This window comes from Carassius auratus, unplaced genomic scaffold (assembly GCF_003368295.1).
Source record: "Carassius auratus strain Wakin unplaced genomic scaffold, ASM336829v1 scaf_tig00214573, whole genome shotgun sequence".
In the NCBI taxonomy this organism is placed as follows: Eukaryota; Metazoa; Chordata; class Actinopteri; order Cypriniformes; family Cyprinidae; genus Carassius; species Carassius auratus.
In genome coordinates, this window is record NW_020527717.1 from 238,689 (window position 1) to 348,694 (window position 110,006).

The 110,006-nt window shown below is 37.2% G+C and overlaps 8 protein-coding genes across 16 annotated transcripts; 6 read left to right on the forward strand and 2 right to left on the reverse strand.

Moving 5' to 3' along the window:
• The first annotated feature begins 2,753 nt into the window (after positions 1-2,753).
• Positions 2,754-12,671, forward strand: LOC113092354 (calpain-2 catalytic subunit-like). The gene is made up of 21 exons (XM_026257940.1): positions 2,754-3,250; positions 3,448-3,517; positions 4,804-4,922; positions 6,194-6,327; positions 7,130-7,298; positions 7,387-7,470; positions 7,654-7,739; positions 7,881-7,949; positions 8,034-8,194; positions 8,837-9,006; positions 9,116-9,127; positions 9,412-9,623; positions 9,931-9,967; positions 10,045-10,110; positions 10,213-10,270; positions 10,357-10,421; positions 10,526-10,594; positions 10,669-10,747; positions 10,849-10,965; positions 11,297-11,355; positions 11,446-12,671. Exons 1-21 carry the CDS (start codon positions 3,011-3,013, stop codon positions 11,467-11,469), a joined length of 2,100 nt encoding a protein of 699 aa, XP_026113725.1. The 5' UTR covers positions 2,754-3,010; the 3' UTR covers positions 11,470-12,671.
• A 490-nt stretch (positions 12,672-13,161) lies between these two features.
• Positions 13,162-22,917, forward strand: LOC113092341 (calpain-1 catalytic subunit-like). 2 transcript variants are annotated; one of them, XM_026257921.1, is made up of 22 exons: positions 13,162-13,304; positions 14,600-14,852; positions 15,744-15,813; positions 16,522-16,640; positions 17,087-17,220; positions 17,351-17,519; positions 17,698-17,781; positions 17,865-17,950; positions 18,029-18,103; positions 18,836-18,996; positions 19,360-19,529; positions 19,636-19,647; positions 19,813-20,024; positions 20,396-20,435; positions 20,521-20,586; positions 20,696-20,753; positions 20,842-20,906; positions 21,287-21,355; positions 21,473-21,551; positions 21,974-22,087; positions 22,185-22,243; positions 22,329-22,917. In XM_026257921.1, the coding sequence occupies exons 2-22, from the start codon at positions 14,607-14,609 to the stop codon at positions 22,353-22,355; spliced, it is 2,115 nt and encodes a 704-aa protein (XP_026113706.1). In that variant the 5' UTR covers positions 13,162-13,304; positions 14,600-14,606; the 3' UTR covers positions 22,356-22,917. The 2 variants fall into 2 exon arrangements, with proteins under 2 accessions (XP_026113706.1, XP_026113707.1); XM_026257922.1 differs by lacking the exons at positions 13,162-13,304; positions 14,600-14,852; positions 15,744-15,813 and having other exon boundaries at positions 16,527-16,678.
• A 494-nt stretch (positions 22,918-23,411) lies between these two features.
• Positions 23,412-24,749, reverse strand: mrpl14 (mitochondrial ribosomal protein L14). The gene is made up of 3 exons (XM_026257923.1): positions 24,645-24,749; positions 24,385-24,449; positions 23,412-23,935 (listed from the first exon to the last, which is right to left on the reverse strand). The coding sequence occupies exons 2-3, from the start codon at positions 24,441-24,443 to the stop codon at positions 23,569-23,571; spliced, it is 426 nt and encodes a 141-aa protein (XP_026113708.1). The 5' UTR covers positions 24,444-24,449; positions 24,645-24,749; the 3' UTR covers positions 23,412-23,568.
• A 1,000-nt stretch (positions 24,750-25,749) lies between these two features.
• lrrfip2 (leucine rich repeat (in FLII) interacting protein 2) lies at positions 25,750-51,592 on the forward strand. 7 transcript variants are annotated; one of them, XM_026257914.1, is made up of 28 exons: positions 25,750-26,092; positions 27,073-27,178; positions 34,480-34,566; positions 35,721-35,780; positions 37,210-37,263; positions 37,353-37,400; positions 37,639-37,719; positions 38,255-38,299; positions 39,159-39,221; positions 39,377-39,463; positions 39,693-39,740; positions 39,856-39,903; positions 39,997-40,053; positions 41,738-41,803; positions 41,957-42,070; positions 42,561-42,605; positions 43,559-43,693; positions 44,013-44,084; positions 46,766-46,936; positions 47,167-47,259; positions 47,546-47,638; positions 48,651-48,752; positions 49,128-49,260; positions 49,347-49,396; positions 49,475-49,595; positions 49,684-49,763; positions 50,303-50,407; positions 50,598-51,592. In XM_026257914.1, the coding sequence occupies exons 2-28, from the start codon at positions 27,089-27,091 to the stop codon at positions 50,706-50,708; spliced, it is 2,259 nt and encodes a 752-aa protein (XP_026113699.1). In that variant the 5' UTR covers positions 25,750-26,092; positions 27,073-27,088; the 3' UTR covers positions 50,709-51,592. The 7 variants fall into 7 exon arrangements, with proteins under 7 accessions (XP_026113699.1, XP_026113700.1, XP_026113701.1 ...); XM_026257915.1 differs by lacking the exon at positions 44,013-44,084; XM_026257916.1 differs by lacking the exons at positions 47,546-47,638; positions 48,651-48,752 and having other exon boundaries at positions 25,753-26,092.
• A 941-nt stretch (positions 51,593-52,533) lies between these two features.
• mlh1 (mutL homolog 1, colon cancer, nonpolyposis type 2 (E. coli)) lies at positions 52,534-58,688 on the reverse strand. 2 transcript variants are annotated; one of them, XM_026257929.1, is made up of 20 exons: positions 58,585-58,688; positions 58,369-58,495; positions 57,737-57,827; positions 57,544-57,642; positions 57,397-57,470; positions 57,170-57,242; positions 56,356-56,447; positions 56,223-56,265; positions 55,917-56,005; positions 55,704-55,816; positions 55,482-55,575; positions 55,140-55,293; positions 54,748-55,061; positions 54,379-54,503; positions 54,006-54,114; positions 53,826-53,889; positions 53,550-53,714; positions 53,279-53,371; positions 53,066-53,176; positions 52,534-52,912 (listed from the first exon to the last, which is right to left on the reverse strand). In XM_026257929.1, the coding sequence occupies exons 2-20, from the start codon at positions 58,473-58,475 to the stop codon at positions 52,760-52,762; spliced, it is 2,163 nt and encodes a 720-aa protein (XP_026113714.1). In that variant the 5' UTR covers positions 58,476-58,495; positions 58,585-58,688; the 3' UTR covers positions 52,534-52,759. The 2 variants fall into 2 exon arrangements, with proteins under 2 accessions (XP_026113714.1, XP_026113713.1); XM_026257928.1 differs by having other exon boundaries at positions 58,369-58,639.
• Positions 58,689-67,012: 8,324 nt separating this feature from the next.
• Positions 67,013-78,935, forward strand: LOC113092355 (mucin-17-like). The gene is made up of 6 exons (XM_026257941.1): positions 67,013-67,275; positions 68,428-68,879; positions 69,759-69,923; positions 70,091-70,215; positions 70,334-77,225; positions 77,379-78,935. Exons 2-6 carry the CDS (start codon positions 68,436-68,438, stop codon positions 77,385-77,387), a joined length of 7,635 nt encoding a protein of 2,544 aa, XP_026113726.1. The 5' UTR covers positions 67,013-67,275; positions 68,428-68,435; the 3' UTR covers positions 77,388-78,935.
• Positions 78,936-79,407: 472 nt separating this feature from the next.
• Positions 79,408-81,648, forward strand: LOC113092348 (androgen-dependent TFPI-regulating protein). The gene is made up of 6 exons (XM_026257930.1): positions 79,408-79,614; positions 79,702-79,833; positions 80,741-80,842; positions 80,974-81,089; positions 81,169-81,320; positions 81,471-81,648. The coding sequence occupies exons 1-6, from the start codon at positions 79,462-79,464 to the stop codon at positions 81,500-81,502; spliced, it is 687 nt and encodes a 228-aa protein (XP_026113715.1). The 5' UTR covers positions 79,408-79,461; the 3' UTR covers positions 81,503-81,648.
• A 5,389-nt stretch (positions 81,649-87,037) lies between these two features.
• Positions 87,038-108,153, forward strand: LOC113092349 (TATA-binding protein-associated factor 172-like). Its single transcript, XM_026257931.1, has 38 exons — positions 87,038-87,354; positions 88,866-88,989; positions 91,971-92,085; positions 92,446-92,592; positions 93,242-93,441; positions 93,623-93,750; positions 94,087-94,216; positions 94,345-94,413; positions 95,164-95,253; positions 95,344-95,439; positions 95,692-95,868; positions 95,972-96,112; positions 97,022-97,146; positions 97,258-97,378; positions 97,490-97,594; positions 97,679-97,828; positions 98,467-98,609; positions 98,697-98,871; positions 98,948-99,151; positions 100,487-100,922; positions 101,251-101,435; positions 101,517-101,670; positions 101,904-102,013; positions 102,108-102,309; positions 102,902-103,050; positions 103,250-103,402; positions 103,570-103,691; positions 103,801-103,968; positions 104,057-104,134; positions 104,225-104,354; positions 104,773-104,914; positions 105,158-105,288; positions 105,548-105,673; positions 105,758-105,910; positions 106,187-106,398; positions 106,510-106,669; positions 107,042-107,212; positions 107,360-108,153. The coding sequence occupies exons 1-38, from the start codon at positions 87,341-87,343 to the stop codon at positions 107,507-107,509; spliced, it is 5,586 nt and encodes a 1,861-aa protein (XP_026113716.1). The 5' UTR covers positions 87,038-87,340; the 3' UTR covers positions 107,510-108,153.
• Positions 108,154-110,006: the final 1,853 nt, after the last annotated feature.

The following is a 110,006-nucleotide window of genomic DNA, read 5'->3' on the forward strand; positions in this document are numbered from 1 at the left end:
TTTGTTTATGTTGATGCCGTTGAAACCGTCTATATATACAGGGGCGGATCTACCGGGGTAGCCTTGCCATCCCAGTTGTTTTAAAGGTTATTGCCAAAGAATTAAAGGTTATGGCCAATTTGAAAATTTACAAGCGCAAATCTTTCGTGATTTGTGATCCCGCTCCGAACTCCCGAACTGATTCAAATTATTTGCGATCCCCAACGCAAACCCGCTACGAACTCCCGAACTGATTCAAATGATTAGCGAACCCGCTTCGAAATCTCGAAATTGATTCAAATGATCCGCGAAGCCGCTCCGAACTCCCGAACATACTCAAATGATTCGCGATCCCCATAACTAACTCAAATGATTCGCGATCCCGCTCCGAACTCTCGAATTGATTCAAATGATCCGCGAAGCTGCTCCGAACTCCCGAACTGATTCAAATGATTTGCGATCCCCAAACTGACTCAAATGATTCGCGATCCCGCTCCGAACTCTCGAATTGATTCAAATGATCCGCGAAGCTGCTCCGAACTCCCGAACTGATTCAAATGATTTGCGATCCCTGACTCAAATGATTCGCGAACCCGCTACGAAACTTCCGAACTGACTCAAATGATTCGCGATCCCCATAACTAACTCAAATGATTCGCGATCCCGCTCCGAACTCTCGAATTGATTCAAATGATCCGCGAAGCTGCTCCGAACTCCCGAACTGATTCAAATGATTTGCGATCCCCAAACTGACTCAAATGATTCGCGATCCCGCTCCGAACTCTCGAATTGATTCAAATGATCCGCGAAGCTGCTCCGAACTCCCGAACTGATTCAAATGATTTGCGATCCCCATTACTGACTCAAATGATTCGCGATCCCGCTCCGAACTCCCGAACTGACTCAATCTGCCTAGGGCACCAACTCCCAGAGGGGGCACTCCCTGTTGCTCAAAAAAAAAAAAAAACTTCCTCCATTCTCCAATCCGCGCTAGCGACCACTCGCACCTCATGTTTGCGGCTGAATGTTCATAATTGATTGATGAATCCAATCCAGCGAAGAGAAAAGAAAACTAAAAGTAAAAAAAAAAAACAGTCATGTAGACATTGTTGGTTAAAGCGTTGTAATTTAACTCCGAAGGCTACAGAGTGATATCTGAGAAAAGTGATCCATGTAAAGAAGAGTTATCAATAGCCTATATTTTACCGCACCGAACTGAAATCAGACTGCTTCAGACACATCTCTCCGGTAACGACTAATAACTGTAGGCCTCAGAGTTTGAGTGTGTTTGCTTGACACTTACTTCCCTCTGCTGGACAAGCTTCGAAATTAGTGGAAAAAATATGGGAAACAGAAAAAGACTTGAATCAAGTAACTTATGTGATATAACTTTATAGACCTGTATTTCAACTGCAGAAACAAAAGACAGCATTAAAAAAGATTAATTGCATCCAAAATACATATGTATCTGTGTTTATTTTTTATGTTTATATAAACACAAATAAAACATTTACATGTGTGTGTGTGTGTGTGTGTATATATATATAGGCTATGAATATTATCATATATTATATATATACATACGTTTATAAACATCAATTTTTTTCTAAAATATATACATTGTTTGTATACATAATAAATAGGCTATACACAGTACACACTCATATATTATATAAACAAAACTTGTATTTTGGATGCGATTAATAATTTGACAACATTAATACACACACACACACCTTATTTAAATTTTTATGCAACACTATTATACAACTTTAAACTATTGTAGAAGGAACGACTCCACTTCCTCTCACTGTTTTTTAAGTACAATGATATAACATATGTACTATTATGAAATTGTTACACAGAAGAAAAGAAAAGAAAAAGAAAAGAAAAGAAAAGAAAAGAAAAGAAAAGAAAAGAAAAGAAAAAGGACGTCTTCAACTCCTAGTTTATGTGTTGTGTTCAAAACACTAGAGGGCAGCAGCAGTCCATCATGAAAATAGATCTCTCTGCAGCTTCGCGATGAACCGGATAGTTTTGAAGAACTATGAATGTGCAGAATATAGCCGATGAAAAATATGTAATAGAAGGCACGATTATGCGAAAACGTCTGGTTGACTTTACATTTTCTGGCTTAAGTGGCGACTCACCAAATAAATAAATACGAAAACATTACATATTAATTTGAGTTGAAATTGTTTTAGAATTGAACCGTTATCCTATAGCTAACGCTCACAAAAGAAATAGCTACGGTGTATTTTAGTATTTTCGACACACCAATAAGACACTGCACCAGTAATAATGTTAATAGGCTACTGTATAAAAGTTTTCAGAAGGCCATACAGTCTATAACTGAGACGCACACACACACACGAAGGCACCAGTTGCGTTTGTAAGGACAAATCAATCACTCCCAGTCCTGGATGCTTTATAACTGGATGAGGTGGATATTACAACCCACTGCTGGAAACAAAACAATTTCACTGCAGCTTGTGAACGATTCTGAACGGAAGGTACTGTTTATATCCATAACATGTTTTTGAAAACATATCAAAGTATGCGCCAGTAATAAAAGGCTATTGACCATCCCCACCGAAAAAAACTAACCATGCCTGACCAGATAAAAAAAAAAAAAAGTGATCAAAACCCATATACAACCACCCAACTTGACCAAGCCAGTTGAAGTTAACCTAGTTGAAGTTATTTTCGCCATCAAGGCGGTCTGAGACGAAAAAGTGCAAACGCAATACTAGAAACGCTTCCTGTTGCAAGAAAGTGAAGCTCAGCTTTGGAAAAAAAAAACTCTGCGTGCTGCTTCTTTTCCGCTGCGCTGCTGCTGCATCCAGCTGTTTTTAAACGCTAAAAGAACATAGAACGCGCGTTCTGTGCGTGTTTGTGGACTGCCCAGACATCACAGGCTTTGGACCACGCCTGTCCTAGAAGGAGGAGTGGGTTAAGGCGTAAGCGTAGAATTTTTTTCACTGTCACACTTTACAGCTGCAAAGTAGCACAGGGCAAAAAAAGTTCGAAAATGTCCGGCGTGGCATCCACACTCGCCAAGAAGAGAGCCGAGGCGGCCGCTGGCTTCGGGACGAACGCAAATGCGGTGAAGTACCTGAACCAGAACTTTGAGAGTCTGAGAAGTGAGTGTCTGAGCCGTGGCCAGCTGTTCTGCGATGCAACCTTCCCAGCCGCTCCCGAGTCTCTGGGCTTCAACGAACTCGGGCCACGATCGCCAAAAACCAGAGGCGTTGTGTGGAAAAGACCTGGGGTGAGTTCCTGAGAAAGCAACATAAATGTAGTTTTGCCAAAATAATGTATCATGTAACTGAATTCTATCTGTCTATCTATCTATCTGTGGCATGAAACATTAATTTCTTAGTAATGACTCATCACTTGAAAATGTTAATGGCAAACAGGCAACAACAGAAAAAATCTTCATGTCAGTGATTTTTACCATTTCTGCAGGAACTGACCTCCAGTCCGGAGTTTATTGTTGGAGGGGCTACAAGAACAGATATTTGCCAAGGAGGTTTGGGTAAGTAAAAGCCGCCTGTGGTATGTGCAGTTCTAACAGATTTAAGAGTCCACAAGATGTCCATTATGTGAAATGACAAAAGCACGTGAGATTGACCAAATATGTCTTGCATTTTATGAAGCTCTCTTGGAATCGTTCTTATTCTTTTTAACTTTATTGGGAAATCCCCTCTAAACAAGTGGAAAAATTTTATGAAGCACACCCAATGTCTTTGAGTATTATGTTCCCCTTTAATAAGCAAGTTTGCACGCTCTCATAATGCTGTGTAATTGTTACTACTAAAGGAGACCCAGTAGTTAGTTTCTCACACATCAGAGAAGCTTTGTGCATATTTTGGGAAAAATACTAGCCACTGCTGTTTTCAGCTCGTGTGTTTGTTTTACATGTAATGCATCTGTTGAGCCTGATGGAGAAATCCCCATGAAGTGGGGTGTGATATGCACCATTGCACAACACAGAGAATGATTCATGTAACCCCTTGCTCAAAAGTATGCTTAGTATATTAAAATCTTACTCTGTGTTAACATTTTGTTGACTTTTTTTTTTTTTGTAGATTTTACTCTGTTACTTATTTTTGTGTACTTGCTTCCGTATTCATTTTTTTAACAAAACATTATTTTGTATTTATTTATTTAAGTTAAGGTTTTATTATTTTTTATTTAATATATTTTTTTATTTAGTCAGTTTGATGTCTCTTCATGTGCATAGATTTAATTTCAATCATGCAATATTTGTAGCCTCGCTAAACACTCCAAAGAGGTATAAATTATTGCATGAAATTAAATTAAATGTATTCTCAGTTCAACTTCATTCTTTTATAATCGGAAATAGTGCTAGAAGAGTTATGATACTGGTGGAGGAAACCACAATATATCAAGCCAGCCTGTTACTATAGTAACACTTTCAGTGTTGTTGCACATCATAGTATGATCAGGAACAAATTGTCATAGCTGTATGAAAGATGAAAGGTGAATCATCCAACTGAAAAGGAAACATTTTTTTAGCTTGTTCTGGAGACTGATCAGCTGACATGTTGTGGAAGAAAAGTTTTCTTTGTAAAGATCGTGGAATGCAAAGGATTTTGGGGGCAGGACAAACAGTGAAGGCCTACAAACAAACCGCTAGAGGATTGAATCTCAGTATTTGCAACTGAGAATGTCGAAAATTGTCTTAAAGGGATAGTTCACCACAAACACGAAATTCATATCTCTGCTTTGGTAAAATATCAAAGTAAATCTGTTCAAATGTATCAAATTTCCACAACCACAAGAGTTTCCTTTCTGCAGGTGATTGCTGGCTCCTAGCAGCCATTGCTTCCCTAACCCTCAATGAAGAGGTTTTGGCTCGTGTGGTTCCATCCAACCAGGGCTTTGGGCAAGACTATGCTGGAATTTTCCACTTTCAGGTAAACAAAGTAGATATGAAAGTTATGTTGCACTTGGACAGCTTGTGAAGAGAAAAATGTTGAACAATCGGGGTGTTTGCAGAGAGATAATGTTTTAAGGAATGAAGCCTTGCTAGGAGGTTGATTGGGAGTTGTTCTAGCTGTTTTCTAGGAAGTTCGACAGATAAAGATTAAATAAATGTTATCCCTTTTTAACCAGAGAGTCACAATGGCTTGATTTTATGGCTCATGGTGGAATGTTTTTGCCAGGACAGGAAGTCAAACTGATCAATAGACGGACAGCATTAATCCCTGAGGAAGTGCAGGCCCTGCTCAGTTCCTCTATGAGCTCAGCCTTACTGTATTTTTAAATCCTACATTTTGCTATGCGTCTGATATTTAAGCATTTAAAGGGGTCATGTGATGCTGCTAAAAAACACATTATTTTCATTCTTATTACATTATTATTGTTTCTCCTCTATGCCCCGCCTTCTGAATTGCTTAGTTTTTTTACAAAGCTCATCAGTCTGAAAAGTGAGGTGTATTCTGATTGGCCAGCTATCAAGTGCGTTGTGATTGCCCAAATATTTCAAGCATCTGACTGAAATGTTACGCCCTCTAAAATGTACTTTTATGGCGTGTCCTGGTCAGAACACCGGCATGACAGGAAAAAAAAGAATAAAACCCATTACAAATGAGGCAGTTGTTGTATCTAATGTCTTTTTATGCATTGCGTTGCATTGCATATCGCACCTGTAAACAAAAAACCATGTCTGCACCTGGGATCAGAGAAACGAAAAACAACAAGCGCTACTCTACACTACTCAAAATTAGCATTTGAATCATCAGTAGCAAATCCTTTACAAATGTGAATCTACTTAATACCGTGAGTCAGAAGCGCCAGGCTGTCACAAATTGAAACACACAGCGTCTTAAAATAGAGAAAACCCTTTTTACGTGAACCTTTGGGTGGCATTATGCAAATTTTCCCACATAGTGAAGTAGACATGTGGGGGCATGTTAGAACGAGATGTTTTAGGAGGGCGTGGACGAATCTTAACTTTTATAAAGAATATATCTTTGGAATTGAGTCTTTAGTCTTTGCAACTTTACATTTATTCTTTGTGCACCAAGAGCTTGTAAACACTCCAGAGAGAAAGGAAAAATTGAAATTATATCATTTCCAGATGACCGGTGAAGATGCTGCACAATCATGTGTTTATGTGGCTGTATTCTAAGTCTCATCTGCTGAGTCCTCCCTAATTTAAGTACATTTGTTTTGATGGTTGCAGTTGTGGCAGTATGGGGAATGGGTGGATGTGGTGGTGGATGATCGATTGCCCACTCGAGATGGAGAACTGCTGTTTGTTCATTCCGCCACAGGCTCAGAGTTCTGGAGCGCCCTGCTGGAGAAGGCCTATGCTAAGTGAGTCATATAACATCCCCTTTTGTTGAGCTTGGGATGTGTTTGTCTTGCATCTTAACAACCACAATTGCTGTCTAGCTTACATTTTAAAAGTAGTCTATAAAATTAAAATTATTCATGAATAAAAATTAATTCAATTGAAATTATAAAAATTAATTCAATTGAAATTATTAAAATAAGTTTTGAGACATTTTTTTTATGTTTTTGAGTGAAGTCTAATGCATTTATTTGATCAAAAATACAGTAAAAAACAATAATTTTTGAACATAATATTACAAGTTAAAATGAGTGTTATATGTTTTTATATACAAAAACGAAAAAAGAAATGTATTCCTGTGATGGCAAAGGTAAGTTCTTTTTATGGTTCTTATAATATTATATTGTGAATTTATAGCAAATATAAATTGTCCAAAATGGTACAATTTGTGATGAGGAAAATCTATCTATCTATCTATCTATCTATCTATCTATCTATCTATCTATCTATCTATCTATCTATCTATCTATCTATCTATCTATCTATCTATCTATCTAGATCTATTTGTTTATTTACTTACTTTTTATTGCTGATTCTTTTGCCTTTAATCCTATGTGTGTATATGTGTGTGTGTGTGTGTGTGTGTGTGTTATGTCTTTGCAGTGTAATCACTAATAAGTCATGCACAATCAGCACACAAATGTTGCCCTTGGGTCATTTTTAGTAACTTCATTGATAAAATACTTGTTTAAGAGACAATACTTGGTAGTCTGTGTATCTCTTTTCGCACACTTTCCCTCTGAGTGACACCGTTCTCTCGTTCAGAGTGAATGGATGTTATGAAGCTCTGTCTGGAGGTTCTACCACAGAAGGCTTTGAGGATTTCACCGGTGGGATCGCAGAAATGTACGAGTTGAAAAGCGCCCCATCCAACATGTTCCAAATCATCCGGAAGGCCCTGGAATCTGGAGCTCTGTTGGGATGCTCCATAGATGTATGAGCTCTTTAGCACACATACAGACGCCCAAAAAAGGAAAATCCCTTCAGAGAATATGCAGTAAAATAATGCTCATTTTATACAGATCACCAGTGCCGCAGACTCAGAGGCCATCACTAATCAAAAGCTTGTGAAAGGACATGCCTACTCTCTAACTGGAGCAATTGAGGTTAGTCATCTAAATGTCTTACATTTTCTTGGCTCCTTTGGCATTACTGTTCAGATAATGCCTTGGATTAGACTAAGTTCAAATGTTTTCCTGTGCATTTGCCTTGGTTAAAGGAGACTTACACTGAAAGTAGCATTTAATGTGTTAACATTTATATCTATAATCTATCCATGCTCTTGTCAGGTTAATTATCGAGGCCGAAAGGAGAAGCTGGTTAGAGTTCGTAATCCTTGGGGTCAGGTGGAATGGACGGGGGCCTGGAGTGACAAGTGAGACCCAAAATTTTTTAACAATACTCATTTATTAAGATTTACATTTTGCAGTTTCATAAGCTTGTAATGACGTTGTTGTAGTGCTCTACACTATAATATAGCCTGACCTTATTGCTTAATTATATCTGTGTATTTTAGCTCTTCTGAATGGAATGCCGTCGATCCGTCTGAACGTGAGAACTTGAAGTCAGAAGATGGAGAGTTCTGGTAAAATTCAGTGAAAAAACATATAACTGCATCACTGAAACTCTTCTTGGCAAAGTTATTCACTACCTGTTTGCTCTTGTGTAGGATGTCATTCTCAGAATTTGTGAAGCAGTATTCCCGCCTAGAGATCTGCACTCTGACCCCAGACACGCTGACATCTGACTCCGTCAAACATTGGAGTACATGTAAATTCGATGGCACCTGGAGACGAGGCTCTACGGCCGGTGGATGCAGGAACCACCCATGTAAGCATGTTTATACTTCTGTGCATCTGCTCAAGTTTGACATGAGTTTAGAGAGGGACTATCTATCGGTACATTTACATTCACTCATTTAGCAGACACTTTTATCCGAAGCGACTTACAAAGGTCAAAATCAACAAAAGAGCAACAATATGCAACTGCTATGACTAGTCTCAGTTAGCATAACGCAGTTCACTTGGCAAGTTTTTTTTTAATTATATAATAAATAGAAATAAATATAATATAATTGATAACAATAATAATGATATAATATAATACTATATATTATAGATTAATTTATATATATATATATGGAATGAAACAAACAAAAAAATTCAATTCTAGTTTCAGTAGCAATGTAAACTTTAGTTTTGCACCACATAAAATAAATTACATTTTAATATATATTCAAATAGAAAAGTGTTATTTTAAATAGTTTAAATTGGTTTTACTATATTTAATATATAAATATTCGTGTTTTTAGTGTAATTTAGATTTTATTGTATTTTTTAACATAAGAGACAAACATTTAATGTTTAATTTCAAAAAACATTTTAAAAAAAAACTTTTTTTACAGTAGCATATGGGGAATCCGTGTGAAATATGCGACCTAGGACACTGTAACATGTCATTTGTCTTCCATAGACACCTTCTGGATGAATCCTCAGTTTAAGATCAAATTGGATGAGGAAGATGATGATCCTGATGATGATGAAGTGGGCTGCAGTGTGCTGATTGGCTTGATTCAGAAGAACCGACGTAAGCTGAGGAAGTCTGGAGAGGACATGCACACCATCGGCTACGCCATCTACGAGGTGGGGTTGATGAGATACCAGTATTTCATTTATCTTTGGTTGTAAATGTATTGACATAACCTGTGAAGGGTGTTGCTTATACAAATATTCTTTTTTTTTTTCATTCTAGGTTCCTCCTCAGGTGAGCACAATGGAATGACTTGAAAATGATTTCTGAAAATTGACATGTGGAGAATTAACATAAATTGTAATAACGAAGCATTTGAAACATATTTAGCTAAAAATACTAGTCAATAAAATCAACAGTGAAACAGTTCAAAACCACCTAGCCACTGCCTGGAAACCACCTGTAAAACCCTAGTAGTGCTGACTTTTCCTCCAGCGAACACCACTCACATTGTTTTTTTTCAGAAAATGTAAAAATCTAGCTTATTCTTCCTCTGGTTCTTGATCACCTCATTGCAGTTCCATGGACAAAAGGACGTTCACCTGGATAAGAATTATTTCCTGAGCCACGCTCAGAAAGCTCGATCTGAGACCTTCATCAACCTTAGAGAAGTCAGCACCCGCTTCAAACTTCCTCCTGGAGAATATCTCATCGTCCCTTCCACATTCGAACCGCACAAGAATGGAGACTTCTGTGTGCGTGTGTTCTCCGAGAAGCAGTCTGAGATGCAGTAAGGACTGAAAACTTTCAATAAGCCCTTGATAAGACCATGTTCAAGTTACTTGTAATGTCTTCGGTATATGATCAACCAAAGCCCTCTTTATTACTAGTGGTCTTAAGAAACCTGTCAAGAAATTTAGTTAGTTTTTTTTATTATTTTATAATTCTGTGGTCAGAAAGAAATTATCCCCAATCTGTTTATTTCCTTATTTATGCAAATTATTTCCTGTATATAATGTTTATATTATTTAAAGAAAATGGTTGCTGTGAAATTTCTGTCTGTATGTGATAGAGTCTGTGTCTCTTATTTCTTCTAGACAATGTGATGACCCTATAGAGGCCAACATAGAAGATGTAAGTCTCTCTTGAAATGCTACCTTTGACTTTATTAATGTGAATATCATCAAGAAACCTCTTTTCTGACTCCTCAGGAGACTGTGTCTGAAGATGAGGTTGATGCTGGCTTTAGGGGACTGTTTACTAAACTTGCAGGAGATGTGAGTTATTTTAGCCCTTGCATAATGTTAATGAATTACCTTGAAAAACATGTTAGACCTCATTAAACATAAAACATTAATAATGTTTGCTCTTGCCTCAAGGACATGGAGATCTCTGCCACTGAACTGAGAACAATTTTCAACAAAATAGTCTCAAAAAGCAAGTCTTGTCTTTATACATGAATATTTATTTAAAAGATCTTATTCATAAAGATGCTTGGTAAACAATTTGTCTTCTCCGTACAGGAACGGATATTAAGACAGATGGTTTCAGTTTGGACACATGTAGGGTCATGGTGAACCTCATGGATGTATCCTTTACAGACAGTCCAACAGGCAGTTGTTTAAGATGTCCAAAGATACATTTCTGTTAAATTTCATACGTCATAAGCAGTTTGACTTAACTCTGTTGCAGGAAAGTGGCAATGGTAAACTAGGGTTAGCTGAGTTTGCCACTCTTTGGAAGAAAATTCAAAAGTATCTGGTAAGTTTGTGGCATAGAAAGTCAAAAATGCTACTTACAAACCTTGTCTCGGGATAAAATCCTTGTGTTTTTAGGTCATTTATAAGAAGAATGACATGGATGGGTCCGGCTGTATGAGTACACCAGAGATGCGAATGGCTTTAAAGGAAACCGGTACGCTGAATCTTTGACCTTCAGTTGAACGTTTTGTTTTAAAAGGAGTTTTTAGTGAAGGAGCGGCAAGTGAACTTGATTTCTTTGTAATGGTTGCACAGGGTTCTCTCTGAATGACTGCATTCATCAGAGTCTGGCTGCACGCTATGGAGATGCAGACATGAAGATCGACTTTGATAACTTTGTGTCCTGTGTGATGCGCCTGGAGATGATGTTCAGTAAGAACAGTTCATTTTTTCTCAATGGTTGAAAATTTAGGATTCAATGATGTTTAATTAAAAATTTTTGTAAATGTATGGGTATGAAGAATATGAGGTTTGCTGACCGGATTGTTGATCACTTAATTACATACTTTCTGAATTGTCTCAATTTACACTTTTTTGAACTTTTAATGAATATTTAAAAATGTCTTTCAATGACATTGCAATGCACGTTTTCTTACATACAGTACTATATAATATGATTTAATTTATTTCTGGTGTACATATCAATTTTTCTTTACATTTTTATATCAATTAAAAGCAAATTCTTCTTTTCTAACTTTTGTAGAAGTGTTCAGAAGGATTGACGTAGACAACAGTGGGTTCATTGAGTTGGACTTCTTCCAGGTATTGAATGTCTTGCAGTCTAATAGTGTGCCTTAATGTTTAACCATTTTGTGTCCAAGTGTTTTAAATGGTTCTTTTTCTTTCTTTCAGTGGCTGACGTTTGCTATGATTTAAAGGCCCAGAGGATTATTATGAATAGGATTTTTATTGTGCTAGTTAACTTACACAGAAGACCATCATAAATTGGTCATAAATGCTTCATTAGTATAGTGGACATCCTAGAATTTGTAAATGTGTTAATTGTACTTTGCTTCAAAGATACGAGCACAGTTGCCTGTTGTTTCATTCTTAATGCACTTTCCTCTTACTGCAGTGCTTGCAAGGCATACTTGTTTTGATTTTTTGCTGCTCCAAATTGTGTGGCTCGTTGATGACAATTGTGCAATTACTTTAATGATCGGACTTATTTTTTTTACCTGGTCATATAGAGTTAAATAGCAATCAAAGTAACACATCCACCTTTTTATTCCTGTAAGAGTGGCACAACGATTTGTAAATTCTATGGGTTTAGCTTCCAGTCTCATCCGCATCCAGCTATTTTTAGCTGTACAAAACAGCTTGTTTTGCTGGTGTGTCTTACCATATAATGTAACGTATTATCTTTATTATTTGCACACTGGTTTATAATGCAAACAGTTTTACTGTTTACTGCACGTTGTTATTCTTCTCGTTATTTCCCTATAGCGGCTAATGAACCGGAAGTCTTGCCCATTGGCGTACTTCCGCACTGAAAAATAAGGTGGATAGGGACCAGATTATCAAATCAAACTTTTGGCCAGTAAGCAACCACATAGCAATGCTCTGGCAATTAATCTAGCATCTTGGTTTTGTGAGCAAGCACCACTCACATTTTTTATATATAATGTGAGTAAAATTACATTCCTGATGAGATCGCTTGACAAAGTAAGATTTTCTGCTTTCATGTTGTTGTGTTTTCTATTGAAGTTTGAATGGGATATATTGTAGGAATTGTCGCCACATTATAACAGCAGAGAAGTATGATTTGTTATTGCTAATCAGTGGAGTTGAGCCACAAAACTGTCTTTTTGCTTCATTGCACAGAATCCATTTAAACTTTTTTGCCAGTTGTCGATTTGTTGTTGTTTTTTGTTTGTTTTATGCTTTTTTAATGAAATGTAATATTTCAAGCCTAAAACCAAGTTTACTTTTCTTTGCTGTCTTGCAAGCACTGGTATTCTTTGTGTAAATTCATCTCTAGTTTTTACTGTAAACCATTTGAAATTTATAAATGCCTAAAATATACAGCCTTGTTGCTGTAGAGAAACAAATAAAATCCTTTATTATCTGTAACATTATTTCCAGTGTTCACGTTATTCATTGGGTTTCAAGGATGTCGACCTTTAAGGAGAATTTCTGTCAGTAATTTTAACTGTCTATCTATTTTTTTTATTATTTTTTTTTTTTGGCGACTCTTGCATCATCAGCCTGTACCATCATATATAAATTAATTTTAAACACATAATCATGAAGCAATCTACGCTAAAACGATAAATAATGACTATTTGTCGCTGTACAGAAATATTATTTTAACGCGACTCTTTTCGCGTCTATTAAGCCCATTCTGACCAATTTGAAAATTGTATTATTTTTTTTAATTATTATTATGTATTAAAATATTTAAAATCATGTTGAAAATACTGTATGAAAGTAGTAGGTACTAAATGCTGTAATGTATTATGTAAATAGAGTATTTACATATTTATATACCTTTTTCTTCAAATCCACCATAACTCGGACCCGTTATTTGTAAAGTACAGTAGGCTACTTGACGTGACAAGTGCACTTGTCTGTTATAGTGTTTATCGCCCCGCCTCCTTTAGACTCACACACACACGCGCACTGAAGCTCTAACAGTGTATTGCGTATCTTTCGGGAAAATATTACTGTATATATCTCACAGAAGAGACTGTCAGGACCGCAGCTGCAAGGCAAGTTTAACGGTTCTTATATTTCTGAATCTTGTCGAGATTTATTTAGTCCTGTTCTGTCCGTGTTGTTGATCTCCGTCGGCCTACTGTAGTCTGTCGCATTGAACACTTTATTTAGTGTCAGATATGCATGTTATGCACATATTGAATCTTGAAAACGTTTTAGGCTAGAGTAGCATCGCTAAAAATTACAGCTAAGTTGATATTGATAATTAAATGAACCGCAGTGATTTACGAAAGTGGAAATAATGAGTTAACGTTACTAAGACAATGATACGACAAAATGCTTGGCATGCCATACACTTTAGAAATTAAATAATGTACAGAACAACCATATGCTTTATAAGTCGCACTACAAGTTTATATAAAATGTTAAATATAAAGATTAAGGTTTTAAAACGGCCCTGTGGTGGACTTTTCTATGTGTTAATAGTGTTTGTACATTTATCTATATACAATGCAGGTTCACACTGAGTGTGATTTGTGTTGAAATGAATAGGAGGCCCTCAGTCTGTTATTGAGCTTTGATGCCAGCAGCACAGTCAGTCATTGATACAGAGCGATAATAGAAATATGATGCAAGTGCTGTGATAGTCTAAATATAAAATTATTAGCCATGCGCTGCCAATATCTATATCAAAAAATTGAGTGAGATTATTTTAGAGCAGATAATGAGTCTAAAAATCTGAATATTTAACTGAGCAGAGCCACAGAACATCATTCATTGCAGTTATCAAAGACAGCATTTAACACCAGACCTTCTGCTCGGTTTACATTTTTTTAACTTATTGATATAGTATGCATAATTTACTTTAAAGTAATTCTAACTGATGCCCTCAGCCTTTTTCTTTTTTTTTTTTTTTTTTTTTTGGAAACTGGTGATGATATCCCATAAACCTTAGTGTAAATTACAAAGGGCATTACTCTTTCAATAGGGACTAATATCAGTAGGTACTTATATGTACTTTTAAAGTGCTAATATGTACCTTAAAGATAGCAATGTGTACTATTTAGGGGTAAATAGGGTACAAAGATTTTTTAACCCCAGAGATAGCTCTGTATTTTTATTTTTTATTTTTTGAGAGTGTATGATCTTTTGAAAGCTAGTGTGCATAATTTGCATATAAGTATCAATTATGGAGTTTTTAGGTTATTTTGTCTTTTTTATTGTAGAAAAAAAAAATACAATGCAATGTAGTCTGTGTCCACACAAAGGCACAAAAATGATTAAAGTGTTTGAGTATGAATCCCTTTGCTATCAGTTTTGCTGTTTAGAACTGTCTTGCATCTCACAGTTCCAGCATGTTCACATATGGAGGAATCTCGGCACAGATCAGTGCTAACAGGCTACAGGCAGAAGGTGTGGGCTCTTTTGAGCAGGCCTTACACTTCCAGAACCAGGACTTTGAGGCACTCAAACAGGAGTGTTTGGAAGGAGGCTACCTGTTTGAAGACCCCTGCTTCCCTGCCGAACCACCCTCTCTCGGCTTCAAAGAACTTGCCCCTTATTCCTCTAAAACCCGTGGTGTGGAGTGGATGCGCCCTACGGTGAGGGGAAAAAGAATTAGTTTTTATGCTATCTTGTAGTCTCGTATACTCAACAAGGCTGCATTTGCTTGATCAAAAAGTACAGTAATTAATTTAATTTATTGTCATTAATTTCTGTGATGGCAAAGCAGATTTTTTTCAGCAGGCAGCCATTGCTTCAGTCTTCAGTGTCACATGACCCACCCAATCCTTGCGGTTTATAGCCACACTGACCCCTCCCTTCTCTCTATTGCAGCTGTCACTATTATAAATTCACATACACAAGGATTATAACATTTCTGTAGACACACTTAGTCAGAGCACACATGATTCATGTAAGGTGGCTTCATTCTGATTAATTGTTCATTCTTTACAGGATATGAGTTTGTTCTCTGGCAACATAGGAGTGGCGGCAGTAATTACATTCATGTCATTCATTCCAAAGCCTGTTATTTTTTTACATAATACGTGAAAATATCTTATTTTCAACACCAGGGTTATCATGGTTAGCTAAATCTAAAACTCAAAATCAAATCATAAATAAAGTGTTACTTGAAATAAAATAGCTTAAACTTATTTTATTTCGACTAGTTGCCAAAGCATAATTTCTTTTAACCTTGATGTATTAAAATAACTAAAATGAAAACTGAAACAAAAATGTATAAAAACTATATGGACATACATGTATATGTATAGGATGTATGTGTGGGTTTATAAAAATACACACACACACATATATATAAATAAATTTATTTAATAAAAAAAAACATAACTTTTTTGTTTGTTAAAAAACGAAGATGCTTTTTCATTTTTGGCTGTGAACTGATCTTATAAAGTCTTGTTTTAATGAAACAAACATCTCTGGGTTGCCTGATTCCAGTCTCAGCTCCTCTGATCGCTCTCTTTCTGCAGGAGCTCTGTGATGATCCTCAGTTCATTGTGGGTGGAGCCTCTCGGACAGACATCTGTCAAGGAGCTCTGGGTAAGTTTTCTGGTTGTTCAAAAGCCAGAGTATGCATAGTTTCGAAGCATTTGGAATCCCCTCCAAATGATTCAAACGCTGTAAAACTCAGAGCATGACTCACCACAGAAAGAACAGCTCATATAACTGACCTGAGGCGTGTCTGCATGTGACTCATCCACTTCCCGCTGACCTTGAGTCAGTGCATGTTTGTGATGGCGCCAACTTTTCTCTATCAGTGTGCATGTCAGATTTTTCTAGTTTTTATATAAAAAAAAAATCCACCATAGTACAGTACATGTTTGTAATCCTTTACATAAGCTAGTTTAAAACTATCAAATACAGTACAAGACAAATATCTGCACACATGAATTATATAGTGACCAATTGAAAACTCTTGTTTATTAGAGCCAACAATGGGAGTGTATGTTCAGCTTGCCGCTGGCCCCTTAAGGTTTTGAGGCTGTGGAAAATTCCTCTGCTCTGAGGTGAAGATCTGAGTGGGATGTAAACCAGATTGGGTTCACACAGGCCTCACAGAGAAAATAAACCCCACCCCTTTCTCTGAGTCCCCCTGCTGGTTGTAGAGTGGTAGTTCCACTCCTGTGTCTTATTTAAAGACAATATTGATTAAACAATTGTATTCAGGGATTTTGGTGTTACAGCTATTTAAATAAGTGTTTTTATTTCTCCTTGCCTCATCTGTTTTTTTTTTTTTGTCATGGTCAGGTGACTGCTGGCTCCTCGCTGCTATAGCCTCGCTGACTCTTAATGAAAGACTCCTCCACAGGGTCGTCCCTCAAGGCCAGAGCTTTCAGGATGACTATGCTGGAATCTTCCACTTTCAGGTTCTGAAACACAATGGCATGCTCTAAAGGTTCTTGTTGTAAGTTATACAGTAAATAGTTTTTAATTTGAATATTTATGCTTCAATGTTTATACTGGCACAAACATGTATTGGGCTGAAATATGAATTAATTTAAAAGAAATCATTGTTATAAATTTTATTTTTTATTTGTTTTCCTGGCCCCATTCTTTTTAAATGGCAATTTATATGTGTTATTCTATATATAAAGAAAAATGGTTAATGTCAATTATATCATGCAGATTTCTGTTGGGCAGATCTCAAACGAAATTCCAGATTGTATTGAAATGACTGTGTTTTACCAAAATTTGCAACTTTAAATGTGGGCGCATCTTCAATATGGAGCCCTCTCAGGCTTTTCTCCATACTTATCACTGTCTGTCATTTGTATGTTAGGTTCATTACAGTTGCTTTTTTTCTGTTGTGCAGTTCTGGCAGTTTGGTGAGTGGGTCGACATCGTGATTGATGACCGGCTCCCGGTGAGAGACGGAGAGCTCATGTTTGTCCATTCAGCAGAGGGAAATGAGTTCTGGACTGCCTTGGTTGAAAAAGCCTATGCTAAGTATGTCCTGATAGACATTTTGGTGAAGGCCAGCAAAATCTGTTCTTACTAAACAAGAATCATTTTCAAAAGTGGAGAGTCTCTTTCTTGTTTAATAAAGATTCTCCTTACTGTTTTTTTTTTGTGCCAGGCTAAATGGCTCCTATGAGGCTCTCTCTGGAGGATCCACTACTGAGGGTTTTGAGGATTTCACCGGAGGTGTTTCAGAGATGTACGAGCTCCGGAAGGCTCCGAGAGACCTGTACCGAATCATCAGGAAAGCCCTGGAGAGAGGCTCCCTGCTGGGCTGCTCTATTGATGTGAGAACTTGAATTTATTATACTTCATTTACCACAAAATTTAATCATGTTTAATGTCAGTTGTGATTGCATGGATTTACAAAACACTAATAATATAGGTAATTGGACATCTCTTTAGAAACATTTATTTATCTCAATTTAGATTTAGGTTAATATTTTATTTCTGATTGTGTATCAGATCACCAGTGCCTTTGATATGGAGTCTGTGACGTTCAAGAAGCTGGTTAAGGGTCATGCTTACTCAGTGACGGCTCTCAAACAGGTGATGCTCTCAGTATATGTTCCTCGTAAGCACATTTGAGTTTAATTTTGTCTGCCTTCATGTGTGCAATCTCTCTTTGACAGGTGGAATTTAGGGGTAATACAGAAAGGCTAATCCGCATCCGTAACCCATGGGGTCAGGTCGAATGGACGGGGGCCTGGAGCGACAAGTAAGAAATAACACAGAAATTCTTATTTAGTTGAGCCCAAGTCACTGAGTAAGAAGACTGTGTATGTTTCCTCTCCAGCTCCCCTGAATGGGATGAAATTGATCCATCTGAGAAGGACGACCTGCACTTACAAATGGAGGATGGAGAGTTCTGGTGAGCTTTATCAGCAATACAGATTTAAGGAATAGTTCACCCAAAATTTAAACTTTGCTGAAAATGTACTCACCCTCAGGTTATCCAAGGTGTAGATATGTATGTTTCTTCATCAGAACAGATTTGGAGAAATTTAACCATACATCACCTGCTCACCAGTGGATCCTCTGCAGTAAATGGGTGCCGTCAGACTGAGAGTCCAAACAGCTGATTAAAAGAAATTGTCTTGTCTGAATCAGGAGAGAAATATGCACAGATCAAGCACTGTTTACAAGCAAAAACAGTCCAGAACAGATCTAAACAAATATGTGGTTGGATTTTTTTGAGAGGAGTGGACAGCAGGGGATCAACTTATTCACTGGAGTATGCATTATTGTAGATTCTGGACTTATATATTGGCCATAAGCATTGATTTAAAGTTGAAATGCCTTAGTGATGGAATTGTTTCTTACAAATATGCAACTTTTCGAGTCGTGTGGATTGTTGTGAAATGTGTATCAGCTGTTTGGCCTCTAATTCTGACGGCACCCATTCACAGCAGAGGATCCATTGTTGAGCAAGTTTTGATGAAGAAACAAACTCATCTATATTTACTGGATGTCATGCAGGTGAGTACATTTTTAGAAAACTTGTATCTTTGGGTGAGCTATTTCTATAAATCTGACACATCAGTAGACCAAAAACGCATTGTGTACGCTCACAGCATGGATAAACACTTCCCTTTGTCACCAGGATGTCGTTCAGTGAATTTTTGCGGCAGTTCTCCAGGCTGGAGATTTGTAATCTGACCCCTGATACTCTGAGTGATGATGACCTGAGCCACTGGAACACCATCAAGTTTCACGGTGCCTGGCGGAGAGGCAGTACCGCGGGAGGCTGCCGAAACAACCCCAGTGAGTAACATCCAGCGATCGACCCTGATGTGTTGATTAGTGCCACTTTTTTTTCCTATGATTGTTTGACAAATTTAAAGTTCAAAAGAACAGTATTCATTTGAGCAAGAAATCTTTTGTAGCATTATAAAAATATTGTCTGTCACTTTTAATCAATTGAATGCACTATTGCTGAATAAAAGATACATTTCTTATTAAGTAAAAAATATTACTTATCTTAGCACAAACTTTTGAACAGTAATGCATAAAGCATCAAATCACAAGCAAGATGAAACAATTAATCATGAATAAATCAAGCTCAGCTGCCAGCATCATCTGGGATTTGAACTTTTGACGGGTGTGTGTTCCTGTTCTATTTGGCAGACACATTCTGGATCAATCCACAGTATAAGATCACATTGCTGGAGGAAGACGATGACCCAGAGGATGAAGAAGTGGCCTGCAGTTTCCTGGTGGCTTTAATGCAGAAAGACCGCAGACGGTACCGCCACCACGGACAGGACATGCACACCATCGGCTTTGCTATCTACGAGGTGAAGAGCAAAATAGGTTCAAATTGAGTTGATAGATAACTTTGTTTTAGAAAGGAAAAAATTCATAATTGTTTCCTTTCTTTTTCTTCTTTTCTCCTCCTTGCAGATTCCTGAAGAGGTATGAACACTTCAACAATTTCTTTGTTTTATAGGTTTGCCTACATCTTTAAAGGCATGTATACTTCCATAAACTGATCATTTATTTTTAAAACAGAAGGTTGAATTATCCTCTAGATTATTCAAAGTGGGATCATTTTGTGGACCATTTCCATCTTGTCTGCAGTATGCTGGCTGTCAGAACGTTCACCTCAAAAAGGACTTCTTCCTAAACCACTCATCGTCTGCCCGCTCTGAGACCTTCATCAACCTGCGGGAGGTGAGCACTCGTCTCCGCCTGCCTCCCGGTGAATACATCATCGTCCCCTCCACCTTCGAACCCAGCCAGGAGGCTGATTTCGTCCTACGAGTCTTCACCGAAAAGCAGTCAGAGACGGAGTGAGTGTGTGTTCATTTTTGAAATAGAACCCAATAATTTAAATGTAGTCATTGTTTACTCCCCTCGTGTTATTTCTGTCTAATTTTTCCACTGAGAGTGGACAGAGATTTCATACATTCATAAATGCAATACAGTCTATTACAGTACATACAAATGATCATCATTTTTTATGTTTTAATATGATTTTAGTATAATGTACTAAATGTACTTTATGTAACTATATAGTGTCATATGCACTACTTAGATGATGCAGTTATTTTCTTGTGTCATATTTCCTATTGTGTTGCCTTGAAAAAAGAAAATTCGATTTGGAATGAAATTAGGATTAGTACATTTGATTCTCTCACAACTTTTCCTTTTTTCATCAAAGGGAGTTGGATGACGAGATATCAGCTGACCTGGAGGATGAGGTAAGATTTTGGATCCAAATTAGAAAACAAATGCCATATATTTTCGCCTTTTTAATAAACGTGGCTCCTTTGGGGTTTTTCGTAGGCAGAGATTACAGAGGATGATATTGATGACTCTTTCAAGTCCTTGTTTGCCCAGCTGGCTGGAGAGGTGAATAAATACATACATGTAAAACCCTGTTTTTCTATTTTAGGTCTGCTGATGTCAGAACATAGCATTTAAATTTTAACTTTTGAACTTTTTTTCCCTCTTGTTTTAGGATATGGAGATATCTGTCCGTGAACTCAGAACTATTCTCAACAGAGTAGTTTCCAAACGTGAGTAATGCTATTTTGCCCACACTTGCGGTCAACACAGTCAAAATGGACCTGTTTATCAGATTTGAATGAACGGTTTCGCTCTTAGACAAGGATCTAAAGACAGATGGCTTCAGCATGGAGTCCTGCAGAACTATGGTAAACCTCTTGGATGTATCCTTCACTCTGGGGTTAAATACAAGTTAAGGTCTATTTACAGCATCTCTGTCATTCTCTCGATCACTATGGAAAATCATTTTGACTCGTTCTTGAGTTGGTAAAAACAAGCAACAGCCCTCTTTACATTAATGCAAGTACGGAGGAAGTCTGAATTTCAGAAATTATAGATGTTTCAAAGAAGAATCCTGAAAACTCAGAGGCTATGTTTATTGGCTTTAAATGCAGATGACAGTGAATATTTGTGCAGGATATGTTAATAAGAAGCATTTATTCGGGTATATTGCCTCGCCAAATTCTTTTCTGTGATAAGTAACATCTGATTTGTTGTGATCAGACAACCAGTATCTGTTTTTACTCTTGACTCCGTTCATCAGAAAGATGGTAGTGCGCGGTTGGGTTTAGTAGAGTTCCAGATCCTCTGGAACAAAGTAAGGAAGTTGCTGGTGAGTGTCTTGGGTCAACCTTTTTTTTTACTGATTTCACACACTATGAAATGTTCATAGCTCCTTTAGTATAGTGTTCAAAATAAATATTTCATGCTTTTTTTTTCTTTCACTCAGGGGATCTTCAGAGAGTTTGATATTGATCAATCAGGAACTATGAGTTCTTATGAGATGCGTATGGCTGTAGAATCAGCAGGTAAAAGAGACATTCATTTCATTAAAAGGGGGCAGAAACTTGAATGAATTGAGATCATTTACTGTTCATAAATGTTTGTCACGATTCAGGATTTTAATATAATTTCTTATTTTTTATCTACAAAGATGCAATAAATTGTTCAAAATGTGACAGTAAAGGCATTTATAATATCACAAAATATTTATATTTCAAATAAATACTGTTCTATACATCAAAAAAATCCTTAAAAAGATTCAGCTTTGCCATCACAGGAACAAATTACACTTAAAAGTTATCAGTATCACAATATTACTGTTTTTACTGTATCCTAATAGTGAGCATAACACATATTATACATTTCATTACAAAAAAATTATTTCAACCCCACATTTTTAAATGATGTATATATGTATAAGTTAGTCTCTTGTACACTTTCCTCACAGGCTTTAAGCTCAATAACAGACTCAACCAGATTCTTGTAGCCAGATACGCTGAGAACGAGGTCATCGATTTTGATAACTTCGTCTGCTGCTTGATCAAACTGGAAACTATGTTCAGTAGGTTTTTCTTTTTGTATCACGTCATATATTTTCTTAAATATACCCAAAATGCTTTATCCCAGCTTGGTTTTCATGGTCTTGAACTTCCTTGTAGGGACCTTTCAGCAGTTGGACATGGATGGAACAGGAACGGCTGAGATGAACCTATCTGAGGTGCTCTGGCTTGATTTCATTGAAGTCAAATGTTAAAACAAACCATCTGCAAAACACTAATCTCTCATTGTCTTTTGCTGTGCAGTGGCTCTTCATGACCATGTGTGGTTGAGGTAGTCTATTTCATGAGCGTCCAACTCAAGAACCTGCTGGAAAGTGCCTCAATGCTGAACTCCTGGTGCAACCATACCACTATAACCTCATTAGAATACAGCGCGACTAGGTTTTAAAGGATTTATTTTTCTCTCAGTATTACATATTGCAGTTACACTACAAAGAAAACCCTTCTAGTGTGAAACACAAGAAAGAAGACCTCCACTCACCGCTGCTGTAATGACTGAGAAACATCATGTGCATGGGATAAATATCAAGCGAGGGTTTGTTTTGTGTATTGCCCGAACAGAAGACCGAGCTTTATTTCAAAAGGCTGTCTATAAATTGTGCCATGGGGGAAAAAATAAAGAACAGCACTGTATGTTCTCCAATAAGGTGAACTTATGCATCCTATGAAAAAAGCTTTAGATGCACAATGTGTAATTGTGTAGATAGTCATTGATTTCCTATAAACAGAGCTTCAGAATAAACTCTGCGGTTATGCTAAAACTTGTTTTGTTTCATATGTTCTGAAAACAAATCCTAAACCCTGAAATGTTCTTACAAGTCATATTGGAGCATTTAATGATGATTTGTGTGAAATTTATTTTTTAAACCTGTTTATGTTAGTAATTTGGAATTATCACATAATTCTGACTTTTTTTGCACAAAATTGCAAGATATAACTTCACAGTTCTGTGGGGGAAAAAATCAGAATCGCAATATATAAATGAACAAGTCTGAGGGGAAAAAATCCGATATGCAAGATACAAACGTAATTTCTGACTTTTTCTTGCAATTCAGTTTTTTCTTCAGAATCAAAAAATTTAAAAGTAATTAGAACTTTACCTTAGAATTCTTATCTCTCCCACAATTCTTACTTTTTCATAATTGCAAGTCCTGAGAAACCATTTAAAGTCCAAATGCTGTTTCATAAACTAAAACTAATCTGAATTGTGAGAGAAAAAAAAAGTTGCATTTACTTATTTTTTGTCCCATGGTGGAAAATGGCACACTTTAATCCAGTTGATGTACCATTCTCTGCAAAATCTTAAGTAATTATAGTATTACAAAGTTTCATCCACATGTTTTATTACAAATTATTCCACAAGTAATCATGAAAGCTAATTTCCTGAATGGCATGAAGGATTTATATACATTTACAAAGTTAAGTAGTTAAACATAGGAGACATATTTTAGGATTTGTCCTCCTAGAATACAAAAACACCAATTTAAACAAATCTCTGAGCAATGGCTAACAGTTTAGAGTATTCCCCCTCCATTTTGCGCAGATGTGTTGGTATCGGAGCTTTAATTCTTGTTCCTGTGGGGTTTCCGTTCTCTTCGATCAAAACCACGTTATTAGAGTCGAAGCGTGGTGTCATTCGAGCGCCAGGCATCTTGTGACCCACTATGAGAGCTTTTTTCTTCTGTCCTTTGATGGCCAGTAAGACTCGGTCTCCCACTTTACCGATTCCATTCTTGGTGTATACGTGAATGACTTTTGGTGGACGGTGGTGATGGGCATTTCCAAGAGCGCTGTTGTCGACCACCCTCACACGTGTTAACTTCTGAATAGCGGCCACAGCTGCAGAGATGCTGCAGACAGATGATAATATGATGGGTTTTGTTAAGAACATGAAAGATCATTGAACTGTCAGTGCTACATGACAAGTCAACCCATTTAAATAAATTATTTTACATTAGTTTTCTAAATTATTCATACATCACGTATGATGTGCTGATATAATCACTATATATATATATCATAGTAATTCTGAGAAACTGGGCCACTAATCATATATTCATAGCAAAACATTTAAATGATCATGTGTGGTTACTTATAACTATTAGTTTAGGCATCACACTAGATATCAAAGCCAGGGTGGCCGCACTTGCTGACCAATATATTTCTGCAGTCATTAATGATTATATTTGACCATTTTTGTAGACTTGAACCATAAAAAGACGTATTCCAATTCCCTCATATTTATCCCATGTGAACCTCAAAACTAAAGGAAAACCTCAACAAGGAAGAAATTGTTCACCTGAAAGCCCTCTGCTGCATCAGTTTGGGCAAAATCACTCCGGACAACGAAAGGGCCATCCTGACCTGACATTAAACAAGCAACAAGTTAAAATAACAACGATTTTAGAAACTTTGTCTCTGTTCATAGCGAATATATTACGGACAAAACTCATGTTATAGGTGAAAGCAAGCAAAAGACGTAGGTGACCTCTTAACATTGGTCAAAATGTTCTTGTAAAGTGATATTATATAGTGTAAACAAAAAGCGTTATTAAATACCTGCTCAGATCATTCACGCCACACCAATGTCATGCACACATCTGCGTAATAACAAAGCGACGTTTGCTCTTTTTCTTCTATTGATTCAATAGGAGTGAACTCATTGGTGCCACCTGCAGTGCTGGAGGATATACACCGCATTAACAAGAGACTTGATTCAAACTAAATATAATTAATTTGGGGTTTAAAGTGATTAATTAATTTTGTATTACCCCCGGCCTATTTTCTGAATTTAATTTTTTTACTTGATTTTATTTATTTATTTCCACATTGCATAATTATTATTTACATCCCAAAATGTATTAAGTAGTAAATTGAATTTAAAATGTATTTGTTTTATCAAGTTATGCGTTTCTTTCTTTATTTTGTGTTATTTATTTGTTTTGTTTGTTTTCTGCAGGCTTGTGGCCCCATCCATTTGATCAGTGTATATAACAGCTATGGGCCTTGATATCAATTGAGGACACTTGAAATGATACCACAAATATTGCAACTTGCAATAACAAATCATTTGTTTTTAAAAGGTTAATAACACAATGCAACAATGTATGGCCTAGGTGATATCAAAAAGGCTGATATATCTTACTGACTTTTGCAAGAGCTGAAAATAACTTCAAGTGAAAGTAGAATGGCTTGTTTACCAGTTTAATAAATCACATACACATTGTTGGTCTATAATATTATTCATTCATTCACATCTTAATGTCTGTTATAACTTCTGACAATATTTTTAATTCAACAAATAGAGGTCATTATTGGACTACAAATGTCACAGAACTTTGAAGTCTGTGGTGGTATAAAAAATAAATTAGAAATTATCGTTGGTATTGAGGTTAACTGGTAAAATATTGGATGGGGACCATATACTGTATAAAAACAGGGTGGGGACTTATTATTATTATTATTGAATAACAAGTAATTTGCTAGGGGGACATAAATTATTACACAAAAACATCTACAATTTGAATAGCTTTGTGTTTAGGATGTCTAATAGTTAGTTGGTTAGGGTCAGAGCCGTTGAAAAACATATTTAACGGCTCTGGTTAGGATTAGCTGGTTAAGGCGTGTTCCAAGGCCACGCCTCTTTTCCAACATCCGGGACTTTAGCGTGAATCTGGAAAAAATACCTCAGACTTTCAGGAACGACTGTTAACCAACAGCGTCTGGCGCCATTTCCCGCCATTCACGATCTTTTGTAAAATAAATTAAACTGATGCTAGCGGTGGTATGCTGCTTTTAAGCGTCTGGTGAATTAATGTGAGCCGTTTTCAGGAGAGCTTGAGGTGACGGACAGTGTCAGTTTGTGGCTGTCACGCAGGCACGCGCGCTCTCGCTCAAACGGAGGCGCGCACGTGACACGCGCTCACTCTCTCTAGTCCGCGGGAACGCGCCCGCGTCCAAGTCAGAAGTGACCCGAGTCTCGAGCGAAACAGTGACGAACAGAAACGGTAAGAAACCGGCATTTACGGGAACCGACTGTCATGAAAGTCCAGGGAGGTCACTACAATCTAATGTGTGAATTAACGGCAAGAGACTTGAGTGACATTTACTCACTTTATGTCTTTGAGGACAAGCTAGCAAGCTAACCGCTAACTAGAGTCACAAATACATTGAATTTTCCTTAGCACATTTATAATTCATAATAATTACATACATTTAGCTTTATGTGTTTCATACTTATTCTGTTTAAAACTGAAGCGCGCTGGTTATATATTTGTTTTCAGGCAAATAGGTGCTTTAAGTTAACGTTAGTCTGTCACCCAGCTGAATGAGTGCTGGTTTATATTTAGCCCTTAAGCAGAAATATCAATATAAATATAGATTTTCATTTAACTTATAGGTTTATTTACATTGAAATGTAATTTTGAGATCCTGGCACATTCAACAAGGGTTTATATATAATAAGACAAGCATAATATCGTACGCACAATCCTTTGTAAAACTACTCATTTGTTTATTGAAATAATTTGCTTGTTAAATGTCGTTGTGTAAATTATTTTTCTGACTAAAGAGCATGTAAGAACAGATGAGGTGGCTTCATTTAAAGAATCAAACTATTTAGTCCTCCGTGCCTGTGATATTTCTCTGCTTTGTCACTTTATATGATGAGGTTCGGTTGTGTGTCTGGTGTTAATCAGCTCTGAGTCCAGACACACATGACTAAAGCCTCTATTTGTGGGTGCGTGACATAGTGTGAGAGGCCAGGTCAATCTAACCTACATTTGAAATGTTTTATGAAATAACGCTAAGATGCAGAGTAAACTCAAATAGACCTGCATAGGAAGGAAAGGTGTCAATGCAATTTCCTCTGCTGCGTTCTGTTAGATTGCTTTATGTTTCAACAAACGAGTCATTAAAGTTATATTTTACACAAATCTTTGTGAGAAGAGACCATAAACATCTCATTCAGTGTTTTCTGCATGCACAGTGAAGTTGCTGCTGACATGGGGACGCCAGGATCAGGACGAAAACGGGCCCCAATTAAAGACCGCTTCTCAGCTGAGGATGAGGCACTGAGCAGCATCGCCAGAGAGGTAAGAGCTGTTCACCTGAAACCCGTTTCTCACTCATGTCCTCTTGTGGCTGGTGGTTTCCTGTAACCACAATAAAGGAAGCATTCACCTAGAAACTCACCCTGATGTTGTTGTTACAAACAAAAAACATCTTAATTATGCATTTAATGCATATATACAACACAAGCATACAGTGATTTTGGACTGTTAAGCAATTCAAAAGACAAAGAAGTCATACTTCATGGAAAAAAGACTGAAATTCACTCATTGTTTGCCCTTCACTGTAGCTTACAAAATTTCATTTGCAGTTCCACATGCATTTTTGGTTACATGACACAAGAAGCAGTGGCTTTTGCTGCCTTTGGTGAAGTTGGGACATGAATATGGGACAATACAAAGCAACATGACCCAGCCCAATTAATCTGCATGCAAATTAGCAAACTTTTGCATGTTTTTGCATAGACTTTTTATTTAATGTTTTATTATTTTATTTTTTTATTAAGTTTCACAAGCCTTATGTAAACAAAACTCTGGACATCACAGAAAGCTGATAACTTTCAGTTCAGTATGTGAGTCAAATGTTGATTCTGTAACCGGTCTAAGTGGATTGATTCCGTATATTTGTGTAGCAGTGTTTTCCCATCATTGTGTGCATTCTATCAAAGACATTGAAGAGTACTTAAGGTGTTGTAAGTGATTTGCTTTTTTTGAAATACCACACACAAAATGTCCCAAATAGTTGACAGATATTACAGGAATTCGTGTACCTGTCTCTGTGATAGCCTTAGGCTCTGTAAACAGCAAAGAAGACTCAGTGTAGCGGCCAGCACCTTGTAATCAGAAACATTTTCCATCTGTCAATCATTGTTCCTGTTTGGTTTTGCTGACGTTAAAGTTGCTGGCATGTCTTTGAAAGGCGTGTTGTTATTTATCTCAAATGGGGAATTTGATGTTCAAATTCTTTTGTTTTATTATCAAAGCTCTGTAGTTTTCATTGTGGTGCAAAACTTAATGTAATACAAATGCAAAACAATGATGATTGAGATGTTCAAATAAACACTTCTCAAAAAGGCTGCTGTGTTATATTTCATACTTGCATTCAGCATGATTTTTATTAAAAAATAATGTAGATATAATTAAGTTGCTTCAATCCAGAAAGTGTTTATCTTGTAATGTTGCTAACAAAATAAGTTATCTTTACGTTTACCTTTTAAAAATCATTAAAGATTTCAAGCAGCAAAATGACATGCAAGTGGACAATTTTAGAATTATTCTAAAATGATTTTTAGTTTGCTAAAAGGTATGACACCAAGTCAAAACAACCAGAAGGTGTGTAGATGATGCCACATTTTGACAATGTTGGTAATTTGGAGGCCTTAGATTCAATCTCAAAATATGAAACCAGTAGGCTTCTCATGGGGTTAAAGGTGAATGTCTGGGATCAATCTCTGCATCTAAGTTCCTGATAGTTTAGCCTCTTCCATTATCATTGTTTGGTCAGTCCCTCATAGCATCTGTTGTGAATGGAAATATGCTGATGTTCAGGTTCTGCCAGTCCGACTGGCAGCTGATGAAAGTTTGACTCACAGTTGAGCAGGGAGCCCAGTATGGAAACTCTGACTGCTATCAGTGCTGAGCTTAGGGACTCTTCAAGTTGAAATTAAATCATATGACCCAAATTTATAATTGCAGAGCCCCCATGTGACCAAATGGGATGACTTTGTCACTAAGCCAGATATAAAATCATAAGTGAGAGAATTTGGTGTCTGCCTCTTTTTCGTTTGTTATGTATGCCATGTTCATTTTTAGCTCTTCATTATATTGTTGGTCAGTCCCTCATAGCTCTGTTGTGATGTAAATATGCTGATGTTCAGGTTCTGCCAGTCCGAGCTGCAGCTGATGAAGTTTGACTCACAGATTGAGCAGGGAGCAGCCAGTATGGACTTGTCTTAGATTTTTCAGCAGCACACATGTGTGAGCCCATCACTCTTGCAAGCAGAAAACTCTGACTGCTATCAGTGCTGAGCTTAGGGACTCTTCAAGTTGAAATTAAATCATATGACCCAAATTTATAATTGCAGAGCCCCCATGTGACCAAATGGGATGACTTTGTCACTAAGCCAGATATAAAATCATAAGTGAGAGAATTTGGTGTCTGCCTTCTTTTTCGTTGTTATGTATGCCATGTTCATGACATAACCATAACATATGCATTTCTTGTTGCTATGATACATCTTTAGCTAAACCACAGCTTTGTCAGCATGTTAATTATAGTACTGGCACATAATATGTTAAAACAAAAAACACTAGATAAACTAGGCAACCTCACTTATCAGTTAGTCAGCTTTTTTTCTTTTCATTTCTATTGTTTGCTTTTCTTTTCTTTTTCGGCAATTTCCTCATTTAAAAGGCACCATGTAATAAAATGGACAAAACCCCTTTTTAAATAATTTATCTGTGCACATAATTATATTTTTAAAGTATGTAAATATATAAAATAAGTTCCCCTTCCCTTCACATCAACTTGGAAAGATGATTGCAATTTCTATTTTGTATTGACTTTAAAACAGGGATTTGATATAAATACCAGGACTTTTATGCTACAGTTTAGTAAGGGAAGGAAAAAGAAGGGTAGGTTTCTGATACACAATTTCTTTCCTTGTCAACTGTTTGTTCAGTCTGTAACATGAAGGAAATGAAAGGCAGTCGTTTCCTTCTGATATTGTCAGTGAAAAAGCAAATGAATATGGACCATATAAGGATGATTTTAAAGAGGAAACTGAGAAATCTAAAGCTACAGGGTGTGAGTTGAACTGCAGAAGTGAAACTGCAGCCAGATTGAGGATGTTTGTTAAATATCTAAATATTTAAAGATGATTTATTTGCGCACTGAGAGAAGTTTGGCATCTTGTCCTGTGCACTGCTGGAGGTCATGTACTTCTCAGTCAAACTTTTATGGAGTTAAGAGAAGCTGAATTTCTTACTGGTTCATTGCATTATGACGCAAGCTAGATCTACTGTATCTAGAAGTGCAGGATTCGCCCCACCCATGCAGTCCAAAGATTATGAGTCAGTCTACCTACAACACTCATCAAACTTTGCTTGTTTCGTTGAACCTGCCTTTGGATCCACCCATTTTGTGCCTGCTGTGGAGGAAACTCCCTAATGGTTAAAAGAAATCTCTGTTAACCGAAAGCATGCCGTTTGATTTGTCTGTGCATGGTCAGGGTTACTGGGGGTGAATTTGAGCCATGCAACCCCCTGTTGAGGTCACTTATGTTACTGCCCAGTCTTGTCACTTTCAGAGGGTAGTGTTTTGCATGGTCCATTAGCCTAGGTCAACGTACTGTAGTACTTTTTTTTTTTGCCAAATGTAATATTCAAAGTGCACACCTTATGCAATGCAAAAATACTCGTACAGGAAATATTTTTGTTAATCTATTTATTAATTGTTTAATTTGTACTATTGCATTTGTGGTAATTCAAGGAACACTACACTTTTTTTTTTTTTGCGATTTTTCTAGGCAGATAATGCTAGGAACTATACTCTAATTCCAGCGTAATAATCAAGGAACTTTGCAGAAGTACCATGCGTGCAGCAGGCACAGTGATATTACACTGCGTCTGAAAATAGTCCACGGCTAGTTTGTGTAGTTGCAGCAAAGTTCCTTGATTTATTACGCCAGAATGAGAGCATAGTTTCTAGCCATATCGTCCTAGAAAATCGAAACATTTAATTTTCCGTCGGTCTTATTTCGCTATGTAACTACAGAAGAGTCAAGTTTTAAATGGGAAACTATTGAAACTCTTTGGTCATTTTTGAGCGAGATGCTAACGGTCTAATCCGATTCAATGATCTATAAGCTAAACTAAAATTGCCACCACCAGACCCGGGGATCGGCTGAATGGATTCAAAAATTTTAAAACTCAACTGTTTATCTCTAGGGGAGTTGGAAATGGAGCCTATTTTCAAAAATAGTGGAGTGTTCCTTTAAGGCCATAGTCCATTGGATCAGTTCAGCGTTAGGCTGAATATAATGTTGCTATTGCACTAAAGCACATACACCACCTCACATTGTTTACTAGAGATGGGCACATGCTGGTTGACATATTCTACTAAAATGAAGGCTTTGTTGAAAAATAGTAACTATGTAAAGTGACTTGTATTTTTAGTGGCCTAACTTATCAGCCATAAGACAGTCAACTTAAATATAATCAGAGTTCACTGAAAGTATCATAACATATAGTTCAGTAAGTCAAATGTTGATTCTGTAAGCAGCCTCAATGGATTCAGTGAGTTTATTCAGTGAAGGATTTGTCACACTGATTCAAACTGACAACTTGTGATTCTTTTTGAATGTATTGAAACATTCATGTTTGCATTGAAAGATCTGGTTCATAAGTCTATTGTTCGTGAATCAGACTACATTGGTTGTGCATTGATTTGCCTGCAATCCACAAAGACAACCCAGAAGAACAGCAGGTTTTCTTGACTTTATTTTAAAGTGAAGAATTTATCATATTCAAGTGATGTAAAAACCGTACTTCACCCCCCATTTAATGGCAAGGAAGCTATACTAGTATCGGAAATATCACCAGACAGGAAAATGGCGACTAGGGATCCCACAAGTACTGGCACTTCACTACCAAGTCGGTGCTGAAAATAAAAAAAAATGTGATGATACCAGCGTCTCTGTAATACTGGTACCCCGAGTATATTCTGTACCCACAGCTGCGTTCAGTCACTTCCGTGTTAGTCTAAGCGCAGTGCTCCAGACTGTAGCCGAATATATAATAGTGTCTGTAAATATTAAACTGCAAAATACTATTTAGCTCGCTGTTTTGTAGTCTCTGCCGTGTGTCATGATATGAGGACACAAACGCATAAACCGTCACTTCATGAGAATTTACCATTTAATTTGAGAAAACTGTCATATCATAAACACAGACACTCAAAGATCTTCATGGCAACCCATCAAAATAAAAATTCGGTTTAACGTGAGTAAATTGACAATATATTAAGCTACTGTTGTAGCCTGTAGTAGATTTAGCGATGTCTCTATGTAGTAATAATAATACATCTCTATTAATAATAATAATTATGCCTAGACATTTGCTTGTTTTTTACTTTTGTTGTAAAGAGATTATCTGATTAATATATCATTTTTTATATTCCTAGACTTATTGTTGCATTTTTTTATACATTTATATTGTAAAACTAAAATACCTTTTTTAGTTTGCAGTGTTAGATTTTTGGCTGCATTTGAAGTTCTTTTTTTTGCTTAAGAAAATAAATAATATTACTGTCAAATTCATGTCAGATGTAAATACTGTAATAAATACAGTAGCTCACCATGTATTTGTTCATGTTTTATTAAAGGATAAGTCTGAAGCACACCATAAAATAATTCTAGCAATTTACACAGGGCTAGAAGTATATACAGATACACACCCAGGTATCGGATCAGTACTCTGTATCGGCCGATACCCTGAGCCCAGGTATCGGAATCGGTATCGGGTAAAAACACTAGTTTGAACTGTAGAGTCTTATAAAAGCTTGTATGGTTAAAGTAGGTGTTAAATGACAAGCTGACTGCTCTTTGCATAATGAACCAGTGCAGATATAGACACTTTGCATTTTATTGTCACCTGCAGTAATACAGTTGCAAACATTTCCATATGGACTATGATAAGCTTATTGTGTAGTCACGCTGTGTCATCTCATTGGTCTGTTCGCCTATGGAGCACCAGTTCTGCAGAATACAGAAAGACTGTCTCTCTAATAAATGCTGTGTTGGAGGTTGTGAAGTAAGTGTGTCTCCCCCCGCTCAGATTTCCTGTTGCAGTCTCATGACGGAGGCTCTGCTGGTCTATAGATAGAGCTGGAGACAGTGGTCTCAGTTGAGCTGCTCTGGTGAGCGAGTCAAACTGTCAGACAGCTCAACAGGTGCTGAACATAAGAATCACACACACACACAGAGCCCACCCGCTCTAACCTCACCATGTGTAAAGATTTCCTGTAAGCCTTGTTTAAATGTTTGCTGTCAGGCTGCATACTTTGTAAAGTCACTGTCCCATCTGTCAAGGCATATTTGTATTGAAGTGTAACGCAATTAATTATGTTGGGTATTAGGAAATGCAAGCAGGTCATATTGCATGCATGTCACATGAGGAATGGGATAGTTAGAAATTGTCCAGCATTTGTTTGTTTGGTGTGTGTGTGTTAATCTTAAATTAGACACTGCTGCTGAATCGCATTTATAGTTTTTTCATCCAGTTAGATGTGAATTAGACCACCCCCATTGCTTCAGCCACAACCCCTCTCTTACCAAACCCGCCCTCTAAAAACATGTCAGCCAACCTGATGTCAGAAAATGCACACCCAAAGATTTTTAAAGAATCTGAAAAGTGTGGGATGCTCTATTGCAAAGCCCAGTTTTGTCACAGAGACAGGTGTGGTTTCCCAGGACACCCTTTTCATTGTTTTGTGTCAGGACTCTTGAATGCCTTCTTTCAAGCCGTTAAATGTTTTCTTAAACAGTCCAGTGAAGTTTAAGAGGGATGCCCTCCCAGCCATGGTTTCTCACTTCTTATATCATGTCCACCCATGTATTATGAAGATGTTGCTTTCCCAACCATGGTCGCATGGAAAATATGACTGTTCCCCTCTTTTTTTTCTTATGGGTGTTTTTGGGCATTTATTTATAGGACTCTAGCAAAACAGGAAAGTTGAGGGTGAAAGAGGACCAATGGAATTGAGACATGACTCAGGTTTGAATATGGGTCCCGTGCGCCAGCTGCTCTTATATATATCATCAGCATCTACGCTATCCACAGCTCTGACGTCTATTCATGTTATGATTGCTGACTTTTGAACCATTAGTGTAAAATGCCAGTAACAGTGGAGAAAGCAGCGACAATACACTTCTATTTCATTCCAGTTCTGTATTTTAAGTATATACACTACTGAGGGTTGGCAATTTTATTGGAAAGTTTAAAAGAACAGCACTTTTTGAAATCTTTTGTAACATTATGTCTTTACTCACACTTTTGATAAATTTAATGCGTATATTTATTGATGATTCTTGGCTCATTTTGAGTTTACCAAAATAACCTGCAGTGTTTTAGTGAATGAGTGAAAAGTCGGTTATGTAAGGCGGTGAGTTATCTGAGCAATTCATAAAGGACATATGCAGAATAATGACTACTTATAAAAAATTGCAGGTCCAAGATACCATTAAGCATCCAGACAGAGTGCTTTTTGTTCGGATTGTTTGATGCAACAGCTATTAAGATACATTTCTATTTCCTCTCTTGTGCAGGCAGAAGCCAGACTTGCTGCAAAGAGAGCAGCTCGTGCCGAGGCTCGGGACATCCGGATGAGAGAATTGGAGCGGCAACAGAAAGAGGTGAGTCCTAAAGAGCAGATGGGATGAGAAGTTGTTCCAATGTGTTTCTCAAGGTCTTCACACCTCTTTCCTCTGCCTTTGCCCAAATCCAGAACCACATGTTTATTATACTTGTTTCAGTCAGGTATGTTCTACATTGATCCTCTGTTCCAAAACCTAGTGAACTACCTGGATAGGCAGCATTGTAAGGCATTATAGGCAAACTTTCAACATGACGTTTGTTCCAAAAACTTAGCAGCATAATTGATGCAAGGTTGCATATATCCTTAAAGGGGGGGTGAAATGCTCGTTTTCACTCAATATCCTTTTAATCTTGAGTACCTATAGAGTAACTTTGTCCATGTTTAGCATGGGAATCCAACTCTTTAACAGTGTAAAAAACTCAGTATGCATGAAATAGCATTTCACCCCCCCTTTAATGGAGAAAGAAAATCCCATAATGCTTTGCAAAATGATAATGCAAAACACTATTGAGTCTCCCATATTATGATGAGCGCTGTAAGTATGACGCATGGATTCCTGCATATTTAGTTCCAAATCCATCATGTATGAGGTTCGATTTCAGTTAGGATGCTGTCTATGTGGCATTTAATGGCAAGGAAGCTAACTAGGTTTTGGAACATCTCTGGATTTCATTCAGAATATGCCTGATCTTCTACAGACCATTCCTCTTTTGTTGCAGTAAAGCAGAAGGATTGTTTAAAAGTGGCGTTTTTCATAATGTGCTTGTCTGTTTTAAGCATTTTTGTTGAGAAGACAAAGTATGACTGCTTTTACAAGTAGTTCCAGGTTCACAACCCAGATTTAGCTAGCTGACTAACTAAGCTCTTAAGTGGAAACAGGCCTTTGACAATACAGTATGTTTTCAATGGTTGAAGCCACATGTGAATGATTCCTCTATCGATGTCAGCTGTATCTGTCGGTACTTGTGCATTTTCAGATGTTGTTTTACACCGGTTTGAAAAATATGTTTGCATACTGAAGTACATACTTTCAGTATGAGTAATTGCGTGTTAATGGGATTGTTCATCAGTATGTTTGTTTTCTTTTTTGTCTGTAATACATTCACCATAAAAAGTACCAAACAATCCACTGTCACATTGAATTGCAATAGAAATCTTTGTGTTTGTCTTGTGGCTGTCTTTCTCTCACAGCTGTCTTACCATCAGCACTCCTCCTCTAGCAGGAAATGGGGGCAAATCCACCAATGGATGGTATGGGAAGGATTAGGCCAGTTTGGACATGCATGTACTTTTGACTTTTTACTAATAAAGAGCTTTCAGATGGGAGTGTGCTTACTGTATTCTCATACACTCAGTTGTTTCGATGTGGCTTTCAAGCATGTTTTTAATAATACTTTTGCTTTTTTGGGTTTATAAAAGAACCCTTGTGGTACTGTTGTTGTCTTTAAAAATAGTATTTTGTTAGGACAGCATTGGATTCATTTTTTCGGGAGAGTGTTTGCACATGATCTATTTGCTTTGGTGTTTGTGTGTTTTTATATATCACACTGGTAACCCCATAAAATTGATCTCAGCATTTTAATTTTGTCAGTCTAAAATGAGTCTCTATGTGCCTCTATGTGGCCTTTTCTTAATGGGGTGGTTGAAATGTTTCTGATTTCTTTGCAGTGATATGGTGCCAATACTAAATTATATTGTGAATATCACACGTATTTTTTTATTTTATTAAATATGTTTTTATAGCAAATTTGTTAATTATTTTTTTAAACCCTGCACAACATTTTTTTATGTTAGTGTTCATTGTATTTTAAACTTTATTTTCTAGTGTATTTTTATATTACATCAAATAATAGAATAACATTTTGCAAAGCATGCACTGATTTATTTTCTATGTATGTACTGTTTAACTACTCGCATCAGTAACAGCAAATAGGTAAATATTAAGATACCAGTTCTGTCAAACGATTAATTGCAATTAATCACATTCAAAATAAAAGTTTTTGTTTGCATAATATATTTTAGGGGTGCACCAATCAAGAAATGACTAGCTGTGTAAATCCACGTTCATTATCAGCATTTATTTGCGCAGCTAGTCAGTTAACAACGGCTCTGTGTAGTAACAGCTGCTCTATGTGAAATCATGCACCTGATGGAATTAACCGCTGATTAGAGAACCGCTTTACTGACGAGATGCGCATTAATGTCTTGATCGGTGCACCCCTAATATAGTTGTATGTTCAGTCTATTATGTATGTATAAATACACACACATACAGTATATATTTAGAAAATATTTACTTTACAAACAATTTCTATTATAAATAAATATATTAAATATATGAACAGCAAATTTTTCTGAAATATATACGTGCGCCGTGTATTTATGTATACATGATAAATATACAGTACACATACATATATTATGTAAACAAAAACGTATATTTTGGATGCAATTTTTCGCGATTAATCATTTGACAGCACTATAAGATACATGTAGAATTTTATCTATATTGCCCAGGCCCTGTTGTCATGTTTCTGCTGCTAAGTTTGAATGCTTGCCTTGAAATTTGAAGTATGTTAAGAGTTTGTTTAGGACTGCTGGTGAAGACTAACACTAACACAGCCTAAAACACGCAGCTGCTTTTGTTTAAATTCTATCTTCCTTATTCTGTTCATCTCAGGCTGATACAGAAAAGGCCCGTCATGGTCATCATTCCAGTAGCCATAGTCGAAGGGTCTGTATCTCCTGATGTTTCTGTCTTGTTCTTTTTCCTTTCTTTTTTATTATCTTATTTCTTTTTTTCTCCTAATTTCTCATTAACAGGGATTAAATGATGATACAGCATCGGTCCGAAGTGTTGGAAGTTACAGGGTGTGTCATACTGAACTTTATGAAAGTGCATTCAGACTTTATTCAGTTGTGTAGGGTAAAACTATTTATGCAAATTCCAGCAATCAAATCATCATATTTTATTGATCCAGTAATCACAAACTGGAAAGATTTAAAAGCTTGTTTAGAAAGGTAGATTTCCAATAGCATGTAAAGTGCTATTTTTATGCTATTGGAATATGCGAATGAATGTTTTCCTATTGGACTTCTGCTTTTAAAGTCAAGTTCAGCATCTTTACGAGATTTGAGCAGTTCTCATCGCTCCAGTCGGGAGAGTTCTTCCCGAAAAAGAGACTTGGTGGTACGTCACTGTGTGTGTGTGTGTGTGTGTGTGTGTTTTCCATTTGATGTTGTAGTAAGTGTATTTTGGCAACATCGTTTTCTCTTGTGTGACTGTCATGACTCTCTAAATTAGACTGCTGCATTATACTAACATTGTTTGTCTGTGTAACACGTACTTTAGCTTATATAATACTGAAATGATCTAGTTCTAGTTTTTTTTGGCGATCACAGTGCAGCTAAGGAATAATATTCTGAGAGCCACATTTGATTTTCATGTAGGTTACTTCAAGGTTGATGTGCATGAACATTACAGGCAGGCTTTGTGCTATTGATGACTGGCACCGTTGAGTGGTTTTCTATAAATGAAGCATAACCGCACTGACTCAGTGACTGACTCAGTGACTGAGCGGAGCGCACTAACACAAAGGGGTCTTTGATATGAACTGACGTAGCTCTTCCTTATTAGCGCACATGGCATGTCTGCAGCATGGATTACTTCATGTTATACAGTATATCCAGCATAGATTGTGATGGTTGTGCTGTTTTCTCTGCAGTCTGGCATCTCCAGTAGTTCCTCTTTGAAGAACTCCCACTCCACTGTATGTATCTGTGACAGTTTACAGTGTATTCTCCTTTGAGTGTCAGAAGTTCTGCATTTAAGTATTTTATATTGTTCCAGTTTGACATTTTATAAGTGCAGACATGCACGGGCCCGTTATTCTTACCAGTATTGTACTATGAAAGCATAGCTTTATATATCTGTGACAAGATTAATTTGGCTACACAATTAAGCAAAATAAAACTTGTGATGTGGCTAAGGTGCTAAGGTTGATTTCATTAAATATATGAGCTCCATGTTTCAGAGTAAAGCAGTGCACTGTGTTCCTTTACACACAGGCAGCTCATATTCCAGTGTTTTCAGTGTCTCAGAGCAACTCAGGCTACAGGAAATGATGCTCTAGACAGGCTCACAAACTACATGAATGTTATATGTTTGGGACACTTATAACATGCATTTGGGAGCGGAAAATTCCAAAAACGTTTAACCAAAATTGTTAATGAGAAGTGCCCATAAACAGGCTCTGATCAACAAAAGAGAAGCTGCATGGAATCCTCTGTGGCTTTCCTTCAAAATAAAATGCAATCTCTTTGGTTTAATGTTTGAAAATAAAGAAAATGTGACAGCCACAAATATAAGTACTGCAGTTTTACATTTGTAACATCTAATACAAAAAAAAAAAATTTATAGGGAAAATTAACATTTCTTATTTTTTATATTTTAACCTATAGTAATAATAATAATTAAACAGCCCAACAAATAATTACATTTTAAATCACAACTTTTATCCAAAAAATTGCAATTAGATTTCCCCCTTGAATTATGGACTGGTTCCAAAAGTGCTAAGTTATTACCATTAGTAAGAGAAAGCTTTTCACATTTGTGATCTTCTCTTCCAGAGCTCTGTATATAATGATCTTCACAAAAAAAACGTTGGCAGTAGCTCCAAAAAGGACCTTCTGGTCAGTACTGATCAATATCCTAAACTCAAAAGCTGCTTCATTCTTGATGCATCATCATGAACATGTTCTTCCTGGTTTAGAGCATGTTATTTCAGATTTGTGACTGATTCATATCCGATGTTTTCATTTCCCATGGCTTTACACCATTCCCTTAGACTGGATTGTATCATGACCAAAGAAACTACACCAGCTTAAAGAACTCCAAACCTTCTCCCTCTACTGTCTCTACCTATACACCACGGGTTTGTCTTCTTCCTTTCTGCATGTTTAGTATTCTCACACAGCAAATCTTTGAGGAAAAGTCTCTTAAGTCCTCCTGGAATGTTCTTCCTTGCTAATTCTGTTTTATTATGTATGAAGGTTTTTATTTCAGTATTTGTGGTTCCTTCAGTTTAAAAAGCTAGTCTGGAACGGTCAGTTTGACTCAGTGCAGATATCTGACAGCTGTTGCTTGTTGTTTGACCTTCACAGGCTCCGTCCAGCAGCAGTTCTGCAGGTCTGACGCGCAGCTATAGTGTGGTCAGTCAGATTTTCAGCACATCTGCCATATGATTGGAAGGGATTAATCCCCACTCTGTTTTATAAGCCTCTTTGTCATCTGTTCATTTAAAAAATGTGAGATCTGTGTTCTCAGGCCTCCATATGTGATGACGGTCTGTATGGTTCATATAGTTCCAGACCTGTAAGTGATGCAATAGCATACATAATAAAACAATAATCTTATCATACCCCCGGAGCAGCATTGACTCAGTGGTCAGTGTTATTCCCCCCGCAGCCCTCTGAATGTAGCTGGTATTCCTCTGGTGCCAGTTCCACCCGCAGCAGCCCTGTGGTGAGCATCGCTTGTGTCCAGAGCTGCTGCAGCTGCTCATGCATGTGTGCATTCTGAAATGCCAGTGTGTGCTTATCTGTATGATACACTCAGATAATTCACCTTTTTAAATTAGATGTTTCCATTAGTCTAACTCCACATATTGAACTCTAAGTTTGTAACTCGTGCATTGATTGTTTTACAAACATTAATAATACCTTACATTTTTGGCATGGTAAGTTATAGACCGTGAAGAAGGGGACAAGGGGAGAAGGGGACAAAGCTATGTTGAAGCATTATGTTTTTAATGCTTTTGAGGCTTTTATGCTGATCAAGGCTGCAATTAATTAATCAAAAATACAGTAAATGTAAACTATTATTACAACTTAAAGTCACTTGTTTATATTTGAATATGTTTGTGTTATTTATTCCTGATCAGGCAATTACCTCGAAAAGAAAGGAAAGAGGAGGGGGGGGGTGGAAGGCAAGGGGAAGACCTAAAAAAATAAGGAAAGGAGACATAAGGAGAGAGCTAAATACATGAATCAATCATAAATTTGTTACCATTAAATCTGTATCAAAATGTTTTAGCACAGCTGCCAACAGGAAGGTCAAGGTCAAGTTTATTTATATAGCCCTTTAAAACAACATAAATGCTGACCTAAATGCTGTACAACATAAGAGACAAAAGCATTCTCATACAATACAATTTAAATACTAATAAAATATATACAAAGATTAATAAAGTTAAATTAATAAAGTTAAAACAAAACATCACCATGCAAAATAAAACTAAATTAAAACTAAAATATTATCAAATTAAGCATATGCCTGAGAAAAAAAAAAAAGTTTTAGGATAAGATTTAGATGAGAAAAAAATATAGACAGTTTAATGTATTCCTGTAATGGCAGGAAAAAGCTTATTTTTTTGGTACCAGGAATCATAATATATTGATTTGCTGCATAAGAAATGTAAATGAAAACAGTTTAAAAAGGTGTGCTCCTTAGACTTTTTTCGTGGAAAACATGTTTTTATTTTGGAAATCGATTGGAAAGTTTGAGAAGCATTTATTTAAAAGAGAAATATTTTGTAGCATTCAAAATTTCTTTACTGTCACTTTTGAGCACTTTAATGCATTTTTGCTAAATAAAAGTATTAATAATAATTTAAAAAAAATCTTACAGACCCCAGACTTTTGAATGATTGTGTGTATAGAGTACCATAATATCAGAGACATGAAGGCGGCTTTTTCTCTCTGTTTTTTTGCTTTTTTTGGTGTGGACTTGTGCCATTAAGCTACTTGGCTTATCATAGGTCATCAACATCTGAGCCAAAAAGTCAACATTGTCAGTGTAGCATGTCCAGATATATGTTAAAACTTATAATTTGTCGTTAAATTCAGTGCATAAACTAAAAGTACCCAAAAAATGGATGCATTGTTGTTGTTTAGATAGGTTGGTTTCTTAAGGTGGGACAGAAATTCTCCCAATGTCTTTATTTTGCATGTGGTGCATTTGTCTAAACATCTTAAGTAGCAATGACATTGTTTGATGACTTGGCACTAATACAAATGGAGTGCTATTGAAAGAGTGACTTTGAAATGGTTGCATGTTCTACTTAACAGTTAGGACAGATGGTTTTTGGTTTTCTTCCCTGTGTAATTTGCATTTATTCTTTTGAATCATCCTCTTTTAAACCTTTCAGTCATCCTCTGATGACGATTCTGGCAGCACTGTATCCCGAGGTCGACGTGGGAGAAGGGATAGTGTGGTGAGCCAGAATAGAAACTGTGACCACATATCCAGTGTTCAGACAATGCAACCGCATATTCTGTTATTAAAACAGTATTATATCATAAAAACTTTTCCACTTCAACTTCTTATTTTCTTTCACTTTCCCATGTTCTCGTCTGTCTGTTTGTAGTTGTCTGATTTCTCTGATATCTCTGAGACGGCTGCTGATTATTTCAGCCGCTCTAATCGCAGAGGCAGTATTGTCTCTGATCTTGATGATCTGAGTATCCCAGACCTGGACAGTGTAAGTCAAGACATGCATGAAGTATTAACCAATGTAACAAGTCGACTAAAGAGCACTGGATGTTTACTTAAAGTAATAGTAGTTCAGTTATTCAAGTTGGTTTATGCTGCATGATTTGATATTGTGTAACAATTGCATTAAAAATGACTCTACTGGACTCTATTTAATGACTGCTTTTTGGAAGGTATATGTATCATTACTGAATAAATGCATCTAACTGTTGTGTGTGTGTCTCTTTTGGTTGGTCAATGTTTGGTTTTACAACTGGGAGTTTTGGTGAAGTCTGGCTGGAGCACTGACTGTGATGGTTTCTGGTTAAATTGAATGAGTTACGTGGCATGATGTGTGCCTAAAACAGGATACAAGAAGTAGCATCATACTAACCGTTTTCTTTGTCTTACTTTAGGATGAAGGCAAAACCCAGGCCAAAAACCAAGTGCATTTTTCTAAATGTAACCAATGAGACTAATGGTGTTTTCTTCTTTTTCAGCTTGATGAGAAATGTGACAAGCAGTTTATAGACCCCTATAGCCGGGTAAGAGGAATAAAAGATAATTTTCCACTTCCCTGTGTTGAGATGTTTGACAAATAATTAAGACCCAAGTTTATGTTTCTCTTATTATTAAGGCTATGTGTATCTCTTATACACGTAGCCACTCCCCTGACTTGGATACATTTACACAGACTGCATAATTGCAGGATATGAATGTTGTTGACCTGCAAATTATAAATGCATAAACTAAAAAAAAAAAAAAAAAAAGTTTATATATATTTAAATGATTTTGGGTAAAAATGGCAGTATATTTTCAATATAAACCTAAAATCACAAGTAGGTGGTGGCAAATCACTGCACGAGTGAGACATTTAGTCAACTGATTCGCTCAAACAGCTGATTGACTCAGTAACAAAACACTGTTTTTTGTTGCTCAGAGATGCAAAACAGTTCTTTGTTCAAAACTATTTGTGTTGAAGAAATAGAACAAAAACAGGAATTTGTGTCTAAAATGTAAGTCAATTAATATTAACGTGTATTGGACTGTTTTATAACATCAATGTCAGATTTGCGATCATATTGATATTTGGAGATAAAACTTTTTGTGTGTTCGTTACTTAATCAGATGATATAAGAGTCATACTGGGGTGTATTTGCACCCTAATTTTGAATTCTGGGGAAATTCTAAATGTATTTTAATAGACTACTGTAAATCATGCAGTGATAGTGGGAACTCCAAATGCTAGCGCAGTAGTCTAACCTTCATCATGTGTGCAGTATCTGAGTGTTTTTGTTTTTTGCAATATACTCGATAATGTAAAAACGCATATTATTATAACAGTAATTACGATATTATCGTAGATGATTTGTTGCACAGCCCTACTGCAAGCTTCCTACTGAATTTATGCAAATAAATTTAACTAACAGGTGTTAAAGTTGTCAAATAATGATTTGATTGGTTGTTGATGGGTGTTCTATGCTCTTGTTTCCTCCAGCCATCCTCTCGATGTACCACCCCGGCGCTCTCTGCAGCTGCCCTGGCATCTCTAGGAGGCAGCAGTTCTAGAAGGGGCAGCGGAGATGCTGGAAGCATTGTTATGGATGCAGAGGCTTCTATCAGCGAGTTAAGGGTAATTATGTTGTTTATTTGCATTGCACAAACTGTAGTACAGACTGCTGAGGTATTTCTTGAAACAAGATGAATCTACCCTACATATTTTGGCTGAGCACAGAGCATCATACTTTTCTACTGAATGCATCCGATCTCAGAGAATCCACTTGTGTTCATTTCACAGTTTTATTTGTGTCAGTTAATGCTTTCGTTTCTTTCCTCTTTATGTTTGAATGACTTTGGGAAGCTCTCTCCTTTTTGTGTTTGTATGAATGTACAATCAGAGGTCACCGCTCTGACCTTCAGTGAATGCCAAACCTTTCCCATGATCTCAACAGGACATCTATGATCTAAAGGACCAGATTCAGGATGTAGAGGGCCGATACATGCAGGGTCTTAAAGAGTTAAAGGTAGAGGGTCCTGAGCTCAACGCATGCCTTTCTTCATCCTCCACTAACACACCAGGCTCTAAGCACTCCTAGTCTGAAAGCATGAGCCTTGCATGAGTCTTTCACTTACTACATTAGCTCTTTACCATCACGTTTAGCCCACAGTCGTGTTGCCTGAAGACGTAATTGCTCTAAAGAGCTGAAGTCACATTAAAGTCTTCTGCCTCACTTCCAGTGGTGTATAAAGTACCTGAAAGTCATACTCAAGTAAAAGTACAGATATCTTACCAGAAAATGACTTTGGTAGAAGTTGAAGTCACAGTTTAGAATATTACTTGAGTAAAAGTCTTAAAGTATGTGATATTTATTGTACTTAAGTATTGAAAGTAAAAGTACAAGTAAATGCAGAATGGAAAAGCGTTATATATATATATATATATATATATATATATATATATATATAATACACACACATACACACACACACACACACACACACACACACACGTTCATACACAGCTTGAGTAGCAAGATTATGTTCAGTTTCAACTATTTCTTCCATTTTATATTTTTGAGTAAGAATAAGAAGCAATTCTTCTGGTACTTAGTGTCTTTCATTCCAACATACGAAAATATTTGTAATCTGCATCTGAAATGTCATGTATTAGCATGTATTAGGGGACATGGATGCATTTAAACTGCAGATACAGATGTATAAATAGGCCTCATGTTTTGATTTTAATACAAAACGTTAAAAACTGATATTTTAATTAATTTTGGTCATGGAAAAAAATGGTTGATTTGTTGAAATTAAAACCGCCAGTAGGTGACAGCAAGTGAATGTGTTATTGAGAGTCAACCGATTCATTCAAACGGCTGATTCATTCAGAAACAAAGCATTTGACTTTGTTAATGAGTGAATCACTGAATCATTTATGCAACCAAGTCATTCAACAAGCTGATTCATTCAATAAGTTAACACCATCCATTGCTCAGAGACGCAAAACAGTGCTGTGATCTGTAATATTATGTCTAAAATGTAAATCATTTATTGCTTTACTGAACTTGCATAAAATTATTATTTAATGTGTTCATGCATCTGCAGAAAAACGGTACTCTTTGGTATAGATTAAGTTAACTAGGTCTACATGAATTTATATAAATATAAAAAAAGCATACAGAAGGATTATTGCCGTCTACAATCTAGAATGCCCGGAATTTTGAGTTTTAATAGACTATTAAATCAATGCGTGTGCACTCTGTGTGGTTGGGGATATTTGGTGGCACATCATTACAACAACACTTACCATGTTATCGCAGACAATACTGTTTTGCACATCCCTGACTCGACTTGAGTGGGAAATCACGCACTTGTTTGCACAAAGCAAAGGTGTTTTTATGAGTCTAACAAGCAAACGCCAGACCACTGATTCGTCAAACCTGCTTTCATGTAGTTTGTGTTCTTTTGACTATTTTGTAGTAAGTAATGAATATACTAAGGGGAAATATATCGGAGTAAAAGTAAACATTTTAATTAGGAAATATAGTGGAGTAAGTAAAGTTGCCTGAGATATAAAAACTCAAGCAAAGTACAGATATTCCCAAAAAATACTAAAGGGTTAGTTCAGCAAAAAATGAAAATTATGTAATTAATGACTCACCCTCATGTCGTTCTAAACCCGTGAGACCCACACATTTTCAATGGAGGGACTGAGAGCTCTCGGACTAAATCTAAAATATCTTCGGAACACAGTTTAAGATATTTTAGATTTAGTCCGAGAGCTCTCAGTCCCTCCATTGAAAATGTGTGTACGGTCTACTGTCCATGTCCAGAAAGGTAAGAAAAACCTCATCAGCTGTGCAAAGGATTTCACTGTTTGTCCAGTTCACATTTGGAAGGTGGAGACCGATACCATTGAGAGACTGTGAAGGAACAGACAAAGGTTAATGTGACATGGATATGGAAGTTCCTTCTTATATCTGATGTCATATATTATTCACTGTTAAAGTCAACATAAAATGCTACAAACAACCTATTTAGGGACTTGATTTTATCTATTGAGAATTGATTTGATTAAAAAGGTTCACTTACTCCTTAAAGGGCACTTTTATGTATATAAAACACTATATTCTTGCACTTCTGGTTAGATGCTAACTGCATTTCATTAGCTCTGTACTTGTACTCTGCATAATGACAATAAAGTTGAATCTAATCTAAAATGACCGATTCATATAGAAAGTTATAATAATATTTCACAATATTACTTTATTTTTGAATGACTAATGCAGCATTGGTTAGCATAATAGCATGAAAAATCTTAATAACCCTAAACCTTTGAACAGTAGTTTATCTGGATGGGATAAGTGATTGGAGGGAAAGAGTCAAAAAGGGAAAGTTATTTCAGAGGCGGAGCAGGTTATCTTTTTAGGAAAAGTTACAAAGAAATGTGGACAGTAAGACCAGGAACATGCATTTAGTAAGTAAATGGGACATTTTGAATTAATGTTGAAATTTCTGTCCAACTTTATATTATTTAGTTGTTTTATACTTGCACCTTTCAGTTTTTACTTGTATTATCACATTTTTGATCTAATCTTCAGTGCGTTGGTCAGTGTGTGCTTTATTTGCCTGTTATTACATTTTGTAACATGTAAAGCTACTCCAGTACTTTTGTGTGAAAGTTTTTCCTCCTTTTGATCAGGATTCTCTGTCAGAAGTGGAGGAGAAGTACAAGAAAGCCATGGTGTCCAACGCCCAGCTGGACAATGAAAAGGCAAACCTCATCTACCAAGTGGACACACTCAAAGACGTCATCGAGGAGATGGAAGAGCAAATGTCAGAGCTGCGCAGGGAAACAGAGGAGAAATCAAAGGTGCTTGTAATAAACTAGCATTTTCTAGAAAATAAAACTGCTTTGATTGATCTGAAAATGATTCATCGGATTAAAAATATCACATTGTATGGTCCAGCTGTCTTATTGCCACAAAATGCACAGTTGATTGTAAATGCCATGTTTATTTCTGATGCACTCATTAGATGTTGGAACCCTGTACACAAGCTTGGCAGATTATGATGTGAATGTGTTTTTCTTTTGATTGACAGGAGTCAGAGCGGCAGAAGCACACATGTTCAGTCCTACAGCACAAACTAGAGGAAATGAAGGAGGGCATTCGTCAGCGAGATGAACTTATCGAGGTAGAGCCAAGAACAGAAATGCTTTATCGACCACAAATTCATTTAAAGCCATTAGAAACAATGTTTTAAAAGCTTTTGCAGAATAATCAGGTTATAGATTATTTGAAAGTCTTGAAGTGAAAGTGTGCTTTATGTTCTTTGTGAAATTGGAAGATTCAGAATTTTTCATTCACTTTCCTTCCGTTGAGATCCTTCTGTTTTCTTCCTTCATATGTTCTGTCTCATCGCCTTCTTGTTGTGTCTATTTTGAATCTGTCCTTTTCTGCTTTAATAAATGCATCCCCAGGAGAACCAGAAAATTCAGCAAAAACTAGATAACCTCACAAGAGAGGCATTTGACCTGCAGGAAACTGTTAACTGGAAGGACAAAAAGATTGCGGTAGGACGGTTTAGGAGATGCTGCTTGGATTGACGGCAGAAAGATGGATTTATTACATCTATTAACATTATTTTTGCCAGGCAGCCTTATACATATGAACAAAATATATATGTAAATAGTCTCTTCATTTTTACAGAGGATTGGTGTGTGGCTAATATAATGTGCATGTAAACATTTTGACATTTAGAGCTTGTTCATAAACACAAGGGGAATATATTTGCATCCATTTTTGTTTGAATGGATTTATATGGGCAATGAATGAAAAAAGTGCTGCCCTCTGCTGGTATCATGAAAATAGATTGCGTCCAGAAGATTCATTGTTTTACTTTGAATATACTCACTGCTGCATGAAAATCCACAAACTGATCAAGATGATTGAAAGAAAAGCACTATACTCATTCCTTCACTTCCTGCACTGCTCATCTGTCAGCATGGTCCATTTTCATCCTGCCATCTGTGACTAAAGCTAGGGCTGGGCAGTATATATTAAGGAGGATATATGTTGGTAAATATTGCTGTTTATTATGTAATGTCAATATCAGTAGTATCATTCTGATTGAAAACTGTTGATAACATGCCTTCGAGAAATTTCAATTCAGTGCATAAAGAAGTGTATATTAGTGATCAACCGATACATCCCCAAGGCCGAAATTGGTCGATATTTGAAATTTTTCAAATACCGGCATCAGCCGCTTTGTGTTTCTGCTTGGCCCGATGTGTTTGAGGTGGGACTTTTATTTTGACGGCGTAATCCGATAGAACGGTTAAACAAAGGAATTAATGTATAGAAAATGTTATTTTTTTAATATTATTAGTAATAACCAATATCAGTCGACCACTTGTATATATCATACATAAATAGCTGGGAAAAAACGGTAAAATGTAATCTATATTGCCCAGCCCTAACTGAAGGCTGAAGTCTGTTCATTGTGTTTTCCGCCTTCTCTACTTTTGTCTACTTGTCTACTTTTCTCTTCACTCCTCTCTCTTTTCCTGCCCTTCGTGTGGCCAGGCCTTAGAGAGACAGAAAGAGTACTTTGATTGCATTAGGAATGAGAGAGATGAGCTCAGGGATGAGCTGGCTGACCTCAAGGGGAAAAGCCGAATGGGAGAGGTACGTCTTTAAGTGCTCCTGCACAGGATGAAAGCTTGACATCAGCACTGTATATCAACAATAAACACATCCTTTCAACGGAAAGTTTTTGGCTTGCTGCCTACATTTGTTTTCTCTGCATTTCACTGGCCATGAAAACACTGCGAACTTTGAGCATGACTTTACAATAGTATAAATCAATTTGAGCTGTTTAATCTGAGCTGATTTATTATTGACTATATTCTGGTCTTTTTGTTTTTCATCATTGAGCCTGTCACAGTACATAATGGGGTGGCCTTCTCTATAGAGGAGACATGCAGTTTTGTCTGAAAGAAGGCATCATAGTGTTTCATGAATTTTATATTTGAATATATTGTGGCCGTCCTGCTCTGACAGAAACACGGGCTGGTCATCATACCAGAGGATACACCCAATGGAGACGTCAGCCACGAGTCCCCTACCTCAGGCATCACTGTGGTCACACAAGAGGCAGCGCAGGTGCTGGAGTCAGCGGGAGACGGACCTTTGGGTGAGTCTCCACATACACTGTCAAGCTTATATATATATTAGTATTAAACAATGGCATAATGCTTGTTTTCGGTGTTCATACCCCAGATGTAAGACTACGAAAGCTTGCAGATGAAAAAGCTGAACTTTTGTCCCAGGTATGATTGTACATGAAGTGAATTCAAATGTATTTTTTGGCATTATTGAATTGAAGTAACACATCCATGCTCTTTTAGATCAGAAAACTGAAGATGCAGCTGGAGGAAGAAAGACAAAAGCACCCAAAGATTGACAGTGTTTACACAGAAGGAGAGCGAATGGAGAACGGCACTGACCTACATTTCATCGAGATGCAGAGTACGACCCGTGACGCATGCTGTGCAAACCCTCATCCTTTACTACCTTTACTACTACCTCATGCTTTAATACTGTCTGTTTTCTGTAGGGGACGCCAACAGACAGATAAGTGAATACAAATTCAAGCTCTCGAAGGCTGAACAGGAAATGGCAACGATGGAACAAAATGTGAGTTTATATTTGGAACAAAAGAAAGTTAATATAAAAGTACGAATAACCTATTTAACAATAGTATACAAAAGTAGTATGAAATGAAACAGAAGTGTTAGAAAAAGAAGGGACAGGATCATTTAGTTTTGTGACAGTTAAAAAAAATGACTTTTTTTCATGTCCATGTTTTTCCACTTTTTTAGTTTAAAAAGAAAAGTCTTTGATCACTGAGGCTGCATTTATTTGATCAAAAATGCAGTAAAACAATTGAAAATAAAGTATTTTTATTTTTCTGTTCGAATGGAAAATGTGATGCATTGTTTTAACAATAGGTTGATGAATAAAATTATTTTTATTGAAATGTAATTTTATGCATAATATTATAAAACAATATTGTCACTTTTGATCAGTTTATTGCATGTTTGTGAGTTTTGTACATTATTTTTGTGCAATTTATATATTTTTTTATTACTGGGACAGATTTAATTTCATTTAATGGTTAATGCTAAAAATAACTGAATATTGGCATAACCTTTTTGTGTGTGTTTGTCTGGCAGGTTAACAGACTTGAAGGACAGGTGTCCAGATATAAAGCTGCATCAGATAATGCAGAAAAGATAGAAGATGAACTGAAAGCAGAGAAAAGAAAACTTCAGAGGGAGGTATGAACCCAAAATCTGCCATTCAAAAATCTCTCACATTCATTATCCCTATAAACATAACCTGATAATTTTTCTCTCTAATTTCTGAGCCAAGGAAAAGTCATGGAAATTGAAAATATCTGTTAATTTTAGAAAATCGTACATGATCCAAGCATGGAAAAGATCAGACTCTTTTGTTTTCCTTTCATAGCTGCGTACAGCCCTGGACAAGATCGAAGAAATGGAAATGACCAACAACCATCTCATAAAGCGGCTGGAGAAGATGAAAGCAAACAGAAATGCTCTCCTGTCCCAGCAGTGAAGAGAGACTCTCCAACACCAAAAACAAATCTGCAGGCCCTTTACCTTGTTTCCTTGCCTCTCATGGTAAAATAGAAATTTACACCCTAATAGGGCAACGCTGTGAGGGAAGAAGCCTCTGAACCTGAGAATATTGTACTTCTGTTGGTTTTGTTGTTTTTAAAAGCTTGGTACGTCATGGTAGCTCGGACTAGGTGCTTTCCCCCCCTCCTCTTTTGTAAGTTGCACAAGTATAAAAATGCTTTTTAAACTCTAAATCGACATGACTGCAGGGCCCTCGACGTCCATGTAAATGCTTACACAGCAATGTGCCTTCACAGGGAGGATGAGGGTTATATGCATTGTAACACTATACAGGAAACGCATATATTTCTACCGGTACAAAAAACCTTAATGTGTTTAATAAAGGGTACGGCCATGAGTTGAACAGTATAGAGAATCAATCATGTCTGCTATGGTTTCAATTAAGTGTTTTTGTTTTGTTTTTCAAGTATTTAAAATATTTCTTGAAAATAAATGTGTAAATGAATGCAGTATGAATGGCCGGGTGATTCATGAATTGTGATTGTTTGCAGGGCACATTGAATTTTGGTAGGATTTGTTGTTTTTGAAGTGCTTTGTCACAATGGACTACATCAATTTTACACTAAATCTAATGATTTTAACTCCTAGTTAAGAGACCGATGTTTCTACTGTGACATTTTGATATGTCAGATTCAAGTCCCAAATGCCACTTGATGCCTTTCACGATGCTGTTGTATTCAGGTTTGGTGCGACTTTTTAATCACACTAGAAACTGATCGTCTGACACTTCATGCACACAGTGATTGTGACTAAAGCAGCTGCAAAATATACTGTAAATAAACTACACAATTTACAAACTGACCTCTCCGAGTAAATATTTGTGGACTTTTTATTAGATGAAGTTTAATTTCTACACCACAGAAATTGGTTACACTTAATTTTGATAGTCCACTTTAGATATTCTGCTAACTTTGCCACTAAATGTCAACTAATTCTTATTGACTTGCAACTACATGTCTACTAACTCTCAGAGTTAGGGTTAGTAGAATTAAGACGACAAATACTTGCAAAGTTTCTCATAGTATGTTGTGGATCCATCTAAATAGTGTTAGAAGCAGACGGTCTTCTAATACTCTAATGACTGCTAGTTGACATGTAGTTACTTACTGTTAGTAAAATGTCTATAGTGAACTATCAAATAAAGTGTTACCCAGATCTATGTGATACATCCCAACATAAACAGCACTGGCTTAACCAATGGCCACATATATGTAAAATCAGCCTTTAGTGCATACTACAATTAATTGAAATAAAAGATTATGCAATGATAAACAGGGTTAGGTTGCATTTACCTATGATTTTGCATGTTTAAAATGAAAGGAATAGCTCATCCTAAGCTGGAAATTTCCTCAGGCCATTCCTGATGGGTTTGTTTCTTCATTTGAACAGATTTGGAGAAATGTAGCATTACATCACTTATTCACACAGGCTTCACACAACATTTCCAACATCGTTTAATGGACTGAAGTTGTAAGGGATAACTTGTGGATAATTGTGATGTTCTCATCAAATCTTCTTATTCTCAATCACTGCAGAACTATTCCTTTTTTTCTTCTCTTTGGTGCTGTTGGTACAAAATGACACTTCAAACATTATTTATGGTGTACTTGATGTGTTTTATTTAGCATCTAAATCACACTTTTGGATTTAACCAGTTCGCTTTAGATAAAAGCATATTCTTAAGCATATACCAGATGGATGTGTGTAAGTGCATTGTGTTATTAAACACCGTTCCATTAGTAGACAATAATGAAAACTTATGTTTATTATTTCAAAACAGTCTTTTTTTATTCACTTGCAGTACAAATATCTATTCAAAACATTCTTGGTTTAATGTTAGCTGGACATCAGAAATAATGTGACTGGCTGTTTATCACTGTAATTTATTTTCAGTTGGTCAGCTAACCAAGAAAACACCCATTTTCCAAGCAGCCATTTTTGATAGTACAACATTAACAGTACTGAAACTTAGCATCTTTCAAACACTTTGTAGAGTTCAGGCAGGCTGGCTATCTGCAGAACGCTGCCGTCTTCACTGAAGTGTTTTGGAGGACTGAAGAGTGTCCGGAGTGCTTTAAAAATCACATGCTCTACCTTCCACTGCCAGCTCATTTCTGCACCCTACGAATAATTCACACATTAAAACTCTTGGGTTTCGATGGACTGTCCTAATAATTAAAGATCATCTACATAAACCACAAAACTGAATGCATCATGTTCAAATAAATATATTGTTCTTTTTTCTTCAGTTTGTGCAGTATATATTTGAACTACCTGTGGCTCTTCTGCATCCGGCTCCAGTGTGTATTGTTTCCTTATGGAATAGAAGTGACTGCATTCTATGCTGAAGTCATGAAAACACTCCTTCTCTTGGTCCCAGTTCACCTGCATCATCCATCAGTCATTTAGTTGCATCGGGAGTCTACATTTGAACTAATTCCCAGTATATAAAGAACCCAATGAACTACAATTCAGTGAAATGCTGACCTCTGTGGCTAAACGCAGAATGAACGTGGGAAGTCCCTCCATAATGGGAGTGTAATCATCAAGCAGCATTGGCAGACCAGTCAGGTTCCCTTCCTGTAAAGAAATGCTTCTGTTTTGAAAAAGCAATGGTCCAAGAGATTTCTTTTAAACTATGGTTATACAGAGGTTTTTAGCAACTGTTTCTAGGAACAACCTGAGTTCAAATAAAAACAGCATTTTGGGCTTATTGTAAATCAGTTCTACTGAAGTAAGTTTAGTATGTGTCACTCACTTCATCTATTTCAAGAGAAAAGTACTCTTCCAGCATTACTGCTTTCTGTTTCAGAAAATCCACGATATACTGAGCCAGTCCTTCTTTTGGACCGTCCTCCTCGGTCCATCCACTCTCCTCCGAATCCAGAGCCAACATGGCCAAATCATAGAGCGGAGCTGGATTCTGAAGAAACGCTACTTTAGTTTTTAATCTGTTAAATGTATCTGATGTAAAATATAGTTATAGTTTATAAAATAAATAAAAAAACATATAAAATTAATGACATAGACACACCGACAATCGAAGAACCCCGAAGTTACCAAAATCGTAGATCAAAATTTGATAAAACAGCTCCTGGCTGTAGAAAACCGGAAAGAAAAGTAGGTTTGTTGACACTCATATATCATAGAAATCAGTAGAAAATGCTGGAATAGAAAGAACGGTCAAGAATGGAGTGATTATTGTGGTTCTAACCTGAGTTTGGTTGTATTGAGCAGGTAGAGTTTGGTCTGATGCTGTACTAGAGTCCACTGAGGATTGACTGAACCTACGAATGAGTGATTCTGGAGCAGATCGTGCAAACCTGTGGAGGACAAAACACTAAATTCATTCCATTATAAACACTACCATTAAGAAATTCATTCAGTAATGATGCATTATACTAATCAAAAGTGACAGTAAAGACATTTATGTTTCAAACAACTACTATTCCAAACGAATTCTGTTCTTTTGAACATTCTATTCATCAAAGCATTTTTTACAAAAAATATTAAGCAGCACAACTGTGACACTGAAGACTAAAAACAGGCTAAATAAGGCTAGAATATCAGTCTGGATATTGTTGAACCTTTGTGAGTATGCTGCTCAATATCTTCCCGGAGCTCCTTTATGCTGGTCAGTTTAATGACGCGTCTCCTGGGCACAGAGGTGGCCGTCAAATCCTCCTTCACCTCCTCAACATGAGATCTTTTCCTGAAGACCAATCAAACAACAGGTTGAACTTCTGCTTAGAGAGGTCAGTGGCATTTGCATTGTGTAAACTTACTCCATATGCTCTGCTGTGTGTTAAACATTCTTCTTTAAAGTTCTATATCTATGTCTACATCAAAACTGGAAGCCTAAGAAATAAGTAACAAGTGCAACAACTTGCCCCAGCCTCCTCTTATATAACTGAAGTCCCACAAAACTCATCAACAGCCTGTTTTCAGCGTTTCACCTTGGTGGTGCTTCATCGGGAGGAGGTTGACTGTCTGTCTGTGGATCCTCTGTGTCACACGGCTCAAGAACATCCAGAGCAGTCAGCAGCTCTGAGTCGTCTGGTTCGGCTGAACCCTGAGCAGCAGAGGAGGAGCTGGAGGCTTTATCTGACCTGCTCTGAGCAGCAGACGATGAGGTCGATGGCTGGAGAAATGCATCCAGCTTTTGGACTTTGCTGTCGGTGCGGACCATCTGATGGGCGTATACTCGCTCCTGGGAATCTGCTGAGGCTTTTGAAGCACTGGTGGACACCGAAAGTCCTGGAAGCAAAGTCTATGGATCATGAAGATCAGTCAAGTGTTGGTCAGATTAGAAGATGTGCAATATTTCCTGCTGGAATTGAAGGATCACCTGTGTGAAGTATGTGCGTGAAGAGTTCGAGCCGAGCAGTTTACTCTCGATGTGTTTCTGAACGCTCTCGATGATGCTGTCCTCATGCAGGAAGTGCACCTCGTGCTTGGTGGGGTGAACGTTCACGTCAATGTTCTGAGGAGCAATCTCTAAACTTCAGAGCGAAAGCAATTGTAAAGTATTAGTAAAACATTTCTAGATTGGTTTTAAATGAATGAAGAAAGCAGACCTAAAATTTGAGGTCTGTATGTTTTGAAAGAAGTCTATTACGCTCACCAATCCTGCTAATATTATTATTAGCTCGAACTATAGTGTATAATTCCACACTAGAAAGTGACTTACCTAAGATAAAGAAAAGGATGAGTGTTTTTGGGAAGATAAGCAGTGTAGACAGTCTCAATTGCCTTTTTCAGGCCACTAGACTCCACCAAGCGATCTAGACGACAAAGGAAAAATTATAAAAGCCTTGTATTCAAATGATATTGATCAGAATAGTGATTATTCATTATAAAGACAGCTGGAATTTTTCCAAAACTTAGATAGAAACAAACTCATAACACATACGGTTGATAAAAAGGATGAGGATGCATTTCTTGACGGAGTAGTTTGCATTGGAGATGTAGCCCTTCATTTTAAAAGCGAGTTTCTGATCTTCACACTCAACTTCAATCAGCTCCCTGAAACACACATAGAAATGTTTGCTGTCCTCCATCACTGAACCTCAAATCAATGTATCTTTTGCTTAAATTAGATTAAAAAATGATCAAATAAAAGTACCTGCTAACAGCTACACCGAACACAGCACGAATGTTGTCCAGCACAGAGGCGTTCTGAAGGGTCTTCACATCTGCAACCATCTCACCTTGCTAAAACACAGTTATTATACATATTTAAATTCAATTTACTCTTGAACAATATTATTTTAGTCTCATTAATATACTATTTTAGCTTCTTCTATATATATATATATTTTTTTTTTTTTTTTTTTTTTTTTTTTCAGTTTCTGTTTATTTAAATGAGCAAAAAAGTTTTTCATTTTAGTGAAACAACAATAACAACACTGCTATGAAATGAGCATTTCACCTTCTTGACAGAAAAACTTTTCCCAGAGTTGTGAATGGCGTATCTGTATGACAAGAAATACATACAGGTTGACAGGAACAATCATTCGGGATCTTAAAGCAGAACAAAAACCTTCTGGATCTCATGAACACACCTGCTCACAACCTCAATGATTCTAGAATATTCCTCACTGGGGCTCTTCAGGGCTTTCCGTCGAGTAGACACATTATAGAACAGATCTTCTACCTGGAATTAAAAAAATCGACAGTTCATGGAGTTGTGTCGGTGACGAGTTTAAAATCATGGACCTTTCCTTTTACACATCAACTATGTTTTGGGGACTGAAAAAGCATATTTTTGAAAATGGGTTCAAAGTGCAAGTTTTTGAAAACTCCAGTTATTTTTCCATTTAAACACCCAATACAGGAATCTTTGAAAACTGTGATGTCTTGCTCATGCGAAGTACATGTTAGTTATGTAGACATGCACAGTACGTGCTGATTTTTAAGGCAAGTGTGAACAAACATACACATCAACGACAGAGTATATGGTACTGTTGTTGCTGCTCAAGAGTTTGCTAACGCTTCTTTAGCAAAGTGTGGATTTACTTCACCAATATTACAACCAACAGTGAAGACACATCATATACAACACATAATCATCACTTCCCTACAGGTACTGTTTACTAACAAGGTGACAGCGCCAACTACTGGCCTGGCATACATAATACAGCGTTTTTGTTCGTTTTCGCAGATATGTGTAAACGCGAATCATGTTGAAAACATTGTCGTGTATACGTGAAACGTTTTTAAAAACCCAAGGGAAAAACGTTTCCATTTTTGACTACATCACTGTCGTGTAAACTTAGCCTAAGTAGAGGTAAAAATGCCATAAATGAATCTTTTAAAAAAATGCAGTTGTGGCAAAAAACAAATTCTTAAAAATGACTTAATGTCAGGTTAACCTACAGAAATCAATGTCCCTTGGTTTCCAGCGCAGGGTTTAGGTGGAGCTTTCAGCTTCCCATCACAGTAACTGGCCCTGTAAACAAAACCAAAGGCATAATAAATAAAATAATATACTTATTGAGCTGTGGTATATTAGCATTCTGCATGTATGCTAAAATATATACACAATTCTATAACTGTATAACAACATCTCAAATATTTTATAGAATATCAAATAAAAACCTTACCTGTAGGCACATTTTGCATCAGCTGTTTTAGTGGTGATTGTAACATGGGCTACATGACTTACACTGGCGAGAGCCTATAAATGAAGAAGAGGTTTAGAGTCAAGGTTAATCAGTCAACGCACTGCGATCAGCTAAAGTGATCCATACCTCCCCTCTAAAGCCATATGTTGCGATTGATGACAAGTCCTCAAAAGACTGGAGCTTGCTGGTTGTAAAACGCTCACAGACTATTTCCATATCATCTTTCTGCAAAAAATAGAAATGCGACAAGCTCTGAATAAGAAATTTGTCATTTAGCAATGTCTACAAGTGTGTGCAGTGTAAAAATTAAGTGATTTACCCTGATTCCAGTGCCGTTGTCCTGAATGAGGATGAGCTTCAGTCCGCCCTCTTTCACTGTTATCTGGATATTTGTGGCCTTTGCATCCAAACTGAGGATTTAAAACAAATATAAGTGTCTCATATTGTGTCAAATGCGGCTGTTATTATATTAAAGTCATTTCCCATAACAGGTGCCATTTGTGTTCCTTATATACATGTACAAATTTGCTTTAACAATGAACAGCTGGTGTTTAATACAGACATAATACAGACATATCGCAGCATTGTGCCGTTAGTATTCTTTTAATACTATTTATAGAACTACTATTGCTTTAATATTTCCAACAATATTATAATAGAATAATAATAAGCGTTTAACTTTATATTTCCAGTTGCTTTTCATTTAAGTGTAGTCATTTTGTTCTGTGCTGTCAATTAATACTACATATATAATTAATTACTGCTTTAAAAAATAAAGTAACACCAGTCATAAATAATTAATACACGTCATCATGTATTTGTGACTATATTATTTTTTAGTCAGTACTTATTTGTGTATAGATGATGAACCTCTGCGACACCAGTTATCAGGTATATTATTATAATCTCATCAGACAGGAATTATTATAGTGCTCAATGAAAGCTTCTCACCAGTTCTCCATCATCTCTTTGATGGCATTGGCAGGCCGCTGGATGATCTCTCCTGCAGCGATGCGGTTCACTACAGTCTCATCGAGTCTGCGGATGACTCCCGCCATGATCAACTCTCACTCATTCACTAAATGATAAGTAAACACAAACACATTCACATTAACTGGCACTCCGTCAGATAGAAGCACTTTCAAATGCACGTGAAAGTTTGTTTACGTCTCACGCGACACCCGCTGAACTTCAGGCGCGAATGGCGAGCGCCCGCCTCCTGAGTGCTGGGATTGGCTGGTGAAAGAACTGTATCCGCCGACGTCATGCCAATTGACAGAGTAGTCATCCGATCCAAAGCGGTGCTCGCGGTAAAGCAGTGTAAAGTTTACCAGGTGGTTGAAATACTAATACTTAACAAACACTTGTTTTTACCAATTCAGGTACTAATGTGCATGACTCGGGTGAATATGTGCATAATAAAGATGTAGCTTTGTTGTTCTTGCGTGGCAAGTTTTAATCAGTCAATAAGACTGTAAAATATTTTCCTAGTAGTAACGTTAAGCATTAGACTACAAAAAAAAGTCAATACTTCATATAATCAAATGGTTAATTAGTTATATTATTCGTATATTTGTAAACAAATAAAATCATTTGAGTGTAAAGAACCTATAATGAAAATGAGGACTTAATTTTCTCTAAATAAAAGTGTGTTTGTGGGTGTTGGGCTATTATTCAGAGGGCTAACCAGTGTATGATGCCCCTCATGACCATATAAACTGAGAACATTATATATATATATATATATATATATATATATATATATATATATATATATATATATATATATATATATATATATTGTGTGTGTGTGTTTTGGTTTATATGACTTAATCTGAAATACTGACACTTTATTGTGATGATTAATGAAACCTGTTAATTCAAAAGTAGAGCTGTTGTTAAAGTGTGTTTGTGGGTGTTGGGCTATTATTCAGAGGGCTAACCAGTGTATGATGCCCCTCATGACCATATAAACTGAGAACATTATATATATCATTTATATATATATATATATATATATATATATATATATATATATATATATATATATATATATATATATATATATTGTGTGTGTGTTTTGGTTTATATGACTTAATCTGAAATACTGACACTTTATTGTGATGATTAATGAAACCTGTTAATTCAAAAGTAGAGCTGTTGCTTTAATTTATGGTAGCCTTCGGCATTAATTATTCATGTGTTGTTTGCAGATTGCTGGTTTGGTAAGGAAATTAGCAAACAGCTAGTGAAATACTGCTCTGTGTCAACTATTTTATACAGTACATGCTTTTGAATAAGGTTATCTTCACACCACTGTGTAAACTGTCACTTTATAAGAGGTCTGTTGATGTGCACAATGTAATTCACTTGCTATATAATGTCCCCAAAACTGTTTATAGATACTAGATTTAATTATGAATCAAAAATATAATAGGTTATGTGTGTTATAGTTTATTTGCTTATTGTTCAAAGACTGAATTTATTTGTCGTAGCCATCTAAAAATGCATATTTATAGTGAAAGAAACAGCTCTTCAGACTGCCACGATGTATTACAGTGTTTAAGAGAATAGTTTTGAACTACTTCAACTACAGAATCAAAAAACAGTCAGCAGGGGGCAGAAGATAAGACTGATTGTGCTATGCTTCCTGGTTAAAGGAAAGAAGCTCTAGGCTACCAAGATGATCCAGTTCAATAAAAATTATTTTACGAAAGTGAAATAATTCTGTACTGAGTTATCTGGTTCACACAGCTGACAGACTTATTTATTCAATGTGTCATAGACCACAAGGCAAGCATGGAACCCGTCTTGTATCTTTTTTTTCATGAATGTATCTTGTTTCTTTTTTATGTTTCATGAAAAACTCATACGTTAAGTTTAGCTTTATTTAATGGTATTGGAATGTAATGGAAAAATATGCCACCAAATCTTGCATAAATGAGAATTCTGTAATCTTTTACTCATCCTCATGTAACTCCATGGCTTACTTTCTTTTGTGAACACATGTTGTAGCCAATTCTGATGTGTTATGTTTTTTGTTGGTGGTAAGTTGCATGGGGGTGACGTTCTTCCACCTGCACACTAGGGGGCATAGGCATGGCATTATACTAGTTGTGGAGGCTATATGATTAAGACACAGGTGAGCCAGAGGAATGAAGATCAGGAGAAGCCACATAGTTTTTCAACCGTGCATGCGTGCAGGTGTGGTTTTGATCATGTTCAGCTATTGGCACTATGTTTAATGTTGTATATGGATGAGCTCAATTGACATCAGTAATGCAAGCAGCAGTGTTTGTAAGTAATTATATTCTTCATTGAATAAAGTGTTAATCGAGTGCCATGGGAGACCTGATTTCTTGCACCATTACGCGTTGGAGACGACTTCAAATTCCCTCAAATGTTTTTTTTGTGTTACGATCGCCATTACAACACAGATATATTTTTTATAATATGTTGTGTAAATTAGCTCCAACATTATGAAAAAGCACTATAAAAGTATCATATATATGAAATAGTTTTACGTGACCAGCAGACCAAAATTTAGGGTATAAATTATACATTTTGTGATCCACAGAAAAAAAAGATCAACATAAAGGCGATGATATTTTGGGTAAACTATTTACTACCGTTTTACCAATTCTCTATGTGTTTTTGCACAGAACAACCTCATGAACAGAAACTGGCTTCAAAAGCGGCCACTCAACTCAGACTGCACTGCTCTTGGTTACTGAAGCCCTGAGACTGGCAAAAGCAGCTTCCAAATACTCAGTACTCATCTTGCTGGATCTGTCTGCTGCTTTTGACACAGTTAACCACCAGATTCTCCTGTCCACCCTCATGAAGATGGACATCTCAGGAACCACATTCCAGTGGTTCAAGTTTTACCTTTCTGCTGCGTCCTTCAGGGTGCCTTGGAGAGGTGAGGTTTCTAAGTCACAACTTCTTGCTACTGGGGTTCCTCAAGGCTCAGTGCTTGGACCACTTATTTTCTCCATCTACATGTGATCAATAGGATCTGTCATTCAGAAGGCTTTTCAAGGCTTTTCTTATCACAGCTATGCTGATGACACTCAACTCTACCTCACATTCCAACCAGATGATCCTACGGTAACTGGTTGCATTGCAGCTTGTCTGACAGACAAGGAATGATGAAGGATCATCACCTTGAACTCAACCTTGCTAAGACAGACCTCCTCGTGGTCTCAGCCAACGTGCACTTCATCACAATCTCTCTATACAGCTTGGTTTGTCATAACTCCTTCAAGGACAGCCAGGAACCTTTGAGTTGTTCTGGATGATCAGTTAAGCTTCACAGACCATATTGCTACAATGGCCCGGTCCTGCAGGTTTGCATACAACATTAGGAAGATGTTCACTCCAGACTGAACTATTGTAATGCTCTCTTGGCGAGCCTTCTTGCATGTACTATCAAACCTCGGCAACTGATCCAGAATGCAGCAGCAAGAGTGGTCTTTAATAAGCCGAAGAAAGCTCATGTTACACTTCTCTTGATCAGTTTGCCCTAGCTGCCAATAGCCACTTGCATCAAATTGAAGGTACTGATGTTTGCCTACAAGACAATCACTGGCGCTGCACCAATATACCTAAACTCGCTAGTTCAAACCTACACGCCCTCCAGCTGGTAGAATTTTTCTCAATCCGAGCAGCTGAGTCTTTAGCCATTTTCAAAAAAGATCTAAAGAGACATCTTTTTTTACCATCACCTGACCAATTAATATCACTTACCTATTCTATTCTATTCTGATTAATTTATTAATATAAAAAACACTTTGCTATGTGCACTGTGCTAGGCTAACTTAGACTTGTCACAGCACTTCTATATTGTTGCTCTCTCGTTGGTCTGATTGCTTCTACTTTGTAAGTCTTTTATCCAAAGCGTCTGTAAATGTATTTTACAATGACTTTTCATTATCTTCATGTCTACTACAGAGATTAGTTCTGGAGAAATGGATAATAATGAGCTACTCAGGGTACAGGAGTCACATCAAGTGCTTCCAACTCATCCACACTTCATTTTACTCTGAAATCCTGTGGTTGATCTCCACACAGTCTTTTTGCGGATAGATAAAAATGTATTTTCACGCTCACTCACATGTAAGTATGTGAGGATTTTTTTTCTTTGTTCTTTCATATTTTGAATGCAAATGTTAGTAATACCTGAAACAAGCTCCCTTCCCCTCTGGGTTGAGCTGTAAATCTTTCTCTTCAACACTGTCCCATGTTTGCTGCACTGAATTCTCAGTAAACCTTTTACAAGCCTATTAAATGAACTGGTCTGACCAATGCTGAACAAGAAACTATGAGTGCAACATTCTCTGTTAGGTCTCTCTCTTATGCTTGCTTTTTTTTTTTTTTTTTTTTTTTTTTACTTGGAACAATTTATCAAAGAGGAGTTTGTGGGTTTCTGGATTGGTTCCCTAACTGAGTTGCGGAAGAGCAGGAATCCAAAAGTCCACAAATCAATAATTGCCTCATTTTTTTTTCCATTTGGTCAAACTCATTCAGTCGTATTGCCAACACTTGTTTAGACTAATCATACATGCATATATCTACAACCGGTGCTACAAGCTACCTGGATTTGTTTACACACAGTATGGAGGTTGATGAAGGCCTGTGACCTGAGAAGGGAATTGCCAAATCACATTATTTTATGAGGTGTGTTCTGTAAAGTTGAAGCCTGTCTTATCTGTCAATCTGTGTTTCTCTCTGCTTTCACCCTTTTGCAGGTCTGACCTGATATTTTTAGTGTGGAGGAAATTTCTAGTGAGGTGTGTGTACAGTATGTACAGTATAAAAAGCTAAAGTGGGACACTTTCTGGTAATTTTGTCACTAGCATTGTAATAAAAGATGACAAATGGCTCAGCCCTTCAGAAAGTTTTATTTTGAATAGCTAAAGTTTGCTAGTACAGAGGAAAAGGAAGAAGTATACAAAACCATAGCATCCCATATTACCTGTATTATGCTTGAACATGTACCTTAAACATAAAAAGGGAAGTTAAAAAGACAAAAGGGGGAAAAGGGGGAAATTATCATGATCTTTTCCCAAGAAGTTAACTTTCCTTAGTGCAAAACTGGTCACACTTGCACAGCTGGTCTGAACCTGCTGAAATGCGTGTGCTGGAACAGTTTCCTTTTTATGTTGTTTATACAGTGTGTGTGTGTGTGTGTGTGTGTGTGTATATATATATATGTCATTTTTCATTTGGTTATCATGTCATCAGACTCCCAGGTTAAGAAGAAAGAAGCGGTTCTAGCACTGAACCCTGCAGCACCAGTGGAGAGGAAAAACTTAAGAGTGTTAGAGAGAATACATTTTCTCTAGACCTTGTTTCTTCTGTCTTTATGTTTTAAACTTTGATATCATATTTCCACACCAAATTATAGTATTTAAGAAATACTCTGTAAATGCGTGTAAAGTAAAGATTACCATTGTTACTACCTAATTAGTCTTAGGTATATAAAGGACTTTCAAAAAGTATTTAAATAAAGTTAATATTTGAATAATGTTCATTGGACTAGATGTGCCCATAGTTGAAGAAACAACAAGGAGTTTAATTGCATTACCTTTTGGTAATCATTTAGTATTAGTTCTGCTAATACAGTCCTTCCTCTCTTTTCAGTGCATGCAAATAATATTCAGCAGGGTTCTGAAAAAAAGATGGAGGGCTGTCATTTGCATGGATCTGGCTGCTGCTCAAAACATTATTTTCATATTATTTGTGTGCAAAGGCTTGCAGCATGTTTTGTAGATGCAGTTAGTGATGGGGAACTACATGCAGACACAGTGCAGATTGTTAGCTGGTCAAACACCTCTAATAAGATTAGTACAGAAAATCTTTATCTCAAACACATTTTTATAAATAAAATATATATTTTTAATTTTAAAAGAAAATATAATATATATATATATATATATATATATATATATATATATATATATATATATATATATATATATATATATATATAAAATACTGTATTTGCAAAATAAGTTCATTTTATGTTTTTAAGTGCTCTTTAAATAATTTGAACGCTAGTAAGACTGATTCCTATAATATAATGTTTTATTGCTTGCCAAAAATGCTATTGCTGTTAAGAAAAATGTGTGAGTGTGTGTTTTATGCAGATGGTGTAGCCTGTGTCTGCCATGGGTTAAAAAATAAAGGTAATTGCAACTTTTTTTCTCACAATTCTGAGAGAAAAGTTAGGATTATGAGAAATAAACTCAAAATTCTACTTTTTTTTACATCTATTCAGTTTTTCTTTTCTGCTATGAAATAAATAACCAAAAATGTAATAGTAACTTTACATCTCACAATTCATAATTTTCTTCTCGAAGGTGCTAGTTTACATCTCACAGTTTGGACTCTTTTTCTTAGAATTACAAGTTTGTATCTCTCAGTTTGCAAGTCTGAATTGCAAGAAAAGGAATCTGAATTGTGAAATTAAAAGGTCACAGTTACCTTTTTTCCACAAATTACAGGATCTCCCTTTAGCATGTATAATGTAGCGAAGTTTTGTTCAATCAAATGCTCTTTAGAAGTTCGAACCTCCCTCTAACCTGCATCAGCAAGTAGCATTGACTGTGACTAAACTAATAGCTATTGATTATTAGATAATAAAAGGGGCTACGCCTTTGATATGTCCTTTTTATATATCTGCACTGTGCTTGTCAAGATATTTCATAAGGCATTAAAGATCTGTGATGAGAACAACAGGTATAAACACATGCAAATTAGCTGCGAAGGGATATCTGTAAAAACATGCAACTTTAATTTTGCATTTGGAATGTTTTTAGGTACGAGTTCACTTACATCTTCACCCTTAACAGTGCTTGCAATATGTGCTTTAGGCGGTGTCTGTTGAAACAATGCAGGATTGTTCAGGCATGCACTTGAGAAATGACATCATGCTGTAGCCTTCTCTAGCCAAGTTTCACTTGGAAGGGAAACAAATACATATGCAATAACATTATAGAAGGCAAGCTTTACAAACATTGGATCAAAAGCGGTTACTATCTGATTTATGTGAATTTGAGGCATTTGTGTAAAGACTATAAATCAAAATAGCCTGATTAAGATTTAAAGGAACCGTTTTCTTTTTTTATTTATTTATTTATTTTTATTTTTTTTTGAGGAGCTGTCGACTTTATTTATTAGCACATCGGCACATTATATTAGCACATTATTAGCAATAAAACTATGTTGCATTTTTCAACCTTAATCAAAATTAATTGCCACACAATTGTACAATGCACACTTAAAATAGAGGTGAATATGACAATGAGGTTTGACAAATGTTCAAGGATTTTGTGGCAAAGCATTGGCTATGAAGTTAGAAGTGAAGTGGTTCCTCTTCGGGAACTAATCACACGAAGATTAATCGCTTCCAGATAAACCACACAGAAGAACCTCTGGCGTAGAAATGATGTGATTTCATCTCCGTTGCCAATGGTGACACTGGCGAATACATAAAGCTCACACCTTCATTCTGAAACCCTGAAAACAAGATGTTAACAATAGCGCTGTTTATACTGTATTTTATTTTAGAGAATTTATCTTCCAGCAAAAACATAATGCATATTGGCCAGTCAGATTTTTGAGCCAAATTAATTTTAAATGCAGTTTCCCAAAACATTTGTAGTATGTTTTGATAAATTGCACAACTGTAGTATGTTTCAAAAAATGTAGTCAGTCCATCTGAGTAATGTCTTCCACAGATCACCTCCTTTAAACTGAAAATTTTGTCATCATGTACCCACCCACAAGTCACAGTGAACTAAAATCACTTCTTTGTATATTACATAAGGGGGATTTTATATAGCATTTCAAGGAACATGCATACTGGTCAGTGATTTACACATGTTCATATTATTTGTGTTCATGTATATAACATGCATAGTGATATATTAATATCTGTGTATAACACTATAATATTACTACCCATTGCATATTTCAGCTTTGTTCACATAGACTATATTTTTTCTTTCTGACCTTGCTTTCTTTACAGAAAATATTCTATTCCAGCCAGACAAAGTTCAGGCTCATTTGACCCCACTATTTTATTTGCACTTCGATTGCACACACTAAATTTTTAAATCTAAGTAAAATCAATATTTGAAATATAGAATGTCATTACAGTTTTATAGTTTTGTCCAAATACGTTCTTGTTAATTAGTATTACTTGTGCATTAATTCTTCAGTAAAATAAAAATGTATAGCTATTGCATTGTTTGCTATTTAATTAATGGAGAGGGATTGAAATTAAAGCATTAAATCAATTAATTACTGATGGTTTTAATAATACGTTTTGTATTTATGTAATGTCTGAAGATCTGTGTTATTGTGGGTGGAACATTTCCTGCGACCTCTGACTGAATGTGTGTTCGGCCAACACATATTCTTACATTTGTGTTTATTCCAGCTCCAGATCAAGTCTTTGTTATCAGGGTATTGTGTTAAAGATAGACTAGGATTAAGAGTGATTAACTTTGCATATACCCTAATACTCATATGGAAATAAATGTTATGGAATCAATCTAGTCTTGACTGAAATCTGTGTGTCCTTAACTTCTCAGAAACCCAGCAAGTGAATTGTCTTTTGAAAAGATTTAGCTTGTTTGGAGTAGGACTGTATCATTCTTTTTTTCTTGCCCGTGAACACAAACAGGTTTCGCCTGTGTGTGTGCGTCTGTGTGTGTGTTGGCTGAGATGTGTTTTCCTCTTCTTCCTTCCACTGGAGTGAAAGTTACAGCGTTTGTCGTCCGTCATGACGGTCTTGCATCGATGAAGGGGTTTTACACAGGGAATTAAGGGAAACTGCACTTTAGATTGGTAAGTCGACTTTAAATCTATGTAAGGAAACTTAACCACGTCATTGGAGTACATAATTTTACTTTTTCTGTAGCTTGGCAGTAGCCTCTGTTTTCTAAACTTGGAGGGCTTCACGATTCGCGTCTGCAAAATCTCGCGTCGTTTCCGACGAGAAAGAAAACATGTTTGTGATTAAGTTATCAACCGATGATTTGTATTAAAATAAATACACGCGAAAAAAAAATGGACGAGTTCAGCCCATAAATGGTGGTCTCTCTCTCTCTGTGTTGTTGCGACACACCCAGGGGTTGTTGAAGAAATAGATGTGAGCTCTTCACTCGAGCCATTGAAACTAATTTAGTATTACTTATTTTTCTGCTGCTGAAGTAATATTTGTATGATATAATAATAGAATTTGAAAGTCAAGATATATTTTTGCTTGATCTGTTAACTAAAATTACCTAAATGTCTCATTTAGACCTGAAATGGATATTTCTTTCTTCTGTTTTATAGTATCCATGTCGTATTTAAACCCTTCAGACACAAGGGGATACAATTATGACTACAATTTCTACCTTAAATGCATAATGACCATAAATCACCATAACTGATCATAAATAGGCCTACATAAAACAACAAAATTGTGCCCATTTTAACAATTATTTTTGAAAAAAAAAAGATGTCAATTAATGAATTTAAATCATAGTATGATGTTATGACTACATTTATTTGTAGTTTTAGGATATAAATGTAACATTTGATTTCTGGGTTTTTGCAGCATTTATAGATTAATTTAGTAACATTCACTCTTATTGATTTGGATGTCACTGGGTGACTATAAATAGCCTAAATAAATAGCATTTAATTACTCAATGTCATAATTGAAACAGACATTGGTTTATGTTTAAAAAATCTGAGAAACAAATGCTTCTTACATGTTTTCATTTATGTGAGCAGTCTTTTTATTATTATTAAAACAAATTCTATATGTTTCTAGCATATTTTTGTTTGTTTATATAAAATGTGTGCATTTACAATAACCCAGCCACATGTTTGATTCATGTTTAATGTAACTGTGGAAGAAAACAGAGTGGTTGCCCTCACATGGAATTAATGTGCATTAAAACTTTTCTGCCGTTAATTATTCTCTTAATGCTGTCTGCATTGGTGCAGGTGTAGATATGGCTCATCGTTCCCAGTGCTCCTCTGCAGGGGACAATCCCCTGGACCCCAACTACCTGCCCCCTCATTACCGTGAGGAATACCGATTGGCGATTGATGCCCTTGTTGAAGCTGACTTGGAGGGCTACTATGGGTTTCTTCAGGAAGCAGATGTGGTTGATTTCTTATCCCGTTCAGAGATTGAGTATATCAAACACATAGTGCAGGTTCCGCATCGCGCCACCCAACCAGAGAGGAGATACATGGCTGAAGATGTAGATGGCTCTTCTGACACTTACTGGCCGGTACATTCAGACCATGATGCTCCAAGCCTTGACTTAGGCTGGCCACAGCAATACAGATTTGTTGGACCCACTGAGGTCACTACATTGGTGAACCCGTCGGTTCCTGAGATGCCCAGTATCAAGGAGCAAGTCCGCAGAATGATCAAGAATGCACAACAAGTGAGTTTTGCATGCTGTTCAAGTGCAGGGATAAGATATTATTAGTGCATGACAAAACTCAGTAAATACAGACTGTCTTCCCTTATTGCTCACTGATTTTAATCGCTTTGGTTCTGTGTTAACAAGTGAGCAGTAAGAGCTTTGTAAAGCAAACTGGTCACACTAGTTTCACAGCTGGCCTTTCATTCTAAACATGACATAATGACAGCTATTATGCTCTCATTAGGGTTGTAGTATATAATGAGAACTTTGGTTTAATTGGCAAACACAACTGAATTAACTTCTTTCAATTTAGACATAACATCCAGTTAATTCAACTGCAACTAATTTGAGTTTCTTGTCTGAGTTTGCCTAAAGGTGCTAAATGAAAAATGCTGAATTTATGCCAGATATGTAATATCATAATAGTAGTTGGTGTGATCAATGATGGCATGGTATACATAACATGCACTTTTGCCTAGAGTAATGCTATTCACAGTATGCCTCTGTATTGTAAAAGTATCATGGATATTTCGAAGGCTTTTTTTTTCTCTCCAACATGGTCTTTTGTTAGACTGAATTGACAGTTGAGGCAGTTTGAGTTTCATATGGCAGTTTCTCTTTCATGAACTTTTGACTAATGTAAAACAGACTGGGCCATCATTGTTGACAATCTGGTAAGCCGAAGTCTAAGTAAATATAAAAGTAGACAGTCTTTCCTGTCCTCCACCTCTCTTCATCTGATATTGACCTCTTTATCATTTACCGTATATATGGTTATCCTGCACTGTTGACACTAGAAACTAGAAAGAAAACAAAAACTGAAACTTGTTCTGATATCTAGTCATGCAATGCGTAATGCTTTTTTTTGATTAATATATTTTTTATTTCTTGTTCTAGGTTATTGCTGTGGTGATGGATATGTTTACAGATGTTGACATTTTTGCTGATATCCTTGGTGCAGCGGCACGTGGTGTGGCTGTTTATGTTCTTCTTGATGAACTGAATGCTCACCATTTTGTTGCGATGGTGAACAACTGTAGGGTCAATCTCGATGAATTAAAAGTAGGTACTTTTCATAGGTGTATATTTCACATTTTCATAGGGGTATGAACAATATATCTAAGCATTATTAGGACTGTTTTTACAATTAGATGGTACACTTTAAAAGACACTTAATATTTGGTTGTTTTAAATTAGTACAAATTAATTTATGTACTTTTCACTTGCAGTTCATGCGGGTAAGAACTGTGTCTGGTAGTACCTATTACTGCAGAACAGGAAAGACCTTTAAAGGTCAGATGATGGATCGTTTTATTTTGGTAGACTGCAGAGCTGTTTTAAGTGGTAACTATAGGTAAGTACATTTTATCTTTTGACAGTTAATCGCAAACCATAAAAATACTGTATATGTTTGTTTGGTGTGGTGATTTAATATGTGTTGAGTGTGTTTATTTTCTCACTCTGTGTTGCAGCTTCATGTGGTCTTTTGAGAAGATACATCGCTGTCTTGCTCATCTATTTCTGGGACAGCTTGTAACCACTTTTGATGAAGAGTTTCGGATTCTCTATGCCCATTCAGAGCCACTGGTTGTTGAAAATGTTTTGGCAAATATGCCACACTATAGTGGTGAACCTGAAAGTGACTACAACACAGAAAAGACCCACATGTTTAACAGACAATATCCAACTATGGGCATGGAATGGGCTGGACGTACAACAGAAGATCATTTGAAATTGGGTTACAAAACGTTACCCTTTAGAAGTGAATCAATTCACAGTGCAACAGAAGTGAATCCCTCTGTTCCGAGGCACATGACCCTGTCTGCTGCCCATCAATATAGAGGGGACCATCAATTTATAGAACATGAAAGGCAAATAAGAGGACCAAATAAAACGCTTGGCTTCAAAAGACATAGCTACGGAAATATACCTGACTATGAATACATGCCTCCTCAAAACCATCCAACAATAAGAGTTAACCAGTACATGGAGGGAGCAATGCCACAGGGTGGCCACTTTGCAAGGGAACCACATATTTACCAGGGAGCTGGATTACAATCTGGTTATGACATGTATGGAAGGTTTAGAGACCAAGGCCAACACATCGATCAGTTATCAGGGCCTGTCTACCCTCATGAGGGAGATGATGCTGAAACACCTGGAGCTTATGACCATATTCAAAGATACCTGCAGTCTCAAGCTGCTATGGAGGAAGAACATGGTCCAAGAAATGTATTACCACATATGCAGTCCAATCTCAAGAGACATAGCATGGGACATTCTTATACATGCCAGACCTCCCCAACACAACCAAACCCACCAGAACATAAACGTTTCCTCAATGTAAACCGCAAACCACAGGATGCGAGTCAAAAGCAAGGCCTGCGGGACTGGAGGATCAGCTCATACCTCAGTGCAAATGATGATGCAGGAGAGCTGGATTTAGCTGAACTTGAAGGATCCACTGCATGTGATGACATTCCATGCTTTCCACAGGAAGCTCTTTGTGGCCCCATACGTGCTGAAATTAGACCAGGAAATAGAGAGTTTAATAGGATACCTTCACCTAGGGAAAAACCCACGTTTGTTCAAATTCAAAATGATTCTATTGTGCCTGACAGTTTAGTTAATCCTCCATCCGATTTATCACAGATAAATATCAAAACAACACCAGCATCAACTTCAGAGTCTTCTTGCACCACTGAGGGTGACAAAGCAGAGGAGACGCAGAAAAGAGAACCTAAAGAGACTAACCGGATAAATGAAGAGTTCCTCAAAAGGAAACCCAACCGACCTGTCCAGAGGAGTTCCAGACTAAGACACTCACTGATATTCAGTTCAAATCTGGAGCTGCATACATCAGAAGAGATGAAAGATACTGCTGGAGAAAAAGATGGGGATGAAGCTTCAAAACTTTCAGCTCGTGTGACACAAATGTTAGATAAAAGGAGGACTGGTTCTCCATTTCAACCATTTCAGTGGAGCAATTTTGTAAAGTCAGCCACATTTGATAACTCCACCTCAGAGTCTGCACAACCTCTGAACAAAATGGTTGAAAATTCTGATGTAGATAAGGTTGAAACCTGCCAAAATATTCAAAAGAATTCATTAAAGGGTAATCTGCAAGAAAAAGGGCTGCCTCAAACAGTTCCTGAAAAAAATAGCCAAAGGGATGGATGTCCATCTAATTTATTGCAAAAGCAATCTTCTTTCATAGATATGAATGACCCTGACTATAGACTGAGGTATTTCAAAGAGTTAGCAGCCAAACGCAAACTTGCAGCAGCAAAGGCTTCTCAGAGCAATCCGATGAAAGCCACCCAGAAGTTTAATCTACCAGAGAAACCTTTAGCTACCGATGCAGATAAAAAAGAGCCTGTCTTCAAAACCCCAGAAACTTCACTCAAGTCAAAAAATACCCCTGCCGCAGTAACAGAGATCAAAGAAACTTATAAAGACATCAGATGTGATGAATCGAGTAAAGACATCCTACATAGAGCCACTGATGCTGAAAAAATTAGATTTAAGAAAAAACTTGCAGAAGAGTCTGGCTCAACTTTAAAAAATTTCAAGGGAGACATTGATCAAGCTCTAAAATCTGTTGAAGGGGCAAGAACAGTAACTAACCAGACACCCCCCATTTTAAAGATTGTTTCACAAAAGCCTCTCTGTGTCTTAGAAAATCAAGTAGAGTCTGTTGCATTAGATACTATCTCAAAAGAATCTGGTCTCACCCAATATCATATTCCTAAAGAAACAGATCCCTCCCATGCCTTTCTGACTGAGAGTTGTCTGCCTGTAAAGTTACCACAGACAAAGTGTGTGTCACCACTAAGCACCACTCCAAATGAGGGAAGTCTATCTGCAAAAGACTCCCAAATTCTTGCACAGAGCCTACCCAAAATTTCTAGCACATGTCCTGATACTTTGCCTCTTGATTCTAATTCAGTAGCAAACCTCGCAATTGTAGATACTGGTGTAGCTTCAAAAAATGACCACAAAGACATAGTTCCCTCCCCAGCAGTTTCTACAACTGGAATTAGTTCTACCGAACACCCCATTGCAATGAAGGCAGACTCTTCTCAACACCTTAAGGAAACTGGTGCAGATTTTTCTAGACACTTCACCGCAGTAGGGTCTGAACCATCTACAGCAGAAAATGTGCATTCCCAACACTACTCTGCAACAGAGGAAAACTCTTCTCAACAGCATACTCCAATGGAAGCAGACTCTTCCATACCACCCACTACCACAGAATGTGAATCTTTACAAAATGTTTCTTCAACAGAGGCAGACTATTGCAAACGATCCAGTGGAGCAGAAAGCGAAGACTCTGAAAAACACACTGCAGTGCAGATAGGCCCTACTACAGCAAGAAATAAATCATCCCAACAGTACTCTGCAGTATCCTCAGACTTTTCCAAACATCCCCGAGAAGTGGGGGCAGACACTTCAGAACACCACACTGCGGCAGAGAAGAACTATTCTCAGATGTCTGCTGCATCTGTGGAAGACTCTATGCAAAACCGTGTGGCAAAAGAAAGTAAACATTCCCTTAAACCTACTGCTTCAGGTACACAACACTGCATGCAGCTAAATGATTCTGCTGCAACCTCTTCAAAACATTCCAGTGCAATGGAGATTGACTCCTCCCAGCTGCCCACTGTGACAGCCACAGATTCTTGTCAGCAACCCATTGCAAAGGAGATAGACTCTTCTCAAAAGCCTATCGGAATGGAGAGAGACAGTTCTCAGCAGTCCACTGCATCAATGGTAGACACCATCAAAGAGTTTAGTGCATCAGAGGCAGACACTCCCCAGTACCACACTTCAACAAAAAGTGACCTTTCCACAGAACCTTTCAAACAGTTACCATTATTGGGAGCAGGCGCTTCTCAACAGCCCATTGCCACAACCACAGCTTCTACCCAGCAGTCAACTATAACAATCTCAGACTCTTCCCAGCAGCACACAGCAACAGTCACAGACTCCTCCCCAGAGCCCACTTTAAAAGTCACAGACTCTTCCCAGCAGCCCACTGTAACAGAGATAGGCTCTTCCAGGAAGCCGTCTGCAGCAGACAAAAACTGCTCCCAGAAGTCCACTTCAATAGGCACAGACTCTTCAGACAAAGACTCTTCTCAGCAGCCTTTTGTAACGGTCACAGACTCTTCAGACCCAGACTGTTCCCAGCAGCCTACTGCAATAGTCATAGACTCTTCAGACACAGACTCTTCTCAGCAGCCTACTGCAATAGTCATAGACTCTTCAGACACAGACTCTTCTCAGCAGCCTACTGCAATAGTCATAGACTCTTCAGACACAGACTCTTCTCAGCAGCCTTTTGTAACGGTCACAGACTCTTCAGACACAGACTGTTCCCAGCAGCCTACTGCAACAGTCACAGACTCTTCAGACACAGACTCTTCTCAGCAGCCCATTGTAACAGTCACAGACTCTTCAGACACAGACTGTTCCCAGCAGCCCACTGCAACAGTCACAGACTCTTCCCAGCAGCCAGCTGCAACAGAGACATGTTCTTCCAAAAAGCTGGCTCCAGTAGACAAAGACTCCTCCCAGAAGTCCACTTCAACAGGCACAAACTCTTCAGACACAGACTGTTGCAAGCAGCCCACTGCAACAGTCACAGACTCTTCAGACACAGACTCTTTCCAGCAGCCCACCTCAGCAGTCACAAACTCTTCAGACACAGACTCTTCCCAGCAGCCCACTGCAGCAAAGATAGACTCTTCCAGAGAGACAACTGCAGCAGACACAGACTCTTCAGGCACAGACTCTTCCCAGCAGCCCGCTCCAACAGAGATAGGCTCTTCCAAGATGTCAGCTGCAGCAGACAAAGACTCCTCCCAGCAGCCCACTGGACCAGTCAAAGACTCTTCAGACACAGACTCTTTCCAGCAGGCCACTATAACAGTCACAGACTCTACAGGCACAGACTCATCTCAGCTACCCACTGCAATAGTCACAGACTCTTCAGACACAGACTCTTCCCAGCAGCCCATTGGACCAGTCACAGACTCTTCAGGCACAGACTCTTTCCAGCAGGCCACTATAACAGTCACAGACTCTTCAGGCACTGACTCATCTCAGCTACCTACTGCAACAGTCACAGACTCTTCAGACACAGACTCTTTCCAGCAGCCCACTGCAACAGAGGTAGACTCTTCCCAAGAGTCCACTGCAAAAGACACAAACTCTTTCCAGCAGCCCATTGCAACAGAGGTAGACTCTTCCCAAGAGTCCACTGCAAAAGACACAAACTCCTCCCAGATGTCCACTGCAGCAGAAACAGATTCTCTCCCTGAAGCCACTTCAACAGTCACAGACTCTTCCCAGCAGCCCTCAGCAACAGAGACAGATTATTCCCCTGAGGCCACTATAACAGTCCCAGACTCTTCAGGCACAGACTCATCTCAGCTACCCACTGCAACAGTCACAGACTCATTCCAGCAGCCCACTGCAGCATACACATACTCTTCCCAGAAGTTGACTTCAGCAGGCACAGACTCTTCCCAGCAGCCCTCTGCAACAGAGGTAGACTCTTCCCAAAAGTCCACTGCAAAAGACACAAACTCTTTCCAGCAGCCCATTGCAACAGAGGTAGACTCTTCCCAAGAGTCCACTGAAAAAGACACAAACTCCTCCCAGATGTCCACTGCAGCAGAAACAGATTCTGCCCCTGAGGCCACTTCAACAGTCACATACTCTTCCCAGCAGCCCTCTGCAACAGAGACAGATTATTCCTCTGAGCCCACAGCAACAGTCACAGACTCTTCTCAGCATTCTACTGTAAAAGACACAGACTCTTCAAACACAGACTCTTCCCAGCAGCCCACTGCAGCAGACACAAACTCCTCCCAGAACTCCACTTCAGCAGGCACAGACTCTTCCCATCAGCCCACTGCAACAGAAGTAGACTATTCCCAAGATTCAACTGCAAAAGACACAGACTCTTCCCAGCAGCCCATTGCAACAGAGGTAGACTCTTCTCCAGAGCCTACTGCAGCAGACACAGACTCCTCCCAGATATCCACTGCAGCAGAAACAGATTCTGCCCCTGAGGCCACTGCAGCAGTCACAGACTCTTCTCAGCATTCCACTATAACAGACACAGACTCTTCACAACAACCCACTGTCAGAGTCACAGACTCTTCAGACACAGACTCTTCCCAGCAGCCTGCTGCAACAACCACAGACTGCTTCCAGCAGTCTTTTGCAACAGAGACAGACTCCTCCCAGCAGCCCGCTGCAAAAGAGACAGACTATTCCCAGACACACACTGTAACAGCCACAGACTCTTTTCAGCTTTTCATTCCAACAGAGACTGACTTGTCCCAGCAGATCACTATAACAGAAAGTGAATTTTCTCCAAATCCCACCAAAATGGAGACCGATACTTCCAAACATCTTATTAAAACAGAAAATGAATCCCTTCAAGACATATCTGCAACAAAATTGGACTGTGTAAATGCGAAAAAAGATAACTTATCCGAAGCCTTTAGCAAACTAATACCTGTTCTAGAGGCTAACATTACTCAAAAAGACAATAGCATATGTCAAAATGCTGTCATCACGGACTTAAGTTCCCCAGCTGAACATTCCCAATCTGATACCATTACACTTTGTAATAGCCAAGTGGAACTAAACCAAACAAAAGCATGTGTAATTCATACAGTAAAAGACACAGACAATGGTGATTCAACTAGTCTTGATTCAATGGAGCTGAGCTCAACTCAGACTCAAGGTTCACCAGAACCTTGCCTGTCCTCTGATGAAATCAACTCAACTCAGGGAATACCACAATTACAGTCTAGCTTATCATCAAAGCCTGAGAAAACAGATGAGTTCCAGAAATCTGACACCATTACACCGCAAACTCATGATACTTCAGCAATAGACACTCACAGGGTTGATAAAATTAAACAAACAGCACCAGAGGTAGAGAACACTGTGACAAAAATTGCAGAGGTGTCAGAAAAATCAGATTTGACTGTTCACAGTAATTTAGAAAACCAGTCTTTTGTTGCGGAGAATGCAAAATCGATTAAGTCTGCCCATCAGACATCTACTGCAAATGTTATCTCGTGCAGCAACCTTAGAGATGACACTAAAGTTCTTCTAGAGCAAATTTCAGCAAAGAACCAAAGCAGATCTTCCCTGTCCAAGCAGACTCTAACTGCACCCAATGAAGCCAAAAAGCCTGTGGTTAGCTCTGCAGATAAATTGTTATCAAGTTGTTCAGGAAGGCCCTGGTCCTCCAAGACTACAACAGAAGAGCGGGAGATGTTACTACAAAAGATGGCGCAAATGCGTAAAGAAAGGAAGGTCTACAGCCGTTTTGAAGTATGTTGTGGGGTTTTTACATATAATTTCAAAATGTATGAAAATATCGTCTGTTGCATTGTTTCAATGTCCAAAAGCACCACATGCAAAAGACTGAAGTTTAGTGTTTAAATGTAAATTTACAATTCCTTACATTACTCATTGTTTTCACAGGCCTCATGAATTAACCCATTGGAAGAGGGGCTCGACTGATGAACCATAAGAGGGATTTTGATAGATATTTCCTTTCTTAAAGTCTTCCTGTACCTCATAACTGTGAACCTGCACAAACTTGGATTGAAGTGTTTTATAACTTCTGATTATACCAAAGAGTACTGCCTATATTGAGAGTGGAAATCCCTGCAGGGCTTAACAAGCTATGCAGATGATCTGCGTGACAAGAACTTTACCATCTGGAATTAGCTTTTGATAGGGCAGGCATTTCTTAGTGTGTATATAAATAATATAGCTGTGAAACACATTTCTAAATCTGTTGTAGTTATTGAGAGTTATATATATATATATATAGAAATTATGATCTGTTACAAATACTGTAAACAGAGAGTTGTTTTTTACCTAACAAAAACAAGGAGTGCACTGAAAATGGAGCTGCCAGAGACAGAGCATGTGAGCCATGTGGAGTGGGGAAGGAGTTGCATGATGTTGCCAGGAGCAAGGAGCAGGTTTTCTGAACGTCTCTAACATTGTTCTAATACTGCTCCAACATGTTGACAGGGTCAGACTATTGTTCGTGTTTGCAATACATGCAAGTTTTTGTTGTTGTTGTTGTTTTTTAATATATGTATTTTGTGCCCAGATTTTTTTCATTTATATTAAAAACCAACACTGAAAGAACTTCAGTTGATCAGTAACTGGGTACACATATTGTTATGTAGTGAACTTGAAGCAGTGAGCAGCAGGAAACTGAAAACATGGAACAAAGTGGAGCTGGAGCAAAATGATCACATGATGCTTTGAGGAGAGAAAAGGGCAATTTTTCTAGATATTTGTTCTGGCGAGAGAATAGAAAAGGACATTCCACTAGATGATTAATTAAAGTGTTTACTAGTCCACCCGTTGATTGTGTAAACCAAAGATATGCCACTGTAAAATACATTCAGTTGGTCTATGTTGATGCACAATGGAAACTCCTAAAGCATGTTTTTGAGTCCAGGTATTAATGAGAGGATTACATGCAGCATCTTTTAATAAAAGGAGTTTCTTAGTATACCAAATCGATAAAAAATGTCCACTATTATGAATTTGGAATGAAATATTGATTTATTTAAATTGTGAAATCTGTTTGTCAACCTTTGTCAGAGTATTAAAACTTGCATCTGTTTCTGATGGAGGTTCTCATAAGATACATGTGAAGTAGTAATGTCTGTTACATGTTCCCACCTGTTCCAAAAGTTGTAAGTTTGAATTCTGTTTAGAACAAAATGAGTAATACTACACTGATATAAATTAAAATTAAACTAGAGCATGTTCTTCCAATATTAATATCTCAGTCAAACGTATTATGTGCTTTGGTCAGAAAAGTTGTGAAACAAAATGATTAGTGGGAAAGAATTCATCACACAGAAAAAAAATGTGTTTATTAGTCTTTTGATGAAAGAATAGTTTACACAATCTCAGTTTTTTTTTCCAATCTGTAATCATTGCCCTTTGGTACATTATGGGTGTTCGGAACAAATTGATAGCTGACTCAAAAATAAAAATTCTGTTAGCATTTACCTTCATGTCATTCCAAACCTATGTGACTTTCTTCTGTGGAACAGAAAAAAAAACAGGTGAAACATGATAGAGGATGACAGTATATGGGGGCTATAAACCATGTTACAACATGGAAAATACGTAGTGAGTATCAACTTTAGAAAAAAATGTAAGCGTGTTTGTGACATCACTAATCTTTAATTACTCAAGCAGGTTTGAGTCATGCTCTAAAAATGCCCATGTAGTTATGCTTAAACCAAATTACAGAACATGTTTTTGCTTTAGCCTTTGATATAAGAATGTGTAATAATTGAGCTTCCAGTGAAGAAAAAATACTTAATATGTATGACACAAGGCCCTTTGTGAGTATTTGCACTTTTATAACACCATGTCAATTTAGGCTAATCTCTCAATGTAAGCTTTATTCTCATAAATCTGAATTAGTTCCCTGGTATTTCTTAAAGCCTCCTGCAGCTGAATGTAGAACTCAGTTCATGCTGATGAAATTTGTATTTCAGCAACAGACTGTGAGACTGCAGACATGACTGGCACGCTGAAGAAATTGTACCACATAGTTGCTTTTGGCTGGTATATCTTTGTCATTCAGTCTGTTTATGCAAAACGCAATTCAGATATACCACCTGGGATGTTTGTCTATGGCGGACCCTGGAAATACCTCACATTTTTGAACCTGGTAAGGTTTGACCCTTGTGAGGACACTTTTAAAATTGTTCTGATAGACAGACTACTGGAGGTTGCATGTAAATGTTTCATTTCTCAGGTCTTACAGCTTGTGTTTTTTGGACTGGCATCTGTGAATGACCTTAAGCCTGTGGGGAAAGGCTCCAAAATGTCACTTCTGTGCCTCTCCAAGGACTTGCTCTTTTCTGTCTTTGCGTTTCCAGTGGGAATGGTAAGTTTTGATATTAGGCTACTTGTTAGTCTGTTTTTTTTTTTTTTTTTTTTTTTACCTGCTATAATAGAAAACAGGGGCCTAAACTGATGTAGGCTAATAAACAGTACTGTTTCGTGTATGTAATATGCTTTACGTGTGAAAAGTGCATTGTGCTAGTAATCTAAAGATTAGATTAGTATCTAAAGCTCCATGCTTCATGGGGCGGTGCCTTTTTAAAAAAGTACACTTTTATATTTACACCAAAACGTAAATATTAATAACTTAAAGGTACATATTAGCCTGATATCTAACGAGTAAAAAGTACTACCTGACCTTTAAAAAGTGTACTGATTTTGTATCTTTTTGCCCTGAGTGTACAGTATAGTTCAGAGGTCTGAACAAGTGTTGCTCAGGATCATTATTTCTGTTGTGTTTTCCGATTTAAAATAGAATAGACCAAACCATACATTGTCAAATCTAATTTGTATGCACAAATTAAATTAAAAACGAAGTACTGTGGCAGCACGAAAATGTCTTGAAAAGAACACCATAGTGCTGCCATGGTACTCCAATGGTGAATGTTTGATACTCTTTTTGTTAATAACTACAGCAATACAAATAAATGGGATATTTCAAGAATCAAAGATAAGTGGATCTACTGTTGTTGAATAGAGTCCATCAGAACCCATTAAATGCTGCTTGTGCATAGACATTTAGGCATTTAGATTTAACAGAAAGGCATAGAAATGGAACCAATGAATGTGCACCATCTACTGGTGGTTAATGGTAATAACGCTTTTTTAATGCATATACAGTAGAAGAAATGCATACGATTGACTACATATCAGTTCTTCAAGCTTTAATAAGTAGTTACAATTGTGTGCATCTTATTATTATTGTTATTTTTTATTTTAATTGCTTTAAGTTTGTAGTTCTGCTGTTTTGGCTGATTTTTACCTATGATCGACAACTGGTCTATCCAGCTTCAATGGACCGCCTCTTCCCTCCATGGATGAATCATGCTATGGTTTGTTCTCTATAATGTATGATACATTTAAAAAAAAAAAAAAGTCAATTAAATAATCTTCCTTCACAATTAAACTGACCTTTTGATCCATAGACTGACTGATACAGTGACTTTGTATGCTTGACTCATAGCACAGTCTTGTTCTCCCAATCGTGTTTGGTGAGATCCTGGTGGAGCCACATATCTATCCTAAAATAAAGAATGGTTTGGCTGCTTTAGGATTTGTTACTGCTGCTTACTTAGGATGGTGAGTTATGATTATGTAGGTGACGAGTTATGAAACTATTTGCCAACAACACTAATACAGTTTTCTCCCTCTCTTTTAGGGTTGTTTGGGTGTATCTAACGGTGGGAATCTGGGTTTACCCTATACTGGGGATGTTCAGCAGCTCAGGATTGACCATCTTCTTCTTTTTTAACATGCTTGTGATGGCGCTGCTGTACTTACTGGGACAAACTTTGAACCATGAAGTTTGGGGTAAGAACAGAGCAGAATCATGCTTCTGAGTTTCATTTCATTATATATTTTTATCTTTTGGAATATCTGTGAGAAATGTTGTAGCAGCAACAGTATATAAATAGTTAACCAATAACAATATACTAATTCATTTCCGTTTTACTCTCACAGGGAAAAAACATCCAAAATTTACAAGAACATAATGACACATGATTCCTGTAAAGGTGTTCTGGCGAACTGGCCTCATGAATATCTGATATGAATCATTTCCAAGTGATTTGAGTGGCGTCAGTGCAGATGTCTGATGCCACTCATTTGTAATAAGTACACTAGCATTATCATAGTTTTGTGTGTGTGTATATATATATATATATATATCTATATATATCTATCTATATATATATAAATATAAATATATATATATATATATATATATATATATATATATATATATATATATATATATATATATATTTTTATATATATTTTTTTTTTTTTGTGACCACTTCTGCTAATGTAAATTTGAAACTGCAATATGTATCTGATATTACAGACATTTCTGGGAACTTTAGACATATTAGACAGTTCTGGCACTGATGATGAAGCGAGTGTCTTGTCCTCTAACATTTATTGTAAAAAGTAATATATATTATAATAATATATTAATAATATATTTATTTAATACTAAATATAGTTCAAATCTATTGACTTATATACTGATATATACTCAAGACTTACTAATAAAAAAATTATAATTAAACTTTATTTGGAGCACTTGTGCACAATGCACATTTCTTAATATTAACCTTAAAATGGGTTTTAATGCAACTACTGATGAGGATTGTATGATATTTGAATAATATTAGACTTTTTATGCATGATATACACTGTATTTAAATGTGCCTAAAGTATACTTGCAATAGTTTCAATATACTTCATTATATCTTTAGTTGGAATTCAGCGCTCCTTGCACCCAATTAAAGTGCATTAAGTACAAAATTAAGCTAGTTGTTCCAATTTAGCACACTTTAAATATAGCAGATTAGTATACCAGTAGTACTACTGCAGGGTATTTTAAGAAGCATATAAATATGTAAATGCATTTGTTGTCAACTCAGCATGAAATAAATGCATAAAAATACATTTCAAACACATTTTAATACATTTCTCACTAAGGTGGCAGTTTTATACATTTGTAAAAAGCTCGACATTACTTTGTTAAACTGTTTGTACATTATAGCTTCATATCTTAAAAACGGAATTGCTTCAGTTAATTTCAGATTTGTCTTTGGAAACTTTGTATTTTGGGTTAGAAATGCCAAATAATTCCTTTACATTGTGCATGTAGGAATATGTTTAATGCATGCATATCCAAATGTTAGAAACATTGTTCTTCTTCATGGGAACTGGTGCTTCCTTTTTTGTCCATTGGGTGCTTTCTTCTTTGTCCATTTCACCAGAGTCTATCAGAACAGATGATCCAGATGTTTTGGATATCGTTTCATAGGAAGTGCTTCACAGTCTTTTGGTTTGGGAGGACAACAGTCTTTGCCATGTCACATGTTTCCTTGATCCAGTAACCGAAGTAACCTGTACCAGGGTTAATGATCAGGGAGCAAAACTCATAATCATTTGGATGACTCTTCCCCTCTCAGGTTGAACTTCCTCTCAGATCTCTGTATTCTTTTATATGGTGCAGAGTGTTTGGATCTGCATCCACCAGCCCAACAGAGAGGAGTTTAACGATGAGGTGAACTTCCTGATCATTCATTCTCCACTGCAGGAAAACAATCAGATATCAATGTGATCCTTCAGTCAGCAGTAAGAGATTTATTTTCACATATACAGTATAGCCAACTACCTTGTTTATGTAAAGTATATTTTTTTCTTGGAAGGCATTCCCAACTTTGGCATGTATCTGTTTTGGAGACAATACAGTCAATAAACATGTAAGACAACATTCAACCCGCTTTTGAGCAAAACAGCAGCATTAAAACATAAAATTACTGCTGTATTTATTGCTTTAATGCAGTTCCAAGACTCTTCTCGAACTGCAGATAGTACAAAAACCAAACTAACACATAATATCAGCATTATGTACGTGTCAACTCCCTCTCCACCTGCTTTTGTCATATATTTTTCTCTTCTGACTAGTCTATTGTCTCAACAATAGATGTAATAGCAAGATAATCATGTATAATTTGCTGTTGACCATTACATCCAGATTAACCAGTTTTAAAAACATCTTTAAACTTTTCTTCTCACCTGACTCAGACCATGTGACATGCACTGGATGATGACAATAAGCCCCAAAGCAATCTGTAGAAAGAAACATTTGAATTTTCATGAGGAATTCAGAAAAAAACATGTTTGCAAAAAGATACAAATGGAAGAAAACTGTATAAATAAAAGAGAAACAGTACAAATGACACACTCTAGACTTGAATGTTTAATACTCCCAAAGGCTGCATTTATTGAATCAAAAATACAATACAAACTGCATATTGTGAAATATTGTTACAAATTAAAAGAACCGTTTTTTTGTTGTTGTTGTTAATAGAATTTCAAATGTAATAACATACATACATATATGTATATATATAAAACATAAAAAATATATATAATTTTTGTTTACATTAGAATTCTAAACAAGCCTTTGTGGTTGATAGATCTGGTTAGCCCTAAAATACTGCATGTATATTTAATTGAACTGTAGATTCTATGTATCACACAGCAAACACAAGCATTAAAACATGGTGATAATGTAAAAACCTGGTAAACTTACCCCCACAATGTACAACATGACTGTTTCTTTGTGTATTCCTCTTGTGTGTGTTTGTCTCTGTTCAGTGCTGTGATTTATAAGAAGCTGAAAGGCCATCATGTGAACAGAACCAGATGTGCAGGTTTAACACGTATGTCCAACCCCAGGTGACAATGGCAGACAATCATCAGCTTTCCACACACACCGACAACTGGAAAATCCTCCTGACGCACAGTCCTGTGACACAATTCTGGACTACTGACGTTGTTTTGAAAGCAACAATTAGACCCCAGTGTTTTTCTTTTCATTAGTAAAGAGGGTTTGATCAGAGGTAATGGCACATGTGAAGTGTCTTTTCTGCCGTCTTACATTCATGTGATCAAAAAGACTGAGAGGTGACGCACAACATTATACTTCAAGCATCTCAAACCAATCAACAAAGAACAAGATGTTGTTTCATTCGATTACACAATTCTGTAGGTTCTTCAGATCACCATAAAGCAGTTGTTTTTTTAAAGAACTTTAAAATAAAAAGTTCTTGACAAACAAGTTTTTATTTTTAGAATCATCTAAAAATACTGTAGAGCAAACACCTTATTGTAAATTCTATTTTTGAATGCCTCACATTTTTGCTATATTATTAAAGTGTTGTTGTTTTTGTTGTTGTTTTATAGAAAAACTGCTTTTTTAATCAGAAGAAAAGTAAAAGAGTAACTTAGTAAAAGAAGTGTAACTATTTCAGTTACTTTATTACGTTAATGTAACTGATCAAATGTAATAACTTTTTGATTACTGTTCTAAATGTCTAATGTTTTCAACTGTTAATCATTTTTAAACATGTAAACGAAGGCAGGGTTAACCTTATAGTAGCACTCAACACTGACTACTGTCAGACTTTCTAAATCCTTCATCACTTAGATTAAAATAATTTAATTTTAAAAAACACCCACCAGAAAATCAGACTTACTTTACAATCATTCTGAGATTAGATACAGATTTAAAACCATAACAGAAAATAGCTACAATACTGTTTTTGAAATAAAATCAAAACATAAAGCTGATATAGCTGATCAAGTGACCAGCTATTAGTTATAATAAATGGTTCGTAAACAAATGTAATGGATCGAGACCATTAGATAAATATGCATCCAATGCCACTGGTGCTGTTAGGAGGAGAAAAATGCCACAAGCTAAATGTACAAGCAAAACAGCTAAATGCAAATGCAAAAAAGAAAGCATATACATAAACCCAAATAGAAAATAAAACAGTTATCGAATAATTACGTGTCCTGTGTGTACTAAGTGTACTTTTTTTTCATGTTTTAGAGCAGTCACTGCAGTTTATGGAAGTTATTAATTAACTGTGACAAAAATTATAAGTACTGAGTAATGTTAATTAACTATGGACTTATGGTTAGGTTAAGGGTTAGGGTTTGGTTTAGGGTTATTTGCAAGTAATTATGCATCATTTATCTTTATAATAAGAGGTACATGTAACGTAATAAGGAAGTGTTACCTTTTTTTTTTATTAAATTGCGTAATTTTGTTACATGTAACTAGCCTACTTACTAACACTGTATATATATTAATTCAGTGAACATTCAAAAATGAAAGTGTGATAAATTAACTAACACACACACACACACACACACACACACAGGAATGTTGTCATGACAACAGATCATTTGGTCTAAAACCATTTAGAGCATGTTAAAGTCATTTTTAGAAACTGATGTGGAGCCTTTGGTGAATAAATGTAGAAACCTGAAACATTAAGGAAGTGAATGAAGAGTTAAAAGGCAAATGGTTTATAAGAGAGATGTTATACAATTACAGTGCACTGTATGAGTGATGAAGAATCCACATTTATTTTTCACATGCATCAACATGATTAATCTAAAAGTACAAATCTCCATCAATAGCACACTGGCAATCTGATTAATTTAAAAATTTGATGTGGACAGAATATGGTTTGCTATGGAATATTATATTTTTCTTCATTAGCCTTCATAGTTCTCAATGCTTTTAGTTGTTGAATATATTCTGTAGTAAATCTGAATATTGAAGCTACTCTGGGTCACCAGCAGAGGGAGGCAACACAGAGAGAAACCACATCAACGGTGGGGTGCGTTTCCAGAAATCAACTACGGTAAAATTCCGTCGTTACCAATCGAGGTCAGCCTAGTTAGCTTACGATGAGTTTGGGAAACGCTAAAAGTAAAAAAAAAAAAAAAAAAAAAAAACACTTATTGAAGAAACTCAAGACGGTTCAACCGCGATACGTTCTATATTCGTTAATTACATCAAATGTAACGTTAGGGAATATCCAATGAGTTATTGTCTGTATTTTAGTATAATTATAAGGAGCGAGTATCAAATAGAAACTATATTGCTTAAATTTAGTATTAAGACATTTAGATTTATTATGAAACGAATTGGCATTTCCACGGTAGAATTGAAGTCAAGAAATGTTTTAATTATAGCCTATTTTAAACAATATAATTCTTCAAATAAAAATGCATTAACAAAGGTCTTATTTCTTAAATAAAAATAAATAAATAAAAAATACACATACATGCAAAATACTTAGCATACATAAATACATTTAGTATTTTCTCAGTTCCATTCGTCATATGAGTGATTCTAAAAGTTTTCTCATCAGATTCCAAGTCGATGCTTGTCTTTGTGCAAGTGTAATTTTCCATGAAGTGGTCAGAAAGCACCAGTTATGGGGAACTCATTGTTACCGCTTGTCATCGATTCAAATTATTTCATTAAATATCTCAAATACGAATTTTAAATAGGTACAGGTTCAAAATAAACGCTTCCCATTCAATATTATAAAATATTTATACTGAAAATTGGATAAAAATTAGTTTCCGGAACATATTTTACATGTCCTGTGAGCTTCCCTTTTGAAAAGCGCGTTGTGATTGGTCAGCTGGAGCCCATGTAACCAATCACAGCGCGCCTACCATGGAGGAAGGAATAAATGCAAGATGGCTCCTCATATAAAATCAGCTGCCTGGCTTCTCTTTTGTGATCAACAAAATTACTTTCCCCCGTTTATTCGATTAAAATACCGTTTTCGGGGAAGTGCTGAGGGATAAACAAATCTGTACGCTGGCGTAGGTGTTACTCGGCGTCCTCGGGCGCTGTGGGAAATATTTAATACGCGAGCAGACCGATTTTGAGGCAGTGCGCGAGAGATCGGGCCTGTCCGCGCACGCGAACCTGAACCGAACCCCGCGCCTGGATCCAAACCCAAGCAGCTCATATGGCTGTTTCAAGGTGAGTCTGTTGGCTAAAGGTTGATTTACGAAAGGCAAATGTGTCTCCACAGTGGAATTTTCTAACTCTTAATAACTTACTTTTGTTATATACATTAACGTAACGTTAGGTAAATGTATGTCAGTCGAGTTCTTTCTAACGGTCAGTTTTTTTTAAAAACAAGTAACGTTAACGTCTTTCTTTCTAACGGTCAGTGTTTTAAGATAAGTAACGTCACGTTATACGTTACTCCTCACAACCGAAGACTGCAGAAGCCGTATAACGTTAACCTCCAACAAATATGACCTGTCTCTTGAAGTATATCGTAAATAAGTCGTGTTTTTTGTGTTCCTTATGCGTAATGAATCCAACAATTTGTGTTCTGCCATATTAATTCTACTTTATCCTGGGAAATCTCCGCTGGGTGATTAGTGGACTAACGTTAACCCCCCGCAGTGTCATCCCTGTCAGTAAATAACGTTACAGTTATAACATCCAGACTGACTGAAGGCAGTACTCGTTTCTCCTAATCCATCGCTTCAGTTGATACAGTAGATTAATGTGGCGTTATATAACACCATTTGACAGGATGGTATGAGGAAACCTGCTAGCAGATGTCTGTTTTTACACGAAAAACATTTTTTACTAATTAAAATATATGCAAAGAAATAAATGAATGTGAGATCCTCATGGAAAGCATCTGTTCTTCATGAGTCGGGTCGCCCTCTCATGGGTGACGCCACGTTGGTTACGTGACCAGCTATCAGTTATAATAAATGGTTCGTAAATAAATGTAATGGATTCAGACCATTATGTAAATATGCGTCCAATGCCACTGGTGCTATTAGGAGGAGAAAATAAAAACGGCTAAATGTAAACGCAAGCTTTATTTTGCATAGAGAACACTTTGTCATCGCTAAACTTTGTACTTTTTCATGAGATTTTGGAAAGCGAATTTCACTGCACGCCAAAATTAGTTTGGTCTCTGATATGAAATTGTTAAAATTCAAGTCAGTCTTATTTGTATACTGCTTTTCACAATACATATAGTTTCAAAACCACAATACAGAAAATCATGAAGGTAATGATATATTCTGTTTGTGTATCTTCCAGATGTAGCTATATTTGTATATGTTTGTGTACTCATGCAAATTATTCCATAATACTGTATGAATGCAGATAAAGATGGGGCACACACTGTATATCCAACTTTACATACACATGGCTTGGTGATTAGTGTAGTTTACATTTTGTGACTATATAAACAAATAGGCAGTTTTACTTGCTAATTTGCACATTGCTTTGTGACTGTACTGCATGGGAAAACTTCAGCTTTGCTAATTTATAAGTATTTGTCAAATTATTAATCTGTTTTTAAAAAGACTGTCATGTCATGACCCTTGCAGCGTGTGAAGAAATTTTTCATGCTCAGAGTAAGGTGGGATTGTGGCTTCATTAATGATTTTATAACATTGTACAATTGTGTTGCCAGTCAGACCTTCATTGTGTTAATAATAACATACTATCTTCAGGTTGGAACGACTGTTTATTTTGCTGGATACGGGTACGACTCCTGTTACCCGTAAAGCAGCTGCTCAGCAGTTGGGAGATGTTGTTAAGCTTCATCCACACGAGCTTAATAACTTGCTATCAAAGGTGAGCATTGTAGAATATCTTATTTTTCTTTTCATTTTGACACATCAGACTCATCTACTCGTTTGTAGTCTGAACAGCAAAAAAAAGCATTTTTGTACTAGTAGAACCTGTTTGTATTTGTATTGGAAGAATGTCTTTTCTTTTGTAGCATGCAATATTTCAGAATGCATGCTTGCCATCTGTTATTCACAATAGGGATGTACAATATTGGATTTTTGCAGATATTTTTCAACTCATTTTGGCCGATGCGGATATTTCTTTTTGTTTGGAAGCAGCACCAAGTCTTTCCTGTCCGGAAATTATAAACAAATTGTATTAATTTTTTTAAAGTGTTTTTTTTTTCAAGAACTTATTTGTTAGAATTAAAGATTTTTTTTTTTTTTTTTTTTTTTTAAATGACCGTACTCTGATTTAAAAATTAAAAATAGGCCTAAAAACTATATTTAAATAGCATTGTCAGTTGAAATGCAGCTATCCAAAACAGTGAATCTAATCACCATTTAAGAATAACTTTGCTTCAAAAATGAGCAACATTGCTGACGTGAGGGAATCGGTAGCACGTGTGAGTTTATGTATTCTTCTTATCTGCAAGACATATTGGCATAATTTTTTACATCTGGCCGATGTTTGCATTTAAAGCCATTATTTGCTGATTCCGGTACTGGTCCGATACTATAGTGCATCCCTAATTCACAAAGCTCTCATATGTGATGTGAAAACATTTTGTGATCTGCTTAGACACTTTGAATGTAAAAAAAAAAAAAAAAAAGTATTTTGGCATCATGCTTTTACCATTATTATTGCAATTGTTGTAGCGTGAGCGTGGCGTTTCTGCTGCGTGCCAGTTACGTGATGGCTGCTTCGCGTTTTCTGTGCACTGGCGCGCTGCTGCTAATGTAGGTGATATAGAGAGAGACCGCCGACAGACCAGGATCTTGTCTTCACGACAACAATATCTATACTTCATGTTGAGCATAAATATAAAGCCTACTGATAAAGGAGTAGTCAACAGTATTGACGGCACAATAGACTGTTTGACAGGTGAAATATGCCAGTGTGTCACTGGCCTAAGGTATTCAAAAGGCATCACGCGAGTGTGAACTAAGACTGTCACTTCTCTTTTGAAAATCGATTGCACAATCGATCGGAACAACCAAAAAAAGTTTTGAAAATAAAAATAGGGAATCGATTTTAACCAAATAGGTACACTATTAATAAAAAAATTCAGTAGGCTTTCGGAAAGCCAGACAGAAAATACCAGCAAATACGCGCCTATAAGACCCAGTGACGTCGAAAGCGACCTCTTACAGGAGAGGCTGAGTTATGAAAAGGAGCCACCATTGCCAGCTGACAGCGACCGGCTTTTGTGGTAAAACATTGGCACTAATACTCCCACCCGGCTCGGGCTGGGCTCAGGCTTGCGCTCCGGTTTGCGAGGTAAATGAGCGGTCATGTGATGTGTTTCGACATAATGTGGACAGAGTATGAGCTAATGTTGGCATTATTCTTTTATTAAATGTCAGCTGCTAGTGCGAAGCAAATCCGACGGAGCCTTTATCTTAATTTCGTTATTGCCAAATACCAATCTTAATTTAAAATGTATCTTAATTTAATTAGTTTAAAAAAAGACTCGTTTTATTGGTGTAGTCTTCATTAGTTATTAATAAATTGTTAAAACATGTATAAATGACTCACTCTTGACATAAGGCAAAAGAGCTGCGACCGTGCGCACATTTGAATAATGTCGGGCTGTAAATGGGTTCGGGCTTTTAAAAAGCTGTCAATCAAAATGCACTTGTCGCGCTCTGGTCCTGTCGGGCCGATTACAGCTCTAATGCCAATAAATAAGAATATTGCTGACTTGTGCATTTCCAGCGGTCTCTTTACGTCCCTCTGTTATTTGGCGTTGAAAAAGGAAACGTCTTTTTTTTTTTTTTTTTTTTTTTAGACATGGAAAATCGATTTTTCAATCGATTCAATGAACACTTATGTCTTAAAAATCGAAAATGCTTTTTCACAAAAGTGACCGCCCTAGTGTGATCATCACTACAACTAGGAAAAAAACTATTGTAATTCAAACGCAGCTCCCATCGGCATTTTAACAGACCTTTGCTCTTAATTCCGTTTGGTCCAACGCAATATCGATATCTGAGCAGGTCCAAAAACTGAAACTGTTGATGCTGCACTTTACACTTTGGAAAAGTTATATATATTTTTTTTAAATATGAGCAGGCCTACAAGCTGGGATTGGTAATGCTGCACTGTAATCATAGTTATTTATTTTTATTTTTCATTATGTTTTATTATATGATATTGGTTTGAGACTGAGAGTTTTTTATTTAGTGGAGAACTTTGCAGCATTACTTTATTTCTTCTTTTTTTTTATTTTATATATATTTTATTAAAGTATTTAAAAAAAAAATTGTAAACAAATTGTTAAAAAAAAGTTTATAGAAATAAACAACCTGCAGTTTAACGTTTGCATTTCTTTCCCTTACTGTACCAAAAATGAACCGAACTGAGGTAAGTACCGAACCGTGATTTTTGCGTACCGTTACACCCCTAGTTAACTTTATTACTTGCAAAATGCCAGTGTGGAGCTAAAGATTGGAGTTGAAAATGAAATCCGAACTGAACCAGTATTTAGATGTGCAAAACTGATCTGAAAGAATGTTTACACAAAATATATTGTGGGGGTATCAGATAGTGTTATCATGGTAGTTTGAGATGCATATGTTACTGAATTTACAATCCTGTGTGCCTTTTAGGGGTGCTGTCAAACCCTCTTTCGTTTGCTTAATTTTTTTTTTTATGGCTGGGTTAATGATTTTAATTCTGAAAATGTTTAACATAAGCTTTGAGGTAAAAGTTTTGATGGTTTCTTTTTTGCGTACTGTTTTGTACATTTGAACAAAGCTGCCCATAGCTGAATTTTAACTCTTTAGATTATTGATCTGTTTCCTTTCCTTTGGACACAATAGGTTTTAACATACTTAAGAAGTCCAAATTGGGATACACGAATCGCAGCGGGACAAGCTGTCGAAGCCATAGTGAGGAATATTCCAGAATGGAACCCACCTCTAAAGCCAAAAGATGGTGAGCTGATTTGATAAATCCCAGATTGCATTGCTCGAGAACTTGATGTTTTGGGATTTTCTGTCCAATATTTTTATGTAAAGGCATGCTGTTCTGGTAACTAGTTATGTAGTATATATATATATATATATATATATGTATATGTATGTGTATATATATATATTTATGTGTATATATATATATATATATATATATATATATATATAAAATTTTATCAAGGCTGTTTAATGCAAATCAATGCCAGTTTGATCCTGCAGTGGTAATGCCACGGGGCACGTTAAAAGATAACAAGGATTAAGCTTCTGTCTAATGATTGTCTTGAGCATAGAAACTGCTTTTAATGCATGTTGTCTTTCTCAGAGGTGTGTGCCGAAGAGATGTCTCCAGATGAAATCTCCTCAGACCGGCTGAGTTTCTACAGGTTTGATATCTCCCGTCTGCTCAAGCATGGAGCATCGCTGCTCGGCTCTGCAGGTGCTGAATTTGAGCTGCAAGATGACAAGTCAGGTAGGGTTATGTCTTTCATATGTGTGTTAACTGCAGATTTGAAACGTTCATGCTGTTATTACACTTTTTGTGCTTGGTGTTTAAGGTTTGTTCAATTTCTCAATATCAACTCATCGTGCACCTTTTTATTTTCCCACAGACATACATTATCTAAAATGCAACCAAGACTTAATTCAGTGTTACCTTTTGAGTAGAAAATTTTTACTACATGAAAAAAAATAAGTATGGTTCGATACAATTAAATTTGACTTTAATAAGGAAATTAGCAATTTTACGTTTGACATTATTTGTTATAGAGGTGGGTAAGAGGTGCAGGTGATAAGTGTGCCTTTTATTTGCATGTCAGAAGGGGAGAAATTTGAATAATAGTATGTTTCTCATCTCCATCTTTCCATGCACACCTTGGTTTTTCCATTTCACATGTGGTGTTCGTTATTAACTTGTGAATGATACCTTATTGAGTAGTGCTTTTACTTTTCTATGCAGGTGGTTTATTTTTTTATGTATTGGACAGTAAAATGGGTGATATTGAGAGACAAGAATATTATAGATAATTTTGACTTTGATTGCAAAGCAAACACCTAAAACACCCTTGTCGGTGATGACTTTTGTTTTGTAATTCTTACTCCTAAATGCATTCTGTTCTCAGGTGAGACAGATCCCAAAGAGCGTTTGGCCCGGCAGAGGAAACAGTTACAGAAGAAGTTGGGATTGGATATGGGTGCAGCGATCGGCATGGACACAGAGGAGCTTTTTAATGATGAGGACCTGGAGGATGCCTGTGCTTCCAGTACCAACAGATCACAGCCTGGGAAAAGCCTGGGCTGTCACTTCTCACGCAACCATTTGGTGAGTGGTGCTGGAATCTCTTACAAATGAAAAACGCTTCAGAAAGCATACAGTTTTAAGGCTGAACATGCATAAATCACTGAAACTATTGCCCAGCACTAATACCAGGTGTTTTACTAAAAGGGCCTTTACTGTATTAAAATATTCAATTGGAAGTTTAGTTTTGTGCTCTCCTCTTCAGCCGGCTGCAGAGCTCATAGATTCAGAGTTTCGTCCAGGCATGAGCAATCGACAGAAGAATAAAGCCAAGAGGATGGCAAAACTTGTGGCAAAGCAGAAATCCAGAGATGTGGATCCTAATGAGAAGAGGTAGAGATTTCATTGCTTGCTTTTAAGTTAATGTTAAATCAAAATTGCCATTCATCTTATACTTATTAGATATTTGGGGTATATTGACTTGTTTAACAGTTTTGTTAGTGGGTGAAAGTAGACGTGTTCTAAAACGGCTTTAATGCTTTTTACAGCCACCTTCAATTTTCAAAGATTTGCACTCCTAGAGATGCATTGAAAATCAATTTCAGAATCAGATCGTGATGTGCCTGAAGACTCCCTGCCCTATGAACAGTATTTCACATTGAAGATAATGACTGTTAATGGGGAGTGGGAGGTCAGTCTGACCACTGCTCTTATGTTTCCTTGCCACAGCAATGACAGTTTTGAGGGAGAGCCAGAGGAGAAGCGCCGGAAAACCACAAATGTAGTCATTGAGCAGCCAGCAACCGACAGCAAAGTCTTAATTGATAATGTTCCTGATAACTCCAGTTTATTTGAGGAGGTGTGAGACATGCACACATGCTTGTTTTTCTTCCACACTTTGAGCTGTTGACATTCAACTGTCAGCTGTGTCTGTCTATATTTTTATGTGTGTACTGTATGTATTTTTCTTTTTGTTTTGTTTCACAGACTCAGGAATGGCCCCTTGAAAGCTTCTGTGACGAACTGTGCAATGACCTCTTCAACCCCTCGTGGGAGGTACTGAAAAACACATTAAATAGAACAAAGCAATTATAACTAAAATTTTGAATAAAAAAAATTTATTCTTACAAAACGTGTTTGCTCTAAAATGGCTGCAAGACCAGGAGGGATCATACAACTAATCTAATCATTCAGTGCTTAGGAAAATGAATGGATTCAAATATATCCATAATTCACAATGTTGCATAATTTTTATATTGCCATCTAAATCATTGTGAATATATCATAAATATTTGTTCTCTCCCAGCCCTGGTTGAGACTACACATTACCACAAATGGAGCAGTAAATTATCTGGCTGTCCTGACAGTATTTTAGAATTATTTTAAGTATTTTTATTACTATTAAAGTATTACTATCTTTTTTTTTTTTGCATTTTAGCTTTTTTTGTATTGTCTATTTTCAGGTTTAGTAAATTTGTGCTTTTATCTATTGATTTTACATTATAAATAGATAAAAGTGTGGGGGGGGGTATCGGCAAAGAACCTCGACTTGGGAACCGAATGCGGGTTGCCGGAGGTGTAGTTCCGCTACATGTTGGCGCACTAACCACAAGGCCATTAGAAAATTATTTATAATGGTTTAAATTCTACTCAAAAACAAGACTAATGCCTGCCAGTTGTGTGCTTTTTGAGACAAACCAGTTTGCATTTACATGTGAAGTGGAGCAATGAAAAATATTACTTGTATGTATGTTTACTGTGAAAGGGGTACTGGTTGGTCAGTGAACTTTTGTTTGGTATTTTTAGATTCGTCACGGTGCCGGCACGGGACTGAGGGAAGTGCTGAAGTGTCATGGTACTGGTGGAGGAAAGACTGTTGGCAGTACAGCAGAACAGGTGTTCACCAGTTCATTGGACATCATCCCTGTCAGAGTTTGTTCAGTGTGTGAATTTTAATTTTTTTTTTGATTCCCTCTACTTTCTCAGATGGAGCGACAGCACCAGGAGTGGTTGGAGGATTTGGTCATCCGGCTTTTGTGCGTCTTTGCTCTTGACAGATTTGGAGACTTTGTGTCAGATGAGGTTTGTCATCTTTCCCCAATTTCTGAAGTATTTTATATTAACATCTGTTGCTCCCTAGTGGTTTGATAAGACTGATCTTTTTTTCTTTCTTTTTTTTGTTATGTAAAAATTGGCCCTATTATTTTTTTTAATTGCTGTAAGCCTGTTTCTTTTTTAAATAAAATGGAAAAAATATTTCAAGTCTTATTTATGGCATGGCTTTAATTTTCTTGGTTTCATCTTAAAGCATTTCTTTTTTTCTTATCTTTCCAGGTGGTAGCACCTGTCAGAGAGACGTGTGCCCAGACTCTGGGTGTGGCCTTGAGGCACATGGCAAACAGTGGCTTTGCAATGACTGTGGACATTCTGCTCAAGCTGCTAACTGAAGACCAGTGGGAGGTTCGTCACGGAGGCCTGCTCGGAATCAAATACGCTCTTGCTGTCAGACAGGTGGAAAAGACTCAGATTCTTATTGGCCGAGATTGAAAATGATATTCTAGATGCTGCAGTGTGTTTAAGTTGTGGTTGACTTTCACATATTGCTGACCCTCAGGATTTGATCGCTGAGCTGCTGCCCCGGGTTCTTCCTGCCATTACAGAAGGCCTGCGGGACCTGGATGATGATGTTCGTGCAGTGGCAGCAGCAGCTTTGATCCCAGTGGTGGATGGATTGGTTCAGTTGCAGCCTGCTAAGGTCTGAGCTGATTCTAGTTTAATTCGCATTTGACAGCTGGTTCAGATATAATAGCCAATGCGGATATATCAAGAGCATGCCTTATCAACAGATGCTGAAAATCTTAAAATAGTCTAATATTGGACAGTTGTTTTGTCGCTGCCAGTGTTTGTGCTTAAAGCACTCTGCATGTGATAAATCCTAATGTTCCAACATAATAAAAAAATTTGTCTAAAGGCCCTGATATACACACACACACGTTTTTTTCATTTAGTGGTTTAAAGAAATTAAAAATACCAAATTCAATTTCAACTTGAAAACAGCTCTCCAGAATGTTGTTGATGGGCTGAACAAAAGAATTAAATCAGAGAAGATTTAAATGTCAGAGTAGGCAGAGGGCCTAAAATTAACACTCGCCTAAATCGAGTAAAAAGTCAGCAGACCTGCCAACATGTACGCATTTTTCGTACTCTGCATGCATTTTGACCCATAAGTACGCTTGTACGGTTCGCTGCTCTCTAGGTACGCATTTTGTTGCGTCTCGCATTTCGCCGATTTCAGATTCTATGCAATCTATGACGCTGATTCTGCCGCTGATCCACAGCGTGTAAGTGGAGTGAAAAGCTTTCGGCCAATCAGAGCGCTGCATGTTAACCCACCGCCCACCTGCCCCTCCTATCCACAAGCTTAGTTGGCATTGGCAGTTAGAAAAGTGGTGGAACGGCTTGAAATCTAGAAGTTTTAGTACTCATAAAATTTCTTCAAGGTTGGCAGGTATGAGTCAGTGTTGACGATTATATGTAATAGTGTCAGTTGGCAGTTGCTGGGTACAACTTCTACAAATAATAACAATGCAATGAAGTAAAACAACAGCCATTCAACACAGAGATTCGCTGTTTCAGACATAAGCAAATAAAAAATGCTTTATAGGTTCCCTTCATTGTGGACACACTGTGGAATGCCCTGCTGGAGCTGGATGATCTCACAGCTTCGACTAACAGCATCATGACCCTCCTGTCCTCCTTGCTCATATACCCACAGGTCCGCCAGTGCAGGTGAGATTTCTCTATTGAAATATGAAAAGCGCTCTCGTGTTCATCGCTATTAATGCCACATTTCTTTACTATGATAAAAGGGAAGCTAAAACCCTGTTTTTCCATTTCCAGCACGCACCAGTCTCTCACGGTGTTGGTTCCTCGAGTATGGCCATTCCTGAGACACACAATCGCTTCTGTTCGTCGGGCTGCCCTAGAGACCCTCTTCACATTGCTTTCCAAAGCAGACCAGGTTGGATAATCTTTGTGAAGGATTAGCAAAATTAAAATATGCAATCTTTTACATTTTCAGTTTCAGTTATTTTTCTCGTTTCCTGCTCTGATTTATGGTTTTTCCCTCCAGAGTTGTGCACTGTGGCTGAATCCCATCATGCAGGACATGTTAAGACACATCTTTCAGTCCTGCATGCTGGAGAGCAACCAGGAGATCCTAGAGTTGATACAAAAGGTATTTCTTACTCTGTTCCATCCTTAGAATGTTTTGTATAATTGATATGTTATTTAGTTTATTCATATTTGGATGGTTTTCTAGGTGTGGGGGGAGTTATTGCGACAGGCCCCGCACCAGTATGTGGTGGCAGCCAGCTGTCCTTGGATGGGTGCATGGCTCTGTTTGATGATGCAAGCGTCACACATCCCAATTGACCCCAATATGCTGCTGGAAGTTAAAGCACGCTTAAAGGTAAGGGTGGAGGTCAGCACCTTTACCTGTACTTTGCTGTAATTAAGAATCAGTTTGACTTTATACACCATCATACGTGCTGCATCTGTTGGTTTTACATACATGAATGACCATATAGTGTGTTTAAAGAAGATAATACTTTTATTTAGCAGTAATGCATTCAATTGATCCGTGAAAGCAGTGAAGGCCTTTTTTTTTTTTTGTTAATTTTCAAATAAATACTGTTCTTTTGAAGTTACTTTTCATTGAAGAATTCTTACAAGAATATAAAACACCTTATCATAAGCAATGTGTTTTGAGCAGCACATTTAGAATGATTATATAAAATTCAGCTTTTCAAAAACATTAAAAAAAAAAGTAATAAGTACAAGTAATAAGTTGCCTGTCCAAAAGTAATAAGTACAGATATAGCTCAAAGATAGCAGATTTCTCACTCTAGATTAGTGCTCACCAGATTGAGAAAGTGCTTTCCAGGTTTTTTTTCTGTACAGTATGCAGCAGACATTCAGTGAATGGACTGTGGGAGGTCTGTGGGCATGCTGTCTGAGGCTGCCTGAGACTAATCCATCCTACAATCTTCACACTTCCCACTCATCCAAAAGTAGATCTGCTCTGAGCTTCATTTTGTTATTCCGCAGGAGAAGGCTTCTGGAAAGACCAGACAAGGATCTGTTCCAGTCAAGGAAACGGTCCAGGAGTACATCGGTGGAGCGGAGACGATTGGCGAAGACCCTGCCACGCGAGACTATGTGGTGACACGTGCACGTCTAATGGCTGCAAAGTGTGTGGGGGGGGATTCTTTAAAAAAAAAAAATAAATAAATTTATTTGTGCCAAATGTGTGACTGACTACTTTTGTTTCCTCCTAGGCTGTTGGGGGCGCTGTGCAGTTGTATTTGTGACCCACAGTTAAATAGCTCTTCTCAGGAACTCCGGCCTGCCGAGTCTCTAGCACAGCTTTTACTCTTCCATCTCAATTCCAAATCAGCCCTTCAGCGGATTGCGGTTTCCATGGTGATCTGTGAGTGGGCAGGCCTTCAGAAGGTGAGAACGGGAGAGGGTCAATTTCAAGTTTATTTTGAAACATGTTAATGACTGTTAGTGCTGTCCTACGTTACAGGAGTGCGAGCTGCTGTCCAGTGTGGTCCAGCCCAGATTACTGGTCATTCTCTCAGAGCAACTCTACTATGATGAGATCGCCATACCTTTTACTCGCATGCAGAACGAATGTAAACAGCTCATAGCACTGCTGGCTGATGCCAACATTGATGTGAGCGAACGAATCAACTCCACTGTATTCACCATCGATCAGGCTAATGAGCTGGTTAGTAAAAGACACTGAGATACAAAAACTACAGTTCTAAAGCATTCTTTTTTTAAATTACAAGAATAAGGTCTATTCTCATCAGTTAACTCTTTTCCCGCCAGCATTTTTGCAAAAAGTTGTCAGCCACCACCAGTGATTTTGATGATTTTTCACTCAAATTTGATGGACTCTAGTATATTTTGTTGTATGAATATACAATATACCGAAATAAAGATTAGAGCCTCTACTTTTAAACAAAATAATCAGTTTAATTCTAGCTTAAAGCATTCTTTTTTTTTTTTTATCAACTCTTGAATATAGGTAGGTTTTAGGGTTGTGACGGTGAGGACATTTTTCCACCAGTCATTCGACATGTGGCAACACTGGTAATACGGTGGGGGTTGTATGAATCTTCGTTTGAGTGTTTCCTCTTTCCCTCACTTTCCTTTGCTTAAATAGCTTATAAAAGCACTGTGCATGTTTTACGTTCACTTTTAGCGGCTATTCGGCATCAACTGCTTTAATTAAAGCAACAACACAATAAAACTTAGAACATAGAACTTTTATTAATAAAATGGATAAAAATACACCATGCTATATGCCTAATATAAAAGAACAAATAACTTACACAAAGTTTAAATGGGTATAGGTACAAAACAAAATCAAAACAAATAATTATGAAATGAAGAACGTTTATTATCAAAACAAATAAGAATGTTTGGAGGCAGGGATGGCATAAACAATCATGTAAAATAATAAAGAAAAAAAAAGTTAAAATCAAATAACTGTGGAACCAAATAAATAAACACATTTAAAAAAAAAAAACTTTCAATATCACTTGGATTAATGGCAGAAGTAAAAAAATCCAAAGTATTTTTAAAACAGGCACTTTTACAATTTCGTTTTGAAACTCTAATGTGGTCATCAGTTGTTTTTTTTGTTTTTAAACCTCACACTTCTGTCGGTCCACTCGACTCACTCTCCTCATGATTAATGAAATCTGATCTGTGATGCGCAACTGTCGTTTGTGTGCTGCATCGTCACCGGTGGTGCGTCTTAACACCGGTATCATTACCAACACAGTCTATCGCAGCAAGCCTAGTAGGTTTCATAAAAATGCATAATTTTGAGCATAAAGTTGAGAAAATGGCGAAGAAACATTGTCTTCTAAATGACGAGATAACTCAATGGCGGGGAAAGAGGTAATCAATTACATAATGCTTTGTGATAGTCTCAGCAGAAAAAACAATCCATACATTTCAGTATGGACAGGGACAGACAACAAGGCAACTAAGTACCTATTTGCAACACTGAATTAATCTCTCCAAAATGACTAGTTTTCATTCTCTCTAGGTGACCACCATCTTCTCAGAATGCACCTCCTCTCTGAACCTCCAATCACATCAGTTCCAGCTGCTGGACAGCAAGAGGTTGCAGGCTCGTTCCACTGTGTGCGAGACCAGCGCCGACTGGCAGCAGCTGCAGCTGAGAGTTCATACCTTCGCTGCCTGCGCTGTGGTTGGACTTGCCATGCTGCCGGATAAACTCAATCCTGTTGTCAGGCCCCTGATGGAGGCGGCCCGCCGCGAAGAGAACACGCTCGTCCAGGGTTATGCAGCCTCCAACATTGCTCGCCTGCTGCAGCTGTGCGCTGCCAGATCTCCCTGCCCGAATGCCAAGATCTTGAAGAATCTCTGCAGCTCGGTTTGTGTAGATCCAATGCTCACCCCTAGTGCTGCATGTCCTGTCCCACCAGCCAGCACTCCAGCAATACAAGAGAGCAGTAAAGGTGAGAGGAAGACCTTATCTCCAATTCCCATATCCCATATTTTCATTAGCTATATTTATGAAACATGATCGGCACAAATTTGTGTGTAAATTGTTTGTAAAGTCTCAATTTAATTCAACATTTAAGTGAAATATTTATTTATAAATTATTTCTAGTAATTAATTGAATCATATTAAGGTCCATTCAGGCCCTTTTAAAATGAAATGTATGTAATTTATAATAAATAAAAAAAATCCTATTGATAATGTTCAGAAAGGATGCACCAAAATATTTCTACTTAATTTGAATGTTGCGGTTTTAGAGGTGTTGTATTTAATCTATCCTGCAGCATCTGTGGCAGAGAGGGATGCGATGCATCACATGGTGAACAAGTCAAAGGGCATCATCACCCTTTACCGGCATCAGAAAGCAGCTTTTGCCATCACCAGCAAAAGAGGTCCCACACCAAAAGCCCCCAAAACTACCAACAATGACCTGCCCCTCGGAGGCAGCATTACCACAGAAACAGATGAGGTATTTACAGCATTATAATTAGCAGCTTTACTGTGTTCTCTTCAGTGATCTCATATGATTCTCTGTGTAATCCTAACCTAGGGTAAGAAGCCATGTCTTATCCAGAGGAGAGGAGCAGAGTTCTGCTTGATGACCGTTGCCAGGCATTTCGGTAAGGAGTTGACCAAAACTTTGCCATATCTGTGGGAGTCCATGACTGGTCCGCTGAGGAATGCGCTGGATGCTCAGGGATTTGGTATGTCTGCCTTTACTTTGTTCGTAACCATTGTTTCCCTAGTGAAGTTTTTAATTGAAATGAATTGAGATTTGTGAAAAGCTCTTTATAAATTCAGATTAATGTTTCTTAAAATAGCAGTTCACCAAAAAAATTAAAAAAATGTGATCACCTTCAAGGCATCCAAGATGTAGATGAGTGAACTATTCCTTTAGTAAATGCTCTTCCTGCTCCTCATTTGGTGTTTGTTGCAGATTCCAGCCAGCTGCTGAAGCAGGGAGACCCGGTTGCTCAGGAGCTTGTGAACTCTCTGCAGGTGCTGGAGGTCACAGCAGGAGCCATGTCCCAAGAGCTCATCCCTTTAGTATGGACACACACACATACATTCATGAACATTCAGTATCACTACATGAACCGTGGCAGTTTTAACCGGTCTCCTGTTGCCTCTCTATCTGCAGTTGATGGAGCAGTTGCCTCTCCTTTGCACCTGTCTGCAACATCCATACACAGCCGTACGTCACATGGCCGCGCGCTGTGTGGGCGTGCTCAGCAAGATCACTACTATGGAGACCATGAATGTGTTCCTGGAACATGTGCTTCCCTGGTTGGGTGCTATTGATGACAACACCAAGCAGGAGGGGGCCATCGAAGCCCTGGCCTGTATCCTCTGCATGTCACAAATAAAAATCAAGCTCTTTTGTTGTATTAAAAGTGTCTTTGTATTTCACGTAGGTGTAAAATTATAATGCTGCTTAAATTTTTACAAATCGAGGAAGGTGTACTAAACAGTTTGGAGTCAGTAAGATGATGATTATTAGTAGTAGTGGTAAGAAATTAAGTAAGGATACATGAAATGGATTAAAAGTGACCGAAGCCTTTTATAACATCTCAAAAGTATTTACTATTTAAAATAAATTTTCAGATGTTTCTTGAGGTGCAAATCATCCTATTAGAATGATTTCTGAAGGATCATGTGACATGACTGAAGACTGGAGTAAAGCTGCTAATAATCCAGCTTTGCAGCAAAGGAAGAATTTAACTTGAAAATTTATTAAAATAGGGAACCGTTAAATTGCAACATTTAATACAATTAATCAGCATTTTTGATCAAATAAATGCAGCCTTGATGATCTTAAGAGACTTCAAAAACATTCAATCTCACTGACCTCAAACTTTCAGACACTAGTTTACAAACATTTAAAGTGTGTACAGTGGTGTTCAGAACACATATTATCCTGAGCACAGTGTCCAGGTGTGATGGAGCAGTTGGATGTGGATATTGTGCCCTACATTGTGTTGTTGGTGGTCCCTGTGTTGGGCCGTATGAGTGACCACTGTGACAGCGTGCGATTCATGGCCACGCAGTGCTTTGCAACCCTGATCCGACTGCTTCCTCTTGAGGTGAGCGATCAAGAATGAGCATAGTCAAGCATTCATGCATCTCATAGTGTCTAATAATGCAAGACTTTCAGCTAAGAGTTTGAAGTGAGGGGTGTTGAGTCATGTCTGTTCTCAGTACAGTGGAACTCATCACTTTGTTGCATAACTTCTTTGCTTTGCTTCTTTCCTTTTTCATCTTGGTTCTTTTTTTTTCTTTCAGGCTGGAATCCCAGATCCACCGTCTATGTCTGAAGATTTAATTCAACAGAAGGCCAGAGAACGACACTTCCTCGAGCAGCTGCTTGATGGAACGAAACTGGAAAATTATAAGATTCCTGTGCCCATCAAAGCAGACCTCAGGAAATACCAACAGGTGTCTTTGCTTTTCACGCTTCTGTCAATGAAAGTCTTTTATTTTTTTGCAAATCTAGAGATTGAAACGAGGCTAGTAACTAATTAACAAATACATCTGACTGCATAAATTGCTGGTGATTTTGATTCAGAGTTTATTTCTGAACTTCGTCCTGCTCTCTTTTGTAGGATGGAGTGAATTGGCTGGCATTTTTGAACAAGTACAAGCTTCATGGGATCTTGTGTGATGACATGGGTCTGGGTAAGACCCTACAGTCCATCTGTATTCTGGCAGGCGATCATTTCCTCAGGTACACCCCAAACCAACTTCATTCTTCCGGGGCTTTGCAGATTTCTAGTGTATAGTTAAAATGCAAGACTTTATTTGACCCGCTAAACTGTGTTGCTGCATGTGTGCAGGGCTCAGGAGTATGCCAGGTCAAAGGCTCCCGACTGTTGCCCTTTGCCTTCCATAGTTGTGTGTCCGCCCACCCTGACGGGACACTGGGTGGATGAGCTTGGGAAGTTCTGCTCTAAAGAGTATCTCAATCCTCTGCACTATACTGGCCCCCCTACGGAAAGAGCATGGTACCATCATAAGAAATTGCTTATTGACTTGTTGCCCAGGTTTTAAAAAATGAATAGGAAATGCAAGTTCAGTTTTCGTTCTATGCAGGTTGCAGCACCAGGTGAAGAAACACAATCTAGTTGTTGCCTCGTATGACGTCGTTAGAAATGACATTGACTTTTTCAGGTAACAACTTGTTTGTTACATGTTTATTATTCTTCATATACAGTGGGATGAAAGAAAGCATCATTATTTCAATGTCATTTTCTCATACAGGGATATTAAATTTAATTACTGTATCCTTGATGAGGGTCACGTCATAAAGAATGGAAAGACCAAACTTTCTAAAGCGATCAAGCAGTTAACTGCCAACTACAGAATAATCCTCTCAGGAACCCCCATCCAGGTGAGAATTATACTCTTGGATGGCTTGTATACGCCACTATTAAAAAGCTTGGGGTCAGGAAAAACAACTGCTGTTGGCAAAGGAGTATGTTCAGAAGACAATACTCCAGTCTTCAGTGTCACATGATCCTTCAGAAGTTGTTCTTTTGATGCTCAAGGAATATTTATTCTTATCAGTGATTGAAACAATGCATTTTTATTAATGAATCGAAAGTTCATAAGAACAGCATTCATTTGAAATCAAATTATAAATGCCTTTTGTCACTTTTGGTGAATTTAATGTCTTTGCTGAATAAAGTATTCAATTATTTAAAAATTAAAATCTTACTGACTTCTTGACTGTTTTTGCCAAAAGGCACACGATCATGATTTAATTTGCCAAACTAATGCCTGTGCTTGTTTTTCACTTGTCTCTGCAGAACAATGTTCTTGAGTTATGGTCTCTCTTTGACTTCCTGATGCCAGGGTTTCTTGGCACTGAGCGTCAGTTTGCTGCCCGCTACGGGAAGCCCATCCTCGCCAGTCGAGATGCAAAAAGTTCCTCACGCGAACAGGAAGCGGGTGTGATATTTTTATTTTTTTATTTTTTTACGTCTCTTGGTCTCCTCATTGTTGGAGCACAGACTTCTCAGTTTGAAGCTTTTCCTCAACTTTTTTATGTTTTGGACCATGGGAATCACTTAAGACTATGGATTCTTTACGTTGTGACAGTTTTAGATGTTTGATCTATGAAGCAGCTCTTGAAGTCATTTTAGCAATGTTGCCATCTTTGGTCTAAAATAATGTTTTGATGTGTTTTTTCAGGTGTGTTGGCAATGGAAGCTTTGCATAGACAGGTTCTGCCCTTCTTACTGAGGAGAATGAAGGATGATGTGCTTCAAGATCTGCCACCCAAGATCATACAAGATTACTACTGCAACCTCAGTCCTCTACAGGTACAAAACACAAACACAGGATGTTTATCAAGGATGTGGCCGCTGATTACAGCAAGATTCTATGATTTCATTGTGTGTCAGAAGGGATCTGTACAGTGCCACTACAAACATAGTGCATAGTTCAGCTTTCTTAGTAGCAATCATAAAACATTAAACCCCTTCAGTTCATATGAATTTAAATGTCTTAGTCATTGTTAAAAAATATTAATTTAATATTATTAGTTACATAACCTTTGTTCTTTCACCTGTGCCTGATCAGATTCAACTATATGAGGACTTTGCAAAGTCTCGTGCAAAGGTGAACGTGGAGGACGTTATTTCCACTGCGTCTGTGCAAGAGGAGGAAGAGAAACCCAAATTAAAGGCCACCGGACACGTCTTCCAGGTTGATCTCAGGAAGTCTTATAAAAGCACAAGATTATCCTCCTCTCAGTTGAATAGTCTGTAATGTTCGTGGTGGATGTTTCAGGCTCTGCAGTATCTGAGGAAGCTGTGTAATCACCCAGCGCTGGTGCTGACCCCTCAACACCCAGAGTACAAACACATCACAGAACAGCTGAGCAGACAGCACACCAGCCTCAGAGACATTCAGCACGCCCCAAAACTCTCAGCCCTCAAACAGGTGCGGCCACTTATCTGTACTACCCAAATTTGCCCTTGTTATATTTATATATAGTTAGCAATATCAGCTATTATTCAAGTTATATCTCAATCATTGATATCAGCCAAGGTTTGTTTTTTGTTTTTTTTTCTTAAATTTTTATTTTTAAGCCAATTCATTAATATCAACCTTTTTTTTTTTTTTTTTTTCTCCATCAAATCATCATCAAATGCCATCTAGAATAAAATGCAAACAACACCGTAACAACAGAAGCATGTATGTATTTTTGCTCTGTAGCTGCTGTTGGACTGTGGACTGGGTTCTGCTGGAGCAGCTGATGGGGGCACAGAAGCTGTTGTGGCCCAGCACCGTGTTCTGATCTTCTGCCAGCTGAAGAGCATGCTGGACATCGTGGAGCAGGATCTGCTCAAAACACAGCTGCCCACAGTCACCTACCTCAGGCTGGATGGAAGCGTTCAGGCTGGCCTCAGACACTCCATAGTCTCTAGGTGAAACAGCCACGCAAACTACACTGGAAAGATTTCATCTCATGGGCAGATCGATTTGGGTCTCTATATGGAAATTTGTATTTCTATTTCTTTTTCTTTTTATTCCTACAGGTTCAATAATGATCCGTCCATAGATGTTCTGCTGCTCACTACCCATGTGGGTGGGCTGGGTTTGAATCTGACTGGAGCAGATACCGTGGTGTTTGTGGAGCATGACTGGAACCCTATGAAAGACTTGCAGGCCATGGATCGAGCTCACAGAATAGGACAGGTACAGAAGAATCATGTTTTGTGCGTTTTATTTTATTTATTTATTTTTAATATTATTATTATTATAATTTTTTTCCAATGCATTTTTTTTTTTTGGTTGCTATTTTATAGTTAAATTTTTTTATTATATTTTAGCTTTTTGGCCGTTTTAAAGGTGTGTTTAATATATATATATATATATATATATATATATATATAATTATTATTATTTTTTTTTTTACCCACTTCAATATTCAATAAATTCAACTTTGTGACGTTTGCACAAAAATCACATTCTGACGTGTCTATTTGTTAAATTTATGTTGCAAAAATAGGGGGGAAAAAATCTGATTTTTGGGCCACTGTGTAATGCATGCATGTCTATGCATTTCAGAAACGTGTGGTGAATGTGTATCGTCTCATCACACGGGGCACGCTGGAGGAGAAGATTATGGGTCTGCAGAAATTTAAGATGACCATTGCAAATACAGTCATCAGCCAAGAGAACACCAGCCTGCAGAGCATGGGCACCGAACAGCTGCTCAACCTATTCACACTGGACAAGGTCAGGCCATACATGCAAAACACCATCCAATGAGGCAGCGCTGCCCTAAACACTAGTTTTCCACACAAATATCTGCACATGCATTAGTTTAATACCAGGGATTAACAGAACTGCACATTCATACTGATGCCTTGTGTTGATGTTTAGGATAATAAAGCAGAGAAGAGTGAAGCGGCAGCGTCGTCCTCTGGTAAGACCGGTATGAAATCTGTTCTGGATGGGCTGGGCGACCTGTGGGACCAGCAGCAGTACGAGAACGAATACGACCTGGACAGCTTCATGCACTCACTTAAATGAGCCCAGTTCAAAATGCACAACAAAACCAGAAATGACTTGAAGCCCTCTGATTGGACAACGGAGTGTTGTGAGGAAGCACTTAATCCTTAAACACTCCAGTCTAATGATCTTCACAGTCTTACAGCTCTTCCTCTTCCTTTAGGTTCTTACAATTCGCTCGAGATTTGAGGTCTAAAACTGTATGTTATTAATGTGTCACTGGAGGAAGTCTTAAAGCTAATCTTACAAAGTTGAGTGTTGCACAGATGACTACATTTGAACCTCAGGATTTCCAGAACTCACCATCAGTATCCGTGATGACAGTATTTCAGAACTGAATGAAGGGAGCTGGTGAAACGAGAAACTGGAACGCACTGAAACACTTCTGTGATTGCGCAGAAGGACTTTAATGGTTCATCCAGACCACTAGTAGGCGCTTGACTTACTCCTGTAGGATTATGAAGGGCTTGTAGCTGCTGCTCCATCAGAAGTTTTACATGCACTGACTGAGATGTTTTAGGTACAGCTGGAAGGGCGGCAGGACAATGGCCTCGGAAACATTGTAGAGTTTTAAAAGGAAAAGATGGAACTAAATATTTGTGTTATTTGCCTTTTTGGGTAAGCTGGTAGAATTTTAATAAATTCTAATGAGCTCTCTTTAAAAATGCCTTGTCTGTCTGCATTTATGGAGTATTCAAATGTAATGTATTGCAGAATTCACTGAAGTGTGTATATAATATGCCAAAATGGATAAATGGTAAACTAACTATTGTGGTTTTTTTTTCTTTTTTTAGGTGGATGTTTGATTTAAAAAAAAAAAAAAAATCCTATATTGGCATCAGCTCTTTTTTTTGGCATCGGTTTTGTACAATAATATTGTCTTGCTTTTTTCACCTGTGGTTCAAAATATTGAAGTTGAGTTTCACAACGTCTCGTACATCTGTGGTGAAAAGTATCAGGGAAAAAAAAGCCATTGTAAAATTAATTATTTTTCAACATTTCCTGCAGCAGGTGGTTGGTTTGTTTGCATTTCAGCAGTGAAATTCTACAAGAAGAGAACGAGACAAAAAGATGTGCAAAAGATGACAATGTTTCAGTGTCATACAATTACATTTAATAAGATTCGCTCTTGAGTACAGAAAAATCATGAAGGTGGGAAAAGCTAGTAAGCATTAGCAGCACTGCGCATATTTTATCCAAAAAATCCTTTAAATCACAGTTTTACTGCAAAAGACGAGCAGAGGTCCAAGATAACAATCTCAAAGCCTTGTTTAGATGGAATCAGATGTGAACTATCAAATTAAAAGGTAAAATGCATTGGGGAAAAAAATAGGGTTTTAACCAATTTTAAAAATGACAAATGGAGCTAAAAGTATGATAGAGGAAAACCACAAGCCAAAATTACCCGACTAAATATTAGACCAGAATTGTCTTTTAATTGTGAAAGTGTCACTAAACACAGGACATTTTCTAACTATACAGCACAGCTTATCAAAAGGTTCAAATGGTTGCAATATAGGAAACTCGTAAGACTAAAATGGTTTGAAGTAAAAAGAGGTGCGTCTTAGTCCAGAGAATTTTCATGTTTGTTTTTTGACAGTGTTTAAAAGGCCATCACTACAATCAAATCTACTCCACTATACTCTACACCAGTGGTTCCCAACCTTTTTCAACTCGCGGCCCACCCAACCAAACACATATGTTTGCGCGGCCCACTTCAAAAAAATTAACTGACCCCGCTATTGTTGGGTTAATAACTTAGTACTCAGAAGATTTTTTTGATCAATTTTGCAATTGTGCTTTTACAGTCATAAATGCATTAAGGATTAATTTGAAACATATTTCCAAAAGAAAACCAATCAGAGCTTTATCAAAAAGTTGTAACATCTCTAGAACAGACATAAGTCAAAATTATCACTATAGTGAAGATGTAAAAAAAATGTATAGCCTTGTGGCAAAAAAAAAAAAAAAATCCTGTATACAGGGACTTTTTTTTCTTTTTTGCCATGCATTGTTCATAGAGCTCATTAATTGTAGCGGTGCCTCAGGTGTTTGCAGTGTGTATACAGTATGTGTATGCGGTCAGCAGTGAGAGCCCATAAATATAACGCGAAAGCACATTAAAATAATGCACGAGTGCGAATCTCTCTGTTCGCAGCAGATTTCCTTTGCTCTGTCACAAAACCGGTCGTGCTTGCTCAGATACACGCTGCTTTGCGAGGAGAGAGTGTGCACACTTAAAACGTGTCTCCTCTCACTTAAACTGCATCCTGTTCACTAACAAATTCACTCTATGCTCATGTGTTAGACATGAATTATTTTCGCACGTTTTTATTTCTAGCCTTTTACTGCAGTGAGAACGCTCTGATCCGTCAACATTGGCTCAAAAAAAAGGCGCATCACAGACAGTGTGTGAACCTGGAGTTAGGCATATGCGCACGCTCAAATCGTGATTTTAGGACGTTTTCTTTTAATCGCACAGCCCTAGAATGGACTGGAAATGAACAGAAAATAATTG

Coding starts and splice junctions, on each gene's coding strand:
- LOC113092348 (XM_026257930.1), top strand. CDS start 79,462: ATGACTGGCACGCTGAAGAAATTGTACCACATAGTTGCTTTTGGCTGG. Junction 80,843..80,973: donor CATGGATGAATCATGCTATG/GTTTGTTCTCTA, acceptor CTTGACTCATAG/CACAGTCTTGTTCTCCCAAT. Junction 81,321..81,470: donor TTTGAACCATGAAGTTTGGG/GTAAGAACAGAG, acceptor TTACTCTCACAG/GGAAAAAACATCCAAAATTT.
- mlh1 (XM_026257929.1), bottom strand. CDS start 58,475: ATGGCGGGAGTCATCCGCAGACTCGATGAGACTGTAGTGAACCGCATC. Junction 55,576..55,703: donor CCTCATCCTTTTTATCAACC/GTATGTGTTATG, acceptor TTTGTCGTCTAG/ATCGCTTGGTGGAGTCTAGT. Junction 55,062..55,139: donor CACGCACATACTTCACACAG/GTGATCCTTCAA, acceptor CATGATCCATAG/ACTTTGCTTCCAGGACTTTC.
- LOC113092349 (XM_026257931.1), top strand. Junction 92,086..92,445: donor ACCTCTAAAGCCAAAAGATG/GTGAGCTGATTT, acceptor TGTCTTTCTCAG/AGGTGTGTGCCGAAGAGATG. Junction 105,911..106,186: donor AACTCTCAGCCCTCAAACAG/GTGCGGCCACTT, acceptor TTTGCTCTGTAG/CTGCTGTTGGACTGTGGACT.
- LOC113092354 (XM_026257940.1), top strand. CDS start 3,011: ATGTCCGGCGTGGCATCCACACTCGCCAAGAAGAGAGCCGAGGCGGCC. Junction 6,328..7,129: donor CTGGAGAAGGCCTATGCTAA/GTGAGTCATATA, acceptor TCTCTCGTTCAG/AGTGAATGGATGTTATGAAG. Junction 7,471..7,653: donor CTCTAACTGGAGCAATTGAG/GTTAGTCATCTA, acceptor TGCTCTTGTCAG/GTTAATTATCGAGGCCGAAA.
- LOC113092355 (XM_026257941.1), top strand. CDS start 68,436: ATGGCTCATCGTTCCCAGTGCTCCTCTGCAGGGGACAATCCCCTGGAC. Junction 69,924..70,090: donor TCAATCTCGATGAATTAAAA/GTAGGTACTTTT, acceptor TTTCACTTGCAG/TTCATGCGGGTAAGAACTGT. Junction 70,216..70,333: donor GTTTTAAGTGGTAACTATAG/GTAAGTACATTT, acceptor TCTGTGTTGCAG/CTTCATGTGGTCTTTTGAGA.
- lrrfip2 (XM_026257914.1), top strand. CDS start 27,089: ATGGGGACGCCAGGATCAGGACGAAAACGGGCCCCAATTAAAGACCGC. Junction 47,639..48,650: donor GGAAGGACAAAAAGATTGCG/GTAGGACGGTTT, acceptor TCGTGTGGCCAG/GCCTTAGAGAGACAGAAAGA. Junction 49,596..49,683: donor ACATTTCATCGAGATGCAGA/GTACGACCCGTG, acceptor TGTTTTCTGTAG/GGGACGCCAACAGACAGATA.
- LOC113092341 (XM_026257921.1), top strand. CDS start 14,607: ATGTTCACATATGGAGGAATCTCGGCACAGATCAGTGCTAACAGGCTA. Junction 17,520..17,697: donor TGCTGGGCTGCTCTATTGAT/GTGAGAACTTGA, acceptor ATTGTGTATCAG/ATCACCAGTGCCTTTGATAT. Junction 21,552..21,973: donor TATGGCTGTAGAATCAGCAG/GTAAAAGAGACA, acceptor CTTTCCTCACAG/GCTTTAAGCTCAATAACAGA.
- mrpl14 (XM_026257923.1), bottom strand. CDS start 24,443: ATGGCCCTTTCGTTGTCCGGAGTGATTTTGCCCAAACTGATGCAGCAG. Junction 23,936..24,384: donor ATGCAGCAGAGGGCTTTCAG/GTGAACAATTTC, acceptor ATCTGTCTGCAG/CATCTCTGCAGCTGTGGCCG.